The following is a 144,179-nucleotide window of genomic DNA, read 5'->3' as shown; positions in this document are numbered from 1 at the left end:
TGGGCCTAGATCAATACTTGGGGTTGTCTACTACACTACACTAGAGCTAAAATTAACCCTAGAAGCTCCCTACATGCTCCCTAATTAACCCATTCACTGCTGGGCATAATACACGTGTGGTGCGCAGTGGCATTTAGCAGCCTTCTAATTACCAAAAAGCAAAGCCAAAGCCATATATGTCTGCTATTTATGAACAAAGGGGATCCCAGAGAAGCATTTACAACCATTTATTCCATAATTTCATGAGTTGTTTGTAAATAATTTCAGTGAGAAACCTAAAGTTTGTGAAAAAATTTGTGAAAAAGTAAAAAAAAATTTTTATTTGATCGCATTCGGCGGTGAAATGGTGGCATGAAATATACCAAAATGGGCCTAGATCAATACTTTGGGATGTCTTCTAAAAAAAAATATATACATGTCAATGGATATTCAGGGATTCCTGAAAGATATTAGTGTCCCAATGTAACTAGCGCTAATTTTGAAAAAAAGTGGTTTGGAAATGGCAAAGTGCTATTTGTATTTATGGCCCTATAACTTGCAAAAAAAGCAAAGAACATGTAAACATTGGGTATTTCTAAACTCAGGACAAAATTTAGAAACTATTTAGCATGGGTGTTTTTTGGTGGTTGTAGATGTGTAACAGATTTTGGGGGTCAAAGTTAGAAAAAGTGTGTTTTTTTCCATTTTTTCCTCATATTTTATAATATTTTTTATAGTAAATTATAAGATATGATGAAAATAATGGTATATTTTGAAAGTCCATTTAATGGCGAGAAAAACGGTATATAATATGTGTGGGTACAGTAAATGAGTAAGAGGAAAATTACAGCTAAACACAAACACCGCAAAAATGTAAAAATAGCCTTGGTCCCAAACGGACAGAAAAATGGAAAAGTGCTGTGGTCATTAAGGGGTTAAAGAGACATGAAACCCCCATAATTTTCTTTCATTAATTAGATAGATCATGACATTTTAAACAACTTTTCAATTTACTTCCATTATTTAATTTGCTTAATTCTATTAGTATCCTTTGTTGAAAAGCATACCTAGATAGGATCGGTGCTAGCTGCTAATTGGTGACTGCACATATATTGATCTTTTCATTGGCTACCCTGTTGTGTTCAGCTTAGCTACCAGTAGTGCATTAGTGCTTCTTCAACAAAGGATACCAAGTGTATGAAGCAAATGTAATAATAGTAAATAGGAAAATTATTTATAATTATATGTTCTGTCTGAATTATGGAAGATGTGGGGTTTTGTGTCCCTTGAATTGAGTTTTCATGCTGGAGACTGTTCCATACATGATAGATGTTTACAAATGTACTCTTGATACAAGCACACAGGCAGCTGCAGCTCCTAAATGTTTAATTCTGATTTTCTATGGCAATTTTACATATAGATATAGCTTTTCCCTTGCTGCAATAACATGTGTGGTTGTCTATGCATTTTACCTTAATTTGTCAATCACTGTTTTAGAGAGCTCGATCATGAAATGCTGAATTCTATGGCTTGACTTCTTTACCCTATAGACTTCCAATAAAAAGAAATGTCCACTGAATGATTTAGGAGTGCACAGAGTTTTATTGTCAATAGAACTTGAAAAGCAAGATAAACATGACAAAAGCAGTGAGAAACAATTTGTCTCCTGTCTGCTCTGAGTTGGCAACTTTACACAATGTGGCCACTATCAAACACTAACTCAGCTATTCTGAGTCATGAACTTGTAAATAATGGAAAAAAAGGGGCATGAGAAAGAAATCTGTCTCTTTTTAAAAGGTCCCACTTATTGGAATACTGCTGGGTGATCAATACACTCATATTATAAGCTTAATATTTTCTCTTTCCAAAAAGTGCAATCCATTATAAGACATGTTGAAAGCTCAGACGATTGCTGTTACATTTAAAAGCCTGCTGTAGTGCACTGTTCTGCCATTTGGTCGATCATACGAAATCACTGGGTGATTTAGAGTTGCAATCATATCTTTGTATCTTTTATCATTTGGTGTATAGGTTGCATTAACCTCTTCCCTGACTTTAGACAACGTTCAAGCAAATATTATATATATACCAAAATAAATGCAACAAAACATTCAGGGGAATCCAGCATTCTGCAGTGGTATAGTGGAGATCAAGTTGCTATTTTAAGAAAATATTTTATTTTTTTAAGAATATTTCCAAACTTAGCATAATTATAGATTCTTCTGAATAATATGTTTGAGGGGGACCTTTTAGTAATGGGAACAATTTTATTACTTATACCTATTCGATATATTATCCAAATCAAACTGTGGGTCTTACAGACCTTATTCTCTACACCATAAATACATCTAAAGCCTATATAACATAAACTAAAATAGTATATTAGTAAAAAAAATACCTGACGCATTGTTTTCACAGGGCTTTGAATATTAATCAGTGCAGCAACAGCTAAATAAATATAGTTGCTATTTTAAAGGGACAGTATACTGTAAAATTGTTTCCCCTTAGTGTATTTTCAATTACTTTTTTTTTTTAAACATTTATTTATTAATATTCCAAAGCATTTTATACAGAAAGAAAAGAAAAAAAAAGAACAAAAATAAACAATCCCTACTGGGATATTGCTATAAACATCCAACATAGCACATGATAAACAAAAATGCAAACGCAAAATAAACCATTTCTAACATAGGAATCTATACTTATCCTGGTCCTCTACTCTAAGAAATTCATGTTTCAAGGAAATACATTATATACCAGACATGTATTTTGTTGCAATACTTCGGACATTGTTTTATATCACAAATAAAACTTTTATCTAAAAAACCTAACAAAAAACATACAAGAAAAATTAAAAAAAAATATCTCCTTCTCCCTCCCTCCCCCCCCATCCCCTCTCACTTCGCCAAAACCCTTCCGTCTTTTTTTAATGGACTTCACCAAAATTAGCAATCGATGTCGGTGGGAAAACATCTTGTAATGTCAATTCCGCAAAACTAATAGAGGACAAAAACGGAAACAAAATCCGTTTTTGTATTAAAATAGGATATGTTTTAATAACGGGTGTCCATCTCATCAAAAAAATCTTAATTCTTTTTTCCGAAGCAAACTAGAGATGGTAAGATTCATATTTAATTTGATCCTGGACACTTTTAAGAACCATAGCAACTTCAGGGGCCCGACTGGCTTTCCAGTTTTTAAGTATACAATGTCTAGCTGTCAAAATAATAGTATTTAAACTCTTTGTTGAAATATTGTCACCAGCACCTTGTAAAGGAAGTAAAAAACAAGTATATCCTCTAATGACAGTACGATAGTCATATTGTATAATTTATTAAACCAAAACATTTTTCAACCATAATTGGTTAACTTTGGGGCATGACCAGAACATGTGGATCAGATCAGCATTATCCTTTGAACAGTAGGGACAGGCACTGGACTTTGTTACATAAAACCTGGATACTTTAAGTGGTGATAAATAATAATTATTAATCAGTTTCATATGCGACTCTTTTCAGTTCATAGATACTTTACATTTGACCAGAGTATCAAAACTCTTTCATGAACTATTTAAGAAATTGCAGATAACCAACGATTACATATATTATCCAGAAAAAATAGACTTTGTTTAGTCAACATGATCTCATACATCAGAGAGATATAGGTATCACCAGATATAATTTTTTGTATACAGAGCTTGATATTAGACGATGCAATTGCAGGAGGGAAGAGCCAATTCTGTGACGAAATTAAAATGTTGTATTTAAAAATAAGCGAACAAGTTCGACCTAGGTAGCTCATAATTACGGAAAATAGTTTTAGCCATGAGAATTTGATAGTCTCCATCTAGTAACTGTTTCACACATTGTAGACCTTTTTCGGCCCAACATTTAAAAACTGTTTGATTTATACCCCGAGAAAATAGAGGGTTACTATTTATGGGTAAAAATTCTGAAAAAGTATAATCAATACCCAAAATTGAACAAAACTTATGCCACACTAGGACAATGTTCTTGATTGAAATAAGACATGTAACATTCAAATGGCAAATTACGTAGTGGGCAATGCAAAATAGATTTGAAAGAAAACTGAGAAATTAAAAATGTTTCTAAATCTTCAGACGAGACTATTAGTCCCAGCAATCCAGTCTATAGCTGTTTTTTTTGTGTTATATATTTTTTTAATTGAGGATATTGCAAAACATATTCCTTCATACCCATAAGTCATGTACAAAATGTTTGGCAACCATAAATAATTAAAAGGCTAACATATATTGTCTATAAACAACCAAAAAAATGGATCAAGAGCATATTTAGTACAGTCACAAAAGTAAATATAGAAATAGTCGCATTCAAACAACCTATAGTATATTGCAATATCTCATTAAATTGTTTACTTTACTTATATAGGTGCCATAATTCGGGAGAAAGAACCTATGGAGACAGTGCCTCATTTTACTTTAAGGGGGGTATATCAATATCTTCTATGGATAATCACGCTTGAGCATAATTTAGGGATTTAGACATGGGGTCTGTGCCCCTTAGCTTAACCAGTAAGCTATATAATGGGGGAAATGGAGCTTATTGTAGTACGGAAGGCTTATAGCGTATATGCTCCGCAGCGCCTGCAATAGAGGTAAATCTTACATTCTAAGACCAACCAATACATAAAAGTATACAGGAGTTTAGCTGCCTCATCAATACAGGACTTATGAAGAAGTACCCCCACCACACATGAATTGGGAAGACTGGCCAAAACATCTAGCTTTTAGGACTATCGAATAAGAGGAAGCACTGGGTCATATTTAAGTATTCAGGCCAAAATAGGACCACACTTTCTACCCTGCCTTGCATATTGTGGAATTACTAGTGAGCTGTGGTTATATTTAATGAGTTGGAAAATTTTAGAGCATATGTACTGGCATAGAACCATTATTGATTTAGATAAATATAGATAGTATCAACTAAAAAAGTATGTTCTGGAAAACAACACATAAAAATCAAATGCCTTATAAGAACTTCCTAATAAACCCATGTTATTAAAAGTGGCTATTTTCAATGTAACTGAAACATCATGTGCAAGTTAAACATTCGTCCTTTAACAATAGGAATGTATAAAACTTTGGGCAGTAACATTATAAACTAACAAATAACATATTACTAAGTAGTGTATTATGAATTTAGAAAGAGCTTTACGCAAAGTACTGTGGTAATCCAGTCTGTGGCACCTGTTAGAATGCATAACTGTGGACACTGTCGTACGAATAAGTACTTTATCCTACTAACTGTAGTACTTTATCCTATCCAACTGTTTGTACAGATCCGGGAGCGGCATTAAGACAGACTCGCCTGCTTGGGGGAACATGCTGAATTTTGCACATATCCACAGATTGAGAGATGTAAATAAAGATGGTATTCTCGCATCTAGAATTTCTCCGGCTCCCTTGTAGTTTTATATACCAGTTCCAAACAGTAGAGAACCTCAGTGATCCTGGTGCATTTTCTGCACATATCATTGTAAGGGCTGTGCTTCCCATATCTTGTATTAGCTCACTACAAGGGGCCGTGTAATAGATCACTTGCAATTCGGATGGTGTCACCAAGAGATTTCCCTGGGCAGATGCGTCAATCGCTAATTGGAAGTGTCTCTGTTCTATATGCTTCTGAGCACTCGGAATTTCTACCGGAACAGGATAGAGAGTCTGATCTGTTACTCCACATAAATCAGATTGACTAGTGAAACGCTCCGTCTCATGCCGCATACTCTCACCTTCTGACTTTCCATGGTGGTTTGTTGCTGTAGAAGCTGTTTCTGCATCGCTCCATAAGTTACCTATAGTGGGTAGCAAACACTGGGGCCTCAGAGTGTCGCCACCTTTGTAGCCGGTTACGGAGGTGTGAGAGTAGGTGTCGAGTGTCACAGACACCGCTGCCACAGGTTGAGTCATCCGTTTGATTTCACATTCAAATGCAGATCTGCAAGCGTCAAAGAGGTTATTTATCTACTCGACGATGTATACTGCTGATGCCATGGTGCGGTTGTTCAATATTTAGCACTATCGGAGGCAGTATAGGTGCAATTAGCTAGATTTGTTCCACATGTTGGACGCCTCGTGGGAGGAAAGATGGCCGCTCCTGAATTCTCCGGTCTGCAAGATAAATTACAGGGCAGTGGGGTTACCTCCCCTGAGCATACCTCTCCTTGATATTAAGTAAATAGGTCACTAAAACCTACAAGTATACAGTCACAGTAGAGCATAGGAGCCTGAGCGGTCGCTAAACTATTTTTTTTTTATGTATAATATAGCCAGTGCTGCCGTGATGTGCGACGGCTCAGCTCCAGAGTTGGCTCCGCCCCCGTCTATAGCCGTTTTAACTAAAGCAGGCGGATTGTACAGCCTAAGGTTAGGAAGTGCCAGTCTGGCAGATCCGCAATTTTGCATTTGTCTTGTAAGGGCAATTTGGGGCTTTTTATTGTTCAAGATAAATTTAGAAAAATGTGAATAGATCTTCTTCAGGTCTTTATTTAATATGAATAATGGAAGATTTTGAAGAGGATACAAGAGGCGCGGGAAGATAATTGATTTGATTAAATTGACCTGTGTCGTAATAGATAGCGGAAACGCAGCCCATAAAAAGATCTATTTTAATTTTTTTAAACAATGGTATGTAATTAGCCTTATACCAATGTTTAGGATTTTTATACAGCTCCAGACCTAGGTATCTAATAGAATCTACCAGTTTAAACAGAATCCTGGGTAGGAAAACAGAAATGCTACCTACACACATTAACTCGCTTTTCTCTAAATTCACCTTATAACCTGAAAACAAGCTAAACTCTTCAAGACACTGTAAGATAAGAGGAATTGTCTGATGAACGTTAACCAAAAACAGCAACACGTCATCTGCATACAGCAATGTCTTAAGTCGCTGGATACCTAAAGGGACCCCAATTAATATATCTCTAAGTCGTACTGCTAAAGGCTCTAGGGCAATATTAAACAGTAAGGGGGATAAAAGGCACCCTTGTCTTGTACCTCTCTGCAATATTATTTTAGGGGAAAGGGTTCCATTGATAAGTAGGAAAGACATTGTTTTTTTATATAATCTGTGGGACAATTTGAACAAATTGCCCTTTAATCCGAAGTTATCTAACGCCCTAAATAAATAAATCCAAACAATAGAATCAAACACTTTGAGAGAAAGAATAGCCACATCTTGCCAGAGGGGCTTCTTCCTGCCTTGATCTACATTCCAAGCATAATCCAAAAAGTTAATAAGTTTACGTATATTTTTTACCGGGTTCCTTGCTTCCTTAAACCCTGTCTGATCTGGGTGAAAATGTTTATGTAGACAAGAAGAAAGTCTTAAAGATATAATAGATGTTAATATCTTGTAGTCTGTGTTTAGTACAAAAATAGGCCTTTATGAGGCCTGCTCCTCTGAATTTTTACCTTTCTTAAGGATGAGAGATATATTGGCTACTAAAATATAGGTTGAGATGGGATTATCCACCATATAATAGAAATTAAACAGTTTTTCTAATTCTGGGAGCAGTTCTTCACCTAAGCATTTGTAGAGTTCCACTGGCAAGCCGCCCAGTCTTGCCACTTTATTCAGTTTTAAGCTATCTATAGCTTGGCTTATCTCTTCTTTAGAGATTGGGGCATAAATTAAAGTCAAGTCCTCAGTGTGTAATTGGGGAATCTTTATCTTGGACCAGAAATCATCTTGAATATGGTCATTCATATCTATTCTGGAATAGAGTTGTTGGTAATAACCGAAGAATACCTCAGAGATTTCTTTAGTCTCTGTATATCGCAGTCTCTATTTTGAATGGATGGAATACAATTTTTTTTTCTTTCTATTTTTAGTGAGCCTAGCTAAGCAGCCGTGAAAACCCCTAAAATGAAGATTATCCAGTATTCTCGAGTAAAAGGGAAAAATCTTTTTCTAGTACAAACTTTTAGATAAAATTCTAACTGATGAAAAATGTAACATATCTTCCTAAACAATTTTTGTAACAGTTTTTGCAATGTGTGTTTTAAATGACAGAGCATCAAAGAAACATTAAAGGGACATGATGCCCATATGCTAAATAAGTCTAAATATAGCCACCAATCAGAAAGGGCTACCCAGTTGCTGCACCAAAAAATGGGCCTGTAAGCTTACATTTCTGTTTTTTCAAATAAAAATACCAAGAAAAAATGAAATAGCAGCAAATTAGAAAATTGCTGAAAATCCCATGAAACTTTAATTTGACTAGACTATCCCTTTAACCCCTTAAGCCAATTGGACCTAGGTACTACATCACACAATACTTAGCCCAGCATACTGTGTTGACATAGTACCTAGTAGCTCCAACACTCTGGCACATGCTGTGGTCCCTGCTGTCTGCTTTGACAGCTGAGACTGCAGCCAAGGGCATCTGCCTTCATTTGGTAAGGAAGAACTGATTGTTCTTCCTTTATCATATTAAAGGGCCACTGTAAGTAAATATTTTCTATGCCTGTTACTAACTACCCCAAATACGCTTTTTATCAATATCATTTCATTAACATCTCTACCGTATATCAGAAATCTTGTCTGCAAATTTAATTGTTTTCCAAACCCACTCCGTGTTGTATCCTTTGCTCTGTAGAAAGCAAAGAATTGCACAAGCACCAAGGGTTATAAATAATATAAGCTTAAGGACAGGGGATTAAAGATGTACTGCAGATCCCTAGGACAGAATTACTTAAGGACAAAATGAGAAATAAGAAGGATAAAAGAATGATCTTTGTTAATGAATATTCTCCTTGGAGTAACCAAATACAAAAAGTACTAAAAAAAACATTGGCACATTTTACAAATTTCTAATCCAAATGTTGAAGAATTCTCTAGTCCCCCCATGGCTGCCTTTAAAAGGGGCAAGAACCTTAAAGATACATTGGTTTAAAGCTGATGTGGGCCCAAGGGGTAGAATTACCCAGGGACACATTGGGCATAAAAACTTGGGATGTTTTCCATGCCTTAATTGTCAAAACTGCAATAGTATCATTAAAGGCCCCATTTTTACCCATCCCTCGTCGGGTAAGAAATATTAACTTAAGGATTACTATACTTGTAACTCTAGGTTCGTGGTGTATCTAATTAAGTGCCCATGTGGTTTAGGGTATGTGGGCGAGACCACCAAGATGGTACGGGAGCGTATTAACCAACACAAAAGTTAATATCAGGACAGGAAAATTGGATGCTCCTGTATCCCACAATTTTATAACTGCTGGACACCAGATTAATCAGCTTAGATTCCAGGTGTTAGAACAAATTAGTCTTCCTAGGAGGGGTGGTAATAGAGTTAGGTTGTTAAAATATAGAGAATTATACTGGATTCATGAACTGGGGACTATGATACCCAATGGGATGAATAGGGAAATGGATTGGAGTGTATGTCAGTAAATATGGATGATTAGGTACTTGATAGTAGTTTACTGGCAGGTTTTTCTAAAAAAAATTTGGGTTTAAAACTTCAGGGATACGGATAGTTACATTTACTCAGTTCTTTTGATATCTTTTGTTGAAAGTCTTTTTTTGGATAGATTGGAATTTAAATTCATTTAGCTAATACTTTTTTAAATTTAATGCTGAACATGTAAAAAGATTTAAGAACTGGCATAAATTTTATAAAAAAAGAATTTTTTTTAGGTTGACCTTTTTTGTTTTTTATCCTTTGTTGAAGGACATTCTTGGTAATTGTTTAAGAGCTCCAAAAAGTATTCTTTTTTCAAGATGACCATTTAATAAGATCTAATTGGAAGGGCAACAATTAAAATTGGCTTTTCTTCAAAAGATATTTGAATTAGCAATGTTGAAAAAGAATTAAGAAAAGAAAAAATCCCCTTTTTTATGTTTTTGTATGTTATTTTTTGAAAATAATGACATTGCAATACAATACTAATGACAATAAGGTGTATATTCAATTATTTTTTGTACTGAGTAGATTAACTTGATGTATGATTAACAATGATGAAAAAAAGTTTTTTTGATCTCTTTATGTCCTTTGTTGAAAAACTATGATAAATGTAATTAGAGATGTAAATAATGACCACTAGATGGCATTAAGCAAAACAAAAAAGTTTATATTAATTGAACACAGGTGAGAACAGGTGTGGTGGGTGGAGCCGCAGCCTTTATAAGGTTTATTTTTAGAGTTGTATGTTAGACATGAATAAGGACATGGGTCCGAAACGTTGTCTGTTTTAAGTGGCACAATAAAATAATGATGTGTTTAATACAGATGGTGGTGCAGCTTATATCATTATTTTTGGACTATCCTTTGCTCTGTCCAATCCGTTTACAATAACTAGGTTTTCAAAATGGCGCTTTAAACACAAAGTTATTAGTTTAAGGTATTTTGAACACGCAGTGCTGAAAATAGTGGGCAGGATAACGTGACATCATCGGCGAATAAAAGATATAACTTTTAGAACGTTATGAAACTTCGTTTTGGAGAAAATATAGGTCAGTAGGTTTTAATTAATGTTTATTAACTTAATATGTTAGTTGTTTAGCTTAAAAATTATAACAGAAAGTAATCCTTTAAGGAAGATCATCGGGAGGGGGGAGAGAGGGGGGGAGAGAGGGGAGGAAGAAGAGGGTTCACTACACTACAGAAAAAATGATTTAGTGGGGAAGGGACCCTACGCTACAGAAGTGTTATGACAGGGGGAGGGGTCCCTATTGATGATCACATGGAGGAGGATCACTACTTTCCAGAAAACATTTTTTTAATTAATAAATACATTTTAAAAAATTGACATTTCTATAAACTGGGTACTGACAGACAGCTGCCAGTACCCTAATATGGCTGCTACTAGCAAGGGGGGGGGGGTTAGAGAGCAGTTTGGAGGGATTAGGTAGGTGGGATGGTTGTGGAGGGATCCTTACAGTGCAATTTTTTTTTAAAAATGTTGACCCGCTAGTACCTAAAATGGTGGTGATGACCAATGGAAGGGGAGGAGGGTAATAGCTACACTATAATAATATTACCTTGCTAGCTAATTATCCCCTCCATTACTGCGAATATTAGACGTGTAATGCACAGCCGCAATTAATTGGCCTTCTAATTACCAAAAAAGCAATGGCAAAGTTATTGCATGGTCTGCTATTTCTGAACAAAGAGCTTTTACAAACCATTAGTGTCATGATTGCACAAGTGGTACGTAAATAATTTCAGTTAGAAACCCAAAGTTTGTGAAAATTTGAAGTAATAACGCATTTGGCAATGAAACAGTGCATGAAATATACCAAAATGGGCTAGATTCCTTGGGTGAGAGGGTATTACGTCCCTTAAGGTCACTCTTAAAAATAATATGTTGGCAAAGAAAAATAAATCCTAAACATTTGCCCAACATTTATGGGTTATTAAATACAACTGATTTGAAAATCAACAAATGCATAAAAAAAGCACTCTGAGTTTCAAATGAGCAGTAAATGTTTTTCTAATATTTTCCTGCCCCTGTATCATTTGACAGCCATCAACCAATCGCTGACTCATAAATATTTACTGTGAACTCTTGCACTTGCTCAAGTAGGTGTGCTGGGGTCTCAGAAAGTATGCATATAAAAGCTGCAGAATCAGAAAAAGAAAGGACATTGTAACATTTTGTTTTTATTTTATTCCACACTCTAACCCTGATGATTGAAAGTGCCACAAGGTGGTGAGATATTTAGAAAAGGATCCATTGCGATATTGAGAAAGCCAGTGAAAATTTCTACAGGTCCTGACAGTACTGTTTAAAGGCAGCATCACCAAGAGGCGGTTTTACCATACATTTCAGAGGGGTGGTGATGTTTCTCTTATACTGTCGATATATTCAAAGCAGGCATTACCACCTACATCGAGGGTGTAAAGTACTGTAAAACGATCCCTTTACAAAGTACTGTATGACAATACAATTTACTATGTGTCAACAGAAGCTCAATAACTGTCCGTGCAATACAATAGTGAATTAAACATAATAATACACCTATAGGAGATGGGGGGTTATGGGTATTTGAAATATATATATATATACATTGTTAAATTTATATGTTATTGTATAGTATAATGTTAGAATATGTATGTAATCTGCACAAACGTGATTTTACTAATCTATTGTGTCCATAGTCATGTATTTTACTTATTTTAAGATTGTGACTGAGTGTTCTCAATATTCCCTATTTACATTATATTCAGAATGCGCAATTACAATATTCATATTTCCCAAATATTGCGATCTTGATTTTGTTTGTAATATTCATATTTACAATATTAAGATTGTAGCAGGTGTTCTATATTAAAGGGACTTGAAACCAAAAAATTTTCTTTCATGATTCAGATATAGAATACAATTTTAAACAACATTCCAATTTACTACTAATATCTAATTTGGCTTCATTCTTTAGATAGCCTTTGTTTAAGAAAAATCTATGCACATTGGTGAGCCAATCACACGAGGCATCTATGTGCTGCAACCAATATTAGATATGCTTTAAAACAAAGGACATCAAGAAAATAAAGCTAATTAGATAAAATAAACTAAATTGGAAAGTTGTTTAAAATTGCCAGCTTTTTCTAAATCATGAAAGAAAATTTTTTGTGTTTCATGTCCCTTTAATATACATCTATAGATAAATAATAATAATAGTAATATAGAACATGTTTGCTACAGTGCAATCACAATGTGATGGATACCCCGGCTAACCCCGACTGGGTTAGCTCTGCCAAAGGGTCCTGCTTCCTCCCTGCCGACTGCAGCTTTGTAGCTGGCAATTGACCAAAGCCTGTAGCCACCCCTGATGCCCAACAGCACCATTATTCAGGGTCCCACCCTGTGGCAAACTCCGCTATCCGGACTAGGTAGCTCTGCGCTAGAGGGTCCTTCCTCTCCCAGACTAGGTGTCGCTATGTAGTGGAGAAGTGATTTAGCAGGAGCCCTCCCAAATAACTAGACATACTAGCATTCAGGTGAAACAAGAACAACCTTTATTGAGAAACAAACACATCTTTTATAGACAACAGCTCATCTTGATAAGAACTTGGACAATCCCACAATTTTCCCACCCCTCCAGACAGACCAGTGCCTCCATAGCAGCCACAGTCCCACAGAATCCCAGGACCCAGGGGGTGGCCGTTTCTGGTGATCCCAGGGGGGAACGGCAAACACTTCCAGGGTGTCGTTTAAAAGCTCCTCGGTTCCCAGATTCCACAGTCCAAGCAGGTGTGATTCGTTACTGGGGACAGAGATACAGTCCGTTGAAGTTACGGGGGTCCAAAACCCCCGATTCCCAAAGGAGATCCCCTCCGGTAATTCTCCCACCTCTTGTCCACCCTAGGGGCTACCAATCCCCAAAAGAGTGGCGCTCTGGGGCTAAGGCCGCTGGAGTAACCAGGGGTAACGTTAGTGGGCTGTCCAGACTGTTCTGTGGCAGACCGGGAGTTCCAGGAGCCCGGCCAGCCTGAGAGGGGTTAGGCGGGTGTCCGTTGTGAGGCGGCCGACCGGGATTTCCAGGAGCCCGTCCAGCCTTAGGAGGGTTTTTTCCGGTCAGAGACCAGCTCTTCTCTTACAAGTTACTCATCACCAAATAAAGGAAACAAAAGCTCTGGGAGATCGTGGTTGCTCTCCAGATCCAAATCCACTGAGAAAACAGAGGGGGTAAGGTAGTAGGGGTTCATCGCTTGCGGCCTGTCACAGCATGGCAAAACAATAGATAGCAAGAGACAGCAAGATCCCGCTAGCCATGAAAGGGCCAAATCTGGTGTGACAAAGAGTCAGACAGCTTGTAGGGGGGGGGCAGCCTTGGCTGTCTGGTATCTCCGACATATCCCCCCCTCCAGTTCGGCAGACCCGGTAGACCTTAATGGGTCGGCCTGGGCTGTCCGACAGTGGCCCCTCCACTTCTCGGTTGCTGGGGGAGATTATCCCATCTCTCCTGGGACTTGGGCATCCTGGGGGGGTTCCTGCTGGCGTTATGCCAAGAGGTTCCAAACAAAGTTTTCCCAAGGCCGGCTCCCAAACAGTTGCTCTCCTACAAGTTCCAGTGTCTTTAAGTTCCAGGGATACACTGCCTCCCTCTGTGACACTCGGTTGAGTACCGGCTAATCCACCCACAAACAAAAGCCATTCCGGTTTCCCAGCTATATTCCCACCCCAGACTGGAGGGTGAGGTTGCTCTTGGTGGGGGCAGGCAGGACTTGAGTGCCCAAACTTGTGGCACCAATCTGCAGAACCGGGTCTCCCCCCTGGGCCCAATGTCATGTCTGCCCCCTGTGGGAAATCCTCCTGGTTGGAAAAAGGGTAGAGATCATGCCCAGCTGATGGGGAGAGAGACTGGCTGTCTCTTTCTCCTGGGAAGGGGATCTGCCTCTGGGGGGGGAGTCCGGCTACCTCCACTCCCTGAGAAACTGTGTGCTGCTGCTGGGAGGGAGACCGGCTTTCTCTGCTCCTTGAAGGGTGTTGCGGCCCGCTGGGGAGAGGTCTGCCACCTCCGCTCCCTGGAAGGGGTGCTGCTGCTGGGGAGGGAGACCGGCTGTCTCCGCTCCCTGGAAGGGGGTGCTTCTGCTGGGGAGGGAGACCGACTGTCCCTCCGCCTCCCTGCAAGGGGCTCTGCGTGGGGGAGGGATACCGACATCCATGTCTCTCTGCAAGGGGTTTCTGCCACTGGGGAGAGAGACCACCTGTCTCCTCTCCCAAGAATGGATTCTGCACTGGGGGGAGTTATCAACTTAATTCTTTCCCTGCAAGGGGTTCTGCCGCTGGAGATAGGGACCACCGATCTCCTCTCCCAGGTAGGGATTCTGCCGCTGGGGAGAGTTATCCGACATCCCGTCACCCTCCCTGCAAGGGGTTTCTGCCTACGGGGAGTGAGGATGACTTCCTCCGTTCCCAGGGGATAGCTCTGCCGCTAGGGGCCGGTCGGTTGTCTCCTCTCCTTATACCTGGCTCTGCCGCTGGGGAGTGAGACCAACTGATGGGGAAACCAGACGTGGACTCCTTGCCCAATGTGCGTCGAGGAATATGATTGTAGCTCACTGACAAGGCAAACAGAAGACGAAACGATTGTCTGGGGTTGTCATGTTCCTTGTTCAGAAGAGAATTGCCTCGTATTTCAGCGCTGGGACATGACATTACTAGGGGGGATCAGGACTGATACACTTCATAAAAGTTCTCCTCTGTGAAAAGCACAACTGGGCTAACAGAGGCTGCTCCTGTGTGTAACTCGCTATAGAACAAGCTACAGAGCTGTTGTTCATTCCTGGTAGAGTACTTCTCTCTCTGTATGCAGCGATCATGGGCGAGCCAAGAACAAGAGGCATATATGTGCAGCCAACAATCAGCAGCTAGCTCCAAGTAATTGTTTTCTCTGAGCCTACCTAGAAATGCATTTTAACAAAAGGATAACCATAGGAACAAGTAGTAGATAGAAGTACATTGGAAAGTTTTAAAATTGTATGTTCTATCTGAATCATGAAAGTTTAAAGGACATTAAACTGCTGTGCAACTACAACAGAATAGTAACTACTCACTATCTTATTGCATTTCATCCTGTTCTTTGCAGATCTTTTCAAATCAGTTCTGTTTTAATAGCTTAAAGGTGCCAGATACTTAAGCTCCACCTCTTCATAAAGGGCACACACCATCTTGGAGCTGAGGGTATTCTTACAGACAGTGACATAAGCAGTGCACACTAACAGATCAGTAATATTGGGCACTTCTTACAGCTGTATCATTTGCTTGCAGTTAGGTAAGCTTTACATTTTTAGTTACAAAATATATTTAAAAAAACACTCAACATTAACATACAGCAATGCAGCCATTGCAAAAATGTAAAGCCTCCTGATCTGTATCATGTACCCTAACCTGTAGCACATATACAGCTGTCAAAAAGTTGATAACCTCATTGATATGTAATGCACACTACTTCTGTCATAGTATTTTTTAAAAAAAATTTTATTGAAGGAAATATTCTCATAACAAAAAGAAAAGTATGATACCATGAATCAAAGCTAAGGACTCGCATGTCCTTTACCGATTTTTCACATAAATAATAAATAAGGCAATACCGACAAATTGAGATTAAGGATTGGTTTTGGGCACAAAATAAGTCGCATATAATTCTTAAAATAAACCAGACCACTAGAATATTTTGATAAACACGTAACTGGAAAAACTACATCACTTATAGCCAACCTAGAACATTATGGGACCCTAATGTTTAATGTCACTAGACATAATGCTTAAGCCTACGCCTGACTTGTAGAAATAATTTATCTTTTGGGTGACCCCACTTTTAAGTATACAACTATACTGGGTATTGAATGAAAGGGTAGTTTACCATTATAAAGAATTAAGAGTTGGTGTATCTGGAATATTTTACACCTGGTTGATATGAACAGCAGTGTTGATGCAACATAAGCGCCAATTCTACTTCAAAATATGGGCTGTATGTTGATAAATTCCGAGCCGCTACAAACTACCTCATCATGTTGGGTATGAGATTGTGTTAGCTAATCTTGAGCTGGCATATTCTTAAATTAAGCTTCCTTAATGTTAGCTCCCTCGTGGCCCTGGCCAATGAGGAAAAAAGCACATAGTATGTATGGTTTGTCTTCAGCAGTGATGAGATGATATTAATGATATATTTAAATACAATAGTAATGTTTTGACTGACACTACCAAGGGTCCCCTCAAAGCCCGGACTGGACATGCATAAAAAAATGCTTACCAAAAACATTGTAGGAGGTGGCTCGTGCTATACAGTTGTAAGTTTATAACATAATGGCATCTATATCACAATCAATTATATAAGTGTCCCTCCTGGGCCCCCCACAAACCCACAGGTGAGCACGAAAACAAAGGTACTCATAGATATCAATATATGCAACCATGGTCTCTCTTGAACCATGTAACTATATAATATATTAGGGTAGGGAAGACTTATTATCCAGTGTGTAGGCAACAAGTATTATAAGGAATAGATAATATATCATCGCAAAACCTCTAGGTCTAAACACAATAATAGCTGCAGACAGTCTGTAGGCATAGCTATGTAAAAAACAACTCTGAATGAACACATAAATATCTACAATACAGTGTGTAGGCAATTCTATACAATAAAAAGCTCTAACTGTTCACATAAATAAATGCAAGCAGTCTGTAGGCATATCTGAAAAGAAAACATCTTAGGGTGAAAACATTGATATCTGAAACAGTCCATAGTTATATCCAGATAATGAACATCTCTGCTGAGCCAAATGATATATGCATCTAGGAGCTCAACATTTCTGATGTTATATTAAAGTACCCAGATCATCAGGGCTCAGGCCTATGCCAAAAAACATAATGTGAGGAAAGGATAACAAGTAAAAGACCCCAAACTTCAGGCGCAAGAGCTGTCATTGGGATATGTTCATAAGTATGGAGGGAATTTAGAATTAGGTATAACCAACATATCTTCAGGGACAAGAGAACATAATAAAAAACATGTAGCCAGGCAGAACGCATGTGACCAGGTAGGCAGACATCCACTTTCAGTCACAGAAGCATAGAGGTAACAGTCCAAGCTGCCAGGCCTCTCAGATTTCAGTCCGCCACTATAGTTAACATACTGCCGGTATCCATGTAAGGAAAAAATGCTCACCCAATTCCTAGCTTCCTACTCAGCAGTGCCGCGAATTGAGAGGTGGATGGAAGATTCAGGGGTTAAATGTAGTTAACTCTCAAAACCCCTGGTTGCAGGTCATAATCAGCAGGAAGTGTACTTTGTAGCACATTACCTTGCCTGAGTTGTACCCTCTCTCTTCTAGGGGAGTAGATCGCCATGAGTATAGTGTCTGTTGTGGACAGAAGCGCCACCCGCACAATGAATTGCGTCCGTTTGCTCCACAGCATCATCTAAGCCCATTATTAAATTGATTGGCCAGATAACAACCCCGGAGTTCTTTAAGGCTTAGGATCGTTAGATGTATTCCATTGGGCTCCGACGTCCGCTTTCGGTCATATTTAAATACATTGCGGTATCGCAGCAAATACTTAGATCAGGCCCCTGCTCAGACTTCAGGTCTACTCTAGAGAAATATCTTGAGGCCTCTGTATGTTCATATGAAGCGTGCTACGTATCAACATTAATTCTCTGATGCCCAAGTTGTAAGTTTTACGCCTCTGGACATAGCTTCAGCGCACTTCGCAGGCCTAACCATTCTCTGTGAATAATTGAAGCGAGTCGCTCATACTGAGCGCATAAGAGTTTCTGAACGTCGCGAAGGTGAGTGGCGGGCGCCATCTTATTAGCAGAGTCAGTCACCTCCATCCTCAGTCCCTCACACAAACTTCCTCAGGAATTATCAGGTATAGAAGGTTCTGTATTAATCCGGTTAAGTATCAAGATGAGTAGTGAGATAGCACTACTTACCCCGTGTGACGGGGGGTGATGAGAACCTCCCCTTGAAAGGGCCGCCATAGGCCTCAGTGCTCTGGTTCAAATAACTGAAGTAGGGCATCAAAGAAAATGTAGTTAATAGATCAGCAGAACTTGTTTATCTAAATTCTCGCTATTCTGAGGTTAGATGGAACTATTTTCATCCGAGATTTGACGATTTAACAGCTGCCTACTCTCAGCTACTGAAATTGCGACCGCTCAGGTCGCTGCCCAGAGACCGCCCCCTGTCATAGTATTTGAGAATGCCTGAGCTTCAAGATGGCAGCCCCCAGTACAAAGGGGTGGAGCTTCAACATCAGACACCATTGCATGGGCAGAATAGCAGCACAGTTTTAAAGACAGCTGCAGCAACAGGAGGGAAATTAAATGACATAGTGAGCAGTAACCATTCTATGGTATTTGTGCCCAGCAGTTTAATGTCCATTTAATTTTGACTTTAGTGTCCCTTTACATACTTATACCCTGTAGCGTGTATTTTTATTATACAGCATGATGGTTTGAAGGACTTGGAAAATGTTTTGGATAAGCATAAAGCTACCATAAGACATAATTAAGTTTACTGTTAAAAATAAAAAAATGAGTATTTTTTTTTAGGTTTTCTATCACTGCAACACACTGAACCAGAATGGCAGTATGAATGTATGTAAGTGTGCTGATGGGTATTAAGGATCACTGCTATAAACACTGGGTCTGAGTGAAGCGGTTGTATATCAATAATCCACTGCATTATACAGGATCAGCATGCAGTCAGTATGTATACATCAGAGTGCTGAATGTTCATCAATGATCACAGCATTATAACAGGATCAGAATGCAGTCAGTGTGTATAAATCAGGATGCTGAATGAACATCAAAAGGGACACTGTATCCCAATTTTTTTCTTTTGTGATTCAGATAGAGCATGCAATTTGAAGCAACTTTCAAATGTACTCCTATTATCAATTTTTCTTCATTCTCTTGGTTATGTTTATTTGAAAAGCAAGAATTTAAGTTTGGATGCCGGCCCATTTTTGGTGAACAAACCTGGTTGTCCTTGCTGATTGGACAGCACCAATAAAAAAATTGCTGTCCATGGTTCTGAAGCACAAATTTGCTGGCTCCTCAGCTAGATGCCTTCTTTTTTCAAATAAAGATATCAAGAAAACGAAAAAAAAAATTGATAATGAAGTAAATTAGAAAGTTTGCTTACAATTGCATGCTCTATCTGAATCACAAAGAAAAAAAATTGTGGGTACAGTGTCCCTTTAAGGATCACTGCACAATATAGTGTCAGTGTGTGTTTTATATCAGGGTGCCCCATTACACAAAGGGGAGTGTGCTTATATCAGGGTGATGCATTATACAGGGTCAGCGTACAGTGTGTGTATATTTCAGACGCAGAATGTACGATCAGGGATCACTAGCATTATACAGGGTCAGCGTACAGTGCCTGTATATTTCAGACGCAGAATGTACATCAGGGATCACTGCATTATACAGGGTCAGGCGTACAGTTGCCTGTATATTTCAGACGCAGAATGTACATCAGGGGATCACTGCATTATACAGGGTCAGCGTGCAGTGTGTGTTTATATTAGGGTGCTGAATGTACATTTGGGGTTAACTGCATTATACAGGGGTCCTACATCAGCATCAGTGTGTGAGCAGCCACTATGGATGTTACATATATATATACATACAACACACACTATATATATTATATATAGTGGGTGGGAAATAGCACTATAGTCCACTTAATGTTAAAGATAGGAAAAATTAAAATGTTCTGCTGCAATTTCTTACTTGTCCAGTACTAGTTTAAATCGCACATATAAATATATATGCACGCACAATTTTATATATATAAATATATATATATATAAGATATATATATATATATATATATATATATATATAATATATATATTATATATAATATATATAAATTTATGAGCACAGTGTGTGTCAGGGCTCAATGCATCAGTGGAATACATAACAGGGTATTGTGTATCACTGTGTTAATAAAAGAAACACGGTTCGTTAGACCACACCAGTGTCGATGTGAAATTTGTCAGAGTTCATTACATAAATACAGTGAGTATATAGCAAGGTGCTGAGTGCATAAGTAACTCAGTGCTTTACACTAAGGACAGTGTGCACTTACACTCTGTATGCATCTGTGTGCCAAGGCTCATTGCATAACGACAAAGGTCAGAGTGCACGCACCCAGGAACCATACTCATCCTGCTTTAATAAGCAAAACACGTGACCCGGCAGCTTCTAGCCCCCGCGCTACCAGTGTCAGCTGGACTGAGGCGGGTGACTGTTTGCAGAGTAAAGCTGCAGGCGAGAAGAAGCGGGAACGCGACAATATCCCGGAAACGGGGGCAAAAACAACCCAAAACAAAAACCGTGAGCAATTGTCCGTCCGAGAGCTGCAGGCAGAGGGAGGCGGTACTGAATGACACTCAGGTAATGGACTAGAGGATGTGACGTCGATACAGTGGGAGGGGTCTTGGGCACCTTCTTGGGGGGAGTGTGAGTGCTTGCCTAGTAGTCGGCAATCAGCATTGGCATCAGTACCTTACTCTAGTGAGTGTGTGATGCAGAAATAAGTACTGCTCAGCTGCCCCTCTATAAATGTATGAACACAGCTCGGTTAAACTTAAATTCACTTCAAATAAAGTTTTTTTTGTTAAATGTATAGCCACAGATTAGTTCTCTTTACTTCCTCAACACCACATGATTAATCAAAGTAGTCTGGAAATCTTTAAGATTAAAATAATTAAGAAAATCTTATCGACCCAATTCACTAAACTTTTAAGAGACCCCTCTAGTAAAATCAGGAATCAGAGAAGTCTCTGGAGTTGTGTTTTTAATACGTTGTGAATCTAGAATAAGAGTGGTATTTTTAAGAGCATGCCATAAATTTGCTTATAAAAAATATCGTACTGCAGTATAGCCCAAAAAAACTTCATGCCAAATGCCATTATTTTTTCTTTACAAGCCACCTGGTTCACGTACCCCTGATCTAGGACAACTTGCAGTTTGTTTTGTCTCAGCAGACAGTTCAGATTTACTAAACCTAATGGGAAATTAGAAAATAATAAATGCTAGATATTGTAATTTACTCAAAACAACAATTAAGCCTGAGAAAAGTATGTTTAATTTTATTTTTTAAAGGTTATATCATATATAATGAAGAAGTATTTGCAAATAAGTTATAAAGTAATGGGCACCTCCCTGTTGGAATCAATAAAGTTTCCAAACACTAAATTGTGCCAACAACAACTGTGGAATACTAACAATGATAAAGTAACTAACAGTGCCCCTTCACCCATTGTTTGCACAGTTTTAGTGCTTGGACGCTTTATTAACCCTTTCGTGACAGGGTTAAAGTGCCTACATCGGAACAACTGTTCCGATGTAGACAAATTGAAACTACGCGATCGTGCATAGCATCGCGAGATTTCAATTATTGGATCGCATCTGGGGGGCGTCCCTACAATCCTAGGAACGCCCCTCCAGACCGCGGATTAAATCCCTGAAGCACAGAAGGCTTCAGGACAGCCGTTAGTTATGACGTTCCATTCCGTTCATAACGGCTTTAAAGCCCAGTCTAATTATGACGGAATGGAACGGCATAACGGCTTTAAAAGGTTAATTGTTAAGGGAAAACATAGGTTTCAATATGTCGGTGATGATTACTTTATAGAACCTCAGTGTAACGGTAAAGCCCACATTTTTCATACTTAAAGGGACAGAGTAAAGTCATAATTACACATTCATGATTTAGACAGAGCATACCATTTTTAAACAACTTTCCAATTTACTTCTATTATTTAATTTGCTTCCTTCTCTTTGTAATTCTTTGCTGAATGGTTTATCTAGGAAATCTCAGGAGCAGCAAAGAACCTAGGTTCTAGCTGCTGACTGGTGGCTGCAAAATATATGCCGATTTTCATTGGCTCACCCATGTATTCAGTTAGAAACCAGTAGTGCATTGCTGCTCCTTCAACAAATTATACTAAGATAATGAAGTAAATTTGATCATAGAAGTAAATTGGAAAGTTGTTTAAAATTGTATGTTCTACCTAAATCATGAAAGAAAAATTTTGGGTTTCATGTCCCTTTAAATTAGATAAACAGGGGACAGAATAAATATTTTTTTTTTTTTACTACACATAATTCAACTTTTTTCATTACAATCTTCAACTGCTTAATACCCTCCAGTACCTCTCCACAAACAAAAAACATCAGCTTCTATTGTCAAATCATGTATCTGATTCATCAGTTTTGAGCAGTTATTTAAATGCTGTGTATCTGATAGAATGTAGCATTTAGAGTTGGGGGTTTTTTCTGGACAGTTTCATTTGCAGTGATTCTAGCCAAGGATAACAGATACCCAGCCACTCGTGGTATAGTCACTCATTAGCGAAAGTGTTACTAATTAACTAGGTCTAATTGCAGTTTGCTATAATTTGTTTAGCTGGGATGTTACTTGTTAACTAGATTAATTAGTATGTAGTACCACTCATTAACACATATTCATTTTTCAGGGTTTCCTATATTATTTTCTTAGTGATGCTGATTCAGAAGTGTCAACCCCTACTGTTTTAATCAGTTAGCCATTACATGAGCTTAGTGAATAACTGTTCTGATCAGTATATGTGAGAGCTTTAGAAGAGTATAGCTCATTATTGGACATTATGTGTGTGTGTATGTGTGTGTGTGTGTATATATATATACACACACACACACACACAATCAATTTTATGTGATTTTAACATTTGAAATACCAGTGTATTTTTTTGTTATTTAAAATATTATATAGTAGCATCTGAAAGAAAATGATTTTGCAATATATTTGCATTTGGAAAGATGAACGTGATCAGCTTTTACTATAACTTGTAAATTGTATAAACCTGTTAATACTGTAACCTTGTGCATTATTTGTTGTCACCCGTGCCTAATCTGAGTGGAGATGACACATAAAAGCATATCATATGGGAGGCAAATGTGTGTGCACGTGAGATACTGCTGTATGAGCAACAACTTAAATGCATGTTAAAGGGATATGAATCCCAAAAAGTTTGTTTTTTGATTCAGAGCATTTTTTTTTAAATGTGTCTAATTTACTTCAGTTATCAAATTTGCTTTGTTCCCATGGTATTCTTTGTTGAAGATATACCTAGGTAGCTCTGAAGCACTTCATAGCAGGAAATAGTGCTGCCCTCTAGTGCTCTTGAAAATAGATAGCATTCTTGTGAAACTGCTGCCATATAGTGCTCCAGAATTGGGCCAGCTCGTAAGCATTACGTCCCTGTTTTTCAAGAACAGATACAAAGAGAACAAAGAAAATTGCACTTCTGACAGCTAGATGAGCACGTCTAATTAGCCAATCACAAGAGACAAATGCATGCAGGCACCAATCAGCAGCTAGCTCCCACTAGTGTAGAATATGTGCATATTCTTTTTAAAAAATGGATAACAATAGAACAAAGCACATTTTAAAAGTGTATTAAATTGACATGCTCTATCTCACGGGTGTCAAACACACAGGCCCGCGGGCCGAATCCGGCCCACCAGAGCTCGTCATGTGGGCCCCGTGTAGCGAGTAATTGAGTTTGACACCCCTGCTCTATCTGAATCATGCAAGTTTAATTTTGACTTTGATTTCCCTTTAACATATCTATGCTTTACTTAATTTTACATGCAAAATATTTAAGTTCAATTACTGTTCTGTTATATTTTAATGTTAAAACCATCTGGTCTGCCTGCAGAGGCAATGAAGAATTAATGTACTACTGGGATGCTGTTTTGACTCTATTTTAGTTATATTTAAATACTTTTTACAATATTATGAAACTTACCTCTTACGCTTGTGTGATTTTTTTTTTTAAGTTCATTAGTATTTTTGCCTTATCAGCAAAGCATGGATTGCTCATTTTATTACTTTTTCTTGTAGTTGAAAATAAGCTGCATGATCTTTATTAACCCCTTTCGTGAAAGGGTTAAAGTACCTACATCGGAACAACTGTTTCCGATGTAGACAAATTGAAACTACGCGATCGTGCATACGATCGCGAGATTTCAATTATTGGATCGCATCTGGGGGCGTGCCTACAACCCTAGGAACGCCCTCCAGACCGCGATTCAAAATCCTAGAAGCACAGAATGGCATCAGGACAGCCGTTAGCTATGACGTTCATATTCCGTCATAACGGCTTTAAAGCCCAGTGTAATTATGACGGAATAGAACGGCAATAACGGCTTAAGCCCAGTGTAATTATGAACGGAATAGAACGCATAACGGCTTTAAAGCCCAGTGTAATTATGACGAATAGAATGGCATAACGCCATTAAAAGGTTAAAATTGTGCATTTGTTATTTTTGTTGTTTTTAAAGCTGTTTCAAACTATGAAAGAAAAAAAAAAGAAGAAAAAACTCAGTCTTGTGGTACTCTGCAGAGCTGTCTAACCATGACTATTGCAACACATAATTTGGTTTCATTTCTGTTTTTGGTTTCTCAAATGTGGTGTGGTTTTTGGGAACTTACAAGAAGATATATTTCTGACTGTGTTTAATCCAGCTTAAAGCGTGAGCAATTAAAAGTTTCAGCATTATTGATAAAGTGGGGCAAACAGTTTCAGATGTCTTAAATTTAGTTTACCTGTATCTGAAATGTAATCCATTTTTATCTATATCTGTTGTAGGGTACAACAATACCTGCATTGTTTTCACACTAAGTGCAATTAGTGTGGCTTTATTGCAAGAAACCGGAAAGAACGGCAAATCAGCTGACTTCAGTCTGTTTATTGTCAGACGGGCCTGACATTACTGTTTTGTAATCGGTTGCTAGAACCTCTTGCTGCTACTCAGGGGGAAACGAGTATCTCTTCCTAATAAGAATGCAATTTGATTACTCAAAATTAAAGTTAATTTTAAATACCATATTTCATAAAAAAAACTGTGTCATGAATGTTTTAAGTTTTTTTTTTTTATTTGATTTTTTTTATGGTTTCATTAAAAATACCTCTAATGCATTCAAGAAAGCAGCAATTGTAATATAATTTTTAATTCATGATTTAGGTAGAACATACAATTTCAAACAACTTTACAGTTTACTTATATTATCACATTTGCTTCATTCTCTTGGTATGCTTTGTTGAAGGAGCAGCAATGTACTACTGGTTTCTAACTGAGCACATGTGTGAGCCAGTATATGCAGCCACCAACCGGCAGCTAGAACCTATGTTCTTTGCTTCTCCTGAGCTTTCCTAGATACACCTTTCAGCAATGGATAACAAGAGAAGAAATCAAATTAAATAATATAATTAAATTTGAAAGTTTTTTTTTTTTTTTTAAATTGTATGCTCTGTTGACTCTAAATCATGAATGTCTAATCATGACTTGACTGTCCCTTTAAGTAAAGTTAGTTGTAAATTTGTTTGTCACCACCTCACAAACGTGTGTCTTAGAAATCATGATCACATTGCATGTTTTTTCATGTCACTAACGTATGCACATATAATATTCATCTCTCAGTGATTTCTTTTACATAAAGGTCTCTAATGTAGCTGGGGATACGTATCCCATACTGCTCATTACTCACTTTTGTGAACTTTTCAGGAATTCTTATTGCTTCTCACTTTATTTTCACATCAGGTATCTTACATTGGAAAAGACTGTACAGAGATTCCTGCATTCTTGTCAACGACATATGGACATCTTGCCAAAAGACTGGACCTGAGCTTTAATTTGTTACGGTATGATACACCACCCACCGCACACAGAGAGCGCTACTGTTTGCACACCACAACATAATTACTTGCTACACTTTATAGCTGTGAGGTGGATTTACTATGAGGGTTGTAAATAGTCCAGGATTTATCATCTTGAGTTTAATATGATTCTCAGGTAAACTCATCACTCCTCTGATGTTTGGGCATTTTCTGGACCTTCATGGTATAGTAAATTAATTATTTGGGTATCTTATTGAACATAGACTACAACAAAATTGATCAGGAATTCCCAAAAAAGTGTATGGTGTTAAATACCTCTCTAACTTGTTTTGAGGTATGAGGAATGTAAACCTCTGCCAAGTTTGTGTCCTCAAGGAATATAATTGGACAACTCTGGCTTATAACACTGTTCAGGTTTGAAGGTGCAATGTACACACAGGGTAGTTTTAAAGTGTGTGTGGATCTAGACATAGTTAATAAAGTTTTTTGACGGTAAGAAAACACTGGTACTCTTTCAATTAAGGTAATATGTATTTGTGTTTTCAACTGTATACAGTACTGAAGTCACAGCTGTTACACAATCTCAAACTAAAGAGACAAAATACACAATATTTTATTTAAAAAAAGCATAAACAGATGTTGTACATTTTTAATGTTTTATTGTATTGTGACATACTTGAAGATTTTGGTCAAACTGCAACAATTGTGAAAACAATGCATTGGAATTTTGAGGCTAAACTAAATATTTCTATTTAATGCTTTATAATTTAAATATGTCCTTGTTTTCAAAAGAAGATTATCAGGTAAATGTTTTCATTGCTCGGGTAAGAACATAGTTTATCATTTTGGTCAATTGGCCATACCTAAATGGAAACATAGAAAAATAAAGTTGAGTAAACTTAGTAAATAAGCTTTGGATATCTCTGTAAAATGGTGTGTCTAGGTAACAAACAAACAAACACAATGTCAAGGTTGAGGCAAGCAGCAATGTAGGTAGTTATTAATGCATTAAATAGGGGTCCAGTTACAAACAATATATTCGGACAATATTTGAAATCTCACTTAAGATGCACCTGAAATTTGCCTATGATGTCAGTTGATTGTGTTTTTTATGTATCTGCTGTAACAATTTCTTGGAGTATTCAGCAGTCAACGTGTGGTGCACATGGGGCATTCATAGTTATATAGCTTCATTCTATTTACATCCTGAGTGCACCCAAATGTATTATGTTGTAGGAGTTTTTTTGTCTTGATGTGCTTAGAGGCTTAAATGTTTATTTGGTTCTGCTTAATGACCACAACGTACCCTGTATGTCACTGGTTGTTAAATGTTTTCTTGAGTACAACAGCGTGGGTCCCGCAGTGAGCTATTACCGCTATTACACCCTCCCTCCTTCCTGCTGGCCACTGGAAATGGCTATTAAAAGTTCAATCCCCAAAGAAAGACTAGAGACATACAGGTCCTTAAGGGGTTACAAATTCATATTTTAATAACAGAGATATCTTTGAGTCAGTTGAGCTTACAGTAACTAGCATACCTTATTCTTTGTATGGGAAATTCATGAAAAATGTACAGTGCACAATTGTGTATTCCTCAAATGAAAAGAAGGTAAGATAAGCCTAATTAGGACTCACAATAGGCGGTAGTCAAGACCAGATTGTTAAAGACTGTATCTAGTTCGTGAAAATAACTGTGCTCCGTTTAAACATATTCAGAGTTCATCAGTCGTAAACTGTTTGCTTACTAGAGATGCACACTGTTCCTGCTAAGGCAGGGGTGTCAAACTCATTTCTTATGGAAGGCCGAATTGTCCATTGGTATAGGAATAGAGGGTCCAATGTATACAATTTTTATATATATATTTAATATTGTATACTTTGGACCCAACATCCCTACGTTAATGGACAATTCTGCCCCCCATAAGAAATGAGTTTAACACCCCTGCTTTAAAGTGTGTGCATGTAAGGTTGTTATAAGGGACTAGGCCTAACTACTGATTTTTTCTTAACTCTCATTCTGAAAGCAAAATGTGGTTTCTTGGTATCTCAGTCTCTTCGTTAGTTAACATTTAAATACTTATAGCATTAATGTGTTAATTTTTTTGTTTGGTTGACGTGTTAAACTTATAACGGACCACGAAAATGGTTGACAGATAATTGTCACTTTTGGTACTCTGTCCCAGAATGTTACAATGCTTTGATCACATGTTTAAAATTTCCATTTTATTAGGATTTTGTATGATATTTCAAAATATATAATTCTGTGCAAATGACCCCATAAAATAGTGAATACCAGGTTTAGCTGTTCATATTTTCTGGCTAGAGTTTTTCAGTGGTTGCTTAAACTGTCCTTGTATGTTGTATAGTTAATGTTTACGCCGCATAAAAATCTTACCTGTAGATTTTACAGAGATTAATAATCCCTTTACAAGATACCGCCCTTCAAAGCAGAACATGCTGTGGTCTCGATGTCATACTGAAAAATGCAGCATGTCTTCAGAAATGACAGGACACATGCAGGGACTGTTAATGCTTTTACTTTGCAGCGCTGCTACACATCAGGCTGTTCTCTTCAAACAGCGCGGTGCTCTGGCTGCACTATGTACATTTTTCCAATGGTGTTTCCAACTGCTGCAATATATTATAAAACTTTAAAAATTACTTTATTTTCCAGTTAATCAACACATTGCAATTGAGCTGAGTGTTTTACTGAAACTACCTAATTTAATATTGAATTTAATTTTAAAATGACCGGCAGAAAAAATTTCACTAAAAAGAAATCAAATTGCAGAAAACAAAAAAGTTTTGCTTCTGGCCTTTGGTTGTTCATGCAATGGCTAATGACATTGTCTTATGCATTCTCCATGGCATTTGGTGGTAGATGCTGTTGTTTAAATAAATATATTATTGACATATATAATTCAAAATGCACTCTGCAGAGGTTATTTATTACTCTTAAGAAGCAAAGTTTGTCAAAATTCAGTATGAGATGCTCTCCTTTACTCACCCCCCCCAAACATCTTCTAGATTGGAACCTTTCCATAACACCTTATGTATACTGACATTTTAATTTAAGCTATCAACCAGGGAAAATTGATAACATTTTCCTTAAAAATAATTGGTGTATGGCTTTTTTTTTATTTTTATTTTTACTATTTCTCTCTTCCCCTAGTGTTTTATTTTCACATTTTAAGAACTATTGAATTAAGGGGCTATGGATAAGATTTATGATGAAGCGAATGCCTCAGTCGGTTGCAGGTTCTCCCATTTGAGCCTGCAACTGATATTTTGTTTAAATTCTCTGTGCCAAACCTGGAGTTGGTGGATAAAAATCACCTCTGATTCATTTGACTGGGGCGGTTGACAAGCCCAAATCGCACGCAATTGTTTGCGTGAGGGTAGGGAGGTGGCATTGCACCAGTGTTCCGTCGTGCAATGATAAATATGGGGAACATATCTGACCTACAATTTACATTAAAATGCGGACAGGTTCACAATTTGTGAATTCTGTCTGCTCACAAATTGATTAATCTTGCCCTATATATTGGTTACTAATATATAATCTAATGGGAATCTTGGTTGGACTGTAAAGATATCTTCTACCAAACTAATATTTATTTGTAATGTGTATTGGAGTAATTAGCATTACTTCTGGATCACTGTATTTTTGTTAACCTGCTGATTCCCCAAATTAAATATGTGCTATTAATAATTTTTATTTTTTAAGGGCTGTATATTAAATTACAACAGGGATAGAAACAAAACTAGCAGTAGCATGTGGCTTTATATCTTCTAACATAGCGGTCGCCAACCAGTGTTCCGTGGACCACTGGTGGTTTACGAGAAGATGTTGGTGGTCTTTGACACCATCAAGCAGGAATTAATCTCCTCTGATGTTGTCACCCCCGTCGTGCCGCAACTCCCTACAGTGCCTGGCTGGAGATCGATGAAAACCGACGGAGGAGTTAATTTACAATCTCCCTACGCATGTTGCGCAGTACTGCACAACTTGCGTGCTAGATTGTATTTTTAAATCCTCTCGCCTGGCGTGCTGTTTAGAGGGAGATGCTTCCATTCTAAAGCCAGCAGAGGTTGGTATAGTCTTGGCTTGAAATAGTGGAATTAAAGTATATAAAAAAAAAAAAATCTTAAAAAAAAAAAAAGTTATCGCTTATATTTCATTTATTTTCTTCCATTTACCTGTCTTTGTAGTAGTTTTCCTAATTCCTTCAGATGGACTTACATCACCATTTGTCTTCCTCCCTTCCATATTCTTTTTTTTATTAAATATGAATTTTTTCATTCTAATAATTTTATTCCACCTGAATTCCAGTAATTGCCATCCAGCAGATCAGCCATATCCCACCAGTATTATAGTAATTGCCAGTAACATCAGTCGTGGTTAGCTCACATCCATATTGAGAACTTTCTGATATAAACGTAATTTATGATTCCAATATCTGTCCATGACCATAAGTAGTTTGGAATAATTCCTAACTGGAGAGGTAACTTGGAAGTCTTGTGGTCCTTTTAAACATTATTCTTTTTTTTCCACTTTCTGCTTCCAGCTCAAAAGTTGGCACTCATCCTTCATCTGTCATTCGGAAGTATTCTCTCAGTTCTGTCATTCAGTTAGTTAATTCCAAAAAATAATTCTTAAAAATGTGTAAATATATACATAATGTAAACTTAGCTATGGTTATACTAGTTATGTACACTACACACACACTCACACACACTCACACACATTTATATGAGGTTTTTACCTTTTTAAAACAATTCATGTTAGTGGTCCACGGGATTCAAAATTGTGAGTTCAGTGGTCCCTGAGGTCCGAAAGGTTGGCGACCCCTGTTTTAACACACCAATTAGAAATACAGGCCATTACTCACAAAGAGTAAAACTGAAAACCACTTGATAATTGATCAATTGGTATTCACTTAACACATAGTAGTTCTTCACCTCCTCTCAGCCCAGCATACTATGTCCTCACTGCTCAGGGTACTTGGAAGATGGCAAACAGGTGACTGGCCATACTGATCACTGGCACACGGGCTCACAGTCCTAAGCATAAATGTCCCTTGAAAGCCTCTACACATTTCATAACCCTCCATGTTACATTGTCAAGAGATTCATTTCAAGTACTTATCTGTATGAAGAATAGGTTCATTCATTTATGCACCGAAATGCACCTTTATCAGTGTGTTTGCTCACTTAGTCTACTTTTGTATTTGTGAATAGATGGGCAGTTCACCATTGTTATTGCATGACTGCAGGTTGGCCCTTAGTGCTTTAGTTGTAAATAACCAGCCACAAGAGTACAGGTAGGTTACTTGATTCCAGCATATTTTGTGTCAGATACAGACACATGAAAACAACAAGTTGTTAGAGCATAGAGTTGATCCATTTTAATATCTAACCCATATTACACTTGCTCACTGAATCTTATATGTGAATATTCCAGTATCTCAGGTTCTTAAAGTCATTTAAGCCATGGCTCCTAAAGAAAGGATCAATAAGGTACAACAATGTGATTGGTGTAGGATCCTCTGTTTTTTGGTACTCTGCTTCTGCTGTGTTTATGATTTTAAATTAAAGAGACAGTCAACACCAAAATTGTTATTGTTAAAAAAGATAGATAACACCTTTACTACCCATTCCCCAGCTTTGCACAACTAACATTGTTATATTAATATACTTTATAACATTTAATCCTCTAAATTTCTGCCTGTTTGTAAGTCACTACAGACAGCCTCTTATCACATGATTTTTTATTTGCTTTTCACAACAAGACACTGCTAATCCATGTGGGCCATATAGATGACATTGTGCTCTCTCCTGTGGAGTTGTGCAGGACACAGCACTAATTAGCTAAATTGCAAGTCAATAGATAATAAATAGCCATGTGATCAGGGGGCTTTCAAAAGAGGCTTAGATACAAGGTAATCACAGAGGTTAAAAGTGTATTAATATGGGGAATGGGTAATAAAGGGATTATCTTTTTAAACGATATTAATTTTGGAGTTGACTCCATTTATTAGATTTTTTTCCCCCAGTTAAATATTTTTGCATGGATTGCTGGGTGCCATGGTTTGAATAACTAAAAAAAATAAAATCAGACAAGCCATAAGATCTTCATCACTAATTTTTTAAATTTCAAAAACTTCCGTCTTTAACTATTGTCACTTGTAAATCTTACCATAATGTGTTTATTTCAGAGAATGTGGGTTTAAAAAAAAAATAAGAAAAAAGAAGAGATCACAAGGTTAATTAATCTGTCTTTTTTATTAGTCATTATTATAGGTTGTGTGTCATTACAATGCTGTGGTGGGACCACACACATATCTAGATGTATAATAGTCTTGAGTTGTCACGTTATTGCTTTTTTACGTCAGAATAGTATTTGGGCTGTTTCTATTGTTCATATGCCAATAATATCTTTGAGAAATGAAATCTTGTTTTATGTTTCTGGATTTAATGGCCTCATGTCATTAATCATATTAACTGCATCAAAAGATTATGTGTACAATCACAAGTGAGATTGTCAGTTTTGCATTTTCTGTGGAAATAAAGGAAAATATTAATTAGGATTAAGATTGCTTATATCAATCCTCAGCAAATGCTCAAGGTTTAAGAATCCTCTTTGTAATTGATTTCAGCTTCATGGATTTTCATTTTAAAGAGACATTAAACACTAAGGGCCTGATTACAGGTGGAGTGCTAATTAAGCGTTAATTGTGCTAGAAGTAAGCTTTTTGCGCTCGTCAAGTTGCACTCGTATTATGAGTTGAAAGTAAACTGTTTTCACTTGCTCTAACCTGACGAGCGCAAAAAGGCAAACTTACAATATCTCGTGCACTTTCACGTATTCCACCTTGATATTTTTTTTTGTTCAATACAGTGTATGTGTGTGTGTGTGTGTGTGTGTATATATATATATATATATATATATATATATATATATATATATATATATATATATATATATATACATATTTATTTAAAAATACTTAACATATTCTGCTATGTACAGAACATTGGAATGTGACATATTTACAGCAAATACACAGTTAAACGATTTATTAATTATGAATATTGCATAAAAATGTTTTTTTTCCATGTTTTCTTATACTTAAAAGGATAGTAAACCAAATTTGTTTCTTTCATGATTCAGATAGAACAGGCAATTTTGAGCAACTTTCTAATTTACTCCTATTATCAATTTTTCTCCGTTCTCTTTCTATCTTTATTTAAAAAGCAGGAATGTAAAAGCTTAGGATCCAGCCAATTTTAGGTTCAGCACCCTGGATAGCGTTTGCTTTTTGGTGGCTACATATTAAACTTTAATGATTCAGATAGGGCATGCAATTTTAAACATATTTCCAATTTACTTTTATCATCAAGTTACTTTGTTCCTTTGGTATTCTTTGTTAAAAGCTAAACCTAGGTAGGCTCATATGCTAATTTCTAAGACCTTTTAAAGGCCGCCTTTTATCTCAGTTCATTTTGACAGTTTTTCACAGCTAGACAGCGCTAGTTCATGTGCGACATATAGATAATATTGTGCTTACCTAGGTAGGCTCATACGCTAAATTCTAAGCCCTTGAAGGCCGCCTCTTATCTCAGTGCATTTTGACAGTTTTTCACAGCTAGACAGCGCTAGTTCATGTGTGACATAGATAATATTGTGCTCACTTATGTGGAGTTATTTATGAGTCAGCACTGATTGGCTAAAACGCAAGTCTGTCAAAAGCACTGTGATAAGGGGGCAGTCTGCAGAGGCTTAGATACAAGGTAATTACAGAGGTAAAAAGTATATTAATATAACTGTCTTAGTTATGCAAAACTGGGGAATGTGTAATAAAGGGATTATCTATCTTTTAAACAATAAAAATTCTGGAGTAGTCTGTCCCTTTAAGTCTTCTAACATATTGATCTGTGTTAGGACATTAGCATCACTGGGCATAAATAATACTGGTAAGTGATCCCGGCATGCAGGATTCATTTCTTTCTTTGGTTTATAAAATGCTTGTTGATGGTACTTTTGTGGTCACTAGAAATTTGTCTTCTGATACGTCACATGTACTTTATGCTTGTCTAACATGTGATGCCCAAGAATGGACAAGCTTCTTAATAACTCAGAGAATGCCATTGCAATGCTTGTTATTTGGTGCTAAGCTGGAGACGTTGGGGCGTAGCAGTGGACACTGTACTCTGTCTTTTCTCCTTCCTCCACCTCGTATCAGACCAAATGCATTTTATTTGATGCGGCACTGAGGATTTAAGTATAGTGGACAAACTGTAGAACAGTGTTAAATAAGATTTGTTCTGGATGTCAGCCTTGACTGTAGGCAAATGACAATGAATATGTGTGCGTCTGTTCATGGGTACTAAATTCTGCCTCTTTATAAAGGAGTGAGTGTGGTAGGGCATTTTTCTCCTTTTTTTTCAGTCTTGCCACTCCATTTTACCCGTTGGTACATTATTAATGTTATTTATCGTAAGCTGTATTAGTTTGGAAAGAAAACATTAAATTGTACATTTAAAGCTATTTTAACTATTAGCTTAACTAATTTTAAGTACAGCTGCATATAAAGGACAACTCCTACAACTCTATTGGTGGAGGTAAACACCCCACAGGCTTATAAAGAAAAATAAGTTTAATTCTAAACAGAAATATCTGTTCTTCAAAAAAAATGAAAGCAATACATTTAATATCCCCTCTTTTAAATGTTACCAAAATATATACATTATTGTCCCTTTAAGAAAGTGGGAATATAATCAAATTTTCAGCTTTATTGTAGTGCATTGATTAAACTCTTAATCAAAGTGAACTACATACTCTCCATACCTAAAGGGATACTGAACCCAATTTTTGTTTTCTTTCGTGATTCAGAAACAGCATGCAATTTTAAGCAACTTTCTAATTTACTCCTATTATCCTTTTTTCTTCGTTCTCTTGATATCTTTATTTGAAAAGCAGGAATCTGAGCTAAGGAACCAGCCCATTTTTGGTTCAGCACCCTGGATAACACTTGCTGATTGGTGGCTACACTTAGCCACCAGTCAGCAAGCGTTACGCAGGTGCTGAACCAAAGATGAGCGGGCTCGTAAGCTCACATTCCTGCTTTTTAAAATAAAGATACCAAGAGAACAAAAACAATTTGATAATATAAGTAAATTAGAAAGTTGCTTAAAATTGCATGATCTATCTGAATAATGAAAGAAATAATTTGGGTTCAATATCCCTTTAAGGGATATGAAACAGTTTGAGATTCGAATACATTTACATCGCTGGTCGATAAGGTTTTTTTTCTGGGTGTAATAGGGTGGGTTTTGCCGCGAGTAGCAAGACTGCACTATTAGACAGTCCCTCCCTCCCTCCTGCAGGCTTGCTATAATAGCTTGGTTTTGCCGCGAGTAGCAAGACTGCACTATTACAGTCCCTCCCTCCCTCCTGCAGGCTTGCTATAATAGCTTGGTTTTGCCGCGAGTAGCAAGACTGCACTATTAGGCAGTCCCTCCCTCCCTCCTGTAGGCTTGCTATAATAGCTTGGCTTTGCCGCTGGCGGCAAGACCACACTATTGAAAACCGCACCCCATAGAAAGATTAAGGGGTTAATGGAATAAGAAAGCTAATTACATAATTGTTTGTGTGTCAGGAAACTTTTTTTTTTTTTTTTTAAAGGAAAACTATTTATTTTTACTCTCGCATTTATACAGTTTTACTGCTGGAGCAAGAATTTGTTTACTTCCAACATTGTACAGTCAGTTTGGAAAGGTAGCATAATAATGATTGTCTAATATGGAATCGCAGGAGTAGGCAACAGAAGAAAATGGGAGTGGAGTTATCTCTTGATAGTCAGAAATGCATATTTATCAGCTCGGATGGCTGTTATTAATGTTGCTGTCACATAGAAACACATTTTTGCATTAAATCCATTTAGAATGTGCATTATTTGGCCTGGATGCCATGGGGACATCAAAGCCCCCTTAGGCATAAGAGCACAGTGCCCTGCTGTGGAAGCAGAAGGAGACTGATCAATAAACCTGACATGTTAATGCAGAGCAAATAGAATAAAAGATTATTTTTTTTGACAAGACATGAAAAATCACCTTGTGGCAGCTGGCAAGCTGATGCAGTAACAGCATAGACTGTGGCAACGTTGATCTGACAAGCAAAGAGGAGAAATGATGGTTATAAGTTGGTTTTGTTTCAAACTTCTTTCTTGACCTGTCAGATTTTGAAGGTGTCTGAATGGCCTCCTTTTTTTTTGTCATGTGAAAATTGTAGTCCTAGGTAGTTATGCTGCAGTTATGTCTTCTCCAATTGTGAATGCCGTGGTTTTAATTGATTCACTTTAGCTGTTGAAACTGTCAGGCATTTATAATCCCTAAGTCCTATAGATGTAGCAATGGTATGTCATGCTTCAATGTGTAGTTATCAGAAAATTAATATCCTTAATGAACTGGTGCTTTCAAGCTAACAGGGCGTAAAATCCAACTTACCCTTTTCAATTGCTAATAGCGTATCCAACACCCCCTCCCTTTTTATTTAGTTTAGAAAACAGTCTTCCAACAGCCTGCTCCTTTGATGCCCGACAAAATGCCAGCTTTGCTGTGGGTACATTGCGTGATCAATTACAATAAATATAGTAATTACACTGGAGTTTGTAATTAACATAATTGTAGTCAATTACTACAAATACAGTGCACAGCTAAATAAATGAGAGGGGAGAAATTAGTGAGCTAATTGATTTATCTTTATAACTGCTTTCTTTTTCATCCTGCATAATTGGCAGCTGAGTTTTGCCTTGGTTTTTTTTTTTCTTTCTGATAGTCCAGTTTTTACAACATATTTTTGAATGAGTATTTAATTTGTTTCTGAGTCTTGAATGACAGAATATTATGGCTGATGTGTGTTTTTCGGTCAATGTTTTCTAATTTTAAAACCCTTTTTAACTGGAAGTTGTATATAGATCTTCCATTTAATTCTCTATATCATGCATCCATTTTGGGAGAAAGTGTTGCTTGAATGATTTTTTTTAAACTGTAAAACTTGTACACAAATTAAATGCAATCTTTATAATATTTGCATAGGATTAGAATGATATTAATGGTCAGGTAAAGAAAAAGCATTGACGCACACACACACACACATACAGTATGTATATGTATGTGTATATATATATATATATATATATATATATATATATATATATATATATATATATATATATATATATATATATATATATATATACACAAGATCTCACAAAAGTGAGTACACCCCTCACATTTTTGTAAATATTTTATTATATCTTTTCATGTGACAACACTGAAGAAATGACACTTTGCTACAATGTAAAGTAGTGAGTGTACAGCCTTGTATTACAGTGTAAATTTGCTGTCCCCTCAAAATAACTCGACACACAGCCATTAATGTCTAAACCGTTGGCAACAAAAGTGAGTACACCCCTAAGTGGAAATGTCCATATTGGGCCCAAAGTGTCAATATTTTGTGTGGCCACAATTATTTTCCAGCACTGCTTTAACCCTCTTGGGCATGGAGTTCACCAGAGCTCCACAGGTTGCCACTGCCGTCCTTTTCCACTCCTCCATGATGATATCACAGAGCTGGTGGATGTTAAAGACTTTGCGCTCCCCCACCTTCTGTTTGAGGATGCCCCACAGATGCTCAATAGGGTTTAGGTCTGGAGACATGCTTGGCCAGTCCATTACCTTTACCCTCAGCTTCTTTAGCAAGGCAGTGGTCGTCTTGGAGGTGTGTTTGGGGTCGTTATCATGTTGGAATACTGCCCTGCGGCCCAGTCTCCAAAGGAAAGGGATCATGCTCTGTTTCAGTATGTCACAGTACATGTTGGCATTCTTGGTTCCCTCAATGAACTGTAGCTCCCCAGTGCCGGCAGCACTCATGCAGGCCCAGACCATGACACTCCCACCACCATGCTTGACTGTAGGCAAGACACACTTGTCTTTGTACTCCTCACCTGAATGCTGCCACACACGATTGACACCATCTGAACCAAATAAGTTTATCTTGGTCTCATTGGACCACAGGACATGGTTCCAGTAATCCATGTCCTTAGTCTGCTTGTCTTCCGCAAACTGTTTGCGGGCTTTCTTGTGCATTGTCTTTAGAAGAGGCTTTCTTTTCGAACAACAGCCATGCAGACCAATTTGATGCAGTATGCGGCGTATGGTCCGAGCACTGACAGGCTGACCCCCCCCCCCCACCTCTTCAACCTCTGCAGCAATGCTGGCAGCACTCATACGTCTATTTACCAAGACAACCTCTGGATATGACACTGAGCACGTGCACTCAGCTTCTTTGGTTGACCATGGCAAGGCCTGTTCTGAGTAGAACCTGTCCTGTGAAACAGCTGTATGGTCTTGCCCACCGTGCTGCAGCTCAGTTTTAGGGTCTTGGCAATCTTCTTATAGCCTATGCCATCTTTATTTAGAGCAACAGTTATTTTTTTCAGATCCTCAGAGAGTTCTTTGCCATGAGGTGCCATGTTGAACTTCCAGTGACCAGTATGAGAGAGTGTGAGAGCGATAACACCAAATTTAACACACCTGCTCCCCATTCACACCTGAGACCTTGTAACACTAACGAGTCACATGACACCGGGGAGGGAAAATGGCTAATTGGGCCCAATTTGGAGATTTCCATTTAGGGGTGTACTCACTATTGTTGCCAACGGTTTAGACATTAATGGCTGTGTGTTGAGTTATTTTGAGGGGACAGCAAATTTACACTGTTATACAGGCTGTACACTCACTACTTTACATTGTAGCAAAGTGTCATTTCTTCAGTGTTGTCATATGAAAAGATAAAATAAAATATTTACAAAAATGTGAGGTGTGTACTCACTTTTGTGAGATACTGTATATAATGTTTTTTGTGGTGATAGTGTGTCATTCACTCACACAATAGTAATAAAAATATCACTATTAAAACCCCTGGCGCTAAAATATAGCTTAAATTGGTAGAGCGAAAGTCTATATTATTTGTACTATAAGAAAATAAACCAACTTATGTGATAATGGTAAAATAGCTAGTGAAGGAATCCTAAATGGATGTGTTCAATCTTTATGTGTCCTTAAATGTATTATGTGTATCCTTAAACACTCGTGTAAATAGAATTCTATATTACATAATCCATATTTAATGGCAGATCCGACACATCAATAAATTTGTTTAAAAATGTGTTTAGAAATGAATTGCTCAAATCGGTCAAAGAGAGCAGTAGTGCAAATAAAAAATAAACAGGTTTTTATTACAATCTTGTCATACATCCAATTTAAAACCAAAACTTTCTAAAACACACTGATCAGGCGTTTGGCAAAATGTAGTATCAATAAAACATAATCTCCCTATTTAACAAACAACAATAAATAAAATAAAATAAATTAGCAATAAATAAAACAACCACTACTGATAATGGCTATTTTTAGGCAAAACAAAGATCCCGATATGAGCCAAAGAAGATCCACGTCAGCTAGAGGTTAATGTTATCCGGAGACCGAAAAGGTTCTCTGAAGTCCCAGCTGTCTCTCTATAGCGGTCCGAGGATAGATCACTGCAATCCCTCCTTCCTTTGGTAGTCAGGATAGGTCACCGCAATCTCTCCTGTCTTTGAAATCTGTAGCAGCACTCGCACCAAACAGACCCGCTTATGCTCTGAGTCTCCGTGCAGTGTCGACGCTGGAAGTCAGTTCCAATCACCTGTGTAGTGGAAAAGTGGGCGGAGCAATGCGTTTCAGCTTGACAAGAGCTTGACAAAGGCCCAGAACGGCTGAAACGCGTTGCTCCGCCCACTTTTCCACTACACAGGTGATTGGAACTGACTTCCAGCGTCTACACTGCACGGAGACTCAGAGCATAAGCGGGTCTGTTTGGTGCGAGTGCTGCTACAGATTTCAATGACAGGAGAGATTGCGGTGACCTATCCTCCAACTACCAAAGGAAGGAGGGATTGCAGTGATCTATCCTCGGACCGCTATAGAGAGACAGCTGGGACTTCAGAGAACCTTTTCGGTCTCCGGATAACATTAACCTCCAGCTGACGTGGATCTTCTTTGGCTCATATCGGGATCTTTGTTTTGCCTAAAAATAGCCATTATCAGTAGTGGTTGTTTTATTTATTGCTAATTTATTTTATTTTATTTATTGTTGTTTGTTAAATAGGGAGATTATGTTTTATTGATACTACATTTTGCCAAACGCCTGATCAGTGTGTTTTAGAAAGTTTTGGTTTTAAATTGGATGTATGACAAGATTGTAATAAAAACCTGTTTATTTTTTATTTGCACTACTGCTCTCTTTGACCGATTTGAGCAATTCATTTCTAAACACATTTTTAAACAAATTTATTGATGTGTCGGATCTGCCATTAAATATGGATTATGTAATATAGAATTCTATTTACACGAGTGTTTAAGGATACACATAATACATTTAAGGACACATAAAGATTGAACACATCCATTTAGGATTCCTTCACTAGCTATTTTACCATTATCACATAAGTTTTTTTTTTTTCTTATAGTACAAATAATATAGACTTTCGCTCTACCAATTTAAGCTATATTTTAGCGCCAGGAGTTTTAATAGTGATATTTTTATTACTATTGTGTGAGTTTATTCTGTTTTGTGGAGTCTGAGGAAACTCCTTTTACCCAGTGGCTTATTGGTAATTATCCTAGCGCAGATTGAACACACCCTTTCTCAGATAGTGTGTCATTCCCAGTCCCGCTAAGGGTAGCAACGCATCACAGTGCAAAAAGCGCTGGGCTTTCTGGCAGTTGTTGGGCTGTATCAAATAGCTGGTGGGTAGAGCAGTTCATAGGTGCCAGATCATAACTATAGGTAATGAATGCTGGCATTTTTTCTGGGGTGGGTCTTGGGAGTTGAAGAGGACCCCCAGGCTTCCTGGGTTTTGACATTGATAATGCCAGGTATTCCCTCTACAGCTCAACAGATGCTTAAACAGAAAGACCTGGGAAACCAGCGCTTCTGTATGACCACTACCTACTGCTCTACCGCCACCTTCTTTTCCTCTAGCAGCTGCACCAATAGCCTTACACTGCTGCTCAGCCTGACTTCCTATGGTCATGCTCTGTGTACTCGCATGATCCAGACATAAAATCTTTCTGGCCTCCTGAAGGAGATTGTGCAGGGTTGACCTGATCACTGTAGTCTTAGTAGTAGCAATACTGACTGCACCCCCCCCCTGCAGCATTGTGGCCCCTGAGACTTCTTGTTACACCTGTTGTTTTGTCTTTATTTGTGACTACATTTTTTTTGTTATATTAAATGTGCTAATTTTAGGAGGTTTTATTAATTACAACTTTGGCTCTTCTTTAAGATTGGAATGGGTTTAGAAACACAGTGAAAATCATCTGCACTGCCATGCAATGGTTTAGCACAGGATTTCTGATAGGTTGGAATGGGGCCACAGTTTGAAGAGCATCATTTGAAGTTTAATGTATAAAAATGTTTCCCTTGTCTGTCCCTCTACTTTCCTTCCACAAATTAAGTGTCGCTAAATTTTTTTTTTACTTAGTTTAAAGTAAAATCGTTTTTAAACATATTTTTTTTTATGATTTTATGGGCTTTCCCTATTTTTTTACATTACACCTCAGAGTAGTTTAATATAAGGGAATAGAATCCCAACACTTATTTACAAACATATCAAGCTGGTATTTACAAATTTACAAAACCTCCAATTGGGACTCAACTACACACAGAGTGGTAATCTCCACCCTTAGGACATATTTAGATACCTCCATAACGGTGAGGTAAAACAAGGTAAGTCTTGTGATTGTTTAATATTGTTTTTGTACACGCATTGATATTTTGGGACAACTACACTATTAGCAATATCTTGTTTGATTGACATTGAAAATTGTGAGCGCTACTCCTCATACTATATATATAATATAAATGAACCAAGCACTTACTCTTCATCTGTGAATTTATTTGTGATGTTTCAGGAAGAAACCTTCCCCTTGCTCCCTGAAACATCACAAATAAATTCACAGATGACGAGTGAGTGCTGGTTCCTTTGTATTAATTAGACATTATATCCCCCCCAAGCACTCTCAACTCAAGTTGTTAATTGAGGAGTGAGAGTGCACTTTAGAAAGTGTCATGGTCTCCCAAAGGTTTCTGTCTGATTATTTTGGTCAATTTTTCTATCTTGAAGATATTATCACATATTATTGGTTTTGTAGTTCTGAAAATTTGTGTCTGCAGAAATAAGATGCCCCTTCTCCGCAAAATGTTATAAAATTAACATACAAAGCTGATTAATAGACCTTTTAAAGGGAAATAATCATGAAACATAACTTTTGAGTTTCAGATAGAGCATACAATTTTTAGATTTCAGATTTACTTCTATTATCAGATTTACTTAATTTTCTTGGAATCCTTTGTTGAAGGAGAGCAAATGCTCTACTGGGGCCTAGCTGAATACATTGTGTGAGACAGTGGCAAGCAGCTAGCTCACAGTAGTGCATTGCTTCTGAGCCTACCTATGCAGGCTGTTCAACAATGGATACCAAGAGTACAAAGCAAATTAGATAAGAGAAGTCAATGAAAAAATTGTTAAATTGCATGTTCTTTCTGAATCATGAAAGTTTAATTTTGACTTTACTGTCCCTTTAATGCTATTCCTCCCCTGCAAATCCATGTACACAGAACCACCCCTATACTAAGTTTCAAGAAGCTCACTGAATAGAAGATTGTTTGGAGTGGAATAGATCTGCACAAGGAACTAAGTGTGAGGAGGGAGGGGCAAGCATTAAAAATGTTGTTTTAGTTGAATAAAACAATTTCAATTATTATTATTAATTTAATCTTTAGTTTTCTCCTTCCAATAAAGTACAGTATATATTATTAACCAATTAAACTGGAGATAGTTCACCTCCAAATAATTTAATTCATTTCAATGATCTATCTATGCATATCTAATTATATATAACCAAATCAGTAATGGTCTGATTATAACTGGAAAAAATAATCTGAAAATTTTATTATTCTAAAAATGAAAACCTTTAAATCAGTCTTACTGACTTGTGATTTAAATTATGATTTAAATCAAAGCCACCCTGCTCAAGCACCTGGGCAAAGTCGGCCGCGCTAACCCTTCTCTGGTATACACGCTTTACCATTGATTTGTAATATCAAGTAGGGTGCTAATGTCAGTGCGGTCCAGCAATATCGCGTATCGTGTCCCGCAAGATCATTGTGCGCCACTTGTAATCTGGTCCTCAGAGTTTTCTCCTTTTTAGTTATCCTTAACACTGAATCAGTTCAGGTTATTCTTTATTTTGTGCTAATACAGGTCATAGACAAGGTCTACAGTAGCTACATGATATATAAAACAATCATTAGTTTGGATAATTACATGTGGAGCATACAAAAATGAGAGTATTGCATAGTAGACGTTCTTCAGAACATATGTCAAATTTGTTGAAAAAAGAAGGGGGTATTGGCAATTAGAAATGTTTACAGTGCACTTTAGAGACGGACCTTTGAAATATGAGTTTTTAAAAAGTAACTTTAAGCTGTCAAAATGTTTGTGGGAAATGTGATAGAGGGATATTGAGGTTTTTGCACAATATATGCTGCACTACAATAGTCACATATCCAGAACTGGAAAGATGTGAAGATAGAATCAATTTCACAGGATTGCTGGCAGTTTTGCCTATATTTGGAGAGAAAAAAAAAACTGAACATGATCTTTGTCATATCAAAATTAACCCCTTAATGACCACAGCACTTTTCCATTTTCTGTCCGTTTGGGACCAAGGCTATTTTTACATTTCTGCGGTGTTTGTGTTTAGCTGTAATTTTACTCTTACTCATTTACTGTACCCACACATATTATATACCGTTTTTCTCGCCATTAAATGGACTTTCTAAAGATACCATTATTTTCATCATATCTTATAATTTACTATAAAAAAATTTATAAAATATGAGGAAAAAATTGAAAAAAACACACTTTTTCTAACTTTGACCCCCAAAATCTGTTACACATCTACAACCACCAAAAAACACCCATGCTAAATAGTTTCTACATTTTGTCCTGAGTTTAGAAATACCCAATGTTTACATGTTCTTTGCTTTTTTTGTAAGTTATAGGGCCATAAATACAAGTAGCACTTTGCTATTTCCAAACCATTATTTCTTCTGTTATGTGTGATCAGTCCACGGGTCATCATTACTTCTGGGATATAACTCCTCCCCAACAGGAAATGCAAGAGGATTCACCCAGCAGAGCTGCATATAGCTCCTCCCCTCTACGTCAGTCCCAGTCATTCTCCTTGCACCCAACGACTAGATAGGATGTGTGGAGGGACTATGGTGATTATACTTAGTTTTTATGACTTCAATCAAAAAGTTTGTTATTTTACAATAGCACCGGAGGTGTTAATACTTCTCTGGCAGAGTTTGAAGAAGATCTACCAGAGTTTTTTACTATGATTTTAACCGGAGCTCGTTAGATCATATTGCTGTTCTCGGCATTGAGGGAGGTAAAAGCTTCAGATCAGGGGACAGGGGCAGTTGAATCTGCATGAGGTATGTAGCAGTTTTTTATTTTCTGAATGGAAATTGATTGAGAAAATCCCTGCCATACCGTTATAATGACATGTATGTCTACACTTCAGTATTCTGGGGATGGTATTTCACCGGGAACTACTCTGTTATTAAAGGTCTCTAATCCTTTTAATAAGTATTTATCATGTTAAACGTTTTTTGCTGGAATGTAGAATCGTTTACACTTGCTGAGGACTGACGTGAATAAATATTTGGGCATTAATTTCCACTTGGCAGTTGTTTGCTTTTAATTGTGACAGTTTACGTTTCTCTTCACTGCTGTGTATGAGAGGGGAGGGGCCGTTTTTGGCGCTCTTTGCTACGCATCAAAAATTTCCAGTCAGCTACTCTTATATTTCCTGCATGATCCGGTTCATCTCTGACAGATCTCCAGGGGGTCTTCAAACTTCTTTGGAGGGAGGTATATTCTCTCAGCAGAGCTGTGAGATTTCATATTGACTGTGAATAAAAACGTTGCTCCTGTAATTTTTATGTCAAATTTAATTATTGTTATTTTACTAATGGGAACAAACCTTTGCTAAAAGTTGTGTTGTTTTAAAGTTTGATGCTATAACTGTTTTTAGTTCATTATCTCAAACTGTCATTTAATCGTTTAGTACCTCTTTGAGGACAGTACGTTTTTGCTAAAAAAGATTATAACCAGGTTGCTAGTTATTGCTTAGTGTGTTAAACATGTCTGACTCAGAGGAAGATATCTGTGTCATTTGTTCCCAATGCCAAGGTGGAGCCCAATAGAATTTATGTACTAACTGTATTGATGCTACTTTAAATAAAAGTCCAATCTGTCCAATGTGAACAAATTTCACCAAACTGCGATGGGGAGAGTTATGCCGACTAACTCGCCTCTACGCGGCAGTACCTGCATCTCCCGCCCGGGAGGTGGTGATATTTTGGGCCTAATACATTGGGCGGCCATTACAAGATAACATTACTGATATGGCTACTGTTATGACTGAAGTTTTGTCTAAATTACCAGAACTAAGAGGCAAGCGTTGATCACTCTGGGGTGGAGAAAAGAGTGCCGCTGACAATACTACGGGCATGTCTGATACTGCGTCACAGCTTGCAGAGCATGAGGACGGAGAGCTTCATTCTGTGGGTGACGGTTCTGATCCCAAACAGATTGGATTCCGATATTTCAAATTTTAAATTTAAATTGGAGAACCTCGTGTATTACTAGGGGAGGTCTTAGCAGCTCCTCAATGATTGTAACCCACCGTTGCAATACCAGAGAAACTGTGCAGGTTGGATAAATAACTTTGCGACTGGTACCCGGGAGTACTGACGTTTTTCCTATACCTAAGAGATTAACTGAAATTGTTACTAAGGAGTGGGATAGACCCGGTGTGCCGTTCTCAACCCCCCTCCAAAAATTTAGAAAAGATGTTTCCAAATAGACGCCACCACTCGGGACTTATGGCAAACGGTCCCTAAGGTGGAGGGAGCAGTTTCTACTTTAGCTAAGCGTACCACTATCCCGGTGGAGGACTAGCTGTGCTTTCTCAGATCCAATGGATAAAAAATTAGAGGGTTACCTTAAGAAAATGTTTGTTCAACAAGGTTTTTATATTGCAACCCCATGCATGTATCGCGCCGATTAGGCTGCGGCAGCATTTTGGATTGAGCTCTCTGGAAGAGAACCTTAGTTCATCTACGCTAGACGACATTATGGACAGGCTTAGAGTCCTCTAAACTAGCTAATTCATTCATTTCGGAGGCGTAGTACATTTAACCAAACTTAAGGCTAAGAACTCAGGATTCGCCATACAGGCACGTAGGGCGCTGTGGCTAAAATCTGGTCAGCTCGATGTTACTTCTAAGTCCAAATTACTTAATATACCTTTAAGGGGCAGTCTTTATTTGGGCCCGGGTTTGAAAGAAATTATCGCTGACATTTACCGGAGGTAAGGGCCACGCCCTACCTCAAGACAAAGCAAAGCTAAGGCTAGACAGTCCTAAATTTTCGTCCCTTTCGGAATTTCAAAACAGGAGCAGCATCAACCTCCACTGCACCAAAAAAGGAAGGAGCTGTTGCTCGTTACAGGCAAGGGCTGGAAGCCTAACCAGTCCTGGAACAAGGGCAAACAGGCCAGGAAACCTGCTGCCGCCCCAAAGGACAGCATGAACCGAGAGAGCCCCGATCCGGGACCGGATCTAGTGGGGGGCACAGACTTTCTCTCTTCGCAGGCTGGGCAAGAGATGTTCAGGATCCCTGGGCGCTAGAGATCATATCTCAGGGATACCTTCTAGACTTCAAATTATCTCCCCCAAGAGGGAGATTTCATCTGTCAAGGTTGTCAACAAACCAGATAAAGAAAGAAGCGTTTCTACGCTGTGTACAAGATCTGTTATTAATGGGAGTGATCCATCCGGTTCCGCGGTCGGAACAAGGACAAGGGTTCTACTCAAACCTGTTTGTGGTTCCCAAAAAAGAGGGAACTTTCAGGCCAATCTTAGATTTAAAGATTCTAAACAAATTCCTAAGAGTTCCATCGTTCAAAATGGAAACTATTCGGACAATCTTACCCATGATCCAAAAGGGTCAGTACATGACCACAGTGGATTTAAAAGATGCTTACCTTCACATACCGATTCACAAAGATCATCACCGGTATCTACGGTTTGCCTTCCTAGACAGGCACTACCAGTTTGTAGCTCTTCCATTCGGATTGGCTACGGCCCCAAGAATCTTCACAAAGGTTCTGGGTGCCCTTCTGGCGGTACTAAGACCGCGAGGGATTTCGGTAGCTCCGTACCTAGACGACATTCTAATACAAGCTTCAAGCTTTCAAACTGCCAAGTCTCATACAGAGTTAGTTCTGGCATTTCTAAGGTCGCATGGATGGAAAGTGAACGAAAAGAAGAGTTCTCTTTTTCCTCTCACAAGAGTTCCATTCTTGGGGACTCTTATAGATTCTGTAGAAATGAAGATTTACCTGACAGAAGACAGGTTAACAAAGCTTCAAGATGCATGCCGTGTCCTTCATTCCATTCAACACCCGTCAGTAGCTCAATGCATGGAGGTGATCGGCTTAATGGTAGCGGCAATGGACATAGTACCTTTTGCACGCCTACACCTCAGACCGCTGCAATTGTGCATGCTAAGTCAGTGGAATGGGGATTACTCAGATTTGTCCCCTACTCTGAATCTGAATCAAGAGACCAGAAATTCTCTTCTATGGTGGCTTTATCGGCCACACCTGTCCAGGGGGATGCCATTCAGCAGGCCAGACTGGACAATTGTAACAACAGACGCCAGCCTACTAGGTTGGGGCGCTGTCTGGAATTCTCTGAAGGCTCAGGGATTATGGAATCAGGAGGAGAGTCTCCTTCCAATAAACATTCTGGAATTGAGAGCAGTTCTCAATGCCCTTCTGGCTTGGCCCCAATTAACAACTCGGGGGTTCATCAGGTTTCAGTCGGACAATATCACGACTGTAGCTTACATCAACCATCAGGGAGGGACAAGAAGCTCCCTAGCAATGATGGAAGTATCAAAGATAATTCGCTGGGCAGAGTCTCACTCTTGCCACCTGTCAGCAATCCACATCCCGGGAGTGGAGAACTGGGAGGCGGATTTCTTGAGTCGCCAGACTTTTCATCCGGGAGAGTGGGAACTTCATCCGGAGGTCTTTGCCCAAATACTTCGACGTTGGGGCAAACCAGAGATAGATCTCATGGCGTCTCGCCAGAACGCCAAACTTCCTCACTACGGGGTCCAGATCCAGGGATCCGGGCGCGGTTCTGATAGATGCTTTGACAGCACCTTGGAACTTCGGGATGGCCTTATGTGTTTCACCCTTCCCGCTGCTTCCTCGATTGATTGCCAAAATCAACAGGAGAGAGCATCAGTGATTCTAATAGCGCCCTGCATGGCCACGCAGGACTTGGTATGCAGATCTAGTGGACATGTCATCCTGTCCGCCTTGGTCTCTACCTCTAAGACAGGACCTTCTGATACAGGGTCCATTCAAACATCAAAATCTAACTTCTCTGAAAACTGACTGCTTGGAAATTGAACGCTTGATTTTATCAAAACGTGGTTTTCTGAGTCGGTTTATTGATACCCCTGATACAGGCTAGGAAGCCTGTTACCAGAAAGATTTACCATAAAATATGGCGTAAATACCTATACTGGTGCGAATCCAAACGTCTACTCCTGGAGTAAGGTTAGGATCCCTAGGATATTTGTCCTTTCTACAAGAAGGTTTAGAAAAGGGTTTATCAGATAGTTCATTAAAGGACAGATTTCAGCTCTGTCCATCTTGTTACACAGGCGTCAGTCAGAAAATCCAGACGTCCAGGCCTTTTGTCAGGCTTTAACTAGGATCAAGCCTGTGTTTAAGCTGTTGCTCCGCATGGAGTTTAAACTTAGTTCTTAACGTTTTACAGGGTGTTCCGTTTGAAAACCCCTTCATTCCATTGATATAAAATGGTTATCTTGGAAAGTTCTATTTTTAATGGCTATTTCCCTCGGCTCGAAGAGTCTCTGAGTCTATCAGCCCTACATTGTGATTCTCCTTATCTGATCTTTCACTCAGACAAGGTAGTTCTACGTACTAAACCTGGGTTCTTACCGTAAGGTAGTCACTAACAGGAACATCAATCAAGAGATTGTTGTTCCACTCCTTGTGTCCCAAATCCTTCTTCAAAGAAGGAACGTCTTCTACACAATCTGGATGTAGTTCGTGCCCTCAAGTTCTACTTGCAGGCAAACTAAAGATTTTCGCCAAACTTCTTCCCCTGTTTGTCGTTTATTCTGGACAGAGGAGAGGTCAAAAAGCTTCTGCTACCTCTCTCTCTTTTGTGGCTTCGTAGCATAATACGTTTAGCCTATGAGACTGCTGGACAGCAGCCTCCTGAAAGAATTACAGCTCACTCCACTAGAGCTGTGGCTTCACTTGGGCCTTTAAGAATGAGGCCTCTGTTGAACAGATTTGCAAGGCTGCAACTTGGTCTTCGCTTCATACTTTTTCCAAATTTTACAAATCTTGACACTTTTGCTCTCTTCGGAGGCTATTTTGGGAGAAAGGTTCTTCAGGCAGTGGTTCTTCTGTATAATGAGCCTGCCTATCCCTCCCGTCATCGTGTACTTTTGCTTTGGTATTGGTATCCCAGAAGTAATGATGACCCGTGGACTGATCACAATAAACAGAACAAAACATAATTTATGCTTACCTGATAAATTCCTTTCTTCTGTTGTGTGATCAGTCCACGGCCCGCCCTGTTTTTAAGGCAGGTAAATATCTTTTAAATTATACTCCAGTCACCACTCACCCTTGGTTACTCCTTTCTCGTTGATTTCTTGGTCGAATGACTGGACTGACGTAGAGGGGAGGAGCTATATGCAGCTCTGCTGGGTGAATCCTCTTGCATTTCCTGTTGGGGGGGAGGATTATATCCCAGAAGTAATGATGACCCGTGGACTGATCACACAACAGAAGAAAGGAATTTATCAGGTAAGCATAAATTATGTTTTTTTCAAAATTAGTGCTAGTTACATTAGAACACTAATATCTTTCAGGAATCTCTGAATATCCATTGACATGTATCATATTTTTTTTTAGTAAGACATCCCAAAGTAAAATCTAGGCCCATTTTGGTATATTTCATGCCACCAATTTCACCGCCCAATTGCGATTCAAAATACAAAAAATCGTTCACTGTTTTTACTAATTTTTTCACAAACTTTTGTGCTTGTTCCACTGAAATTATTTACAAACAGCTTGTGCAATTATGGCTTTAAAATGGTTGTAAATGCTTCTCTGGGATCCCCTCTTGTTCAGAAATAGCAGACATATATGGATTAGGCGTTGCTTTTTAGTAATTAGACAGGCTGCAAAATGCCACTCGCGCACTACACGTGTATCCTGCCCATCCAGTGAACAGGGGTTAATTATGGAGCATGTAGGGAAGCTTTTAGGGATACTTTTAGCTTTATGTGTAGTGTAAGTAAGACAACCCCAAGTATTGATCTAGGCCAATTTTGGTATATTTCATGCACCCCATTTCACCAGCCAAATGCAGTCAAATTAAAAAAAACTTTACATTTTTCAAATTTTCGGTTTCTCACTGAAATCATTTACAACAGCTTGTGCAATTATGGCACCAAATGGTTGTAAATGCTTCTCTGGGATCCCCTTTGGTTCAGAAATAGCCGACATATATGGCTTTGGCGTTGCTTTTTGGTAATTAGAAGGCCGCCAAATGCCGCTGCATTTCACACGTGTATTATGGCTAGCAGCGAAGGGGTTAATTATGCTAGCTGTGCAGGGTTATTATTTTTAGCTTTAGTGTAGAGCTCCAGCCTCCCACCTGAAACATGAGACCCCCCTGATCCCTCCCAAACAGCTCTCTTCCCTCCCCCACCCACAATTGTCCCCGCCATCCTTAAGTACTCGGCAGAAACTCTGCCAGTACTAAATAAAAGCTATTCTTGGGCTTTTTTTTGTTTTTTTTTTTTTGGCATATTTACATATGCTGCTGTGTAGGATCCCCCCTTAGTCCCCCCAACCTCCACTGATCCCCTACCAAACACCTCCCCCTCTGCCCTTAATGGGCGCCATCTTGGGTACTGCAGCTGTCTGCCAGTACCAGTTTAGTAACACATGTGCCTTTTTTTTAAAAAAAAAAAAATCCCCTTTTCTGTAGTGTAGCTTTCCCTCCCCCCACAAAACCCCAAGACCATCCCCCCACCCCCTTCCAGATCCCTTAGATGTTTATTTGTAGCATTTTTTTTATTTTTTATTTTAACTTTTCACACACAACTTTTCCGTAGTGTAGCGGTTCCCTCCCGCTCCCGCCCCGTGCACGCGCCCCCCCCCCCCCCCCCCCGTGCACAGCGCGCGCTCCCGTGCGCGCCCCGATTCCCGCCCCCCTTCTCTTCATTGATCACATCGATGGCCGCCCACCCGCCTCCCAGACTTGCTCCCACCCACCAACGATACCGGCGACCGATGTCCGGTGCAGAGAGGGCCACAGAGTGGCTCTCTCTGCATCGGATGGCCAAGGGGGGTTATTGCAGGATGCCTCCATATCGAGGCATCACTGCAATAACCGGAAAGGCAGCTGGAAGCGAGCAGGATCGCTTCCAGCTGCTTTCCAGACCAAGGACGTACGCCACACGTCCTCGGTCATTAACTGTATTTTTTTTGAGGACGTGTGGCGTACGTCTTGGTCATTAAGGGGTTAATATAGGTCTAGGTCATAAAGACATTAGCGATTTTTCACTATTGACACTATTATGAAGTTCAATATGTAAACTATCTATGAAAAATAGGTAGAATAAGTTATTTAGCTTTACACTTTTCATCGGGATTTAGTTGCAAATAAAAAGCTATATAAATTCTTTGTAGTTAGATATTTAGCGGATACATTATAAGGAGATTATGCATTCTATCTTCTATAAAATAAACGTAATCTGATTTTAAAATTAGAATAATATCTAAAAGATTAATGTGAGCATCTAGGTTACTTTTCTGTTGTAACTACATTATACCTTTTATACCATTTGTTTTGCAATATGTTAAGGCATCAGCTTTGGTAATTACAACTAAAAGAGTAAAACATATCAGCCCTCAAAAATGAAAACAAACAATTAAACATTCTTACCCTTTTTTATTTATTTTTTTATTTTTAACGTCTTAATAACTCCTAACTGTTTGACGGTATATGGTTGATTTTCTTTGAATGTTAGAGTGAGCTATGCAAACAGGTGTTAAAAGCTACTCCCATTCCCCCCCCCACCTTTTCTAAAATGTTGTCACAACCATTCTTGCGCACTGGTCTCAGTTATACTTTAGTTCATTGGGCACATTTACAGCCATAACTTTTCAGAGATCAAATTTTTTTATACTTTTCTTTTACATGCATATTTTGAGTAGATTATCATGACATAACTTTAATTTGATCCCTTCTCTATGTGATTCACACAGAAATCCAATTTGCAAGATTAAATATTTATATGCCAAGAGTCTATTGAATTATTAAAATTTCTAAGGACTGAAGACTTGACTAGTGCTATTTGTATTCTTCTTAAAGGGAGAGACTCCCAAGATTCTGGGGTATATAATTATAATGATAATCAACAGGGCTGGAAATTTACACTAGCCCAGGACTATCAAGAAATTACAGTGAACAAGTAAGAAATTAGATTTTGCCTATACTGAATGGGATGTCTTAGTGCCATGATAAATTGCTATAATTTGTTAGAATTTATATTTTATTTTTACACAAATGCTCTTTGGTTATAGTGTGTTTAAGCTATGCTTATGTGGTTCATTCTGTTGGTAAGTCAAACAAGAGGGGTGTAAGTACTTGGTCCATAATCATGACCATGTCCTAATCAGGACAGACTTGGTAGCCGCCTAGTATGCAAGCTTAACACATAGTTTATCCATTAACATATTTATAATAATAACAACGTGATCTAACAAATTAGAGCATATTATTAATGGATTAAAAATATATCTTTATTTTTTTTTTTTTTTTAAATTAAACAGTTTTTGTTGTTGTTTTTTTTAAATGATTAAACAGTTTTATTTTATTTTTTTATCTTTTTTTTTCATTTTTATTGAGGTTTCAACACAGATCATACACAGAGTGGTTACAATAACATAGCCAGGTAAATAATTTCACAACCTTCGATTAGGATAATCAGTAAAATACATCACTTGGTTGCTTGACATAGTAAGTAATTAATACAGTCCATACAGTTGTGCTCATAAGTTTTACATACCCTGGCAGAATTTATGATTTCTTCGGCCATTTTGCAGAGAATATGAATAACACAAAAAACTTTTCTTCACTCATGGTTAGTGTTTGGTTGAAGCCATTTATTATCAATCAACTGTGTTTACTCTTTTTAAATCATAATGACAACAGAAACTACCCAATGACCCTGATCAAAAGTTTACATACCCTGGTGATTTTGGCCTGATAACATGCACACAAAGTTGACACAAAGGGTTTTGAATGGCTATTAAAGGTAACCATCCTCACCTGTGATCTCTTTGCTTGTAATTAGTGTGTGTATAAAAGGTCAATGAGTTTCTGGACTCCTGACAGACCCTTGCATCTTTCATCCAGTGCTGCACTGACGATTCTGAGTTATGGGGAAAGCAAAAGAATTGTCAAAGGATCTGCGGGAACAGGTAGTTGAACTGTATAAAACAGCGAAAGGGATAAAAAAAAAAAAATCCAAGGAATTGAGAATGCAAATCAGCAGTGTTCAAACTCTTATAAAGAAGTGGAAAATGAGGAGTTCTGTTGAAAACCAAACCACGGTCAGGGTAGACCAACTAAAATTTCAGCCACAACTGCCAGGAAAATTTGTGATGCAAAGACAAACCCACAAATAACTTCAGGTGAAATATAGGACATGTGGTGTGGCTCTTTCAAGATGCACAATAAGGAGGCACTTGAAGAAAGATGGGCTGCATGGTCAAGTCGCCAGATGAAAGCCATTACTACGCAAATGCTACAAAATATCCTGCTTACAGTACGCTAAAACAGCACAGAGACAAGCCTCAAACCTTTTGGCACAAAGTAATTTGGGAGTGATGAGACCAAATTTAGCTTTTTTGGCCACAACCATAAACGCTACTTTTGGAGAGGAAGTCAACAAGGCCTATGATGAAAGGTACACCATTCCTACTGTGAAACACAGAGGTGGATCGCCTGATGTTTTTGGGGGATGTGTGAGCTACAAAGGCACAGGAAATTTGGTCAGAATTGATGGCAAGATGAATGCAGTATGTTATCAAACAGAATGCCTAATTTTCCACTTCTTGATTAGAGTTTGAACACTGCTGATTTGTATTCTCAATTCCTTGGATTTTTATATCCCTTTCCTGTTTAATACAGTTCAACTAACTTTTTCCACAGATCCTTTGACAATTTATTTTTCTTTCCCCATGACTCAGAATCCAGAAATGTCAGTGCACCCCTGGATGAAAGATGCAAGGGTCTGCCAGGAGTCCAGAAACTCATTTTATAACACACACACTAATTACAAGCAAACAGATCCCAGGTGAGGATGGTTACCTTTAATAGCCATTCAAACCCTTTTGTGTCAACTTGTGGTGCATGTTATCAGGCCAAATCACCAGGGTATGTAAACTTTTGATCAGGGTCATTTGGGTAGTTTCTGTTGTCATTATGATTTAAAAAGAGTAAACACAGTTGATTGATAATAAATGGCTCCAGCCAAACACTAACCATCGGGTGAAAAGAAAAGTTTTTGTGTTATCATTCATATTCTCTGAAAAATGGCCAAGAAATAATAAATTATGCCAGGGTATGTAAACTTATGAGCCACCAACTGTATATACCTTATGATTTGTATACTCTTAGATTACATAAAATGCCCACTCTCGTGTCCCCTTATCCATTGAGACGCAAAATTGTGATAGCCAGTTCCCACAAAGGGGAACCCCCCACCACTCTTATCAAAAACCTATTATTTTTTTTTTACTTTCAAAGATATATTCTAAAGTTAACAATAATACTCTATTATCTTATATATAAAGGTTTTTTTCAAGGTTTAACCTTGCTTCCTACATGAGGAATCGGTACACAGTCGTTCCCTGAATGTATCCTGGTATCTTGGTATCCAGGGCAGGCTCAGGTTAAATCCCCTCTTCTGATTTTTCCCTCAAGAAAAGGGGGGGGTTGTAGGGGAAACAGCACACGTGAAATCTATTGCCATATATGATTAATTCAATGCAGACTCAACCAATGGGTCCCGCCCCCTCCCGGGGGCACAGCACTTAGTTGGTCCTACAGGTCCCATTGTCTGCGCATTTTAGGGACCACATTGTCAACATCTTCCCATATGCCTCCAATTCCCCTGTTAGTAAGTGATGATATCTTTCTAGTTGTTGTGTTGTGTTCACCCCTGCTCTCCAATCTGGTACTGTGGGTATGACACTGGATTTCCAGTTGAGAGGAATCAGGTTCTTGGCACATGTTAACATCAGCATAAGTAATGACTTTTGAGTCTGGGTTTTGAATTTGAATGGAAAATGGGAATAGTAAAGTGTCGGGGAGTTCTAGGAACTTCTAAGTCTGTAATCGAGCATATACCCTCCCATATTTCCCCCCAATAGTGTTCCAAGAGGTGGGCAGTCCTACCAGATGTGTATCAATGTCTCGTCCATCTCGCATCCCCTCCAGCATCTTCCCGTAGTTGCTGAGTATATCTTTTTTAGTCTATTTGACGTGAGGTACCACCTACTCAACAGTTTATAGTGGGCTTCTTGTGTGCGCGCTGAAACTGACACTTTTTTCCCATGTATAAACATTTGTTTCCAGTCTAGGGTCGTGAATAGCGTAACTCCCTGTGCCATTGGGAGGTATATTGTGGTAAAGTATCCTCTAATGAAGTTAGGAGTTTGTATATGATCAAGATCACATATTTAGGTATATGGGGGGCTGTGCACAACCTTTCAGAGTTTGTCATGTCCCTGATGATAAGGTGTTTATGTTTGTTGGGGCTGATATAGTGCCACGTTTGAGTATACGCGAACCATAAGTTGGCCAAAGCCGGGTGATCTTCCTGCAATTCCTGTGGGTGTGTTGAGTCTCCCTTGTGTTATTAAGTTGCCCTATACAGTTATAATGGGAGTGTTTGCGAGTAGTCTGTCAGTATTATATGCAAATGTAGATCATCGTTGACATATAGAGGTCGTAAGGGGCGCATACTTGGTGGAAAGATGCATAGTCGTATGAATCACTTCTGTCCCACTCACCCAATAGCTCCTCCAGTAATGGTAGTTTTGAGATGTTGGGGATCTATATTTATTGTCTGTCTAGACAATGTGGCCTAATTAGTCACGTGAAATGCCATATACGCTCGCATGTTTTCCAGGCTTTACCATTACTGGCCCGGCACTACTCCACCACCTCTTTGAAACAGAATGGCTCTTCTATAAGTTTGAATGTGGGCTATTCCCAGACCCCCTTGTTCCCGTGGGAGATACAATGTTTGCCTATTAATTCTTGGTCTGATGCCATTTCAAATGTACTCCTCAATCAAAGACTGTAGGGAGGCTATGTAAGAATGGGGAAGAGCAATGGGTGCAGTTTGAAGGAGGTACAGTATTCTTGGCAGGATGTTCATCTTAACAACGCCCACCCTGCCAAGCCAGGAGATAGTTTTGTTTTTCCATTGAGAAAGGTCTCTAGTTATTTCCTTCTTTAATTGTATATAATTATTTTCAAAGACCTCCGAGCTAGATCTTGAGATGTGGATACCTAGATATTTCAACATACTGTTTTTCAGTATAAAGGGGGAGTGGCCCCTGAGCCAGGTCTGTGTTTCCGAGGGTAATGATATGCCTAAAAGTTCAGATTTTGAGAGGTTGAGTAGAAAGTTAGAGACTTCCCCATAGTCTGTGAATTCCGTCAAGATAGCCGGTATGGATGTCTCTGTCTATTATGGTTAGTAATAAGTCATCAGCATACATGGCTAATTTTATTTTCTAAGGGTCCTGTCTGAATGCCCTGGTTTACCAGGTTTGGGCAGAACTGTTATGTATGCTGATAACATAGAGTGAGGTAGTGTCCCTGTTTCAGTTAGTTTGTTAAATATATTTTGTAGATTGGGTAACAGCAGAGGGAGAAATGTGTTATAGTATTTGTTGCCCAGTCCATCAGGTCCTGGGCTTTTCCCAATTGGGAGGACTTTTATTGCCTCAGCTATTTCTTCTTGAGTTAAGGGAGCATCTAAGCTGTCAGTGAGGTAGTGAGGGTAAATTCGTATGGGTCAGGTAGTCTTGTATTTTCTGGGTGAGGGCGTCTCCCGCCTTACTTTTAAGATTGTATAACATGTCATAGTAGGTACGAAAAACTTTCGCTATGGTGTGGCTATCCTGTCTAGCTTTTTCCCCAGTTATCCTTAATGGAATATAGTAGGATTTCAACTGCTGGCGTATGAGTGCTCTCGCCAACAGCTTACCTGCCTTGTCCTCGCCCCTCATAGTACCTCTGTCTAAGTTTGAGTGCTGATTTTCTCATGCAAAATCAAGTCTTGAAATCAAGTCTGGCTTAAGCAAAATCAGCTTCTAATGTAGAGTCTGATGTGTCTCTCTTATGTTTTTTCTTCTAGTTTGTGAATAGATTGGAGTATGGAGTTATATTTGTCTCTGTTTTGTTTTACTAATTTGGACTGTGCAAGTAATTTTTATATTGTTTTTATTGGATTTTCAGTTCATGATACATTGACAATTTTTGAATACAATTACATCAGATGAGTCTAAACGGTTATCTTAACAAGAACTTTAGTTGCAACTGATACATTGTATGGAAATAAAAAAAAGGATAAACCAGGATAAAAAATAAAGAACATAACCCAAACAAAAAGGGAATTATAAACTTGTGCGCACCTAATTTGTATCCCCTTACTGGTAAACTATAGTTATATTTTTCCACCCTTTATAATATGTTATGAAACAGTTTTTGCCATTCATCTCCACTTATTAACATTTGTAAGAAGATGTTGATATAGAATTCTGCATATCTTGGTTCCCATCATTACCTCTTATCATTTGTACCTATGGGACCTCTTCTTTGGGCCACCTATCTTGTGGAACTTTCTGCCTTGCTCTATCAAAGTTCTTTCTGGGTTTTTTTTAAGCTTATGGTACCAACTTACCCCTTAACATCTGGTGCTCCAACCCTTTGTGTTAGACCAGCATTCTGACTTGGCTAAACTAGATCTTCTTTGAAATATCCAGTTCTACAGTCTGACAAATGTCTTAACCTCTTGTCTTTGGTCTTCAAAAGCTGTTATTAATAATTGTTTGATGTATAATTCACTGTACTGTAATACTGCAGATCATATTTACAAACTACAACTATTTTATCAATTAAGTTCCTAAACTGTTCAGCTTACACATTTTACTGATCCCGTGTGAAGCTTTAACTTAAATTTAAAGGGACACTCAAGTCAAAATTAACTTATATGATTCAGAAATAGCATGCAGTTTTAAGACCCTTTCCAATTTACTTTCATTATCAAATTTTGCACAATCTTGTTATATACAAACTTTCTGGGGAACAAGAAATACACAGGGGAGTGATGGCATAGAACGGCAAAAGCAAAAGATCCTACTGAGCATGTGCATAAGCTCACAGGTTATACATATACTAGTCTGTGATTGGCTGATGTCTGTCACATTATACAGGGGGCCAAAAAAAATGGGAGAAAAAATAGATTTGTCAGAAAAAAAATCTACTGATTATTTGAAATTTTTGCCTTTTCTTTTTATTATGTACAATTCTACTGCATTGAGTGGTCCTTTAATACTTTGAATAAGGCTTTACATTGTCTGTCTTTTTAGGAAAAATATTTTTTTTCTTCATAAAATATATTATTCTTTATAAAGAAGCCTAATACGTGATTTACAGAAGTTTACACAGAGGCTTTTTTTCTGTATGTTATGTTGTGTGTGTGTGTTGTGTGTATATATATATATATATATATATATATATATATATATATATATATATATATATATATATATATATATATATATATATATATATATATATATATATAAAAGTAGACTGGTATGGGTAGAACTAAATCTGTTGAATTTAATTTTTTTTATTCCTATGTCTTACATTTTTTTTTAACAGTTAATTTTTTTATTGTAGAGTAAACATGTTAACAATGACAACAGATTCAATAAGTTCGAATGCAGTCATAAGTCCAACAATTTTTGTACAGTAAATGCAATAAGCATGTCTATAGGGACAATCAAATGAATACAATGTACATAGATAGGGTCTCCTGAAATTAGGAAACCTTTCAAGGTGAACAGAATATTATCGTAACTTAAATGTAAGGACTAGTACAGTACAATACCCAAAAATATTATAGAAATGTTGTAATGGCCTTGAAAAGTCAGCCGGCATTTACCATTTAACAAACTTCTTCTAATAACCCAAAGGGTTAGATGCAGTGCGCGTCTCCAGGCAGGGCCACCAACCCCAAAAATGGAGAAAAGAAGGGTAAGAGATGGGGCGGGGAGTAACAGGTCACATATCAAGGGGTGGGCGGGGAGGAGGGGGTAGGAGGTGGGGGGGCCAAGAGTGAAAGGTAGAGGGTGGGGGGGCAGATAAGGGCCTTTAGCGGAATGACAGATTTGGATAGGGTTGTAAGCTAAATTTCACTGTAGGAGGTACCTAGGGGCCTCATTATGCCTACATACTTGTCTGCGATCTTCTTGGTAGACAAACCAGGGTTCCCAAATCTGCCAATAGAAATCCTCTTTGTCTAAGCTATAGTAAAAACTTTGTTCCATCTTGGCATATACCTGTATTATAGGGGTTACAGCTGTAATGTCTGGGGGTTGAGCCTGCTTCCACGATCTAGCTATCGCCAGTTTCATGGCTGCGAGAACAAAGATTATCAATTTAGACAGGGGAGTCTGAGCTTTTTGTGGGAATATATGTAGGAGGGCAATCTCAGGGGTTAGTGGGGCAGCCAAACCAAGAGCGGAGCAGAGGTCAGATATTTGGTTCCATTTGGGCTGTAATTTTGGGCATTCCCACCATACATGGATTATCTGAGCCCCTTTGTCCACATTCTCTCCAACAAAGGGGGGATGCTGAAGGGAACATCTGTGAAAGTCTGGAAGGGGTATAGTACCATCTCAAGAACAGCTTCATGTATGATTCTAAAGTGTCTGCACAATGTACAGTCTTTTTAGTTAAAGTCATAGCTATGTGTAAGTCCTTGTCTGTAATTGGTCTGGATAGGTCCCCCTCCCAGGCCCTAAGTTGCCAAGGTCTACCCTGGTTCGTGGACGTCTGTAGTAGATTATAGTGAAATGATATGAGTTTTGGAGTCTGAGCGCAAAGTTGCCACAATTTTTCCCAGGTGGTCAGGGGTCTGTTGGAAACTTTAGAAAATCCCCAGGATAGTAAGAAGGAATATAGTCTGGAATACTCAAATGTGGCCCACAGAGGGGGGTCTTGAATGATGTAAAATGGGATATCAGTCTCAAGTCCCATTCACCCCACTGCAATACATGCGTATCAGGTAGGGCTGGCAAGTAGAGCCGGTATAGAATGTATAGGAGATGGATGTGGGGCGACATCAGATAGATCTGAGGTTCAGCCATATTTTTAAATTTTCTCTAATAATTACATTCTTAATCCCTAGAGTATCTAACCGATAATCGGGGATCCAGGGTCGATCAGCTAGTCCTAGCCCTAAAGGGAGGTCAAACGCTTCTATAGTTTTCCACCCCTGCGGTTCCCCCTTGTCCGCCCACGCCGAAACGTGGGAAAGTCTAGCAGCTTCGTAATAGCCTTGAATGCTAGGCATAGCTACGCCTCCCTGCTCATAGCGTTTCTGGAGTATTTTTGCTGCGATACAGGGCTTAGATTTGCCCCAGATATAGCTCTGACCAAGGGATTGAAGCCTATCAATTAGGCCGCTAAGAACATTAAGGGGGATACAACGAAAATAGTAGAGAATTTTGGGTAAAATCGTCATTTTAAAGGACGCTATGCGGCCTAGCCATGAAATCTCTCTAAAATTCCAGGAGGTGGTGAGTTCAGTAACTTCTTTAATAATAGCGGAATAGTTTAGGGAAATTACTAGCTTTGGATCAGGGCCAAGCTGGACCCCTAGGTGGCGGATGGTATTTTGCGACCACTGAAAGGAATATGAAGTTCGAAGAACATCTAATTCAAATGTAGGAATACAAATTGTTAAAGCTTCAGTTTTAAGGACATTGACCTTATAATAGCTGTGAGTGCCAAATTTAGATATAAGGTCAAGAAGAGCAGGCAAGGAGCCTAATGGATTTGTTAAAAATAAGGTCACGTCGTCAGCAAACAGGGCTATCTTTGCAACTTCTCCACCAAACCGAATGCCCCGTACCATTTGGGAATTCCTAATGGCTTGGGCCAGGGGTTCAATAGCCAGCACAAAAATCAGAGGCAACTGGGGACACCCCTGTCTAGTACCATTAGTGATATGAATTTCCGGGGAAGCAAATCCCAGACCCCTGACCACTGCAGAAGGATAAGAATATAGGGCCCAAATTGCTGTAATCGCCTGGTATGCCAAACTGAGCAAGCGTGTACCACAGGTAGTCCCATCTGACCCTGTCAAATGCCTTTTCCGCATCAAGCGACAGGGCCAGCATGGGCTGCTTCAATCTGGAGGCCTCTGTGAGAATGTCAAGTACTTTTCGAGTATTATCTGGACCTTCTCTGCCAAAAGTAAACCCGACCTGGTCTGAATGTACTACTTTCGGGAGTAGGCGATTAAGGCGGTTAGCCCAAAGCTTGGCATATAACTTTACATCCCCATTGATCAATGAGATCGGTCTATAACTGATACATTGTGAGGGATCCTTGTTCGGCTTAGGGATAGGGAGAATTATTGCTTGCAAGAATTCCTTTCTGAACAAACCTGACTCTCGCGCCTCTGAGAAAACCTTGAGGAGAATCTTATTTAGCTCTGTCCTGAAGAGTTTATAAAAGGCCACCGGATATCCATCAGGGCCTGGAGCCTTATTGTTTTGAGAATGTTTGATGGCCAGGTTAAGATCGGTTAAAGAAAACGGGGCCCTAAGTGCCTCTTTATCCACCTCCGGCAAAGTTGGCAAATTTAGGTTTTGTAGGAAGTCAGCTATGTTTTGGGCAGAGGACTCCCTGTCGGCCATAGAGGGCTGGAGATGGTAGAGTTCAGAGTAATAGGCCGCAAAAGTTTCTCCGATTTCTTTAGGCGAAGAGACTGATACAGTCTCCCGTTTAAGTGACAATATCCTAGCTGCCGTAGTTCTACCTCGCAATTTATGCGCTAGAAGAGTTGAGGCCTTATTACCCTGGCAATACATTAGCTTCTTAAATCGAGCGTAAGTCTGTTAGATTTTAATTTATTAATATTGGCTACCCATTCCTTCAAAGTCCAAGAAAAAGCTGAAGATCTGTATAACTTATTTCTGTGTTGTCACTCCATCTATGGCTACTCCATACTAGAGAGCTTTTGATGGATAAACATATTTCTGCCTAAAGTCACCACTTTTTTAATACCTGCTTGATTAGATTTTTACTCCTACCTTTTCAGTAAGCCTTTCTATCATCAGGAGAGGATTAGTTGGTTTAAACAGGGTTTTCCAGGGCTTGAGACAAACCAGAATTTTGGGTCACTGACTCACCTATGTTTATACCGGGGCATCCATAAAATGTGACTGTGACCCGTTCTCTAGGATAAACAATGAAGAAAAACGTTCTTTTAGGAAGCCCTTTCTGTTTCATAAACATAAAGATGACATCACTCCTACGGCTTTCAAGACTAGTTTCGTCTTTACATATCCGTTCAGTGACCCATTTAAATTTGGAGCCTGCACAAGAAGCTGTCCCCCCTGTTTAACTATTAATTCTAGAACAGAATCAAGGTTACTAACTTGTGATCTACCTGCACATCAGAGGTTTGTTCCTCTTCAAGGTGGCAGTTTCGCTATCAAATCCATAAAGTGTTATTTGTCGGGCCACGTTTACTTCTTGTGTCCACTAGATGAAACTGTCTATGCTGTCACATTACACAATCTTCGCATACCATTGTTTTTTTTCATGTCTTGAGGCTCAAAACAAACTTTGGATAATGTGACATTTCTTCCATGGACATAAATGACCTAATCAATCTATTTTGATATGATATGTACATTATTTTCTGCTTATACTATAGGGTTTTGAAACACATTCCATTATCCTTGCTAATACAGAAAGTGAATGTCCAGTTGTTGAATTACATATCTTGTCATGTTAATGCCATAATACTTGAAAAGGGCCAAATATATTTATCAATCCCCAAACTCTACCCATCTCACAGCCATCAAAACGTATAAACATGAATTTTCTTCTTAATATAAGGAGAGTCCATGGCATTTCCTTACTGTTGGGAAATACTGAACCTGGCCACCATGAGGAGGCAAAGACACCCCAGCCAAAGGCTTAAATACCTCTCCCACTTCCCCCATCCCCCAGTCATTCTTTGCCTTTCGTCACAGGAGGATGGCAGAGAAGTGTCAGAAGATTTCAGAGTAGTTCCTTAGTAAGGGTATCTGCCCTTCGATATGGGACTGGAGTTTTAAGTAGTCTTGTCAGCCTCTCAGTGTGAGCATTGACGAAACTTAAAGTCTGGAGATGCAGGGAGAGTCTTTCTGAAAAACCATCTAGACTGCCTGCTAACAATGTTGACGAGTTTGACTGTCTGCTTGTTTTCTCACTCAAGTCCATGTCAGGAGCGATGCTACAAATCTGTCACACTTGAGAGGCTGTGTTTCTGTTCCACAGCATGGATTCTGGTAAGATCGTTTCAATTTTGACATATGTTGAAAACAATAGAAGACAGGGTCACAGTGTTGCTGCTTTAATCTTAATAGAATCATGGGTTAATATCTCCTGAGGGGGATTATTGAACAGTGGGGATTAATCAAATGTGATTCTTTGATTTTATGCTGCTTTATGTGTGAGATTTTATTGGGCTCATAGGCTGTTTGTTATGTGGGTGGAACGCACAGGTTTTTACTTTCACTTTGAGTGCTGCACAGCTTGTAGCTTGGCACACTTTTTCTCATAGCAGCGATGGTCCTGCCTTGCACACCATGTGACCAGAAGTGGTCTCGCTTTTATTTCCTCTTTCCGAGCTGGCTGTCGGAGAAGACGCTATTTCTCTGTATTCTCTGGGTCTAGGAGGTGGTGAGTGCCCCAGCCATTGGGAGTATAAAGGTGCAGTTTTTGAGAAATAAAGATCGTTTATTTTCTGGGTCCTGCTGTTATTAGCTTAAAGTGAAAGTAAATCCTAGCATTGTAAAAACGCTAGGATTTACTATTGAAACAAATAAAGGGCACTTTCATTTATGAAGTATAAGATACTTCATGTAGAAAGCTCCATTATTTGATTCAATCGATCGCCGTTTTTAAAGCTCCTTTATTTGATTCAATCGATCTCTGTTTTTAGCTGCTACAGCAGCCCACGGCTAAACATTTTGTTGGCTAAGAGGTGACGTTTTCACCTTTTGGCCAATAGCCGTGCGGTAAATCCGGCTTGACCGCCCATGGGAGCCGGATTTACCGCACTACTATTGGCTAAGAGGTGAAAACGTCACCTCTTAGGCAAAATTTTGTTTAGCCGTGCTCTGCTGTAGGAGCTAAGAGTGGCGATCGATTGAATCAAATAAAGGAGCTTTCTACATGAAGTATCTTATACTTCATGAATGAAAGTGCCCTTTATTTGTTTCAATAGTAAATCCTAGCTTTTGTAAAACGCTAGGATTTACTTTCACTTTAAGCTATGGAAGATTCTAATATATTAGAGGGTACTCCCTCTATTCCAAATAGTAATACCTGCTTATATTGTGAGGAGGCTTTGGTATGCCCGCCCTCTCAGTTATGTTCCACATGCCTTAAAAAACATTGTTCGGTCAAAGAAGGTTAACCCTTTTAGTACCACTGAGCCGTCCACCTCTGAGGACTTGCCGTCTTGTGAGGTGCATACCCTACATTCATCTCCTTCTACACATGCAGTTTCCCGTAGCACACTTAATCCTCCATCTGGAGGGGGTCTTTTACCGCCAGATTTTACCGTACAGTTACAAACGGCTGTGTCTGCAGCCCTCAGTGCTTTACCTCGCCCTGCTAAACGCAAGCGAAAGGTTAAACATAGCTCTCCTGCCCGGGGGTCATCTTTCTTTAAAAAAAATATTCCCGGACTCTCAATTGGAGTTGTGGGGTTCCGTCCCTAAGAGGGATGGCGCTATCTCCACGTTTGCCAAACGCACTACTATCCTGCTTGAGGATAGCTTATCATTCAGAGAGCCAATGTATAAAAAAGTGGAAGCTCTTCTAAGAAAAATGTTTCAACATACAGGATATTTGTTTCAACCAGCAGCGGCTTATTGGATTTAACCGAGGTGGAGGGTCCCCTCGATGTTATCCAGGAAATATTTAAGGCCTTGAGAATTGCTAATTCTTTTATCTGTGATCGCCTAAATGCTAAGGCTTCTGGCTTTTTGGTTCTGGCCCGTCGGGTGCTCTGACTGAAGTCCTGGTCTGCGGATATGACTTTTAAGTCCAGACTTCTTTCTCTCCCCTTTAAGGGCAAGATTTTATTTAGAAGCTGGCTCAGTCCTGGAATAAATCCAAGCAGAGCAAGAAGCCTGCCAAGACTAAATCTGCATTAAGGGGCGGCACCCGATCTAGCTCTGGATAGTGTAGGGGGCAAACTGTTGCTCTTGTCAGACGCTTGATTCGGTGATGTGCAGGATCCATTGGTCCTGGAGGTCATAGCTCAGGGATACAAGATAGGTTTCAAGTCTCATCCACCCAAGGGCAGATTTCTCCTCTCAATCCTGTCTTCCAGACCAGAAAAGAGGGAAGCCTTTCTGGTTCGTGCAGGATCTGTCCTCCTTAGGAGTCATTGTCCCGGTGCCTATCACAGAAAGAGGTTTGGGATACTATTCAAACCTTTTTGTGGTTGCTAAAGAAGGAGGGAAATTTCTGCACGATTCTGGACCTAAAGTGCTTAAACAAACTTCTAAATGTCCCCTCGTTCAAGATGGAGATGATAAGGTCCATCCTTCCCTTAGTTCAGGAAGGACAGTTCATGACCACTATAGATCTGAAGGATGCTTACCTTCACGTTCCAATCCACAAGGACTACTTCCAGTTCCTAAGGTTTGCGTTTCTGGACCAGCACTTCCAATTCATTGCACTTCCATTTGGTCTAGCTACTGCTCCAGTAATTTGCCAGAACCCGGGGTATAGCAGTAGCTCCCTACTTGGACAATGTTCTGGTACAAGCACCATCTTTTCGTCTGGCGGAAGACCATTCGGAATCTCTCCTCTCTCTTCTTCGATCTCATGGATGGAAGATAAACCTAGAAAAAAATTATCTTATACCAAGCACCAGGATGGAATTCCTGGTACTATAATAGACTCCATATACATGAGGATATTTCTAACAGACCAGAGATGTTGCAAGCTAGTTTCGGCATGTCTTACCCTCTGGACCGCCTTAAAGGTACACTGAACCCAATTTTTTTTTTCTTTCGTGATTCAGATAGAGCATGCAAATTTAAGCAACTTTCTAATTTACTCCTATTATCAATTGTTCTTCGTTCTCTTGCTATCTTTATTTGAAAAAGAAGGCATCTAAGCTATTTTTTTGGTTCAGACTCTGGACAGCACTTTTTTATTGGTGGATGTATTTATCCACCAATCTGCAAGGACAACCCAGTTTGTTCACCAAAAATGGGCCGGCATCTAAACTTACATTCTTGCATTTCAAATAAAAATACCAAGAGAATAAAGAATAATAAATGAAAATAGGAATAAATTACAAAGTTGCTTAAAATGTCATGCTCTATCTAAATCAAGAAAGAAAAAATTTGGGTTCAGTGTCCCTTTAAGGCCCTCTGTGGCTCAGTTTATGTAGGTGATTGGTCTCATGGTGTCTAGCATTCCCTTTGCCAGGTTCTGTCTCAGACCGTTGCAGCTGTGCATGCTAAGGCAGTGGAACGACGATCATTTGGATCTGTCTCAACAGATTTCTCTGGACAACCGGTCGAGAGAATCGCTCTCTTGGTGGCTCTGTCCAGATCATCTCTTAAGACCATCCTGGGAGATTGTGACTACAGACGCAAGTCTATCAGGATGGGGAGCTGTTTGGGCTGCCAAGAAGGCATAGGGCCTGTGGACTCAGGAGGAATGCTCCCTCCCGATCAACATTCTGGAACTTTGGGCAATCTTCAATGCTCTCAAGGCTTGGCCCCTTCTGGGGTTCGTCCCAGTTTATCGGATTCCAATCAGACAATATAACCTCGGTGGCTTACATCAACCATCAGGGTGGAACGAGAAGCTTCCTAGCAATGAGGGAATTATCTTGGATTCTGGAGTGGGCGGAGGCCCACAGCTGCTCGCTGTCAGTGATCTACATTCCGGGTGTGGACAACTGTGAAGTGGATTTTCTCAGCAGACAATCCTTTCATCCGGGGGGTCTCTCCATCCCAAAGTGTTTTGTGGAGATTTGCAATAGGTGGGGGACGCTGAAGATAGATCTCATGGCGCCCCGTCTCAATACCAAACTACCCAGATATGGGTCGAAGTCCAGGGATCCTCAGGCGGAGCTAATAGATGCATTAGCAGTGCCTTGGAGGTTCAGTCTAATTTACTGTTTCCTGCGTTTACCTCTCCTTCCTCGTGTAGTGGCCTGCATCAAGCAGGAGCAGGCATCAGTGATACTGATTGCTCCATCATGGTCGCAAAGGATGTGGCTTGTGGATCTGGTGGGGTGGGGGTGTCATAATCTCTGTGGAAGTTACCTTGTCACAGAGATCTACTGGAACATGGTCCTTTTGTTTATCAAAATCTAGATTATCTGAGGCTGACCGCGTGGAGATTGAACGCTTAGTCCTAGCCAAGAGAGGTTTTTCTGAGAGAGTTATTGATACTCTCATTCAAGCTCGTAAATCTATCATAAGGTGTGGAGAACCTACTTATTCTGGTGTGAAGAGCGTGGATTTTCCTGGCATAAATTTAAAGTTGCCAGGATCCTATAGTTTCTCCAGGATGCACTGGATAAGGTCCTTTCTGCCAGTTCCCTGAGGGGACAGATTTTGACCCTGTCTGTTTTACTGCACAAGAGACTCATGGAGCTTCCAGGTGTACAGTCCTTTGTTAAGGCTCTGACTAGGATCAGACCTGTGTTTAGATCTAATGCTCCTCCTTGGAGTCTAAATCTTGTTCTTAAGGTTTTGCAACTGACTCTGTTTCAGTCTATGCATGAAGTTGACTTTAAATTGTTGTCCTGGAAGGTTCTTTTTCTACTGGCTATTGCTTCTGCGCGCAGAGTATCTGAGATTGCTGCCTTGCAATGTGTGCCTCCTTATCTGGTGTTCCATCCTGATAAGGCTGTCCTACGTACTAAGTTAGGTTTTCTTAATAAGGTCATGACAGACAGCAACATCAATCAAGTGATTGTGGTTCCTTCCTTGTGTCCCAATCCTTCTTCTTCGAAGGAACGTTTGCTTCATAATTTGGACGTGGCTCGCGCCTTGAAGTTCTTTCTTCAGGCTACTAAGGATTTTAGACGAACTTCTTCCTTGTTTGTTGTCTATTCCGGGAAGTGTAAGGGTCAGAAGGTCTCTTTGACTTCCTTATCTTTTTGGTTAAGGAGTGATATCCGCTTAGCTTATGAGACAGCGGGACATAAACCTCCTCAGAGGATTACGGGTCATTCTACTAGAGCAGTGGCTTCCTCTTGGGCCTTTAAGAACGAGGCCTCAATGGATCAGATTTGTAAGGCGGCTACCTGGTCCTCCTTAGATACTTTTTCTAAATTTTACAAGTTTGATGTTTTTGCTTCGGCTGAAGCAGCTTTCGGGAGAAAGGTTTTGCAGGCTGCGGTGACCTCAGATTAGGGTCTGCCTCTCTTTTTGTCCCTCCCTTTATCATTCAGTGTCCTCTAGAGCTTGGGTATAGTTTTCCCAACAGTAAGTAATGATGCTGTGGACTCTCCTTATATTAAGAAGGAAAACATAAATTATGCTTACCAGATACATTCCTTCTGTATAAGTAGAGTCTACGGCCCCCGCCCGTGTTCTCAGATGGGCGGCCCTCTAAATTATGTTTTTCTTCTGGCACCATTTATACCCTGATATTTCTCCTACTGATCCTTGTTCCCTCAGCAGAATGACTGGGGGATGGGGGAAGTGGGAGAGGTATTTGAGCCTTTGGCTGGGGTGTCTTTGCCTCCTCCTGGTGGCCAGGTTCAGTATTTCCCAACAGTAAAGAATGATGCTGTGGACTCTCCTTATACAGAAGGAAATTAAATTATCTGGTAAGCATAATTTATGTTTTTTATACTTGATAAGAACCAGAAAGCCTATATAAACTCCTGTCTGAAGCACAGGCATAATTAATAACTGGGATTTCCTTATGATTATCCTAGACATTTGTGTGTTTCATTGCAGTATTTGTCCCACTTACTAATGTTTTTAAAGTTTATTCTGTGTAGCTTTCACCCTTTCTGCAACTTCAGATCATGACCCCATGTTATTGTATTCCTTTCATTATGAAAAATGCTTTCCTCCTGAAGTTTATTTAATCCCTTTCTATAGTTAAAGTTGTTTTTATCATATGACCTTTCACTGTTCTTTTCTCCAAACTATACATAATAGTATAATGAAGCCTTTTCTTGTATTTTTTTATTTTTTAGATCATGCACATTCATAGCCCTACCCTTAACCATATCTAGTTTTTATGCCTTTTTTTTTTTTTTTTTTGAATGGTCTTCAGAATAGTGCAGGATATTCAAGGTTAGGTCTGACTAGCAATCTATAGAGTGACATACATATTTCCCTTTTTCTGTTGCTGATACCCTTTTCCTTTTCAACTAAACACACTAATCACTTTTTCTTTCTTGTTATTGTGTATTTTACTTGCCTTTGTAATCATCTTATATTATATTTCGAAAGTATTTTTCCACAACTCCAGTTAAAGAGATATTGTATTAAAAACGTTCATTCATATGAAAGAGCAACATTTAAACATGGTGAGTTTTTTATTGCCTGAATAAATATGATGCAACTTTCAACCAATGAGCATTACAGTAGGATGTGGCTATCAGGTAGTGATTGTAGGAATTATAAAACGGATACATATGTATTTGTTTCAATTTAAAACATATTTTGCTTCAGTTTTTTTTATTCCATGTTAAAAGGAGGGAAAAATCATCATGTTTATATGCAGCTCTTTTATATGAATGACAGATTTTTTTAATAAGTGTCCCTTTAATTAAAGGGACAGTAAAGTAAATATTAAACATTCATGATTCAGATAGAGCATGAACTTTTAAACAACTTTCCAATTAGCTTTTAATATCAAACTTGCTTTGTTCTCTTGGTAATCTTTGTTGAAGCAAAGACCTACGTAGGCTGATAGGAGCTAAGGAACGTGCACGTATCTTTTGCTGTTCATGGCAGCAGTATTTGCAACATTGTATAATGCTGCAGTAAACAATGTTGCAAACACTGCTGCCAGGTGGCTATAGACACATGCACGCTCCTGAGTTCATCTAGGATTACTCTTTAACAAATGATATGAAGAGAACTAAGCAAAATTGTTTAAAATATCTTACTCTATCCAATCCATTTTGGTATTTGTTTTCTAATTGCATAAATTATTCTATTTGCTACTTTATATTTTAGCCATTCCTATAGCTTTTAATATCAGTTTTCAGTCGAGTTTCCTCTACATGAATTGGGCCATAATACCCAAATGTTTAAACACTTGAAAGTGATGCAGTATAGCTGTAAAAAGCTGACTAGAAAATATCACCTCAACATCTCTATGTAAAAAAGAAAGATATTTTACCTCAAAAGTTTCTCATTAGCCACATCCCATTGTAAAGGAACAAATCAGTACGTCTGTCCCGGGACAGCGGAAGGAGTAAGCTTACGTGCACACTCATCTTATCTCCCTATTCAGCTTAAGGAAGTTTACAATGAAATCTCATGAGAGTTAAGTCAAATCTCATGAGATCACAGTAAACTAGTTCATGACCTCAGCACTGTTGATGCTGATTGGCTGCTGTTCATTTCTTCATTTTATAATTTTTTTTACCTGCAGCTGAGTATAACTTTTTACACATAACTTACTCTGCTGAGCTGAGGAGATTGTGAGGTAAAATATCTTCCTTTTTTACATAGAGATGCTCAGTTGATATTTTCCTGTCAGCTTTTTACAGTTATACTGCATCAGTTTCAAGTGATTTAGCATGAGTATTATGTCCCTTTAAAGGGACATTAAACACTTTGAGATGCTAATATAAAATGATAAATTGTATATAATAAAACAACTGCAATATACTTTCATTATTTATTTTGTCCTATTTGCCTGTAATTCCATTCTGAAATTGTGAGCTTTTCAGTTCCTGTTAGAAATGGAAGTGCAGAACTCTGTTAAATCCAGCACAACCATTGGCTGCACACTCCAGTGACCTATGTATAACTGACCCTAATTGGCCACAGCAGAGTAGGTAACACAAGTTACAACATGGCAGCTCCCAGTGTTTTATAGACACTAAAACTTTACACTTATTTTGTCACTTTTTAAACAACTAATGAAACTTTAAAAAATACATCTACATGTTAGTCATGGACTAATCTTTTCTTTGAATGCATCATTCTATCTAGCATGTATTTAGTGTTTAATGTCCCTTTAAGTAACTTACTTAAAGGGACACTGAACCCAATTTTTTTCTTTTATGATTTAGATAGAGCAACAATTTTAAGCAGCTTTCTAATTTACACCTATTATCAAATTTTCTTTGTTCTTTTGCTATCTTTATTTGAAAATCATGAATGTAAATCTTAGCAGCCAGCCCATTTTAGGTTCAGCACCATGGATAGCGCTTGCTTATTGGAGGCTTACATTTACCCACCAATAAGCAAGCAAACCCCAGGTTCTCAACCAAAAATGGGCCCGCTCCTATGCATCACATTCCTGCTTTTTAAATAAAGATAGCAAGAGAACAAAGAAAAATTGATAATAGGAGTAAATTAGAAAGGTGCTTAAAATTGCATGCTCTATCTGAATCATTAAAGAAAAAAATTGTGCTTAGTGTCCCTTTAATTTCCTCTGGCATAATACTTATGTATTGTTTCATTGATATTGTATATTAGTGATGTGACATGCCAGGCTGTCATCCAGTTGTATTTCTTGTGACTGCGGTTTGACTGTAGGTATGAACATTGGAGCACATGCTTTATTGGCAAGCTCTCCATATAAACAGATAATACAATAGGCTGTATGAGTAAAATGTTAATGCGGTAAAGTATTAAAAGAATATTTTAGTCCTAATTTGAACTGCAAAGCAGAAATGGGTGAATTGTGAAGTGGGCTTTACTGTGGGTTTTAGGTTAACTTATCTTCTGTGTTATAATTGGATCCCTTTGGGCTACATGTAATAAGCAGTGTTGTCTGCTTTGGAGCAGTTGTGGGGTAGGTTTGCACATCCAATTCTACTTCCCGCAATGTAAGAAGCAGCGGTTTGTGGAGAGAAATCACCCTGAACACCTTTGCTCGGGGTGATTGACACGCCCTTCTCTTGCAGTACTGGTTGGAGTATGTAATGATACATATGGGCAGCAGACGAAGAGGATCTGCTGCCCGTGTGCAGCGAAGGCATGAAGACAACTCCGCAGGTTGAGAAGCTTATACACACACTGATTAATACATGCCAGACGATATGTGATGGTCATACATGTATTAAAGGGACTTTAAACACTAAATAAATGCTAGATAGAATGATGCATTCAAAGAAAAGATTAGTCTGAGAATAACATGTAGATGTATTTTTTTAAAGTTTCATTAGCTGTTTAAATATTGACAAAATAATTTTAGTGTCTATAAAACAATGGGAGCTGCCATGTTGTAACTTAGGTTACCTTCTCTGCTGAGGCCAATTAGGTGCAGTTACAAATAAGTCACTAGAGTGTGCAGCCAATGGTTGTGTGGAATATAACAGTGTTCTGCACTTTTACTTCTAACGGGAACTGAAAAGCTCACAATTTCAGAATGGAAATACAGGAAAAGGGGATAAAATAAATAATGAAAGTAAATTGCAGAGTTTTTTTCTTTTTTTTTATATATACATACGATTTATTATTTTAAATTGCCATATCAAAGTGTTTGTCCCTTTAAGTAATATAAATAGAATGCTCGCTCATTCCTTAAAGGGACATGAAATCCAAAAGACTTGTTTCATTATTCGGATAGGACATGCGATTTTAAACAACTTTCCACTTTTGTTCTATTATCTACTTTTTTCATTCTCTTAGCAGCCTTTATTGGTAAGCAGCATACCTAGGCAAGCTCATGAGCAGCAATGCACTACTGGCTGTTGATTGGTGGTTGCACATAAATGCCTGTTGTCATTGGCTCTCCTGATGTATTCAGCTAGCTACCAGTAGTACGTTGCTGCGCCTTCTACAAAGACACCAAGAGTACAAAGCCAATTTTATAATAGAATTAAATTGGAAATTAGTTTAATAGTATATGCTCTATCTGAATCATGAAAGAAAAAAATAACATCTACCCCTCTCCTTTTGTGTTTGATGAAGGAATTAGACTAGGAACAGGGTAACAATTGTTTGTTGGGATGTGTAAATATAGCAGTTTACTGTGGTGTTGTCTAAATCCAGAGGGAACATGATTTAAAGTGCCTAGTCTGATGCTTGGTGCCACTTCTGGAGCTATATGGTTCTCCCAACTCCCCTAGTAAACCATGTGTAATGTATGTTTACAATGTTCTAATGTTGTTTATTACAGGTTTGCCCAAGTTTAGATATTGGATTGTATTTATATCTTTTTTTTTCTCCTGTTATTTTCTGCAGGTTTTGGCAATGAAAAATTGCTTTGTAGTACAAAATATTTATCTTCTGAACAGTTTAATAGCATAGTGTCTATTTCTATCTTTCAGTTGCCAGAATTGTATTCTGTATCATTTTTTAAAAAAGTAACCATTAAAAAAAGAAAAAAACACTAGTGTTTTTTTTGTACAGAAAGGATGGTACAGAGTTTCCAAGTGGATTAGATTAATGAATATTTTTTCATGTTTGGACATAAATAACAACAGCAATGTAGATATTGATTGGTAGAATAGTTTAAATGCCTTGCCGATACTATTTGCAAAGGTTATCACTGCATACTGCTGTATGTCACAGAGTTGTAGTGAGTATAACTCCGCAGGATACTACACAGTAAGTTATCACTATTTTTGTGCAAATGGATGTTTACAGCACAAATGCTTCTAACCAAATCTGAAATACACTGCTTTGTTGTTCAAATTCTGTTATTTTGAAATGTCCCTTTAATTATTTTAAGCAAATATAATCCTTTATTTTTTTTTTCTTCTCCCTCTTTAATCTTATAAAGACTTTTTTATCGGCTAGCAAGCCAGCTGAGGAAGCAGCCAGAAACCATTTTCCGCTTTCACATTTGCAGATCTAACCTTTTAAGTATACCTACATTTACCTGGGCTGGCAGTCGTTTTGCATTTTAATGACAAATCAAGCACAATAACTTTCATTCGAAAAGAAAGTGCCTTAAATGTCTTGGGCTGTCATAGTGAGATGCCGGGAGCTTGATGAAAAGAGAACAAAGAAGATAAAGTATGAAACCTAGATACAGTGCAAAATGAAATAAAACCTTGTACGGCCTGTCACTGGTGTCAGTTGATATTCATATCTAAAGCACATTATAGTATTACTCTGGTACGCATAGCTTACTCATCTGTCTCTTTTAATTCATTACATTCTTTTGAGTCTTATGTGTCAGCACTAGAAGAAAAAAATCAGTTCTATATTTGAGGGCCAGCAGTGAAGAACAACATTATGTCCTGGCTTTTAGACTGATGATAATCACAAAGATGTATAGGTATATGTTTAGTAATCTGTATACCCATATACAATTGTTTTATGAAGTGTAGGTGTGTATAAATACATCTGTAAAAACAGAGCGTGGTTAAGTACAATTTTTATTTTAATTAATAACAAATATATTTACTTATATGAAACCAATTTTAAATGGGCAGTTCTTTAGCATGATGAGCACCACAATGTATGTGTATATTAATGCACTAAGAGCATTTGCTTATTTAAAGACTGTGAGTGCTTGGTCCATGAACTGTGAGTGTGTATTGTATGTATGTATGTATGTATATATAGGTAAAGTAAGATATCCTGGTAATCCTAGGAATACCAGGGTAAAACGGACATTACCCAAGCGGCTGTGTGTAAAGCATGATGTACTGGAATTCCCCTATCTAAACTATTTTTTTCTGCCTCCGTCTGGGGGTTTCAAGGAAGACGCCCCACCAATTCTCTTTCTTCCACCCCCTTGAACCCCCCTAATGGAGGCAAATAAGATAGTAAAGATGGAGGGAATTAAAGTGCATTGTATATATGTTTGATGCAGTGACTCGATGAAGCACATGCACTCTGAGGGGATTTATGATCTTACATCGGACTTTACCCACAGCCGCTTGGGTAATGTCCGTTTAAGCCGGGTAATCCTAGGATTACCCAATATCTGACTTTACCCATAACATATATACATACACATAAAATACATATATTAATATACATATAAATATGTAAAACTACTTATATATGTAACCAGGGTTCAATTGGTTTGAGAGAATTGGGAAAATATAGCTTCAGAGTAGAAAATCACTGTGTATTTCAGATATGAAACATAGAGGAGTATGTGTAGCATACATTTCATTTTCAGGAAGTGTATTCAATCTGTTGCTATGATTGTCTAGTTTTCTTCCCTTTTCACATACATTTCAAATTAGATACACAAAATAAAAATGGAGACAAATATAGGCAACCAACTAAGCCATATGTGGGAAAAACACCTTAAACTAAGCATGATTTTTTTAATGCTTTAATGGTAGATGTAAGGTCCCAAAATAAACATTGTAGGTGCCTGGAACAAATTACTAAGCAGATAAAAATGCACATATTAAATAGCAGAAAGGTAACCTCACACAGAGAAAACAGGTTAAATTACATGTTAAATAAAACCAGGGAATTGGTTTTGTAATTGAAATGTAGAATTTACCTTGCATCCATCACAGATCTTTATAAATAATATTTTGTGAATAGCTGTATCAGCTTATGTGAAAATACCGTTATCTCCAGCCTTAATTAGCTTTACGAGCAGAGAAATAATGTTTAACTTCACTAGAGATCAAGTTAGCTCTACAAGTTCATCTTTAGACAGATTCTAAATTGCCTGCATCCCAAAAAGGTATCGTTATTGTGATTTGCATCTGTTTGAAATGAAAATATTTTTTTTTATATCTTTATCCCTATTATACAGTAATGAAAAGCAGAAGAAAAAAAAAAGTCTAAGGAGATGAGAGAATTAATGACTGGTGATCTACTTATTTTCTAAAGAAAGCAGTCCTTTTAGAAAGAATAAATTATTTCTGCAAAACTCTATTGTGTGAAATAATGTGTCTTTTGAATACTTTTTTTGTATTTTGTATTATTTGACTTAACAGATAAGAAAAGAAAAAATGGACTGTGTGTAAGAGTTCTTCTAAGTATTAGAGATGAAAACCTAAAATCAGAAAAGTCATTTGTGTTATGAATGAAGAAAGAGGGAAAAAAAAAATCTTGGTGATTTGTAACCGCTTTTTCATTTGTAAACCTGTCCAGATATTGTCAGAAATGGATTGTACCCCTCTGAGCTCTAACAAGGAAATCTTTAGATGTACAGATGCCTTAGCACGTAGAGATTGCAATATGAGTTAATTCTGAAATATGACTTTTAGTCTGGCTGCAAATACTTAATCTTGTTTGCGTTGCTGCTGGGTTGAAAGGCATTTGCAAAGACTTGACGAATATAAAGACTGTTTGTACCTCTCATTATTTTTCCCCTTTCTGCCTCTGGAAGTCTAACTTGTCGGAATACGACAAAGAAACATATGTTTAGATAACTTTAATGCTAGCTTTTTATCTCCAGCTTAATACGCTGTTTGTTAGGAACATTTGCTAAATATGCCCTAGTTGTCCTTATCGTAGTAGAAGGTGGAAAATCTTGGGTGTATTCATCATATAAATTCAATTTACAGGATACTTACACATTTATTCGTCTCAAAAACAATGTTTACTCTGTCAGCACAATTACATGTTTCAGGTATGAGAAAAATGAATCCACATGGAATAAAACTAAAGCAACATCTCGAACTGTCGGCACTGTATCTGAAGTATTTTAACATAAGAAAAATGCCCAGCCGTGTGTTTAACCTATTTATCACAGAGGCCCAAACTAAATAGCCTTTTTTTAGTCCCTGTGTTGCCTGGTTTGTAACATTAGATATTTTACTGGTAGTTAAATAATTACATTGTTATTGCTAATGGATTGTTTTCATTATTTTTTTAAACAATCGTATACAAAGATAAAAATGTTACCTGGATATTAACTTTTTAGGTTAATCTATGTATATGTGTTTATAATTTAATTTCCTGGCTTGTAAACATATGTAAGACTCATTAATCATTTTACTTGCTCTGGGGTTTTATATCATTTATAGCTAAATAACTTGTTTTCTTCTACATATTTCTCTTCTGATTGGTCAGTTAGCAGCTTTGCTGCAGCATTTTGTACAAACTTAAGGCGATGGAGTTGTTTTTTTTTCTGGGACACCATAATAAAGTCTATTGCAGTAGCCCAAAACGTGATTTCACTAAAGTATGGATGATCGTTGGACGATTTTCTGTAGGAATGCGGTGCTTGATCCTGGCTATATTCTTTAAATAAGCAAATTAGGCTTTCTTCTGTTAAGTGTGATCAGTCCACGGGTCATCATTACTTCTGGGATATTACTCCTCCCCAACAGGAAGTGCAAGAGGATTCACCCAGCAGAGCTGCATATAGCTCCTCCCCTCTACGTCACTCCCAGTCATTCTCTTGCACCCAACGACTAGATAGGATGTGTGAGAGGACTATGGTGATTATACTTAGTTTTATATCTTCAATCAAAAGTTTGTTATTTTAAAATAGCACCGGAGTGTGTTATTATCTCTCTGGCAGAGTTTGAAGAAGAATCTACCAGAGTTTTTGTTATGATTTTAGCCGGAGTAGTTAAGATCATATTGCTGTTTCTCGGCCATCTGAGGAGAGGTAAACTTCAGATCAGGGGACAGCGGGCAGATGAATCTGCATAGAGGTATGTAGCAGTTTTTATTTTCTGACAATGGAATTGATGAGAAAATCCTGCCATACCGATATAATGTCATGTATGTATACTTTACACTTCAGTATTCTGGGGAATGGTACTTCACTAGAATTACACTGTAAGAAATACATAAAGCTGTTTAATAACTAGAGATTATGTTTAACGTTTTTGCTGGAATGTAAAATCGTTTTCATTTGCTGAGGTACTGAGTGAATAAATGTTTGGGCACTATTTTTCCACTTGGCAGTTGCTTAATCTGTTTTCTGACAGTTTCTGTTCTCCCTCACTGCTGTGTGTGAGGGGGAGGGGCCGTTTTTTGGCGCTTTTACTATGCATCAAATATTTCAGTCAGCAACTCATTGTATTCCCTGCATGATCCGGTTCATCTCTACAGAGCTCAGGGGTCTTCAAAACTTATTTTGAGGGAGGTAATTTCTCTCAGCAGAGCTGTGAGAATTATAGTTTGACTGAGATAAAAAACGTTTATTCTGTAATTTGTTTCCTGCTTTCAGAATTTGTTATCTTTGCTAATGGGATTAAACCTTTGCTAAAGTTGTGTTGTTTTCAAGGATTGAGGCTATAACTGTTTCAATTTATTAATTTTCAACTGTCATAGATCTTCTGTGCTTCTTAAAGGCACAGTACGTTTTAATATTATTCTAATTGAATTGTATTTCCAAGTTGCAAGTTTATTTGCTAGTGTGTTAAACATGTCTGATTCAGAGGATGATACCTGTGTCATTTGTTGCAATGCCAAAGTGGAGCCCAATAGAAATTTATGTACTAACTGTATTGATGCTACTTTAAATAAAAATCAATCTGTACAAATTGAACAAATTTCACCAAACAACGAGGGGAGAGTTATGCCGACTAACTCGCCTCACGTGTCAGTACCTACATCTCCCGCTCAGAGGGAGGTGCGTGATATTGTAGCGCCGAGTACATCTGGGCGGCCATTACAAATCACATTACAGGATATGGCTACTGTTATGACTGAGGTTTTGGCTAAATTACCAGAACTAAGAGGTAAGCGTGATCACTCTGGGGTGAGAACAGAGTGCGCTGATAATATTAGGGCCATGTCAGACACTGCGTCACAGGTGGCAGAACATGAGGACGGAGAACTTCATTCTGTGGGTGACGGTTCTGATCCAAACAGACTGGATTCAGATATTTCAAATTTTAAATTTAAACTGGAAAACCTCCGTGTATTACTAGGGGAGGTGTTAGCGGCTCTGAATGATTGTAACACAGTTGCAATACCAGAGAAAATGTGTAGGTTGGATAAATATTTTGCGGTACCGACGAGTACTGAGGTTTTTCCTATACCTAAGAGACTTACTGAAATTGTTACTAAGGAGTGGGATAGACCCGGTGTGCCGTTCTCACCCCCTCCGATATTTAGAAAAATGTTTCCAATAGACGCCACCACAAGGGACTTATGGCAAACGGTCCCTAAGGTGGAGGGAGCAGTTTCTACCTTAGCTAAGCGTACCACTATCCCGGTGGAGGATAGCTGTGCTTTTTCAGATCCAATGGATAAAAAGTTAGAGGGTTACCTTAAGAAAATGTTTGTTCAACAAGGTTTTATATTGCAACCCCTTGCATGCATTGCGCCGATCACGGCTGCAGCGGCATTCTGGATTGAGTCTCTGGAAGAGAACATTGGTTCAGCTACCCTGGACGACATTACGGACAGGCTTAGAGTCCTTAAACTAGCTAATTCATTCATTTCGGAGGCCGTAGTACATCTTACTAAACTTACGGCGAAGAATTCAGGATTCGCCATTCAGGCACGCAGGGCGCTGTGGCTAAAATCCTGGTCAGCTGATGTTACTTCTAAGTCTAAATTGCTTAATATACCTTTCAAAGGGCAGACCTTATTCGGGCCCGGTTTGAAAGAGATTATCGCTGACATTACAGGAGGTAAAGGCCATGCCCTGCCTCAGGACAAAGCCAAAGCCAAGACTAGACAGTCTAATTTTCGTTCCTTTCGTAATTTCAAAGCAGGAGCAGCATCAACTTCCTCTGCACCAAAACAGGAAGGAGCTGTTGCTCGCTACAGACAAGGCTGGAAACCTAACCAGTCCTGGAACAAGGGCAAGCAGACTAGGAAACCTGCTGCTGCCCCTAAAACAGCATGAATTGAGGGCCCCCGATCCGGGATCGGATCTAGTGGGGGGCAGACTTTCTCTCTTCGCCCAGGCTTGGGCAAGAGATGTTCAGGATCCCTGGGCGCTAGAGATAATATCTCAGGGATACCTTCTGGACTTCAAATACTCTCCTCCAAGAGAGAGATTTCATCTGTCAAGATTGTCAACAATCCAGACAAAGAAAGAGGCGTTTCTACGCTGCGTACAAGAGCTCTTGTTAATGGGAGTAATCCATCCAGTTCCACGATCAGAACAGGGACAGGGGTTTTACTCAAATCTGTTTGTGGTTCCCAAAAAAGAGGGAACTTTCAGACCAATCCTGGACTTAAAGATCCTAAACAAATTCCTAAGAGTTCCATCGTTCAAGATGGAGACTATTCGGACAATTTTACCTATGATCCAAGAAGGTCAGTACATGACCACTGTAGATTTAAAAGATGCTTACCTTCACATACCGATTCACAAAGATCATTATCGGTACCTAAGGTTTGCCTTCCTAGACAGGCATTACCAGTTTGTGGCTCTTCCATTCGGATTGGCTACAGCTCCAAGAATCTTCACAAAGGTTCTGGGTGCTCTTCTGGCGGTACTAAGACCGCGGGGAATCTCGGTAGCTCCATACCTAGACGACATTCTGATACAAGCTTCAAGCTTTCAAACTGCCAAGTCTCATACAGAGTTAGTGCTGGCATTTCTAAGGTCACATGGATGGAAGGTGAACAAAAAGAAAAGTTCACTCGTTCCACTCACAAGAGTTCCCTTCCTGGGGACTCTTATAGATTCTGTAGAAATGAAGATTTACCTGACAGAGGACAGGCTAACAAGACTTCAAAGTGCTTGCCGCACCCTTCATTCCATTCAACACCCGTCAGTGGCTCAATGCATGGAGGTAATCGGCTTAATGGTAGCGGCAATGGACATAGTACCCTTTGCACGCTTACACCTCAGACTTCTGCAACTGTGCATGCTAAGTCAGTGGAATGGGGATTACTCAGACTTATCCCCTTCTCTGAATCTGGATCAAGAGACCAGAAATTCTCTTCTATGGTGGCTTTCTCGGCCACAGCTGTCCAGGGGGATGCCATTCAGCAGACCAGACTGGACAATTGTAACAACAGACGCCAGCCTTCTAGGTTGGGGTGCCGTCTGGAATTCTCTGAAGGCTCAGGGACAATGGAGTCAGGAGGAGAGTCTCCTGCCAATAAACATTCTGGAATTGAGAGCAGTTCTCAATGCCCTCCTGGCTTGGCGCCAGTTGACAACTCGGGGGTTCATCAGGTTTCAGTCGGACAACATCACGACTGTAGCTTACATCAACCATCAGGGAGGGACAAGAAGCTCCCTAGCTATGATGGAAGTATCAAAGATAATTCGCTGGGCAGAGTCTCACTCTTGCCACCTGTCAGCAATCCACATCCCGGGAGTGGAGAACTGGGAGGCGGATTTCTTAAGTCGTCAGACTTTTCATCCGGGGGAGTGGGAACTTCATCCGGAGGTCTTTGCCCAAATACTTCGACGTTGGGGCAAACCAGAGATAGATCTCATGGCGTCTCGACAGAACGCCAAGCTTCCTCGTTACGGGTCCAGATCCAGGGATCCAGGAGCAGTCCTGATAGATGCTCTGACAGCACCTTGGGACTTCAGGATGGCTTACGTGTTTCCACCCTTCCCGTTGCTTCCTCGATTGATTGCCAGAATCAAACAAGAGAGAGCATCAGTGATTCTAATAGCACCTGCGTGGCCACGCAGGACTTGGTATGCAGACCTGGTGGACATGTCATCCTGTCCACCTTGGTCTCTACCTCTGAAACAGGACCTTCTGATACAGGGTCCCTTCAAACATCAAAATCTAACTTCTCTGAAGCTGACTGCTTGGAAATTGAACGCTTGATTTTATCAAGACGTGGGTTTTCTGAGTCAGTTATTGATACCTTAATACAGGCTAGGAAACCTGTTACCAGAAAGATTTACCATAAGATATGGCGTAAATACCTATATTGGTGTGAATCCAAAGGTTACTCTTGGAGTAAGGTTAGGATTCCTAGGATATTGTCTTTTCTACAAGAAGGTTTAGAAAAGGGTTTATCTGCTAGTTCTTTAAAGGGACAGATCTCAGCTCTGTCCATTCTGTTACACAAACGTCTGTCAGAAGTTCCTGACGTCCAGGCTTTTTGTCAGGCTTTGGCCAGGATTAAGCCTGTGTTTAAAACTGTTGCTCCACCATGGAGTTTAAACCTTGTTCTTAATGTTTTACAGGGCGTTCCGTTTGAACCCCTTCATTCCATTGATATAAAGTTGTTATCTTGGAAAGTTCTATTTTTAATGGCTATTTCCTCGGCTCGAAGAGTCTCTGAATTATCAGCCTTACATTGTGATTCTCCTTATTTGATTTTTCATTCGGATAAGGTAGTCCTGCGTACTAAACCTGGGTTCTTACCTAAGGTAGTTACTAACAGGAATATCAATCAAGAGATTGTTGTTCCTTCTTTATGCCCAAATCCTTCTTCAAAGAAGGAACGTCTACTGCACAGCCTGGATGTAGTCCGTGCTCTAAAATTTTACTTACAGGCAACTAAGGAATTTCGACAAACGTCTTCTCTGTTTGTCATTTACTCTGGGCAGAGGAGAGGTCAAAAAGCTTCCGCTACCTCTCTTTCTTTTTGGCTTCGTAGCATAATTCGTTTAGCTTATGAGACTGCTGGACAGCAGCCTCCTGAAAGAATTACAGCTCATTCTACTAGAGCTGTGGCTTCCACTTGGGCCTTCAAGAATGAGGCCTCTGTTGAACAGATTTGCAAGGCTGCAACTTGGTCTTCGCTTCATACTTTTTCCAAATTTTACAAATTTGACACTTTTGCTTCATCGGAGGCTATTTTTGGGAGAAAGGTTCTTCAGGCAGTGGTTCCTTCTGTATAAAGAGCCTGCCTATCCCTCCCGTCATCCGTGTACTTTTGCTTTGGTATTGGTATCCCAGAAGTAATGATGACCCGTGGACTGATCACACTTAACAGAAGAAAACATAATTTATGCTTACCTGATAAATTCCTTTCTTCTGTAGTGTGATCAGTCCACGGCCCGCCCTGTTTTTAAGGCAGGTAAATATTTTTTAATTTATACTCCAGTCACCACTTCACCCTTGGCTTTTCCTTTCTCGTTGGTCCTTGGTCGAATGACTGGGAGTGACGTAGAGGGGAGGAGCTATATGCAGCTCTGCTGGGTGAATCCTCTTGCACTTCCTGTTGGGGAGGAGTAATATCCCAGAAGTAATGATGACCCGTGGACTGATCACACTACAGAAGAAAGGAATTTATCAGGTAAGCATAAATTATGTTTTTACTGTGGCTGATAAATGATGTTTCATGGAAAGTTTACTTTCTAGCATAACACCAAGATTTCTTGCTAGATTTGAGGTTTGTAGTTGTGATTCTTCAAATTCTAGATCTATTTGTTGATCTTGTTGCAGCTTAGTTATAATCATAATATCTTTACCCATCACAAGTACTTTTCTATCTATCTATCTATCTATCTATCTATCTATCTATCTATCTATCTATCTATCCCAACCTTTGTGTTTATGTATTGTCATGTCATATACATCTTAAATCTTTAGTTTTGGGCTTTTGAGATTCCACAGATATGTGCCAGAGGGAAGAGAAAACTGAGATAAAGTTTTCTGACAGAACAGCTACTATTGTAACCTACAGTCAGGCTACAACAGCTGTAATCCAGTGTGATTGTGTGAGAGTGTAGGGGCATCTTTAGATTTTAAGATACATTCTGACCCTTACCAGTTCCTTATTTTCCTCTAATTCTTTACTCACAGTTTAAAGGGACACTCAGGTTTTATTAAATTTTCATGATTCAGATACAGCATGTAATTTTAAACAACTTTCCAATTTACTTCCATTAAAAAAAATGTGCACAGTTTTTTATATTTACACTTTTTGAGTCACCAGCTCCTACTGAGCATGTGCAAGAATTCACAGACTATACGTATACTCATTTGTGATTGGCTGATTGCTATTACATGGTACAGGGGGAGTGGAAATATACATAACATTGACATGTTTTAGAAAAGAATCTACTACTCATTTGAAATTCAGAGTAAATGTTATTGCATTGTCTTGTAATCTTGCATGTGTTGATTATGCAAATCTACTGAGTTTACTGGTCCTTTAATGTAATGTAGTACATGCACCAAAAAAGGGTGGGTCAGGCATAATCAGGTGACTTGGCTGTTAAAGGGACAGTATACTATAAAATTGTTTTTCCCTTAATGTGTTTCCAATTACTTTTTTACCAGCTGTAGACTACAAAATGTATGATATTTGCTTTTTTAAGGCTTATTTGTGTATATGAATTAGCTGATTTTGTGTTTTGAAGCCACAACCTAATAAAATGGGTTGAGCTTGTAGGTATAATCAGATATCATTACTTTATCACATTGTGTACATATACTTGCTTCTGTATCTTATATTTGTCCATAAACCAATCACCAATACTTGGTGAGAACAATGGAAAATTAACATTTTATTACCTTATCTCTTCTATACACATTGTGAGTGTAATTTCTTCTACTGGCTGTGTGAAGAGACAGTTCACCCAAAATATTTCCCCCATTTAAATTGTTCCCAATAATCCATTTTACCTGCTGGAGTGTATTAAATTGTTTACAAGTTGCTCCTTTACCCCTATTTTGGCCTTTGAAATAGCTGATTTAGCTCCTGGTTTCCCAACCTATACTGAAAGTTTTGATATTGGAGTCTCAGCTATTGAATAGCCTAAGTAAACACAGCCAGCAGAAGAAATTAAACTCACAGTGGGGTGCAGGATAGTTAAGTAATGAAATTATAATTTTCCATTGTTCTCTCTATGTATTGAGCTTTAGTTTACAGACAAATATAAGATAAGGAAGCAAGTGTGTGTACACACAGTGATAACCTAATGAGATATGATATTACCTGAAGCTCAACCCATTGTAAAAGGCTGTGATTTAAAAGCACAAAACCAACTACTTTTTAATTTTTTTTTTTTTATTGAGGTATGAAAAACAGTTACAAGGCAGATTAAATTTTGCCATATTAACACAGACGCAAAAACAATACAAAATGCAGGGAAGAGTGCAAATATATATGTAGGTACAATGTTCATCCTATACGAGTAAAAATAATATATATATATATATATGAATTGTCACAACTTCATAAGGGCCAAAAATAGGCAAATCTAAAAGAAACCTCATTTTTGTTTTGTTTTATAGAGATATATACCTCCTAATGTTTGAGTAGGCCACTTTTGGACCCTCTTATAGATTAATGTTTTTTATTGGAGGACAGGTAGTTTGGACTAAAGCCACTTTTGGGCTTGGAAATATGATAAGATTTTATACAATGATGAGAACAGTTTAGTGTCACTTGTAAAGTACAGAGCCAACAATGGAGCCTTATATCAAACATTAACATAAACCCAAACCACCTGATACTGATTATATAAGTAATAACAAAAGAATGGCTGTCTACCACCTTCAGCTTTGGAAAACCAGCTACTTTATATACACAAAAAAACTGAAAATGCAATTTCTCATAAATTTTATACTCTACAGCTGGTATAACAAGTAATTGGAAATACATTAATATAAAAACAATTTTGCAGTGTACTGTCCCTTTAACACAGCTTGGCCTGGAGGCCAAAAACTTTCAGAATAGGTGGGGATACCACAGGCCTAAATAAACAAACAATTTCAAATGCCTATATAAGGGTAATGGAAATACTTGTAAGCAGTTTAATACACTCCAACAGGTAAAGTGGATCATTGGAAACAAATTATAGGGGAGAACATTTTTGAGTAAACTGTCCCTTTAAGTAAGTTATCCTGCCCATTTTAAAAGTTCTGCCCTAGTGTGCAGCCATGTTGATCAGTACTGGCCACAAATATGAAAAGATTTTAGTTATGATTGTAATGTGCGAAATAAGCTGAAGCACAACTGTGTGTGTGTGTGTGTGTGTATATATATATATATATATATATATATATATATATATATATATATATATATATATATATATATATATATACATACACACACACATATATATATATATACAGTTGTATGCAAAATGATTTTTTTTTTGGTATGATTTTCATTTATAAATAATTGGGTGTTTGGATCCGCAATTACATTTTGATCTATTAAATAACTGAAGGAAACATAATATTTCAGTAGTGAAATGAGGTTTATTGGATTAACAGAAGTGCAGGGTATTTTAATTTCATATCTTTATTAAAAAGTAAGTAATAGCACACCTTCATTACATGTGATTAATTTATCTAAAAGATTTTATAAAGGGGAGATTTTAGCATCACTTTAAGTAAAATATTGCTATAGGCCTTTAATAAAAAGTTAACCCAATATTAAAAAAATAAAAAAATAAATTGAAACTTTTGTTTAGTTTTTCTCTTGTAAGGTGTATCCAGTCCACGGATCATCCATTACTTGTGGTATATTCTCATTCCCAACAGGAAGTTGCAAGAGGACACCCACAGCAGAGCTGTAATATAGCTCCTCCCCTAACTGTCATAGCCAGTCATTCTCTTGCAACTCTCAACAAGCTAGGATGTTGTAGGAGAGAGTGGTTAAATATAGTTAGTTTATTTTCTTTAATCAAAAGTTTGTTATTTTTAAATAGTACCGGAGTTGTGCTATTTTATCTCAGGCAGTAAATAGAAGAAGAATCTGCCTGAGGTTTCTATGATCTTAGCAGGTTGTAACTAAGATCCATTGCTATTCTCACATATGTCTGAGGGGATTACACAGATGAGGTAACTTCAGCAAGAGAATGGCGTGCAGTTTATTCTGCTATCAGGTATGTGCAGTTATAATTTTTTCTAGAGATGGAAAACACTAGAAAATGCTGCTGATACCGGATTAATGTAAGTTAAGCCTGAATACAGTGATTTAATAACGACTGGTATCATGCTTACTCCCAGGGGTAATACCCTTATGATATTTACAATATAAAACGTTTGCTGGCATGTTTAATCGTTTTTATATATGCTTTAGTGATAAAACTTTATTGGGGCCTAGTTTTTTCCACATGGCTGGCTTAAATTTTGACTAGAAACAGTTTTACTGAGGCTTTCCACTGTTATAGTATAAAAGTTACAGTTGGTGCAGTTAAAATTACAAACTGTGACATCCAGCTTCCCTCAGGAGTCCCCTGTATGCTATAGGACATCTCTAAAGGGCTCAAAGGCTTTCCAAAGTCGTTTATTGGGGAAGGTAGGACCACAGCTTGCTGTGGCAGTTGGTTGTGACTGTTAAAAAAAAAAAAAAAAGTCTATTTCGTTTTTTTGATCCGTTTTTTGAACTAAGGGGTTAATCATCCATTTGCAAGTGGATGCAATGCTCTGCTAGCCTATTACATACACTGTAAAAATGTTGTTTGATTTACTGCATTTTTTCACTGTTTTTCAAATTCTGACAAAATTTGTTTCTCTTAAAGGCACAGTACCGTTTTTTATATTTGCTTGTTAACTTGATTTAAAGTGTTTTCCAAGCTTGCTAGTCTAATTGCTAGTCTGTATAAACATGTCTGACATAGAAGAAACTCCTTGTTCATTATGTTTAAAAGCCATGGTGGAACCCCCTCTTAGAATGTGTACCAAATGTACTGATTTCATTTTATGCAATAAAGATCATATTCTGTTTTTAAAAAAATTATCACCAGAGGAATCTGACGAGGGGAAAGTTATGCCGACTAACTCTCCCCACGTGTCAGACCCTTTGACTCCCGCCCAAGGGACTCACGCTCAAATGGCGCCAAGTACATCTAGGGCGCCCATAGCGTTTACTTTACAAGATATGGCGGCAGTCATGGATAATACACTGTCAGCGGTATTAGCCAGACTACCTGAACTTAGAGGTTAGCGAGATAGCTCTGGGGTGAGACAAAATGCAGAGCATACTGACGCTTTAAGAACCATGTCTGATACTGCCTCACAATATGCAGAAGCTGAGGAAGGAGAGCTTCAGTCAGTGGGTGATGTTAATGACTCAGGAGAGATACCTGATTCTAATATTTCTACATTTAAATTTAAGCTTGAACACCTCCGCGTGTTACTTAGGGAGGTTTTAGCTGCTCTGAATGACTGTGATACCATTGCAGTGCCAGAGAAATTTTGTAGACTGGATAAATGCTTTGCAGTGCCGGTGTGTACTGATGTTTTTCCAATACCTAAAAGGTTTACAGAAATTATTAATAAGGAATGGGATAGACCAGGTGTGCCGTTCTCTTCCCCTCCTATTTTTAGAAAAATGTTTTCCAATAGACGCCACCACACGGGACTTATGGCAGACAGTCCCTAAGGTGGAGGGAGCAGTTTCTACTCTAGCAAAGCGTACTACTATCCCTGTCGAGGACAGTTGTGCTTTTTTAGAGCCAATGGATAAAAAATTAGAAGGTTACCTTAAGAAAATATTTATTCAACAAGGTTTTATCCTACAACCCATTGCATGCATTGCCCCTGTCACTGCTGCTGCGGCATACTGGTTTGAGTCTCTGGAAGAGGCTTTACAGGTAGAGACTCCATTGGATGACATACTTGGCAAACTTAGAGCACTTAAGCTAGCCAATTATTTTATTTCTGATGCCATTGTTCATTTGAATAAACTAATGGCTAAGAATTCTGGTTTTGCTATACAGGCGCGCAGAGCGCTATCATGGTCAGCTGACGTGACTTTAAAATCTAAGCTACTTAACATTCCCTTCAAGGGGCAGACCCTATTCGGGCCTGGTTTGAAGGAGATTATTGCTGATATCACGGGAGGAAAAGGTTCTGCCCTTCCTCAGGACAGGTCCAAATCTAGGGCCAAACAATCTAATTTTCGTGCCTTTCGAAACTTCATGGCAGGTGCGGCATCAACTTCCTCTAATAATAAACAAAAGGGAACTTTTGCTCAATCCAAGACGGTCTGGAGACCAAACCAGACCTGGAAAAAAGGGGTAAGCAGGTCAAAAAAGCCTGCTGCTGCCTCTAAGACAGCATGAAGGAACGACCCCCTATCCGGTAACGGATCTAGTAGGGGGCAGACTTTCACTCTTCGCCCAGGCGTGGGCAAGAGATGTTCAGGATCCCTGGGCGTTGGAAATTATATCCCAGGGATATCTTCTGGACTTCAAAGCTTCCCCCCCAAAAGGGAGATTTCACCTTTCACAATTATCTGCAAACCAGATAAAGAGTGAGGCATTCTTACACTGTGTACGAGACCTCCTAGTTATGGGAGTGATCCATCCAGTTCCAAAGGAGGAACAGGAACAGGAACAGGGTTTTTACTCAAATCTGTTTGTGGTTCCCAAAAAAGAGGGAACCTTCAGACCGATTTTGGATCTAAAGATCTTAAACAAATTCCTCAAAGTTCCATCGTTCAAGATGGAAACTATTCGTACCATCCTACCACTGATCCAGGAGGGTCAATATATGACTACAGTGGATCTAAAGGATGCTTATCTTCACATTCCGATACACAAAGATCATCATCGGTTTCTCAGGTTTGCCTTTCAAGACAGGCATTACCAGTTGTAGCTCTTCCCTTTGGATTAGCTACAGCCCCAAGAATCTTTACAAAGGTTCTAGGGTCGCTTTTGGCGGTCCTAAAGCCGCGGGGCATAGCAGTAGCCCCTTATTTAGACGACATCCTGATACAGGCGTCAAACATCCAAATCGCCAAGTCTCATACGGACGTAGTACTGGCATTTCTGAGGTCGCATGGGTGGAAAGTGAACGAGGAAAAGTGTTCTCTATCCCCACTCACAAGAGTTTCCTTTCTAGGGACTCTGTCGGGTTCTTCATTCCATTCCGCGCCCTTTGGTGGCTCAGTGTATGGAAGTAATCGGCTTAATGGTAGCGGCAATGGACATAGTGCCGTTTGCACGCTTACATCTCAGACCGCTGCAACTATGCAGGCTCAGTCAGTGGAGCGGGGATTACACAGATTTGGCCCCTCAACTGAATCTGGACCAAGAGACCAGGGATCCTCTTCCCTGGTGGCTATCTCGGGTCCATCTGTCCAAAGGTATGACCTTCGCAGGCCAGATTGGACTATTTTAACAACAAATGCCAGCCTTCTAGGTTGGGGTGCAGTCTGGAACTCCCTGAAGGCTCAGGGATCGTGGACTCAGGAGGAGTCTCTCCTTCCAATAAATATTCTGGAACTAAGAGCGATATTCAAGGCTCTTCAGGTTTGGCCTCAGTTAGCAACTCTGAGGTACATCAGATTTCAGTCGGTCAACATCACGACTGTAGCTTACATCAACCATCGAGGGGGAACAAGAAGTTCCCTAGAGATGTTAGAAGTTTCAAAAATAATTCACTGGGCAGAGATTCACTCTTGCCACCTATCAGCTATCCATATCCCAGGTGTAGAGCACTGGGAGGCGGATTTTCTAAGTCGTCAGACTTTTCATCCGGGAGAGTGGGAACTCCATCCGGAGGTATTTGCACAACTGATTCTCCGTTGGGGCAAACCAGAACTGGATCTCATGGCGTCTCGCCAGAACGCCAAGCTTCCGTGTTACGGATCCAGGTCCAGGGATCCCAAGGCGACACTGATAGATACTCTAGCAGCGCCCTGGTCTTTCAACCTGGCTTATGTGTTTCCACCGTTTCCTCTGCTCCCTTGACTGATTGCCAAGATCAAGCAGGAGAGAGCATCTGTGATTCTGATAGCACCTGCATGGCCACGCAGGACCTGGTATGCAGATCTAGTGGACATGTCATCCTTTCCACCATGGTCTCTGCCTCTGAGACAGGACCTTCTACTTCAGGGTCCTTTCAACCATCCAAATCTAATTTCTCTGAGGCTGACTGTCTGGAGATTGAATGCTTGATTTTATCAAAGCGTGGCTTCTCCGAGTCAGTTATTGATACCTTAATACAGGCACGAAAGCCTGTCACCAGGAAAATTTACCGTGGAGTAAGGTCAGGATTCCTAGGATTTTATCTTTTCTCCAAGAAGGTTTGGAAAAAGGATTGTCAGCTAGTTTCTTAAAGGGACAGATTTTTGCTCTGTCTATTCTTTTGCACTAGCGTCTGGCAGATGTTCCAGACGTTCAGGCATTTTGTCAGGCTTTAGTTTGAATCAAGCCTGTGTTTAAACCTGTTGCTCCACCATGGAGCTTAAACTTGGTTCTTAAGGTTCTTCAAGGAGTTCCGTTTGAACCTCTTCATTCCATAGATATCAAACTTTTATCTTGGAAAGTTCTTTTTTTTTTTTTGGTAGCTATTTCCTCGGCTCGTAGAGTCTCTGAGCTATCTGCCTTACAATGTGATTCTCCTTATCTGATTTTTCATACGGATAAGGTAGTTCTGCGTACCAAACCTGGGTTCTTACCTAAGGTGGTATCTAACAAGAATATCAATCAAGAGATTGTGGTTCCATCCTTGTGTTACACAATCTGGACGTGGTCTGTGCTTTAAAATTTTACTTACAAGCTACTAAAGATTTTTGTCAAACATCTGCTTTGTTGTCTACTCTGGACAGAGGAGAGGTCAAAAGGCTTTGGCAACCTCTTTTTCTTTTTGGCTAAGAAGCTTAACCCCCTTAGCCTATGAGACTGCTGGACAGCAGCCTCCTGAAAGGATTACAGCTCATTCCACTAGAGCTGTGGCTTCCACTTGGGCCTTTAAAAATGAGGCTTCTGTTGAACAGATTTGCAAGGCGGCGACTTGGTCTTCGCTTCATACTTTTTCAAAATTTTACAAATTTGATACTTTTGCTTCTTCGGAGGCTATATTTGGGAGAAAGGTTTTACAGGCAGTGGTTCCTTCCATTTAAGTTCATGCCTTGTCCCTCCCTTCATCAGTATACTTTAGCTTTGGTATTGGTATCCCACAAGTAATGGATGATCCGTGGACTGGATACACCTTACAAGAGAAAACACAATTTATGCTTACCTGATAAATTTATTTCTCTTGTGGTGTATCCAGTCCATGGCCCGCCCTGTCATTTTAAGGCAGGTAATTTTTAAATTTAAACTACAGTAACCACTACACCCTATGGTTCCTCCTTTCTCGGCTTGTTTTTCGGTCGAATGACTGGCTTTGACAGTTAGGGGAGGAGCTATATTACAGCTCTGCTGTGGGTGTCCTCTTGCAACTTCCTGTTGGGAATGAGAATATCCCACAAGTAATGGATGATCCGTGGACTGGATACACCACAAGAGAAATAAATTTATCAGGTAAGCATAAATTGTGTTTTTCTCCCCCAGAAGCACTTGACATTCCTGCTTTAAAGGGACACTCAAGTTAAAAGTACGTGCTCTGTCTGAATCATGCAAATTTAATTTTAAGAGCCTTTTCATGTTGCTTAAATCCATGGTGTTCTAGGCTACCTTTTTTGAAGGAGCAGCAGTGCAGACCTAGCTGAGCATATCTGGTGAACCACTGACACGAGGCATAGGTGTGTAGCCACCAATCACCAGCTTGCTCCCAGTAGTACATTTCTGCTGCTGAGAATATGTACTTATGTTTTTCGACAAAGTATACAAAGAGAACAAAGTACTTTTTGATAATAGAAGTAAATTTAAAAAAGCTCTTAAACTTGTATGCTTTTTCTGAATGATCGCATTTTTAATGTCCCTTTAAATTCTATACAGCAAACTGTAAATTGTGAGTATAAAAAAAATAGCTCTAATTACCTAATGGAGAAAGTGCAGGACACAAGATGTATGTTACTTCATTTCTTTATGGACAGCAATCTTTACATTTAATTTTTTTAATATTTAAACAATAAATATAGTCCCCTTTCTTTCCATAAGGCAGAGAGACTCCACAATTTCAATCCTTATTGTTGAGAAATACAACACCTGGCCACCAGGAGGAGGCAAAGACACCCTAGTCAAAGGCTTACATATCCCTCCCACTTACCCTATCTTCCCAGTCATTCTTTGTCTTTCGTCACTCGGAAGAAAATATGAGGAGAAGAAATGAGACATTTTACATGATTATTGCTTGGTTCCTTTACCTAATAATATATATTGTCAGCATTGCTGACATATTACTGTATTTGAATTAATTCTGTCCATGGGGTTCTTATAGACTTTATTTTCTCACATTATATTATATTGTCACTAGAAAGAAGCCCGCTGAGAAAAAATCGGCATGAAGGGGCAACCCCCGATTTGGGATTGGATCGATTAGGGGGCAGATTGTCGCGTTTCTCAGACACATGGTTTCAGGATTTCTACTCTCCAGACTGTCTACAAGACTAGAAAAGGCGACTGCCTTTTTAGGTTGCGTTCGGGATCTAGCCTCTTTAGGAGTAATTGTCCCGGTACCTACATCAGAAAGAGGTCTTGGGGTTCTATTCAAACCTCTTCATGGTTCCAAAAAAGGAGGGAACTTTTCATCCAATTCTGGACCTGAAGTGCCTAAACAAGTTTCTGAGTGTCCCCTCTTTCAAAATGGAGACAATATGGTCAGTTCTTCCCCTGGTTCAGGAAAGACAGTTTGACCACCATAGACCTGAAGGATGCATACCTTCACGTTCCGATACACAAGGAACATTTTCAGTTCCTCAGGTTTGCCTTTCCGGACCAGCACTTCCAGTTCATAGCACTTCCGTTTGGTTTAGCTACTGCTCCTTAGGATATTTTCAAAGGTTCTGGGGATCTTCTAGCAGTTGTCAGAACAAGAAGTATTGCAGTAGCACCTTACCTGGCGATATTTCGGTACAAGCACCATCTTTTTGTCTAGCAAGAGGGTACTCAGAATTCCTTCTCAGTCTTATTCGATCACATGGATGGAACATGAACTTGGAAAAGAGTTCTCTTACTCCAAATATCAGGGTGAATTTCCTGGGTACGGTAATAGACTCTGTATCCATGAAGATCTTTCTAACAGATCAGAGACGTTGCAAGCTAACATTAGCATGTCTTGCCCTCCAGGCCTCCTTGAGACCTTCGGTGGCCCAGTGTATGAAGGTGATTGGACTCATGGTGTCTTGTATGGACATCATTCCCTTTGCTAGATTCCATCTCGGACCCTTACAGCTATGCATGCTAAGGCAATGGAATGGCGACCATTCCGATCTGACCCAACAGATAGTAATGGACAGCCTTTTGAGAGATTCACCCTCTTGGTGGCTCTGTCAAGATCACCTGTGCCAAGGCATGTGCTTCTTGAGACTGTCCTGGGAGATTGTGACTACGGACGCAAGTCTATCCGGCTGGGGAGCCGTTTGGGATGCCAGGAGAGCACAAGGGCTGTGGACTCAGGAGGAGTCCTCTCTTCCGATCAATATCTTGGAACTCCGGGCAATCTTCAATGGTCTGAAGGCTTGGCCCCTTCTGGGTTCGTCCCAGTTTATCAGATTCCAATCAGACAATATAATTTTGGTAGCCTACTTCAACCATCAAGGAGGAACGAGAAGTTCCTTAGTGATGAGAGAAGTATCTCAAATTCTAGAATGGGCGGAGGCCCACAATTGTATGCTGTCAGCGTTCTACATTCCAGTTGTGGACAACTGGGAAGCATACTTCCTCATTAGGCAATCCTTTCACCCGGGGGAATGGTCTCTCCACCCCAAGGTATTTGCAGAGATATGCAGCAGATGGTGAACGCCGGAGATAGACTTCATGGCCTCCCATCTAAATGCCAAACTACCCAGGTACAGGTCGAGATCGAGGGATCCTCAAGCAGAACTAATAGATGCTCTAGCGATTCCTTGGAGGTTCAGACTCATATTTCTGTTTCCTCCATTACCTCTTCTTCCTTAGGTGGTGGCCCGCATTAAGCAGGAGCAAGCATCAGTGATTCTAATTGCTCCATCCTGGCTGTGAAGGACTTGGTTCACGGATCTGGTGGGGATGTCCTCATCTCCTCCATGGAGGTTACCTTGTCGCAGGGACCTGCTGCTACAGGGTCCATTTCTACATCAAAATCTAGATTCTCTGAGGCTCACTGTGTGGAGATTGAACGCTAAGTCTTTTTTATCTTTTGTCCAGCTACTGGAGAAGGGTAGTCCCTGAAGGGGGTTGGCCCTGTCGGTGTTGTTGCACAAGAGATTAACTGAGCTTCCAGATGTGCAGTCCTTTGTTAAGGCCCTGACTAGGATCAGACCTGTGTTTCGAAGGGTGGCTCCGCCTTGGAGCCTCAATCTTGTTCTTTGTGTGTTGCAGCAGGCTCTGTTTGAGCCAATGCATAATGTTGACATTAAACTGTTATCTAGGAAGGTTCTATTTCTATTGGCTATTGCCTCAGCTTGCAGAGTCAATGAGATTTCTGCTTTGCAATGTGACCCCCACTTACCTTGTTTTTCATGCCGATAAGGCGGTTTTCCGTACCAAGTTAGGTTTCCTTCCTAAGGTGGTGTCAGATCGTAACATTAATCAAGAGATTGTTGTTCCTTCCTTGTGCCCCAATCCTTCCTCAATGAAGGAGCGTTTGCTTCACACTCTAGATGTGGTTCGTGCCTTGAAGTTTTACCTTCAGGCTACTAAGGAGTTCAGACAATCTTCATCTTTGTTTGTCATCTATGAGGGTAAGCATAAGGGTCAGAAAGCCACTATATCTTCCCTGTCTTTTTGGTTGAGGATTGTCATCCACCTATCTTATGCGACAGCAAGATAACAGCCTCCTGAGAGGATTACGGCTCATTCCACTAGGGCAGTAGCTTCTGCCTGGTTGTTTAAGGATGAAGCCTCTATGGATCAGATTTGTAAGGCGGCTACCTGGTCCTCCTTCCATACTTTTTCTAAATTTTACAAGTTTAATGTGTTTGCTTCGGCTGAAGCAGCTTTTGTGAGAAAGGTTTTGCAGGCTGTGGTGCTCTCAGATTAGCCCGCCTCTTTCTTGTTCCCTCCCGTTATTCCTTCAGTGTCCTCTGGAGCTTAGGTATTGTTTTCCCAACAGTAAGGAATTAAGTCGTGGACTCTCCCTGCCTTAGGGAAAGAAAACAAAATTTATGCTTACCAGATAAATTCTTTTCTTTCCTGGCAGGGAGAGTCCACGACCCCGCCCATATAATATTTTAATTTGGGCGGCTCCCCATTTTATTTTTTTCTTCTGGCACCTTTATACCCTGATGTTTCTCCTACTTTTCCTTGTTCCCTCAACCGAATGACTAGGAGGTTAGGGGAAGTGGGAGGAATATTTAAGCCTTTGGCTGGGGTGTCTTTGCCTCCTCCTGGTGGCCAGGTATTTCCCTACTGTAAAGAATGAAGTCATGGACTCTCACTGCCAGGAAAGAAAGGAATTTATCTGGTAAGCATACTTTTTTATTTTTTTAAATAAAATATATATCTTTGCTTTAAATACATAACTCTTTCTAGCATTTGTTTAGTGATATAGGGGTCGATTTATCAAAGGCTTTCGCCAGCCTTCAACCTCCTACAACTACGGGTTCTCACAAGAGAACCTGCAGTCCGTATTTAACAAGCAGTGGTCATCAAACCGCTGCTTCCTTAACCTCTCACCACCTCTTAAGTGGCAAATTGCAATCTCCCTGATCTCGTCTGACCGGGGAGATTGACAGCTCCTGCCTGCATGTGATTGGGAGTGCGCGGCAGGGGGCGGCAAAATTGCGTTGTTGTGCAATGCTGAATTCTGGCAGCGGTATTCAGCCTGTCAGAGGCGAGCTGTGGCGGACAGGGGTGCATATGTACGCCCCTGTCCATCGCAGCTTGATAAATCGACCCCATAATAGCCAGGGTATATAAATAAGACACTTCCTGTGATCTCCTATGCAGTAGTATGTTATATAGTTCTGGCAATGTATACAAACAGAGGGCACAAATGGATAAAATAGATACAAGGTTATCTGAGTGTGTGTGTGTGTGTATATATGTGTATATATATACATATATATGTGTGTATATATATATATATATATATATATATATATATATATATATATATATATATATATATATATATATATCAAGGCAAATATTTCCTTTGCATCCATACTTTGTGGAATATTCCATGGTCTGTTTTATTATATTTTTTCTTTTCTCTGCTTCCACATCTGGTTCAGCACTATTCCTCACACCCTCTCTCTTGGGACCCATAAATGAAGAACATGGTTCTCAATTAGCTGAGATTAGTTAGGAAAAATAATAACTAAGCTTTAAATAACTTGATGAAAATCTTTATAGATATGCCAAGTAGAAGTTTAATTCTAGTTATGAGCAGAATTGGAAGCTAATTATTTTCTGTGTGTGTCATCGTGTGCTGTTGCAGTGCTGCCACCTGCGAAAGCCTAATTCAAGGGTGTTACAGACTTTAAGTGGTTTATGTGTAACTTTGTCATTAAAATGTTTTTTTATCTGTTAAGCTGACAGAGAGTTGCTTTCATACGGCTTCTTGGCAATAATGCAGGCATCCATTTTGTTCCATATTGCCTTAATAATCCGTTTAAATAGTGTTTATCTTGTCAAATTGTGATTTGGTATAGTGCATATAAAAGTTTGTTTTTTATTTTCTTGTTTTGTTTTACAGTAAAAAGTTTTTTTTAAAGTTCCCAAATTATGACAGTGCTTGACAAATCACAAAAGCCACTAACCATTGCTCTGAAAGTATAGATATGGATGGTAAAGGAACATCACACACTTTAAAGCAGTGTTTCCCAAACCCAGTCCTCAAGACCCTTAGTCAGGCCAGATATTCATTATATCTTAACTAGAGCACAGGTGAAATAATCAGCTGATGGGTGAGAGCAGGTTAGTAACCATGGTTACTGAGCAGCTGATTATTTCACCTGTGCTCTAGTTAAGATCTAATGAATATCTGGCCTCAGAAAGGGTCCTGAGGACTGGGTTTGGGAAACACTGCTTTAAAGGGACAGTCAAGTCAAAATTAAACTTTCATAATTCAAATAGGGCAAGCAATTTTAAACAACTTTCCAATTTACTTTTATCATCAAATTTGCTTTGTTCTCTCTATCGCAGAACATTCTGACAGTTTTCAACAGCTAGATAGCGTTGTACCCACTCCTGTGGAGTTATTTAAAAGTCAGCACTGATTGGCTAAAATTCAAGTCTGTCAAAATAACTGAAATAATGGGGCAGACTGTAGAGGCTTAGATGCAAGGTATTCACAGAGATAAAAATTATATTAATATAACCGTGTTACACACCATATTTGTCTGCTCAGTCTAGTCTAGTATTGGCCTTAGCAGAAAAAAATAAGGGACATATAGGTTACAATATGGCTGTGCATGCTACTTGGTGAAGACTAAACTTTAAACTTATTTCTTTAATATTGAATGTAATACAGTTGTAAGAAATACTGTCAGCTGGTGGTACCGCCAGTCGGTAGTGTACTAATCACCCCATTGAAACTAAACAGAGAATGCTCCCACCGTCCCACGTCTTTTCTTCCGCTGCTCAGGTCTATCATGCACACTGTCTTCGATATCACACAGAAACTTGATGTGTATGTAATTATTATTTCCACATTTATAGTGATAACATATGCATTTCAATGCAAGCATCAGTGTTCTCCCCAGGATCTATTTAATGGGGACACCATAGCTAAATTTGCTCATTATCAATTCTTTTTTAAATATTTTTTGCACAAATTATCATTAAATCAATGTATGTTAAATTATGCAATCGTTTTGTTCTTTGGATAGCTTAGATAACATTTAATAATAACCAAAATTGTAATGCATGTATTACACTGCCACCGCACGGTTACTTCATAATACCACCCGGCTGGCAACATTTTCTGTCGATAACACTAAGCTTAGTAGTAGTATCAAGTCTGCTTTTTATTTGAAAAGTTTAGCTTTTGTGTACCATACTTAATGTATTTTGTCTTTTTATTATGATGTGCTTTATACACTACCAGTATTGTATAAAGAAAATGTACTAACAATTCAAAGGTCATTTTTTTTAGTAACATAGTGTTCAAGAAAGTATCCACCCTTGAAATTGGTAGGTCATTTCAGAATTCCTTAGCTAGCGCGACTCAGGCACCTGAAATATCTCTCTAGGTATTGTAGGGCGAATGAAAGTGTTCAGTTGCAGTTCCTGCTGAGCTTTTGGGATTGCGCATGTTGAATTGAGGTCAGGCCTACGATAAATAAAAGCTACATCATACCTGCCAGGATGAATGTATAGAGTGGAGCCTTTGAAAATGTAACCCCAGGCTAAATATCCCCTGTTCTGTCTCCGCGACTGATGTGTGCTTACCTCGCTATCAATTATTTATCCCACTGAACCAGTAAACACTGCTTCTAAAACCTCAGGCCTCTGGAAGTGTGTCTGATAAACCCAGAGCACCTCGCTTTGACATGTGAGCATTTATTTTTATCAGCTGTTGTTGAGATTCATGGATCTCTTATTATTTATTTGTATTGATTCATGCTTTTAGAGCCCTGAAAACAGTACAGTATTTTACTATATACAGGGCAGTTAAAGCACTGTTTCTTCATATCGGAGTCTGTGTGTTACTGCTTCTTTGCCAAAGGCCTAAAGCAGTGTTAAAAATTTTAATCTGTAAGGTTATAGGGGGAGAACAGTGCTGAAGTTGAGTATTTCGGTTAGTGAGCTTTTCAAGACAAGAATGGTCATGTATTTTTTAAACTCTGAAAATAGCAAGGTGTTTTTAATATTAATTTATTTATATTTTTGTTAACCTTTTTATTTCAAATTATTATTATTATTTAAGTATTTATGTACAAAATTTTGTAGTATTTCTAAAAAAAGAAAAATTATTTCACACCATTGCAAAACTCATGTGGCACATTGTGGGGTCCCAATTAATTTAATGATGAATGGCTAATAAAATACTTTTTATGAAAAAGCAAATGCCTGTATCATTTGCAAGGTTTGCTCTTTTGAGCATACAATTGATGATATTAAGAAGCAGCGGTTGAAAATCTCACTCTTGCACAATTGTTTGCAATGCTAAATATGGGGAACAAATGCACCCCACAATTTGTGATCTTGGCCGGACAAGTTTACTACATTTTGAACCTTGTCTGTCTTATCAATGATAAATCTACTCCATAATATAACCCTGTGATAGCCAACTTCCTAATACATGAGGACTGCAGATCAATATTTTATAAGCTTTAGGTGTGCATATAAATTGATATATATTAAACACACAAATAATTATATTTCCAATTACATAAGGTTCCAAGGCACCCTCTACCTGCTGTTCTCCCCTCCTTTTGAGTTGTTGCCACTTTGCTTGCCCATACACCAGAAGTCTCCAAACCACACATTTTTAGTTCAGCTTTTTCCCAGAGCCACAAAACCTATGGCACGCGCTCTTAGTTCTGATTTCTCCTGGTGCAGAAGACTTGGCCCATAGGATGCAAGTTGGCCATCCCTGATGTAACTGTTTCTAGCACATACAACCGAATAAATACAGCTAAGAAACACTTTAACTTGCCACTATTTTTTGCTATGTATAAATGTCCATTGTTTTTCATTGTTTAGAAGAATCTTATGCGGCCATAACAAACTTTATATCACTTTTATAAAACTTTGCTCAACATAAACTCTAAAATGTGAAATACCTTAAATTTGTTTGTTTATCAAAATATAATTTTGCATTCAGCAAATTGATACCTACACCATATAAACGTCTGTTTGTTAAAATTAACTATTGATACATATACAGGGAGTGCAGAATTATTAGGCAAGTTGTATTTTTGAGGATTAATTTTATTATTGAACAACAACCATGTTCTCAATGAACCCAAAAAAACTCATTAATATCAAAGCTGAATATTTTTGGAAGTAGTTTTTAGTTTGTTTTTAGTTTGAGCTATTTTAGGGGGATATCTGTGTGTGCAGGTGACTATTACTGTGCATAATTATTAGGCAACTTAACAAAAAACAAATATATACCCATTTCAATTATTTATTTTTACCAGTGAAACCAATATAACATCTCAACATTCACAAATATACATTTCTGACATTCAAAAACAAAACAAAAACAAATCAGTGACCAATATAGCCACCTTTCTTTGCAAGGACACTCAAAAGCCTGCCATCCATGGATTCTGTCAGTGTTTTGATCTGTTCACCATCAACATTGCGTGCAGCAGCAACCACAGCCTCCCAGACACTGTTCAGAGAGGTGTACTGTTTTCCCTCCTTGTAAATCTCACATTTGATGATGGACCACAGGTTCTCAATGGGGTTCAGATCAGGTGAACAAGGAGGCCATGTTATTAGATTTTCTTCTTTTATACCCTTTCTTGCCAGCCACGCTGTGGAGTACTTGGACGCGTGTGATGGAGCATTGTCCTGCATGAAAATCATGTTTTTCTTGAAGGATGCAGACTTCTTCCTGTACCACTGCTTGAAGAAGGTGTCTTCCAGAAACTGGCAGTAGGACTGGGAGTTGAGCTTGACTCCATCCTCAACCCGAAAAGGCCCCACAAGCTCATCTTTGATGATACCAGCCCAAACCAGTACTCCACCTCCACCTTGCTGGCGTCTGAGTCGGACTGGAGCTCTCTGCCCTTTACCAATCCAGCCACGGGCCCATCCATCTGGCCTATCAAGACTCACTCTCATTTCATCAGTCCATAAAACCTTAGAAAAATCAGTCTTGAGATATTTCTTGGCCCAGTCTTGACTTTTCAGCTTGTGTGTCTTGTTCAGTGGTGGTCGTCTTTCAGCCTTTCTTACCTTGGCCATGTCTCTGAGTATTGCACACCTTGTGCTTTTGGGCACTCCAGTGATGTTGCAGCTCTGAAATATGGCCAAACTGGTGGCAAGTGGCATCTTGGCAGCTGCACGCTTGACTTTTCTCAGTTCATGGGCAGTTATTTTGCGCCTTGGTTTTTCCACACGCTTCTTGCGACCCTGTTGACTATTTTGAATGAAACGCTTGATTGTTCGATGATCACGCTTCAGAAGCTTTGCAATTTTAAGAGTGCTGCATCCCTCTGCAAGATATCTCACTATTTTTGACTTTTCTGAGCCTGTCAAGTCCTTCTTTTGACCCATTTTGCCAAAGGAAAGGAAGTTGCCTAATAATTATGCACACCTGATATAGGGTGTTGATGTCATTAGACCACACCCCTTCTCATTACAGAGATGCACATCACCTAATATGCTTAATTGGTAGTAGGCTTTCAAGCCTATACAGCTTGGAGTAAGACAACATGCATAAAGAGGATGATGTGGTCAAAATACTAATTTGCCTAATAATTCTGCACTCCCTGTATAACACTTTACTCTTTTATTATCGGAGCATTTAAAGGGACACTCAAGTCAAAGTTAAACTTCATGATTCAGATAGAGCAGACAATTTTTAACAACTTTTCAATTTACTTCCATTAACAAAATGTGCACAGTATTTTTATAGTTACACCTTTTGAGTCACCAGCTCCTATTGAGCATGTGCATTTGTGATTGGCTGGTGGCTGTCACATGATACACATGGAAATAAACATAACTGAAATTTGTCAGAATAAAATCTATTTCTCATTGGAAGCTCAAACTAAGTGCTATTGTATTGTTATCATGTATTTGCTGATTATGCAAATCTGCTGTATTTACTACAAAAACAATACTGTATTTCACAATTTACTGTGGATGTTCAAACCCTCAAAAAGCAATAATTTCTCAAGCTATTAGAGTTTATTAGCAATTTATAGTTATCCACAACCTGATTTGGCAACATCTGTATGGTAACATCCCTGTTTACTGTTAAAGGGACACTGTACCCAAATTTTCTCTTGTAAGATGTATCCAGTCCACGGATTCATCCTTTACTTGTGGGATATTCTCCTTCCCAACAGGAAGTGGCAAAGAGAGCACACAGCAGAGCTGTCTATATAGCTCCCCCTCTAGCTCCACCCCCTGTCATTCTCTTTGCCGGCTCTAAGCAATCGGAAGGGTAAAGTGAATGTGGTGTTAGAAATGTAGTTTTTATTTTCTACAAGCAAAAGTTTGTTATTTTAAATGGTACCGGTGTGTACTATTTACTCTCTAGCAGAAAGGAATGAAGAGTTCTGCAGGGAGGAAGATGATCTTAGCATGTTGTAACTAAAATCCACTGCTGTTCCCACATAGGACTGAGGAGGGCAAGAAAACTTCAGTTGGGGGGAACAGTTTGCAGGTTAGGCTGCAGTAAGGTATGTTCAGTCATTTATATCTAGACAAGACTGTGATAATGCTAGAAGAGACTGATAATATCCCCATGAGGGAAGGGTAAGCTGTATTCAGAGACTAAGTATGGAATTGCAAGCTTACATAACAGGGCTAGTTTATGCTGGTTGACACTATTTAATGGCAAACGGTTTTTATTGAAAAATTTCGTTTTTTGAGACACTTTGAAGGTTCCTTTGGGTTTCTTTCAGGGTGGCTAGTTGGTCTAGGGGTATGATTCTCACTTTGGGTGCGAGAGGTCCCGGGTTCAGATCCCGGACGAGCCCATGTTTAATTCCATTCCTCGGCCATCTGTAGCTCAGTGCATGGAGACAATCGGGCTAATGGTAGCGGCAATGGACATAGTCCCTTTTGCATGGATACACCTCAGACCACTGCAACTATGCATGCTCAAACAGTGGAATGGGGATTATGCAGATTTGTCTCCTCAAATACAGCTGGACCAGGGGACCAGAGATTCTCTTCTCTGGTGGTGATCTCAGAATCACCTGTCTCAGGGAATGGGTTTCCGCAGACCAGAGTGGATCATCGTAACGACCGACGCCAGTCTGTTGGGCTGGGGCGCAGTCTCGGACTCCCTGAAAGCTCAGGGTTTATGGTCTCGGAAAGAAGCTCTTCTCCCGATAAATATTCTGGAACTGAGGGCAATATTCAACGCTCTCCAGGCATGGCCTCAGCTTGCTGCGGCCAAATTCATCAGATTTCAGTCGGACAACATCATGACTGTTGCTTACGTCAATCATCAAGGGGGAACAAGGAGTTCCCTAGCAATGACGGAAGTAACCAAAATAATCAGGTGGGCGGAGGATCACTCCTGCCATCTCTCAGCAATTCACATCCCAGGAGTAGACAACTGGGAGGCGTATTTTCTAAGTCGTCAGACTTTTCACCCGGGAGTGTCAACTCCACCCGGAGGTATTTGCCCAGCTGACTCAGCTATGGGGCACTCCAGAATTGGATCTGATGGCGTCCCGTCAGAACACCAAGCTTCCTCTTTACAGGTCCAGATCCCGGGATCCCCAGGCAGGTGCTGATAGATGCTCTAGCAGCGCCTTGGTCCTTCAATCTGGCCTATGTTTTTCCACCGTTTCCTCTCCTCCCTCGTCTGGTTGCCAGAATCAAGCAGGAGAGGGCTTCGGTGATTCTAATAGCGCCTGCGTGGCCACGCAGGACCTGGTATGCAGACCTAGTGGACATGTCATCTGTTCCACCATGGACACTACCAATGAGGCAGGACCTTCTAATACAAGGTCCTTTCAAACATCCAAATCTAATTTCTCTGCGTCTGACTGCTTGGAGATTGAACGCCTAATTCTATCAAAGCGTGGTTTCTCTGAGTCGGTTATTGATACCCTGATTCAGGCTAGAAAGCCTGTCACCAAGAAAATCTACCATAAGATTTGACGAAAATATCTTTTTTGGTGCGAATCCAAGGGTTACTCATGGAGTAAGATTAGGATTCCCAGGATATTGTCCTTTATCCAAGAAGGATTGGAGAAAGGATTATCAGCTAGTTCCTTAAATGGACAGATATCTGCTTTGTCTATTCTTGTACACAAACGTCTGGCAGAGGTACCAGACGTTCAAGCGTTTAGTCAGGCTTTAGTCAGAATCAAGCCTGTTTATAGACCTGTGGCTCCGCCATGGAGTCTGAATTTAGTTCTTTCAGTTCTGCAAGGGGTTCCGTTTGAACCTTTACATTCCATAGATATTAAGCTTTTATCTTGGAAAGTTTTGTGTTTGGTAGCTATCTCTTCTGCTCGAAGAGTTTCAGAGTTATCTGCTTTACAGTGTGATTCACCTTACCTGGTGTTCCATGCAGATAAGGTAGTTTTGCGTACCAAACCTGGTTTTCTTCCTAAGGTTGTATCTAATAAGAATATTAACCAGGAAATTGTTGTTCCTTCTCTGTGTCCTAGTCCTTCGTCGAAGAAGGAACGTCTGTTACACAATCTTGATGTGGTTCGTGCTTTAAAGTTCTATTTACAAGCAACTAAGGATTTCAGACAAACAACTTCTTTGTTTGTTATCTATTCTGGTAAGAGGAGAGGTCAGAAGGCGACCGCTACCTCTCTTTCCTTTTGGCTGAAAAGCATCATCCGTTTGGCCTATGAGACTGCTGGCCAGCAGCCTCCTGAAACAATTACTGCTCATTCTACCAGAGCAGTGGCTTCCACATGGACTTTTAAAAATGAGGCTTCTGTTGAACAGATTTGTAAGGCAGCGACTTGGTCTTCGCTGCATACTTTTTACAAATTCGATACTTTTGCTTCTTTGGAGGCTATTTTTGGGAGAAAGGTTTTACAAGCCGTGGTGCCTTCCGTTTAAGGTACCTGTCTTGTTCCCTCCCTTCATCCGTGTCCTAAAGCTTTGGTATTGGTATCCCACAAGTAAAGGATGAATCCGTGGACTGGATACACCTTACAAGAGAAAACAGAATTTTTGCTTACCTGATAAATTTATTTCTCTTGTGGTGTATCCAGTCCACGGCCCGCCCTGTCATTTTAAGACAGGTGGTTTTTAATTTTAAACTACAGTCACCACGGCACCCTATGGTTTCTCCTTTTTCTTCCTAACCTTCGGTCAAATGACTGGGGGGTGGAGCTAGAGTGGGAGCTATATGGACAGCTCTGCTGTGTGCTCTCTTTGCCACTTCCTGTTGGGAAGGAGAATATCCCACAAGTAAAGGATGAATCCGTGGACTGGATACACCACAAGAGAAATAAATGTATCAGGTAAGCATAAATTCTGTTTTTTCTTTTGTAATTCAGAAAGAGCATGCAATTGTAAGCAACTTTATAATTTACTCCTATTATCAATTTTTCTTCGTTCTCTTGCTATCATTATTTGAAAAAGAAGGCATCTAAGCTTTTTTTTGTTTCAGTACTCTGGACAGCACTTTTTTATTGGTGGATGAATTTATCCACCAATCAGCAAGGACAACCCAGGTTGTTCACCAAAAATGGGCTGGCATCTAAACTTACATTCTTGCATTTCAAATAAAGATACCAAGAGAATGAAGAAAATTTGATAATAGGAGTAAATTAGAAAGTTGCTTAAAATTTCATGCTCAATCTGAATCACAAAAGAAATTTTTTGGGTACAGTGTCCCTTTAATTACGGTTATTTGTCAACATATTTATCTATTTATGAGACTGGCACCTTTAGCCATTGATAGTTTTATCTATTCTGGTTTAGAATGGAATTGCCTGTCTTGATAATCCTTGGAAGTTTCCCTGGATATGGATAATAACCGACTCCACAGTACTTTGTCACTCAAAATATTGTTGTCGGCAGTCAAGGATTTGACTTGTAAAATATAACAACAGACTTGTCAACCTACAAAGTTTAAAAACTTTCAAATGTCACTTTTTTAATTCCCCTTCTCAGTTGTTCATCTTCTCCCCTTATAAAATGAATCTTCAAAAACCTTGAAGGAAAGAGGCCTGGGAGCTTCACTCACATTTACTTCAGAGCAAAAGGCTGCACGCTCGGAGAAGGCCGTGATGTGAGCATTGTCAGGTGTCTGTGTGTCAGGGCTCTGAAGCTTTTTGATGATTGAGCTGTTTGTTCCTTTGCATGGTGTTACTTTTACCCTTAAATGCATTAGCTAAAATAATTCCAAACAGTAGTATGACACAATAGTTTCCTCTATATTAGTATATATTACTAGGGTTAAAGGGACAGTCAACACCAAAATTGTTATTGTTTAAAAAGATAGGTAACGCCTTTACTACCCATTCCCCAGCTTTGCACAAACAACATTGTTATATTAATATACTTTATAACCTTTAAACCTCTAAATTTCTGCATGTTTATAAGCCACTACAGACAGCCTCTTATCACATGCTTTTTATTAGCTTTTCACAACTGGAGATTTCTAGTTCATGTGGGCCATATATATAACATTGTGCTCAGGCCCATGAATTGTGGATGACACTGCAGTAATTGATAATAGATAATAAATAAATAGCCATGTGATCAGGGGGCTGTCAGAAGAGGCTTAGATACAAGGTAATCACAGAGGTTACAAGTTACAGCGGAAATGGGATGGCCCTAAAATAAAAAAAATAACGGGAGAGGGAGGGAAGGGGCGCTACTATATAGAAACATTTTGGGCTGGGGGGGGGGGCCTAAATAAAATATAAAATACTGTATATGCATTCATGTGATAAAACCAGATTATAGTAACTGCCCAAATATACTGCTTATCCCTTATTAACTCTAAAATAATCAGAGTGTGCTGATCTTTGAGACTTGAAAGCTTCTATTTGGCGCCTATGCATCAGTCCTAGACCGATTAGCACTAGGTGTGTGTAAAGGGCTAAACAGAGGTGCTTTGCTTTGCAAACAGTTGTGGCTGTAGAGATCTAGATAATTTTGCATTCATTTTCCCTTTAAGGTTGTTCTGATGCTGAATTCAGGGGCCTAGCTACTGTAGAGCACTACTTCATAATAATGTAGCATAGGCATAAGATAGCTTCAGACGTGTTACTGGTTGTTTTTCTGTTATTTCAGTTCTGGAGGACTATTGGGTCTTTAGACACATACCTGCTTTTAATGAAACTAAAATATTTTAATTTATGAACATTCACCCAACTACTCCTGCATCAGCTAATGAGGAAAGTTGTGTTGTCATGTGAAGCATGTGGTTGTAGCTTTAATTTTTTTGGCAGCTGACCCCTCTAGTAAAAGTTTAATAAGGGATAAATTCGCATGTGAATTGATAATCCTTTTTTTTTTTTCCCCTCCCAAAATCTTCCAAGGAGATCCAACGCAGTCATTCCTCACCCTGCTAAATTCACCAGCTTCTGTGGCCTTTTAATGTCATCTTCTATATTATCCTAAACACCTAACCTAAGAAAGCTAATCCAGCCCTCCATCTTTAGTAAATCTTTTGAACAGAAAAATCTAGACATGAATGAAACTGGCTGGAGAGACTTCTGCCTGAGATATTCCTGCTGTGCACATGCAGCATATAATCCAATCTATTGCTATATAATTATGCATTGTTACCTATCAAATGATGAAGAATAAAAAAAAAAATTCCAATTATAATAATGTTGCAAGGATTTACTTACGCATAGGCAAACTAAGGCTAGGCCTAGAGCAGCAGATTCAAAATAGACAATTTAGGACTAAATGTTGTCAGCCTACAGGTAAAAATATGTCTCCTGGCTCTTTGTATTACTCTCTATATGGGGCCCCCTGCATATTGCAGATGTATTAGCAATCCTAAATATAGAAACCCTTATGAAATGTTACAATTTGTAATTTAGTTGTGAGATATGGGATATCTGAGATAACAGTAGACTTTCCCCTGTTGGTAATGCATATAGTGGATTACATAGCAATGCATTGTAGCCCTTTCTGGCAGCTATGGGGTTAACACAAATGGCAACACATCACTGTGATTTTATTATTATTTTTTAAGTAACGAGTATTTGGGCAGTTACTATAATGACAATCTGTTTTTATCACATGAATGCACTGTAAAAAAAAAAAATCCTGGCTTTGTGATAATTTTCCTCTCCAAACTCGAGAGGACCACTTCAAGGCCGCCTCTCTAACTGTCAAAGCAATGTTCGCTTTTGCTCCAGTGAAAACAAGACAAAGCAACATGAAAGGCTGTGGCAGGCTCTAAGCAGGTTTTCCTAGCGACTTGCAAACTTGCAATGCAAATGTAGGTATTTGCTATGCAAAGTGCGGTTGCATTAGTGTAAAAAGCTCTCAGAAAAAAATGGCAATAATTGCTTATCACATTTCCCTAAACTAATTCATGCCTTGACTTGGCAGTCTTTTGGTTTTGACAACCAAAGAAGCTAAGAGAACAGGCAGGACATGAGCAGCAAGACATATAAGCTCGAACTTGCTGTGAAGAATTGGCTGAATATTATTATTACTTTATTCTCATATGCTTCTGACAATGTACTCTGCTCTTTTCAATTTCAAATACAGTCATTAGTGTAATCAAATACACTCATTATTGTAGTCATTCCAGGGAAAAAATGTGTATCTAATATTCATTTCATACACTTGTCCTGTACATTATGGTCTGGACCAACTTAATATTGCAATGATGCTCCAAAAATATATATTAAAAAAACAGGACCTGCACTTAGTTCTGTAAAGATTGGGGAAAGGGCCCTTCAGACAATGTATTTGTGTTTTCAGATCGTCATCAAGATCTGTACGTGTGCTCTAATGATGTGCAACTCTTAGCGCTCACTTTGTTTTGCCCACAAAAACCTTTCCAAAAAGAATTCTACAACGATCTGGTGACAGAACTCTTAGCTATGCTTTGCTGATGGCCTCGGAAATCTGTGGTTGATTTTTTTGGGCAGAGGTGATATTAGGTCACATTCTTGTTTATAAACAGCCAGGATAAGATGGGGACAGAAACCAGCAGATTCTGTAGCACGTAGTGAGCTTTTCCGTGCACCACTAACAAAGGGACATTAAAGGGATAGGATAGTCAAAATTAATCTTACGAGATGGAGCATGTCATATTGAGAGATTTTTAATTTCACCTCTATAATCAAATTTTCTTTGTTCTCTTGGTATCCTTTGTTGAAAAGAATATGTACATAGCCTACACTAGTGGGAGCTGAGCTAGCTGGGGATTGGTGGCTACACACCTTTGTCTCTTGTCATTGGCTCACCAGATATTTTTAGCTAGCTCCTAGTAGTGCATTGCTGCTCTAGAGCGGACTTTAACTATGTGTTTAAACCCTTTGCAGGGGTTAAAACCACAGTTTTTTGCAACTAATGCCCTGTTTTTGCTCTTTTAAAAAACATTTTTACTCAACATTTATTTCTCTGTAAAATGTATGATTTTGCATAGTAAACAGTTTTGCAGTGTGCTTTCATTGTGTATTTTGCCTGTTGTAATTTTACATTGCAACTTAAAGGAACATGAAACCCAATTATTTTTCTTTCATGATTTAGATAGACCATATATTTTTAAACATCTTTCCAATTTACTTCTATTCAATTTTGCATCGTTCTCTTGGTATCCAATGCACTGCTGGGAGCTAGCTGAACACATTGGTAAGCCAATGACAAGAGGCATACATGTGCAGCCACTCATCAGCAGCTAGCTCCCACCTCCTGAGCCTACCTAGGTAGATTTTTAAACATATATGTAGCAGTGTTAGCCTTGAGAGTTCTATGCTTGGCTATAACAAGCTGTGATAAAAAATAATATATAATATATTATGTAATATATATGTGGTTAAATATGTACATATATAGTGAAAAGAAATAAAACTATATGAATGTGAATAAAAATATATATGACCAAATTTAAAATAATATTAGTGATATTAAGAATCAATATATTAGAACATGATACTATATAGATTATATGCTAAAGAAATAAAAAAAAAGATTGCAGTCTAAAACAAGGCCGAATGTAAACATTCATGGGCAAGATTACATATGCCTCGTCGCTCGCAAAAGCCGTTTTTTTACGCGGTATTGGTATCATATATACAGCGCCGCATATAAATGCGGCGCATATATTTCACCCATCACCCACAATTTTTACTCCCCTAAGCCAACGTAGCAACGCGTCCTAAATCGTTATCACATATTCAGCGCAAGGACTTACTCGTTGAAAATGGAGAAATTTTACTCCATTTTCACCTTGCCACACATAGGCAGGCGCCGCAAGACTTGCGCTGAGTATGTGAGCACCGTAACCCCCTGAAAATAGTAACTAACACCTAACGCATGCGCAATAATTATCTACTTGTCAACTGCCAACCCCCACCGCAATAACTAATAAACTATATTTTAATCTAATAAATACCCAATAAAAACAACCCCTAATCTAATGCTACACTATCAATAGCCCTTAAAAGGGCCTTTTGTAGGGCATTGCCCTAAGTTAAACAGCTCTTTTACCTTAAAAAAATACTATGTCTCCCCTCTAACAGTAAAACCCCTCACCCACCAACCCCCCCAAAATAAAAAGCCTAACACTAAAAAATAAAGGGGCATTTGTATGGGCATTGCCCTTAAAAAGGAAATTCAGCTCTTTTACTGCTCTTAAAAGGGCATTCAACTCTTTTTCAAAGGTCCATTAAATCCCTAATCTAAAAAAAACAAACCCCCCAAAAATTAAAAAACAGCCAATTTCAGTAGCTCTCATCCTATTGGCTGATTTGTGGGGGTTTGTTTTTAGGGGCTAATATAGTTTATTAATTATTGCGGTGGGGGTTGGCGGTTGACAGGTAGATAGATATTGCATGCGTTAGGTGTTAGTTACTATTTTCAGGGGGTTAGCATTAGATTAGGGGGTGTTTTTATTTTGGTGGGGCTTTTTATTTTCATAGGGATTAGGTTTAATTTTTTTATTTTTGATAAAAAAAATTATGTTATGTAATGTTAGAATTTTTTATTTTTGTAATCTTAGATTAATTTAATCTTAGTTTTTTTTATTTTTAAGTAATGTTAGCTTTTTTATTTTAATTGTTTGTAACTTAGTATTTTTTAATTAAGGTAATTGGGGTTATTTGAGGGGGTGTTAGGGGCCTTAGTATTTTAATTAGTTATTTTCGTTGTGGGGGTTTGGTGGTTTAGGGGTTAATAGTTTTATTAGGGTTATTGCATTGTGTGGGTTTGGCGGTTATTCGTTTTAAAGGATTTTAAAGTTGTGTGGGTTTGGCGGATTAGGGTTTAATAGATTTATAAGGTTTGTTGCGATGTGGGTTAATGGCAGATTAGGGGTTAATAGTTTTAATAGGTACTTTGCAATGTGTGTTAATGGCAGATTAGGGGTTAATGGTTTTAATAGAGACTTTGCGATGTGATTAAATGACGGATTAGGGGTTAATACATTTATTAGGTAGTTTGCGATGTTGGGGTTGGCGGATTTAGGGGTTAATACTTCGGTAGATCGCGATGTGGGTGAATGGCTGATTAGGGGTTAATAGTTTAATTAGGCATATTGCGTTGTGGGGGGTCGATGTGGGTTTGATGGCGGATATAGGGGTTTTACGCGACAGGTTTATTTTTGGGAGGCGGGTTAGACTTTTACGGGGGATTTTTTTTTTTCTTATGCGCCGGCAGTTTCTAAAGTGCCATAAGTCACTGGCGACTCCAGATATTTGTATTTACGTTCATTTTTGGACATCGCTAGTTTATCCGACTAACTGCAGTTTCTGAACTGCCGGCGCCATATATGTGATATACCCCGATGTGCGAGGTGAAATTACGGGCGGCGTGGGTTTCAGCAGTTGCGCTGAAGCTTGTGTCGCATATGTAATCTCGCCCCAGATGTCTCCAGAGCAGCTCCACTTGAAACCAGCTGTGTAGAGGTTCATCTGTAGTGAAGAGTGGAAAAAGACAAAAGCCACCTCATAGTGTAACCATGTTGCAGATAACGAACAATATGGACTTAGAAAATCACTCACAATTTGTAGATGCACCTTTGTAACGTCTAGGTGCTAGTTGGGCAGGCTGACCTTCACAGCAGTCAGTACTCTGATATCCCGGAATCTCCCGATTATTCTACTGGTCTCCGTTGTCCACCCTCCTGTTTGTGCGGAGTCTGTTTCAGAAACCTATAACCGTGAATATTGCCTCAATAGAAGAAACCTTGGGTACCACAGTGGTCACATACCATGTATCATGAAGCGTAGAAGCTGAATGTTTTGTTAATTGTAAAACTGCACACACATGGCTCATCCCTATGCTCAATCTTTGTAACAAGTAAAGGTTTCACATGAACAACTCATGGTTAGTTCTAGCTGAGAGTGCACACGTGATGACCGGAAACAAGGAGAATGCACCAAACTGCTATAAAATGCCCTGCAGTGACATCACTAGCAACAAGGACACGGATACAAAGATATAAAGAGATTCCCAGCATGCATTTACCACCACACGGATGTAACCTAAAACTGTATCGCAGTATGTGCTATATGATATTTGTAGCAGGAAACACACGTAACCTGGATAAGTCTGAAATGGATCCCAGCATGCACCATTTCGGGAAACAGACACCGGCACAATCAGGAGTGCGGACGACAAAGACCAGCAGGCTATTCGGGAGATTCCGGGACATATACTGACTGCTGTGAAGGTCAGTCTGCCAAACTAGCACATTGATGTTACAAATGGGGCATCTACAAATTGTGAGTGATTTTCTTACTATAGTTACACTATAAGGCGCCTGTTGTCTTTTTCCTCTTTTTAAAAATATTAAAATACATGTTTTGTTTTATCTCATGTTATGAATAGTACTCACCCTAAATGTTTAGGTATTTGTATGTATATTTACATTAAACTTAAAAATGTCTGTTATTTTGACTTATATTTTACTAATTAGTCCCAGGATTAAGAGCTTAGGTTTGATGGATTTATATATTTGTTTTTAACCTTGCATACTTTATAACTCTGTTAGGAGTAGAATGTTGAACTTGATACTGGACAGTCATGACAGTCATTATAAGGACTGACGGTGCAGTTCTGACTAAGCCGAGACATTCCTTATGATTATATGCAATATAGATGGGTGATTTAAGGAGAGAATTAACTGAAGTGATTGGGTAAAAGAGCAGGGTCAACACATGAAGGCTAGCCTGGGAAGTTACATGGTTGTAGAAAAAAGTTTGTACAGTGTAAAACCAAATATATTTTATTTTAACTATAGAGAAATGAATAGTCAAAACATTTGAATAGTACCTTTTTGTTGTATAATTGATCAGCTTCCACTGTGCAGCTGGAGGTTGTAACCTTTTATTTTTATTAGGGTTGCACCAATACCATTTTTTAAGACCTAGTACAAGTACCAATTACCGATACTTTTGTTTTTAATGTCATGTAACAGTTTCTCAAGCACAAAACAGACTAATGAATTAAGATAGATTCTTTATAATTATGAGGAACTGTAACTCAAAAAACATTATGGAATAATAAAACAGTTTTATTTGCTTGTTGTCACAAAGTTTTCAATTTTTTATATGCACTGGGAAACAAAAAAAAAATAGTGTGACTAATTTTGTTGCTATATTCACTTTATTGCGGTGGTTTGGAACTGAACCCACAATATCTCTGTGGTACGCCTGTATATCTAAAACATGAGACCTCAGATTAGATTAATGTCTCTGGCAGGCTCTTTAAAAAGATACATATCCAGAACACAAGACCTCAGATTAGATGCAGGAATCTGGCAACCTCTTTAAAAAGGTACATATCCAGAACATGAACCTCAGATTAGATTCATGTCTCTGGCAACCTCTTTAAAAAGGTACATATCCAGAACATGAGACCTCAGATTAGATTCATGTCTGTGGCAACCTCTTTAAAAGGTACATATCCAGAACATGAGACCTCAGATTAGATTCATGTCTCTGGCAACCTCTTTAAAAAGATACATATCCAGAACATGAGACCTCAGATTAGATTCATGTCTGTGGCAACCTCTTTAAAAGTTACATATCCAGAACATGAGACCTCAGATTAGATTCATGTCTGTGGCAACCTCTTTAAAAGTTACATATCCAGAACATGAGACCTCAGATTAGATTCATGTCTGTGGCAACCTCTTTAAAAAGATAGATATCCAGAACACGATACCTCAGATTAGATGCAGGACTCTGGCAACCTCTTTAAAAAGGTACATATTCAGAACATGAGACCTCAGATTAGATTAATGTCTCCAGCAACCTCTTTAAAAAGGTACATATCCAGAACATAAGGACTCAGATTAGATTCATGTCTCCGGCAACCTCTTTAAAACGTACATATCCAGAACATGAGACCTCAGATTAGATTCATGTCTGTGGCAACCTCTTTAACCCCTTAACGACCGAGGACGTGCAGGGTACGTCCTCAAAAAAAAGGCAGTTAATGCCTGAGAACGTACCCTGCACGTCCTCGGTGTGGAAAGCAGCTGGAAGCGATCCTGCTCGCTTCCAGCTGCTTTCCGGTTATTGCAGTGATGCCTCGATATGGAGGCATCCTGCAATAACCCCCCTTGGCCATCCGATGCAGAGAGAGCCACTCTGTGGCCCTCTCTGCACCGGACATCGGTGGCCGGTATCGTTGGTGGGTGGGAGCAAGTCTGGGAGGCGGGTGGGCGGCCATCGATGTGCCCAGTGGAGTGGAGGGGGGCGGGATCGGGGGCGGGAGGGGCGGGAGCGCGCACGGGGGGCGGCGGGCGGGCGCGTGCACGGGGCGGGAGCGGGAGGGAACCGCTACACTACAGAAAAATCAAGTTTAAAAAGTACTTGAATTAACTTTTTGAAAGTGTAAATAACAGCTAATTGATGTGGAAGGGGTGGGGGGTTGATCTTGGGGGGGGGGAAGCTACACTGCAGAAAAGGGTTTTTATTTTAAAAAAAAGGCACATTATTCACTAAACTGGGTACTGGCAGACAGCTGCCAGTACCCAAGATGGCGCCCATTAAGGCAGAGGGGGAGGTTTAGAGAGCTCTTTGGTGGGGGATCAGTAAGGCTGGGGGCTAAGGGGGGATCCTACACAGCAGCATATGTAAATATGCTAAAAAAAAAAAAAAAAAAAAAAAATATAGCTTTTATTTTAGTACTGGCAGAGTTTCTGCCAGTACTTAAGATGGCGGGGACAATTGGGGGGTGGGGGAGGGAAGAGAGCTGTTTGGGAGAGATCAGGGGGTCTCATGTTTCAGGTGGGAGGCTGAGCTCTACACTAAAGCTAAAATTAACCCTGCAAGCTCCCTACAAGCTACATAATTAACCCCTTCACTGCTAGCCATAATACACGTGTGAAATGCAGCGGCATTTGGCGGCCTTCTAATTACCAAAAAGCAACGCCAAAGCCATATATGTCTGCTATTTCTGAACAAAGGGGATCCCAGAGAAGCATTTACAACCATTTGTGCCATAATTGCACAAGCTGTTTGTAAATGATTTCAGTGAGAAACCTAAAATTGTGAAAAATGTAATGTTTTTTTTAATTTGATCGCATTTGGCGGTGAAATGGTGGCATGAAATATACCAAAATGGGCCTAGATCAATACTTGGGGTTGTCTACTACACTACACTAAATCTAAAATTAACCCTAGAAGCTCCCTACATGCTCCATAATTAACCCCTTCACTGCTGGGCATAATATACGTGTAGTGCGCAGTGGCATTTAGCAGCCTTCTAATTACTAAAAAGCAACGCCAAAGCCATATATGTCTGCTATTTCTGAACAAAGGGGATCCCAGAGAAGAATTTACAACCATTTAAGCCATAATTGCACAAGCTGTTTGTAAATAATTTCAGTGAGAAACCAAAAGTTTGTGAAAAAATTTGTAAAAAAGTGAACGATTTTTTGTATTTAATCGCATTTGGCGGTGAAATGGTGGCATGAAATATACCAAAATGGGCCTAGATCAATACTTTGGGATGTCTACTAAAAAAAATTATATACATGTCAATGGATATTCAGAGATTCCTGAAAGATATTAGTGTTCTAATGTAACTAGCGCTAATTTTGAAAAATAATGGTTTGGAAATAGCAAAGTGCAACTTGTATTTATGGCCCTATAACTTACAAAAAAAGCAAAGAAGATGTAAACATTGGGTATTTCTAAACTCAGGACAAAATTTAGAAACTATTTAGCACGGGTGTTTTTTGGTGGTTGTAGATGTGTAACAGATTTTGGGGGTCAAAGTTAGAAAAAGTGTGTTTTTTTCAATTTTTTCCTCATATTTTATAATTTTTTTTATAGTAAATTATAAGATATGATGAAAATAATGGTATCTTTAGAAAGTCCATTTAATGGCGAGAAAAACGGTATATAATATGTGTGGGTACAGTAAATGAGTAAGATGAAAATTACAGCTAAACACAAACACCGCAAAAATGTAAAAATAGCCTTGGTCCCAAACGGACAGAAAATGGAAAAGTGCTGTGGTCATTAAGGGGTTAAAAAAGGTACATATCCAGAACATGAGACCTCAGATTAGATTCATGTCTGTGGCAACCTCTTTAAAAAAGGTTCATATACAGAACATGAGACCTCAGATTAGATTCATGTCAGTGGCAACCTCTTTAAAAAAGGTACATATCCAGAACATGAGACCTCAGATTAGATTCATGTCTCCGGCAACCTCTTTAAAAGGTACATATCCAGAACATGAGACCTCAGAAGAGAAGCATGAACCCAGAAACTTTTTTAATAAGTAATATACCCAAAACTTCAGAGCTTTTATTAAATGCATGCCTTTAGCAAGCCCTGGCTGTTTAAACAGCTACAAGCGCAAACAAACATTTTAAAGTGGATATATTATTTATATATATACTTCATACCTCACATCAGATGCATATCCCAGCAAGTTTTACCTTGCATTTCCTGCTGTTCTTGTATTAGTCTGATTCATGTAGCATAGAACCATAAAAAGAAAACGATGCTTGTCTATAACACTAGACTTGGCTGAGTGATGAACAAATGTCCATATTTTTTACATTAGAATGGTAGAACAAATAATCCGCGTAACCATGATGAATATACTTTGGGTGTTACCTTTCTGTATTTTTAATATAACATTTGATTTAAGACCAATTAAATTAGTAAAATAGTATATGTGTTCGTGAAATCTCATAGAATTCATTATGATAATCAACAATCAAATGTTACTTAGAAAGAAGGGATGCTAATGGTCCAGTAAAAAGCATGTTGCTCCCAGTACTGAGCAGTGGAATAGAGACACCTTATCCAGTTTATTAATATTTCTGCATGTGTAATGGTTTCAAATCCAAATTGGTCATGATTCTTTGTCTTTGATAGCCTTATGTATAAGCCTAACTCACTTCCTGGTATTCAACTTAATTTCAGTGGTTTTACAGCTTTTTTTGTGTTGGAATACTCTGGAAGTGAAATCCATATCACGTCCCTATTTTTTTTTTGTTGTTCTAGGGACACCTCATATTTTGTTTAATCTCTTTATAGTTTACACAAATCTTTCTGGAGATACTGAGGTAGATCTTGCATTAAGAACCACAAAACAACCACCTAAACCATTGTATGTACAGGAATCTTGCTAAAAACTATTGGTACCCATAGCCAACTTATACAAATCATACAACAAACACTGTATTACCTTGTTCATTCAAGTGTTACCTCATTTATGTATACGTTACTATATCTGGCACTGTTAAATGTACACTAACCACAGTTGACAGAATCCGATGGACACTATGCAGTGTGAATTTATTTGTCACAATCTGATTGGCCTGGTTCTCTGCACTCTTGTCAGTTAGTTATGAACCACAACAAGAGAAGTTTATGTTTACATTCTTGTTAATGTCAGCAGCTGTCAGTGCAGTTCTAATTACACAGGTAAAGGCATCTCTTGAAGTTTCTCGAACCACAGTAATCCTGGACTGCTTTTATGGATGCGGTTTTCAGTAATATGTCATATATACATGACTCTGGTCAAATCCTATTTTCTTCTGTTATGTGCGATCAGTCCACGGGTCATCATTACTTCTGGGATATAACTCCTCCCCAACAGGAAATGCAAGAGGATTCACCCAGCAGAGCTGATATAGCTCCTCCCCTCTACGTCAGTCCCAGTCATTCTCTTGCACCCAACGACTAGATAGGATGTGTGAGAGGACTATGGTGATTATACTTAGTTTTTATGACTTCAATCAAAAGTTTGTTATTTTACAATAGCACCGGAGCGTGTTATTACTTCTCTGGCAGAGTTTGAAGAAGAATCTACCAGAGTTTTTTACTATGATTTTAACCGGAGTAGTTAAGATCATATTGCTGTTCTCGGCCATCTGAGGGAGGTAAAGGCTTCAGATCAGGGGACAGCGGGCAGATGAATCTGCATTGAGGTATGTAGCAGTTTTTATTTTCTGAATGGAATTGATGAAAAAATCCTGCTATACCGTTATAATGACATGTATGTATACACTTCAGTATTCTGGGAATGGTTTTTCACCGGAACTACTCTGTTAAAGGTCACTAATCCTTTTAATAAATATTGTCATGTTAAACGTTTTTGCTGGAATGTAGAATCGTTTACATTGCTGAGGTACTGAGTAAATAAATGTTTGGGCATTATTTTCCACTTGGCAGTTGTCTGCTTTAAATTGTGACAGTTTCGTTTCTCCTCACTGCTGTGTGTGAGAGGGAGGGGCCGTTTTTGGCGCTCTTTTGCTACGCATCAAAAAATTCCAGTCAGCTACTATTATATTTCCTGCATGATCCGGTTCACTGACAGATCTCAGGGGTCTTCAAACTTCTTTGAAGGGAGGTACATTCTCTCAGCAGAGCTGTGAGAATTTTTATTGACTGTGAATAAAAACGTTACTCTATAATTTTTTATGTCAAATTTAGTTATTTACTAATGGGAACAAACCTTTGCTAAAAGTTGTGTTATTTTAAACTTGATGCTATAACTGTTTCAGTTCATTATCTCAACTGTCATTTAATCGTTTAAGTACCTCTCCGAGGCACAGTACGTTTTTGTTAAAAAAGATTATAACCAGGTTGCAAGTTATTGCTAGTGTGTTAAACATGTCTGACCCAGAGAATGATATCTGTGTCATTTGTTCCAATGCCAAGGTGGAGCCCAATAGAAATTTATGTACTAACTGTATTGATGCTACTTTAAATAAAAGTCAATCTGTACAATGTGAACAAATTTCACCAAACTGCGAGGGGAGAGTTATGCCGACTAACTCGCCTCACGCGGCAGTACCTGCATCTCCCGCCCGGGAGGTGCGTGATATTATGGCGCCTAATACATCTGGGCGGCCATTACAGATAACATTACATGATATGGCTACTGTTATGACTGAAGTTTTGTCTAAATTACCAGAACTAAGAGGCAAGCGTGATCACTCTGGGGTGAGAACAGAGTGCGCTGACAATACTAGGGCCATGTCTGATACTGCGTCACAGCTTGCAGAGCATGAGGACGGAGAGCTTCATTCTGTGGGTGACGGTTCTGATCCAAACAGATTGGATTCAGATATTTCAAATTTTAAATTCAAATTGGAGAACCTCCGTGCATTACTAGGGGAGGTCTTAGCAGCTCTCAATGATTGTAACACCATTGCAATACCAGAGAAAATGTGTAGGTTGGATAAATACTTTGCGGTACCGGCGAGTACTGACGTTTTTCCTATACCTAAGAGATTAACTGAAATTGTTACTAAGGAGTGGGATAGACCCGGTGTGCCGTTCTCACCCCCTCCAATATTTAGAAAGATGTTTCCAATAGACGCCACTACTCGGGACTTATGGCAAACGGTCCCTAAGGTGGAGGGAGCAGTTTCTACTTTAGCTAAGCGTACCACTATCCCGGTGGAGGATAGCTGTGCTTTTTCAGATCCAATGGATAAAAAATTAGAGGGTTACCTTAAGAAAATGTTTGTTCAACAAGGTTTTATATTGCAACCCCTTGCATGTATCGCGCCGATTACGGCTGCGGCAGCATTTTGGATTGAGTCTCTGGAAGAGAACCTTAGTTCATCTACGCTAGACGACATTATGGACAGGCTTAGAGTCCTTAAACTAGCCAATTCATTCATTTCGGAGGCCGTAGTACATTTAACCAAACTTACGGCTAAGAACTCTGGATTCGCCATACAGGCACGTAGAGCACTGTGGCTAAAATCCTGGTCAGCTGATGTTACTTCTAAGTCTAAATTACTTAATATACCTTTCAAGGGGCAGTCTTTATTTGGGCCCGGGTTGAAAGAAATTATCGCTGACATTACAGGAGGTAAGGGCCACGCCCTACCTCAAGACAAAGCCAAAGCTAAGGCTAGACAGTCTAATTTTCGTCCCTTTCGGAATTTCAAACCTGGAGCAGCGTCAACCTCCACTGCACCAAAACAGGAAGGAGCTGTTGCTCGTTACAGGCAAGGCTGGAAACCTAACCAGTCCTGGAATAAGGGCAAACAGGCCAGGAAACCTGCTGCTGCCCCAAAGACAGCATGAACCGAGAGCCCCCGATCCGGGACCGGATCTAGTGGGGGGCAGACTTTCTCTCTTCGCTCAGGCCTGGGCAAGAGATGTTCAGGATCCCTGGGCGCTGGAGATCATATCTCAGGGATACCTTCTAGACTTCAAATTATCTCCCCCAAAAGGGAGATTTCATCTGTCAAGGTTGTCAACAAACCAGATAAAGAAAGAAGCGTTTCTACGCTGTGTACAAGATCTGTTATTAATGGGAGTGATCCATCCAGTTCCGCGGTCGGAACAAGGACAAGGGTTCTACTCAAACCTGTTTGTGGTTCCCAAAAAAGAGGGAACTTTCAGGCCAATCTTAGATTTAATGATTCTAAACAAATTCCTAAGAGTTCCATCGTTCAAAATGGAAACTATTCGGACAATCTTACCTATGATCCAAAAGGGTCAGTACATGACCACAGTGGATTTAAAAGATGCTTACCTTCACATACCGATTCACAAAGATCATCAACGGTATCTACGGTTTGCCTTCCTAGACAGGCACTACCAGTTTGTAGCTCTTCCATTCGGATTGGCTACGGCCCCAAGAATCTTCACAAAGGTTCTGGGTGCCCTTCTGGCGGTACTAAGACCGCGAGGGATTTCGGTAGCTCCGTACCTAGACGACATTCTAATACAAGCTTCAAGCTTTCAAACTGCCAAGTCTCATACAGAGTTAGTTCTGGCATTTCTAAGGTCGCATGGATGGAAAGTGAACGAAAAGAAAAGTTCTCTTTTTCCTCTCACAAGAGTTCCATTCTTGGGGACTCTTATAGATTCTGTAGAAATGAAGATTTACCTGACAGAAGACAGGTTAACAAGGCTTCAGGATGCATGCCGTGTCCTTCATTCCATTCAACACCCGTCAGTAGCTCAATGCATGGAGGTGATCGGCTTAATGGTAGCGGCAATGGACATAGTACCTTTTGCACGCCTACACCTCAGACCGCTGCAATTGTGCATGCTAAGTCAGTGGAATGGGGATTACTCAGATTTGTCCCCTACCCTGAATCTGAATCAAGAGACCAGAAATTCTCTTCTATGGTGGCTTTATCGGCCACACCTGTCCAGGGGGATGCCATTCAGCAGGCCAGACTGGACAATCGTAACAACAGACGCCAGCCTGCTAGGTTGGGGCGCTGTCTGGAATTCTCTGAAGACTCAGGGATTATGGAATCAGGAGGAGAGTCTCCTTCCAATAAACATTCTGGAATTGAGGGCAGTTCTCAATGCCCTTCTAGCTTGGCCCCAATTAACAACTCAGGGGTTCATCAGGTTTCAGTCGGACAATATCACGACTGTAGCTTACATCAACCATCAGGGAGGGACAAGAAGCTCCCTAGCAATGATGGAAGTATCAAAGATAATTCGCTGGGCAGAGTCTCACTCTTGCCACCTGTCAGCAATCCACATCCCGGGAGTGGAGAACTGGGAGGCGGATTTCTTGAGTCGCCAGACTTTTCATCCGGGAGAGTGGGAACTTCATCCGGAGATTTTTGCCCAAATACTTCGACGTTGGGGCAAACCAGAGATAGATCTCATGGCGTCTCGCCAGAACGCCAAACTTCCTCACTACGGGTCCAGATCCAGGGATCCGGGAGCGGTTCTGATAGATGCTTTGACAGCACCTTGGAACTTCGGGATGGCTTATGTGTTTCCACCCTTCCCGCTGCTTCCTCGATTGATTGCGAAAATCAAACAAGAGAGAGCATCTGTGATTCTAATAGCGCCTGCATGGCCACGCAGGACTTGGTATGCAGATCTAGTGGACATGTCATCCTGTCCACCTTGGTCTCTACCTCTGAGACAGGACCTTCTGACACGGGGTCCATTCAAACATCAAAATCTAACTTCTCTGAAACTGACTGCTTGGAAATTGAACGCTTGATTTTATCAAAGCGTGGTTTTTCTGAGTCGGTTATTGATACCCTGATCCAGGCTAGGAAGCCTGTTACCAGAAAGATTTACCATAAAATATGGTGCAAATACCTATACTGGTGCGAATCCAAACGTTACTCCTGGAGTAAGGTTAGGATCCCTAGGATATTGTCTTTTCTACAAGAAGGTTTAGAAAAGGGTTTATCGGCTAGTTCATTAAAGGGACAGATTTCAGCTCTGTCCATCTTGTTACACAGGCGTCTGTCAGAAAATCCAGACGTCCAGGCCTTTTGTCAAGCTTTAGCTAGGATCAAGCCTGTGTTTAAAGCCGTTGCTCCGCCATGGAGTTTAAACTTAGTTCTTAACGTTTTACAAGGTGTTCCATTTGAACCCCTTCATTCCATTGATATAAAATTGTTATCTTGGAAAGTTCTGTTTTTAATGGCTATTTCCTCGGCTCGAAGAGTCTCTGAGTTATCAGCATTACATTGTGATTCTCCTTATCTGATTTTTCACTCAGATAAGGTAGTTCTGCGTACTAAACCTGGGTTCTTACCTAAGGTAGTTACTAACAGGAATATCAATCAAGAGATTGTTGTTCCATCCTTGTGTCCAAATCCTTCTTCAAAGAAGGAACGTCTTCTACACAATCTGGATGTAGTTCGTGCCCTCAAGTTCTACTTGCAGGCAACTAAAAATTTTCGCCAAACTTCTTCCCTGTTTGTCGTTTATTCTGGACAGAGGAGAGGTCAAAAAGCTTCTGCTACCTCTCTCTCTTTCTGGCTTCGTAGCATAATACGTTTAGCCTATGAGACTGCTGGACAGCAGCCTCCTGAAAGAATTACAGCTCACTCCACTAGAGCTGTGGCTTCCACTTGGGCCTTTAAGAATGAGGCCTCTGTTGAACAGATTTGCAAGGCTGCAACTTGGTCTTCGCTTCATACTTTTTCCAAATTTTACAAATTTGACACTTTTGCTTCTTCGGAGGCTATTTTTGGGAGAAAGGTTCTTCAGGCAGTGGTTCCTTCTGTATAATGAGCCTGCCTATCCCTCCCGTCATCCGTGTACTTTTGCTTTGGTATTGGTATCCCAGAAGTAATGATGACCCGTGGACTGATCGCACATAACAGAAGAAAACATAATTTATGCTTACCTGATAAATTCCTTTCTTCTGTTGTGCGATCAGTCCACGGCCCGCCCTGTTTTTTAAGGCAGGTAAATATCTTTTAAATTATTCTCCAGTCACCACTTCACCCTTGGTTACTCCTTTCTCGTTGATTCTTGGTCGAATGACTGGGACTGACGTAGAGGGGAGGAGCTATATCAGCTCTGCTGGGTGAATCCTCTTGCATTTCCTGTTGGGGAGGAGTTATATCCCAGAAGTAATGATGACCCGTGGACTGATCGCACAACAGAAGAAAGGAATTTATCAGGTAAGCATAAATTATGTTTTTGTAAATCTGCTACAGTCAATAACACAGTAATGGACTGACAATTGGTTTACAATACTTTTTACAGGCCTTTCCCACACTAACATTTAGCGACAAGAACACGTATAAAATTCCAAAGTCTGACCATTAAACTAGGGTTATTTACTACATATTTAAGATCTTTCCCACAACCTAAAATCAGAGTAAGAATTAAAGCAACCACATCTCATTTAATCTAGGCTCAATTTTATTGGTAACGTTGACTGTTAAGGACCCTTATTATTTAAGTATTTTTACTTTACTGTAATTTGCAAGGACTATTTTTCCCATATCAGTTCCACAGAGTTTGCATTTCTTCTTGAATACATTTTACATCTTTGTAACTTGTTATTTCTACATTTGTATATATTTGAGCAGGTTTATCTGAGAATAAATGCACCGGCAAATGTTGATAAAATGTGCATTAAATCACGTTTTTGTCACTGACTGTGCGGGTGGTAAGGAGGAAAATTGCTTTAGTCTACATGTCCTATTGAAGTGCTTTAGAGTGATGATATCATAATCACTTTAATACATTTAAAAGCTTGAAGGGTTTTAGCATTTATTGAACGAAGCTTATTGAAAGAATCTAACGGATGTCTTCAGGCTTCCTACCAAGATAAAAAAGGACAATATTGTTCATGGCCTCAGTAAAATCAAATGTATTTTTTTTTTTTTTTTTTATGCCATGTTGTAATTACATTTCAAAAGCTTCCTTACAAGTTGAAAGAACAAAGGGGCTGTTTTTATGACTCATTAGAAATGCTAATTTCACAACTGTCAACTTCGTTTCTTACTTTTTTTAAATTCTTCTTTGTGCTACCGTGGACCAAGAGATGAAAACTGTCAGAACCAAATTTAAAAGACTTGCCATTTTTTTTCCTTAAGAAGATTATCGAATAAAGTTAACTGCGTGACCACAGATGCTGACAATACATCCATTATAAGGGGTTATATGCATTTATGAAAGGCAGTTCTTATTTTTTCTTACTGTTAACCGCTTCTCAATCCATTACGCATACTCGTCTTTTATGCTTTACCGTCTCTGACTCTCTTTGATCTTTAAAGGGAAACTAACGCTGTTAAAACTACTTGGTTATAGTTTAAAGTTGATCAAGTTACAACTTCTGGAAAGTTCCAGTTTAAGCAAAATTTTCTCTTGGCTGTTATGGCGCCCAGGTAGGTCCTTAGCAGGCCTGGTTAATAGACCATTACCAACTACATTTTAGTGAACTCATGGAAAAATTGTGTTCACTGTTACCTTCCAAATCACTTTTGGAGTGTAGAGATAATACTTTGAGGCTTAAGTACCTTTGAAGTAAAATCTCCTCTTGTTGGAGCAGGGAGTTTGCATGGGATGCATATGTACGATGGAAACAAGCTACTATTGGTGGTTATAAATACAAAACATGTTTCTCTAGAGCTTAGCAGGAAGAGATTCAGTCATTGGAAGATTGCAAAGTCTGGAAAATAAAACCGTGTAAGGCAGAAAAATAATAATTGGATGAGAAAATAGCATAAAATGTGAAAAAGGTAACAAAACTATTTTCTATAAATATCTGTGAAACAAAGTCAAATGTGAGGAAAGAGAAATCAAGAAAGATGTGAATTTGAGTTTTCTGGATTTCAATACTTTTGTTTCAGTTTTGCATAAAACAATAAAAGATTTAAAGCTAACATTTTGTTAGATGTTTTGAAGTATAGATACACACCTCTTGAAAGCGTCTTGAATTTTGTATATCCTGTATCCTTTGCTGTGGCCAATTAAAGGAAGAAATAAATGGGTCACCTGCACATTTAAAGCAATAACTGTGCAGCATGTAGAAAATCTATTTTATTTAATTAGGAGATTGGTATAATACATCCAAAGCTTGTATCACCTGAGCAATAGGATCAGTGCAATACCCATATTTAAGAAACTTCAACTTGCTATAAATGCATTAAAGGGACAGTCAACACCAGAATTTTTGTTGTTTAAAAAGATAGATAATTCCTTTATTACCTATTCCCCAGTTTTGCATAACCAACACAGTTATAATAATACACGTTTTACCTCTGTAATTATCTTGTATCTAAGCTTCTGCTGACTGCCCCCTTATTTCAGTTCTTTTGACAGACATGCAGTTTAGCCAATCAGTGCTCAGTCCTAGGTCACTTTACGTGCATGTGCTCAATGTTATCTATATGAAACATGTGTGGTCAAAATGTATTCAGATTAGAGGCAGTCTTCAAGGTCTAAGAAATTAGCATATGAACCTCCTAGTTTTAGCTTTCAACTAAGAATACCAAGAGAACAAAGCAAAATTAGTGATAAAAGTAAATTGGGAAGTTGTTTAAAATTACATTGCTCTATTTAAAACATGAAAACAATTTTTGGATTTGACTGTCCCTTTAAAGAGCTAATTTGTGCATGTCAACACCAGTTACCCTGTAACTCTATGTGTTTAAAGGAACATGAAACCTGAAAATATTCTCTCATGATTTAGGTAGAACATAAAATTTTAACCAACTTTCCAGTTTACTTCTATCAAATGTGCTTCATTCTCTTGGTATCATTTGTTGAAGGAGCAGCAATGCACTACAGGTTTCTAACTGAACACATGGGTGAGCCAATGACAATCGGCATATATATGCAGCCACCAATCAGCAGCTAGAAGTAAATTGGAAAGTTGATACAAATTGTATGCTCTGTCTAAATCATGAGATAATTTTTTGGGGTTCCATGTCCCTTTAATGCTTGTGAGTAACACTCCAGAGCTACAGAGGACTGCAGCTGACCCAATCCGCAGTGGCAGTCACATGACTGCAGCTGTTCATTGGGTTAGCAGCAGTTTCTGCTTGTGACCAGCAATGCTTTGCACCTTCCCAGAGGTACAATGTGTTTAATTAGAGCATGTCATTTTTCCACTATAACAGCCCCTAAAAATACAAAAATATAAAATAAAAATCCTGTCTCCTTTAAGGGAATGAAAAGTTAACACCTCAAATGTTTTATATAAAATGTTTAGTTATGTGTATTGAAACAATATATTTTCATTATTTATTACCCACCCTTTTCATGTAATTTAGCTCTGAAAAGGGAGGAATTTCAAATTCTTAGAACTTGAAATGCAACCCGCTGACTTCTCAAGGCTAATCATGCTACATATCTGTCCCTAATTGGCTTTAACAGATAACAACTGCAAATTAGTTTACTTTCTGCTAACTTTAAGAAAGCGGCTAACCTTGTTGTCTGCAGGTTAAAGCCCAGATTGGCTCCTTCAAATAAGGCAAATGGTGGTTGGAGAATTTTAGTAAAAAGGATGTTAACTTGTTTTAAAAATGTTAAGACTTGTTTGCTATCTTATTCTGTAACTGTGCAACAGAAATGTTTTGTAATTACAAGGTGTTTATTGTCCCTTTAATACTGACTTGAAGTTAAACGGACATGAAAAACTCACAATTTTCTTCATGATTTAGAAAGAAAATACAATTTTAATCAACTTTCACATTTACTTCTTTTATCTAATTTTCTTAGTTCTCATGGGAGCGGTTTGCTAAAAAAAAAAAGATACCTAGGTAGACTCAGAAGCTGTGAGCTAGCTGCTGATTGGTGGCTGCACATATATGTCTATTGTCATTGGCTTACTGATGTGTTCAGCTAGCTCCCAGTAGTGCATTACTGCTCATTCAAGAAAGGATACCAAGAGAATGAAGCAAAATTGATAACAGGAGTAAATTGAAAAGTGGCTTTAAAATGTATGTTCAATCTGAATCATAAAATATTTTTTGGGGGTTTCATGTCCTTGTAAGATGATTCTGTGTCCATTCCAGGGGGCCGATTTATCAAGTGTCTGGCAGACTGTCCGCCAAACATCGATAAATGCCAACAGCATACGCTTTTGGCATTTATCATTGCACAAGCAGTTCAGCCGCCCCCTGCAGATTTGTGGCCAATCGGCAGCTAGCAGGGGGTGTCATTCAACCCGAACCCTATGAGATCGGGTGGCTTAATGTCTGCCGCCTCAGAGGAGGGGTACGAGGAGCGGTCTTAAGGCCACTGCTTCTTAACTCCTGTTTCTGGCGAGCCTGAAGGCTTGTGCAGTAACAGTGGTATATGGCCCCATTTGGGCCATGATAAATCCGCCCCATGTCTCTTCCCAATATCTCCCATAAACAAGCTGTTATCTTTACAATCACATTTTCTAATTTTATTTTTTTCTGTAGAATGTGTGTGTGTAATGTTATATTATACAGACATGATTTTTTCCCCGTCAAACTTGGTTTATATTTTTCATCTGCTCTTTAAGAACTAGGGAGCTGATGAATTATGAATGCATTCTCTCAGAGATCCTCTTAAATCTGCTAAATTGCTTTAATGATGATGGCCCACCGTTAACTTGGATTTGGTGAAACAGCAGCTGGCTATTTGCATTTCCTTCTGACTTCAAGGAGTTTAACAGCCACTTTCAGATATGCGTCTTTGGCTGGGAGGCATGCATTTTTTCATCTTTACTCATCTTGTACGCATTCATTTATTTTTATTTACACACACTAAATATGATAAATCTTTTAGTGGATTGTACAATAGGATCAAAACAAAACACTGCCCAACAGCCCTTTAAAGTTCCATTATGTGGATTTCATCCTTAATACTTTTTAAAAAAAACTAAAATACTCGTAGTCTGTCTAGTACCATAGCAATTTTAGATTGGAAAGCAAACTTCAGCTGAGATCTGTTCATGTTCTGCTTTTTATTCCTGGTCTGTTTAATGTCTGCCTCCTGACATACCCGGCCAGACATCATTTTAATGGTATGTGTGGTGATAAAGCCAATAATATGTCAAGATGATTGATAATCTAAGCATTACAGCAATATGACTTTGCTGTCCTCCTCTCAGTCGGCTGTGATGGTTTCCAAATTGAATTCTTACAGCCTGAACTTGTGTGTGTCTCCCTGCTTATGTTTCAAATCTTTTTTTTTCCCCTTATCCAATTTTTATTCAAAACGTAAAGCAGCTAAATTTATGTTCAAGTTGATAAAATAAATGTTGGCGATTTGAATTTATTATCATTACTGAAAACCTGTAGAAACAGTAACGTGTTTAACTGTGTATTTTTGCTTATATGTGTTTATATTTGAAGTGCATCATCAAAGTACTCAGAAAACCATCCAAACCTGCAACTAGATTCAGATTGTTACGTTGTACCTAGTGTTCTTAGTTGTATTACCTTAATCTTTCTAATTTACTTAAAGTGATTGTAATTCCTAGCGTTTGGCCATTTGGTAGGGCAGTGCCCTAAAGCTCTTTTGGTGCTCCGAAAGAAAAAAACAAAACTATTCTAAAAATAAAAAACCCACCCAAAAAAAACTATCACTAAACCCCAGAGATGGTAGTCGCAAAACTTGAATCCGGCTCCTATTTGATCGCCAACTGCAGTGATCCTGTTCACAGTGGTCCATCTTAATCCAGGCGGTGGTCGTCCATCTTCATAAACATCAGATGTCGTTGTTTATTGTCATCAACAAGGTTTGAAGGCAGAAGAGTATGTTCTGAATTATCTGACATTTTGATATTTGAGCTTTCCTTTCTATATGTGTACTTATATAGTACATTAATCAGGGAAGCCCTGGTTATTTGGTTTTGGAGCATGTGGGAACAAGTATGGAAGGGCATATAACAAAAGTTTAAAGAGCATGACTTAGGTAATGAGAAGGAAGACAATATAGATGGGGGGGGGGGGAGACAAAGTAAATTAACAGAACTTAAGTGGCTCCTACAAAGTGTCATCAAAAAAGCCAAGTCTTCACATTTTCTCAAGACAAAGGGTAACAATTCAGTTGGAGGCTATTTTATGTATCTAGTGCTGATCTTTCTTTCAGTACTGTGTTTACTGCATGCTGGTCTTGATAATCAAAGATGTCTGGGAGGTTTGTGGTGCGGGAGGATATCTTGCAGATATTAAGGGCCACCTTTATAGAAGACCTGGTGGATCCTGCAGAGAAACATTAGTGTAGCTTGTTGTTTTACAGCAACCCAGAGTTATTTTTATTTTTTTATAGTCCTTTGATATATTGTCACAGTTCTCATACAAGAGATTATACAAGCTGTGGTGTTTTTACAGCTTATTATATGAACTCTATTATATACTATGTACACATCAGCCATAAAGATGCAACAAAATTTCCCTTCAAAGGCACTGTGAATTTCAAAGTTTCACCTCTTATTTGGGCAGAAAAAACAACAATAAATTACTCTGAGCAAAAACTTGATGCAGCGTTGATAGACCATCCCTGTTTTTACTATGGGGTTCATGCATCAGTTTACAGTAAATTTTGCGTATCAATTTCTCTGAAATGTTTAAATCCCAAGATAGTTTCAGTACAAAGCCAAGACCATTTTGAAGTGTAGCTGATTGAGGCCCCCGAGAAGATTGTTGTTTCTATAAAGTGGATTTTTCAGTTGGATTCACTTGTTTTTTTATGATTGGTGTAGTAGTTTTGACTGTTCAAATATGGAGGACCTGATTTTATATATCTTCTTTGTTGTGGAATAATATTTAGTTAGTTGCAGTAAGAAAGAGAAAAACCTTTTAGTAAGGATCTTTTTTATATAGAGAGTTACACTATTGTTTTATATTTTCCTTTAAAAGCTATATTTCCATCTTTTGATGTTGCTTTTCTGTTAAAGCTGGGGTTCGGGACTCCCTGGGGGTTCCTTAAACATTTTTGGTGGTCCCCACAAGATTTGATAATGTACTGTGCATATGAAGGCAGCAGGGGTCCCAGGTACTAAGGTAGACTAAGTTGCAATTACTAGCCAAAGAACAGCAGTGAAGCAAATACACAGAAATAAATAACAAGTTGTTCACCTCCACTTGTTCTTCAAACATTTTGTTTGGCTAAATGTCTTCAGCTCTTTAGACAACCTTGCATAAAGGAAAATCAGTGCAGATAAAATTCTTTGTATCCAATGTCATAGGACAACCAGCTGTGTGTATGTATATGTGTGGCTATGTGTGTATGTATATATGTGTCTGAGTATGTGTGTATATATGAGTGTGGGGATGTACGAGTGACTGTTTATGTGTGGGTGTATGTATCAGTGAGTTTGTGAGAGTGAGTGTGTGTGTTTGTGTATGAGTGAGTAACTTATTTCCTTATTTTGCCTAATGTGAAGTAGGCACATCTAATTTGGTACCTCTTATGTATTTAAGTGTGTGTATGAATAAGTGAATACATGTGTATATTTATGAGTGTATGTGTTTGGGTATAAGTGAGTACCTTTTTCTATATTTTTCTTAAAGGCACTGTCAAGTCAAAATTACCTAACTCTGCCCAGCTCTGCCAATGACTGATCCAGGTTCACCCATGACATTCCTAACTCTGCCCAGCTCTGCCAATGACTGGTCCAGGTTCACCCAAGACATGCCCAACTCTGCCTGGCTCTGCCAATGACTGATCCAAGTTCACCCACAACATGCCAAACTCTGCCCATCCTCTGCCAATGACTGATCCAGGTTCACCCACAACATGCCTAACTCTGCCCAGCTCTGCCAATGACTGGTCAAGGTTCACCCACAACATACCTAACTCTGCCATGCACTGCCCATGACTGATCCGGGTTTACCCACAACATACCTAACTCTGTCCAGCTCTGCCAATGACTGATCCAGGTTCACCCATGACATGCCTAACTCTGCCCAGCTCTGCCAATGACTGGTCCAGGTTCACCCAAGACATGCCCAACTCTGCCTGGCTCTGCCAATGACTGATCCAAGTTCACCCACAACATGCCAAACTCTGCCCATCCTCTGCCAATGACTGATCCAGGTTCACCCACAACATGCCTAACTCTGCCCAGCTCTGCCAATGACTGGTCAAGGTTCACCCACAACATGCCTAACTCTGCCAATGACTGATCCAGGTTCACCCACAACATGCCTAGCTCTGCCAATGACTGATCCGGGTTCACCCACAACATGCCTAACTCTGCTCAGCTCTGCCAATGACTGATCCAGGTTCACCCACAACATGCCTAACTCTGCTCAGCTCTGTCAATGACTGGTCCAGGTTCACCCACAAAATGCCTAACTCTGCCAATGACTGATCCAGGTTCACCCACAACATGCCTAACTCTGCCCAGCTCTGCTAATGACTGATCTGGGTTCACCTACAAAATGCCTAACTCTGCCCAGCTCTGCCAATGGCTGATCCAGGTTCATCCACAACATGCCTAGCTCTGCCAATAACTGATCCGGGTTCACCCACAACATGCCTAACTCTGCCCAGCTCTGCCAATGACCCAGGTTCACTCACAACATGCCTAACTCTGCCCAGCTCTGCCAATAACTGATCCGGGTTCACCCACAACATGCCTAACTCTGCCCAGCTCTGCCAATGACTGATCCGGGTTCACCCACGACATGCCTAATTCTGCAGCTCTGCCAATGAGTAATCCAGTTTAACCCATGACATGCCTAATTCTGCCCAGCTCTGACAATGATTGATCCAGGTTCACCCACAACATGCCTAACTCTGCCCATCTCTGCCAATGACATCCTCAGTCACACCTATGATACACCCATGACCCTTGCCCTCCTGTCACAATTCCAGTGGCAAAACACTGCTGAGCTACCGGACATTGTTGTGGAAATGCAACAATATTAGCTGTGTACTTCCTACTAAAGCTTATTGGCTAATAGGCACTTCCTGCTAGGGCTCATTGGCTAATGAGTACAAGTGTTTATTGGATCCATCAGAAAATGAGCTATAGCAGGAAATATCTATCAATCAATAAGCAACAATAGGAATACTGATTTATTAGGTTCAATTTAAACCTCTTGTCCTTCAATCCCCCACCCCAAAAAAAAAGTTAAAATACTATTATTTCATATAGATTATGCAAAATGTGCAATGTCCCATTAAGCCCTACAGAAAGTCCTGACAAATATATCAATGTTTAGACATAATAAAAATTAAAACTGTGGATTTACCTGCTTATACAAAAACATTAAAGTTCCTTATTGTAGCCCTCAAGACTTTGGGCAGCCCTGTGACATAATATATATCTACATTTCCTTGCTAGACAACTAGTTTCATAAAGAAAAATATCTGATTCTTTTACGTTTCTTGAACGTTCCATATTTTGTTTATATATACATCATGTTATTTATGTACAGTTGTGCTCATAAGTTTACATACCCTGGCAGAATTTATGATTTCTTGGCCATTTTTCAGAGAATAGAATGATAACACAAAAACGTTTCTTTCACTCATGGTTAGTGTTTGACTGAAGCCATTTATGATCAATCAACTGTGTTTACTCTTTTTAAATCATAATGACAACAGAAACTACCCAAATGACCCTGATCAAAAGTTTACATACCCTTGTGATTTTGGCTTGATAACATGCACACAAGTTGACACAAAGTGGGTTTGAATGGCTATTAAAGGTAACCATCCTCACCTGTGATCTGTTTGCTTGTAATTAGTGTGTGTGTATAAAAGGTCAATGAGTTTCTGGACTCCTGACAGACCCTTGCATCTTACATCCAGTGCTGCACTGACGTTTCTGGATTCTGAGTCATGGGGAAAGAAAAAGAATTGTTAAAGGATCTGTGGGAAAAAGGTAGTTGAACTGTATAAAACAGGAAAGGGATATAAAAAGATATCAAAGGAATTGAGAATGCAAGTCGGCAGTGTTCAAACTCTAATCAAGAAGTGGAAAATGAGGCGTTCTGTTTGATAACATGCTGCATTCATCTTGCCATCAATTCTGACCAAATTTCCTGTGCCTTTGTAGCTCACACATCCCCAAAACATCAGCGATCCACCTCTGTGTTTCACAGTAGGAATGGTGTACCTTTCATCATAGGCCTTGTTGACTCCTCTCCAAATGTAGAGTTTATGGTTGTGGCCAAAAAGCTCAATTTTGGTCTCATCACTCCAAATGACTTTGTGCCAGAAGGTTTGAGGCTTGACTCTGTGCTGTTTGGCGTATTGTAAGCGGGATTCTTTGTGGCATTTGCGTAGTAATGGCTTTCTTCTGGCAACTCGACCATGCAGCCTATCTTTCTTCAAGTGCCTCCTTATTGTGAATTTTGAAACAGCCACACCACATGTCCTGTATTTCATCTGAAGTTATTTGTGGGTTTTTTCTTTGCATCCCGAACAATTTTCTTCTGTTATGTGTGATCAGTCCACGGGTCATCATTACTTCTGGGATATAACTCCTCCCCAACAGGAAATGCAAGAGGATTCACCCAGCAGAGCTGCATATAGCTCCTCCCCTCTACGTCAGTCCCAGTCATTCTCTTGCACCCAACGACTAGATAGGATGTGTGAGAGGACTATGGTGATTATACTTAGTTTTTATGACTTCAATCAAAAGTTTGTTATTTTACAATAGCACCGGAGCGTGTTATTACTTCTCTGGCAGACTTTGAGGAAGAATCTACCAGAGTTTTTTACTATGATTTTAACCGGAGTAGTTAAGATCATATTGCTGTTCTCGGCCATCTGAGGGAGGTAAAAGCTTCAGATCAGGGGACAGCGGGCAGATGAATCTGCATTGAGGTATGTAGCAGTTTTTATTTTCTGAATGGAATTGATGAGAAAATCCTGCTATACCGTTATAATGACATGTATGTATACACTTCAGTATTCTGGGAATGGTATTTCACCGGAACTACTCTGTTAAAGGTCACTAATCCTTTTAATAAGTATTTATCATGTTAAACGTTTTTGCTGGAATGTAGAATCGTTTACATTGCTGAGGTACTGAGTGAATAAATGTTTGGGCATTATTTTCCACTTGGCAGTTTGCTTTAAATTGTGACAGTTTCGTTTCTCTTCACTGCTGTGTGTGAGAGGGAGGGGCCGTTTTTGGCGCTCTTTGCTACGCATCAAAAATTTCAAGTCAGCTACTATTATATTTCCTGCATGATCCGGTTCATCTCTGTCAGATCTCAGGGGTCTTCAAACTTCTTTGAAGGGAGGTACATTCTCTCAGCAGAGCTGTGAGAATTTTATTGACTGTGAATAAAAACGTTACTCTGTAATTTTTATGTCAAATTTAGTTAATGTTATTTACTAATGGGAACAAACCTTTGCTAAAAGTTGTGTTATTTTAAAGTTGATGCTATAACTGTTTTTCAGTTCATTATCTCATCTGTCATTTAATCGTTTAAGTACCTCTTTGAGGCACAGTACGTTTTTTGCTAAAAAAGATTATAACCAGGTTGCAAGTTATTGCTAGTGTGTTAAACATGTCTGACTCAGAGGAAGATATCTGTGTCATTTGTTCCAATGCCAAGGTGGAGCCCAATAGAAATTTATGTACTAACTGTATTGATGCTACTTTAAATAAAAGTCAATCTGTACAATGTGAACAAATTTCACCAAACTGCGAGGGGAGAGTTATGCCGACTAACTCGCCTCACGCGGCAGTACCTGCATCTCCCGCCCGGGAGGTGCGTGATATTATGGCGCCTAGTACATCGGGGCGGCCATTACAGATAACATTACATGATATGGCTACTGTTATGACTGAAGTTTTGTCTAAATTACCAGAACTAAGAGGCAAGCGTGATCACTCTGGGGTGAGAACAGAGTGCGCTGACAATTCTAGGGCCATGTCTGATACTGCGTCACAGCTTGCAGAGCATGAGGACGGAGAGCTTCATTCTGTGGGTGACGGTTCTGATCCAAACAGATTGGATTCAGATATTTCAAATTTTAAATTTAAATTGGAGAACCTCCGTGTCTTACTAGGGGAGGTCTTAGCAGCTCTTAATGATTGTAACACCGTTGCAATACCAGAGAAACTGTGTAGGTTGGATAAATACTTTGCGGTACCGGCGAGTACTGACGTTTTTCCTATACCTAAGAGATTAACTGAAATTGTTACTAAGGAGTGGGATAGACCCGGTGTGCCGTTCTCACCCCCTCCAATATTTAGAAAGATGTTTCCAATAGACGCCACCACTCGGGACTTATGGCAAACGGTCCCTAAGGTGGAGGGAGCAGTTTCTACTTTAGCTAAGCGTACCACTATCCCGGTGGAGGATAGCTGTGCCTTTTCAGATCCAATGGATAAAAAATTAGAGGGTTACCTTAAGAAAATGTTTGTTCAACAAGGTTTTATATTGCAACCCCTTGCATGTATCGCGCCGATTACGGCTGCGGCAGCATTTTGGATTGAGTCTCTGGAAGAGAACCTTAGTTCATCTACGCTAGAAGACATTATGGACAGGCTTAGAGTCCTTAAACTAGCTAATTCATTCATTTCGGAGGCCGTAGTACATTTAACCAAACTTACGGCTAAGAACTCAGGATTCGCCATACAGGCACGTAGGGCACTGTGGCTAAAATCCTGGTCAGCTGATGTTACTTCTAAGTCCAAATTACTTAATATACCTTTCAAGGGGCAGTCTTTATTTGGGCCCGGTTTGAAAGAAATTATCGCTGACATTACAGGAGGTAAGGGCCACGCCCTACCTCAAGACAAAGCCAAAGCTAAGGCTAGACAGTCTAATTTTCGTCCTTTTCGGAATTTCAAAACAGGAGCAGCATCAACCTCCACTGCACCAAAACAGGAAGGAGCTGTTGCTCGTTACAGGCAAGGCTGGAAGCCTAACAGTCCTGGAACAAGGGCAAACAGGCCAGGAAACCTGCTGCTGCCCCAAAGACAGCATGAACCGAGAGCCCCCGATCCGGGACCGGATCTAGTGGGGGGCAGACTTTCTCTCTTCGCCCAGGCCTGGGCAAGAGATGTTCAGGATCCCTGGGCGCTAGAGATCATATCTCAGGGATACCTTCTAGACTTCAAATCATCTCCCCCAAGAGGGAGATTTCATCTGTCAAGGTTGTCAACAAACCAGATAAAGAAAGAAGCGTTTCTACGCTGTGTACAAGATCTGTTATTAATGGGAGTGATCCATCCGGTTCCGCGGTCGGAACAAGGACAAGGGTTCTACTCAAACCTGTTTGTGGTTCCCAAAAAAGAGGGAACTTTCAGGCCAATCTTAGATTTAAAGATTCTAAACAAATTCCTAAAGGTTCCATCGTTCAAAATGGAAACTATTCGGACAATCTTGCCCATGATCCAAAAGGGTCAGTACATGACCACAGTGGATTTAAAAGATGCTTACCTTCACATACCGATCCACAAAGATCATCACCGGTATCTACGGTTTGCCTTCCTAGACAGGCACTACCAGTTTGTAGCTCTTCCATTCGGATTGGCTACGGCCCCAAGAATCTTCACAAAGGTTCTAGGTGCCCTTCTGGCGGTACTAAGACCACGAGGGATTTCGGTAGCTCCGTACCTAGACGACATTCTAATACAAGCTTCAAGCTTTCAAACTGCCAAGTCTCATACAGAGTTAGTTCTGGCATTTCTAAGGTCGCATGGATGGAAAGTGAACGAAAAGAAGAGTTCTCTTTTTCCTCTCACAAGAGTTCCATTCTTGGGGACTCTTATAGATTCTGTAGAAATGAAGATTTACCTGACAGAAGACAGGTTAACAAAGCTTCAAAATGCATGCCGTGTCCTTCATTCCATTCAACACCCGTCAGTAGCGCAATGCATGGAGGTGATCGGCTTAATGGTAGCGGCAATGGACATAGTACCTTTTGCACGTCTACACCTCAGACCGCTGCAATTATGCATGCTAAGTCAGTGGAATGGGGATTACTCAGATTTGTCCCCTACTCTGAATCTGAATCAAGAGACCAGAAATTCTCTTCTATGGTGGCTTCATCGGCCACACCTGTCCAGGGGGATGCCATTCAGCAGGCCAGACTGGACAATTGTAACAACAGACGCCAGCCTACTAGGTTGGGGCGCTGTCTGGAATTCTCTGAAGGCTCAGGGATTATGGAATCAGGAGGAGAGTCTCCTTCCAATAAACATTCTGGAATTGAGAGCAGTTCTCAATGCCCTTCTGGCTTGGCCCCAATTAACAACTCGGGGGTTCATCAGGTTTCAGTCGGACAATATCACGACTGTAGCTTACATCAACCATCAGGGAGGGACAAGAAGCGCCCTAGCAATGATGGAAGTATCAAAGATAATTCGCTGGGCAGAGTCTCACTCTTGCCACCTGTCAGCAATCCACATCCCGGGAGTGGAGAACTGGGAGGCGGATTTCTTGAGTCGCCAGACTTTTCATCCGGGGGAGTGGGAACTTCATCCGGAGGTCTTTGCCCAAATACTTCGACGTTGGGGCAAACCAGAGATAGATCTCATGGCGTCTCGCCAGAACGCCAAACTTCCTCACTACGGGTCCAGATCCAGGGATCCGGGAGCGGTTCTGATAGATGCTTTGACAGCACCTTGGAACTTCGGGATGGCTTATGTGTTTCCACCCTTCCCGCTGCTTCCTCGATTGATTGCCAAAATCAAACAGGAGAGAGCATCAGTGATCCTAATAGCACCTGCATGGCCACGCAGGACTTGGTATGCAGATCTAGTGGGCATGTCATCCTGTCCGCCTTGGTCTCTACCTCTAAGACAGGACCTTCTGATACAGGGTCCGTTCAAACATCAAAATCTAACTTCTCTGAAGCTGACTGCTTGGAAATTGAACGCTTGATTTTATCAAAACGTGGTTTTTCTGAGTCGGTTATTGATACCCTGATACAGGCTAGGAAGCCTGTTACCAGAAAGATTTACCATAAAATATGGCGTAAATACCTATACTGGTGCGAATCCAAACGTTACTCCTGGAGTAAGGTTAGGATCCCTAGGATATTGTCCTTTCTACAAGAAGGCTTAGAAAAGGGTTTATCGACTAGTTCATTAAAGGGACAGATTTCAGCTCTGTCCATCTTGTTACACAGGCGTCTGTCAGAAAATCCAGACGTCCAGGCTTTTTGTCAGGCTTTAGCTAGGATCAAGCCTGTGTTTAAAGCTGTTGCTCCACCATGGAGTTTAAACTTAGTTCTTAACGTTTTACAGGGTGTTCCGTTTGAACCCCTTCATTCCATAGATATAAAATTGTTATCTTGGAAAGTTCTGTTTTTAATGGCTATTTCCTCGGCTCGAAGAGTCTCTGAGTTATCAGCATTACATTGTGATTCTCCTTATCTGATTTTTCACTCAGACAAGGTAGTTCTGCGTACTAAACCTGGGTTCTTACCTAAGGTAGTCACTAACAGGAATATCAATCAAGAGATTGTTGTTCCATCCTTGTGTCCAAATCCTTCTTCAAAGAAGGAACGTCTTCTACACAATCTGGATGTAGTTCGTGCCCTCAAGTTCTACTTGCAGGCAACTAAAGATTTTCGTCAAACTTCTTCCCTGTTTGTCGTTTATTCGGGACAGAGGAGAGGTCAAAAAGCTTCTGCTACCTCTCTCTCTTTTTGGCTTCGTAGCATAATACGTTTAGCCTATGAGACTGCTGGACAGCAGCCTCCTGAAAGAATTACAGCTCACTCCACTAGAGCTGTGGCTTCCACTTGGGCCTTTAAGAATGAGGCCTCTGTTGAACAGATTTGCAAGGCTGCAACTTGGTCTTCGCTTCATACTTTTTCCAAATTTTACAAATTTGACACTTTTGCTTCTTCGGAGGCTATTTTTGGGAGAAAGGTTCTTCAGACAGTGGTTCCTTCTGTATAATGAGCCTGCCTATCCCTCCCGTCATCCGTGTACTTTTGCTTTGGTATTGGTATCCCAGAAGTAATGATGACCCGTGGACTGATCACACATAACAGAAGAAAACATAATTTATGCTTACCTGATAAATTCCTTTCTTCTGTTGTGTGATCAGTCCACGGCCCGCCCTGTTTTTTAAGGCAGGTAAATATCTTTTAAATTATACTCCAGTCACCACTTCACCCTTGGTTACTCCTTTCTCGTTGATTCTTGGTCGAATGACTGGGACTGACGTAGAGGGGAGGAGCTATATGCAGCTCTGCTGGGTGAATCCTCTTGCATTTCCTGTTGGGGAGGAGTTATATCCCAGAAGTAATGATGACCCGTGGACTGATCACACAACAGAAGAAAGGAATTTATCAGGTAAGCATAAATTATGTTTTCCTGGCAGTTGTGGCTGAAATTTTAGTTGATATACCTGACCGTGGTTTGGTTTCAACAGAACCCCTCATTTTCCACTTCTTGATTAGAGTTTGAACACTGCTGATTTGCATTCTCAATTCCTTGGATATCTTTTTATATCCCTTTCCTGTTTTATACAGTTCAACTACCTTTTTCCCACAGATCCTTTGACAATTCTTTTTCTTTCCCCATGACTCAGAATCCAGAAACGTCAGTGCAGCACTGGATGAAAGATGCAAGGGTCTGTCAGGAGTCCAGAAACTCATTGACCTTTTATACACACACTAATTACAAGCAAACAGATCACAGGTGAGGATGGTTACATTTAATAGCCATTCAAACCCCTTTGTGTCAACTTGTGTGCATGTTATCAGGCCAAAATCACTAGGGTATGTAAACTTTTGATCAGGGTCATATGGGTAGTTTCTGTTGTCATTATGATTTAAAAAGGGTAAACACAGTTTGTGTTATTATTCATATTCTCTGAAAAATGGCCAATAAATCATAAATTCTGCCAGGGTATGTAAACTTATGAGCACAACTGTATTTGTTTTGCATAATTTGCAAAGCCAAACTTTTTTTTCCTAAAAGTATTTTTCCTTTAGACTAGTTTTTTTGGCATTACATAAAGGCGTGTAATATATAATGTCCGTCACTACCTCTAGTTCACGTTCTGGTGATCTCTCTAGCATTACTGAATAGTTAATTACCCTCTTTGTTGTTACCTAATGCACAAGTAATGCATTCACTGCAGATCCCCTTCAGCAACAATAGACTTGGATATGTTGTGTGTTCATTCTCATCACAGACATGGAAAATCTATTTGTTCAATTTCCTAGGCTTTATGAACGGGCTTTCCTGTCTTTTGGACACCTGGTTTATGGCTACAGTAGAAAAAAAATATCCTTGAATATATTTTCCTGAACTGTCTATTAATCAAATAGTTCTAGCTGTTTTGTGTCATGTGTTCACTCAGCCATTAGCCTTGGGCAAGCTTGTCTTGCTGTATGTGGTATTATTTAGCAAAAAAACAGAAGGAAGTGGTTCAATAGGAAAAAAAGGAGGTTACACTCTAGAATATACTGTTTCTCGTTTTTTTCTAAGTTGTTGAAGTTGCAAATTTTAGCCTTTAAAAAATAAACTATTGCTATTATCCAAATTTAAAGTTAAAATGGACATTAAAGGTATTCTTTAATATATGTGTATATATAGTATACATCAGCAGTTGAACACTGTATAGTATTTATAACATGTTTTTGTTAGCAAAATGTGTATAGTTTTGTTACCCAGAGACACACCTCTTGAAAAGCGAGTTTATTTTAGCTTTTTTATTGTGGCCAATTTGAGATAGATATAAATGAGTTTCTACATTACTAAAAAAAAAATAATCACTGTGTAGCACTGCAGGGTCAGGGTCCTGAAACATGTACGGTACACTCCAATCTCTTTGGGGGCTGTGATGAGCAAAATTACTGGTAAACTAGGAAAAATAAACAATGATGACATTACAAATAAATTATAAACACACTCACACACATAAAACACTATGAGGCCTATGTATGAAAGGTCTTGCGGGCCTCACTGAATGCGGAGAGCAATACGCTCTCCGTATTCAGCATTCCACCAGCAGCTCACAAGAGCTGCTAGTGCAACGCCGCCCCCTGCAGACTCGCGGCCAATGGGCCGACAGCAGGGGATTAATCAAACCGATCGTACTCGATCGGGTTGAATTCCGGCAATTCTTGTCCGCCTGCTCAGAGCAGACGGACAGGGTTATGGAGCAGCGGTCTTTAGACCGCTGCTTCATAACTGCTGTTTCTGGCGAGTCTGAAGACTCTCCAGAAACACGGGCCCACAAGTTCCTTACGGTGCTTGATAAATGGGCCCATATGTCTTTTTAAACAATAACAATTTTCAAGCAGACTGTACCTTTTAAATAATGGTATTAAATGTTTTTTCAGTCAGAAAATATAACATCTGGTGTATTGCTGCTTTCCCCTCATAAATCTCTTAATATTAAAACCGTTCATGGGGTATCAAAGGTCAAAAAGTTTGAGGACCACAGATGTAGAACCTGGAACGTTGTCAAAGTTAGTATATATATATATATTCATACACACACACTGGTGCAAAATATATAAAATATGAAAATATGCAACCTTTTAAGCTGTCACATATGTAGAATTTAATTACGTAAAAATTGTAACCTGCATGTCCCTTTAAGGTACAGACATCTTGTTTTTGCTGCGCATGTACGTGGTGCATTACCTTTGTCACTCCTGTGCATCCTAAAGTAAAGGAATGACTTGTTTTATTTCTCAGGGTTAGGTCACTGCAGCCTTCAGGAAGATTTCTCAAGGAACTGTGACACTAACACACTACATGTTTGACTTTCATGCTTATTTGAGTGGGTTTATATGTAAAGAGAACCAAAAGAGAGCCACTATGAGACCTGCTTTAGGAACATGTCGTTTTTCCCATGAAACAAACGGAATATATGTGGAAATTTCCCATGACACAGAGCTGTGTGTTATGTGAATCCATGCTTGACATAGCAGCTTAGGTGCATGATATTTGCCAAACATTTTGCTGATTTCAGAAAGGTTTGGGAAAGTTGAGCCTGATCTTTCTCTTATTTCCACTGTTATGAGTTATTGTATATAACCTCTTATAAGAACAATAAACATCCCTTTTTTTGCGTAAAATTTGTGTCTTTCCCAGGCACCCTACAGAGGACGAAAAGCAAAGCCTGTAACTTGGGTTTTCAACGTTGTTCGAATTGCCTAAACAAGATATTCGATTTGTAGCATTTTTGTTTTTAAAAAATTGCTTTTTGGCCACTCCAGGAGTGGGACAAGCACACATCACACATCTGATTAACAATAGTGATATTAGTCATTGATCTTTACATTCTATGGCATGAAAAACAAGATGGCGGTGCCA

Source organism: Bombina bombina, chromosome 9, assembly GCF_027579735.1.
Source record: "Bombina bombina isolate aBomBom1 chromosome 9, aBomBom1.pri, whole genome shotgun sequence".
Classification (NCBI taxonomy): domain Eukaryota; kingdom Metazoa; phylum Chordata; class Amphibia; order Anura; family Bombinatoridae; genus Bombina; species Bombina bombina.
This window is presented reverse-complemented; position numbering follows the sequence as displayed.